We start from the raw sequence: 111,580 nt of genomic DNA on the forward strand, positions 1-111,580 counted from the left end.
TTAATGACATGATGTGGTGAGATGGACTCTGAGATGACAAAGAAGCAGTTTGAACAAATGCTTGTCACTGATCACAATAACACAGTAGATTATCTATAATACTGTAAAGGCTTTAAGAGGCTGCCTGTTCTGCTCTAACAGAATACGAGCTCACAAAGTCAAATATAAAAATGAAAGTTCTTTGAAAATGTGTCACATGTTTGCATTTTTGTTAATATTAAAATGCATCCAGTTGTGGTTTTGATGCTACAGCAACAATGATTTTAATTTCATTTTATTTATTCGGTTTTGCATTTCTAAGCAACTGTTGTTATTTTATTTGTTGTTTTTCATCCTACAAGGTTTCATTCTGTTCAAATGATCCTGCAGCTGCTTTATTTCAGAGCTTCCAAATTAAACCATAAAAAGTTTTTCATATGAACCTACAAACTTGTAAACAGCTACGACAAACTTCAGTTTTATACTATTTAGATCATCCTGAACACTAACTTCAGTGTGCAGCAGTAGGTGTAGTACAGAAAATATGGAAATAACTGGATGAATACATAAACACTGCTGTTAAAAAATAAACAGTTAAAAAGACTTCACTCATATTTTTGAATATGTTGAACAGCATATGTGTAAAAAATGTGTCTAAAAAATTTGAAAACATGATAAATACTCTGTTAATATGCCCTAAATAAAGCAGCGACGCTTTTAGTCTGCATGGGCCCATTTACCATAATTATTCCAAATTTCATTTCTAAAAATGATAATTTTCTGTGTTTATGATAAACATTTATAAATGCAGCATTAACTTATTAGCATTAACAGTAAAAACAAAACTCATTTCTAGCATTTCTAATAAAAATATGAAGCAATTTGAAAAATAATTTGGTTTCAAAATGTGATATGTTGGTAAAAGACTTTGCAGCAAAATCAGAAATGTATTGTTTGCAAAAGTCAGTTGTTTCACTGACTGTAGTTTCAAAATATTACAGCAGAGTGAAATCTAAATATCACATAAAGCAGACGTGTTCCAGACATGTTCTAAGCTGCACATACATCAGTCAGACCCTCTGATTGGCTCCACTTACTCTGATGCTTCATATGTTGGATTCTATGCAAACTCAGTGGCCTCCTTTGTTACTCAGCGATAAAAACTTCTCATCAGACTGCAGAGTGGAGTTCACAGCAGCACAGGTTCACCATAAACCATGTTTGTGTTTGCTCTGTTTCTGCTCTTTGCAGCTGGACGTGAGTCTCTTATAACATCTGTATATTTGTCATCATCAGCAGTTCTTTTATTATACAAACTGATCATTTGTCACAATGATGTTTCTTGTTTTAACAGGTGTGAAGTGTGAACAGTTGACTCAGCCACAATCTGTGACTGTGCAGCCAGGTCAACGTCTCTCCATCACCTGTCAGGTCTCTTATTCTGTGAGCAGCTACTACACAGCTTGGATCAGACAACCTGCAGGAAAAGGACTGGAGTGGATTGGAATGGCAGCTGCAGGATCTACAACATACTACAAAGACTCACTCAAAAGCAAATTCAGCCTTTCCACTGATTCTTCCAGCAACACAGTGACTCTGAATGGACAGAATATGCAGCCTGAAGACTCTGCTGTGTATTACTGTGCCAGATACACACAGTGACACAAATGATCAGTAGACCTGAACAAAAACCCCTCAGTGTCTGAACACTTGTAACATGAAGCCACCAGAGGAGGAGCCCTCAGACCAGGAATGAATTCAGTCCAGTTCACTGTTAAAGAAAATAACAACTTATTTATCAATGAAAATGTAAAACAAGACGACATTACTCATCATAATTTGCAATAATATTATTAACTAATACTGTGAAGCCTTATGTATAGTGTTGTTGTTGGATCTACTTGAATACAGTGTTTCAGGACAGAAGAGCTCTCATTAGTTCACCTTTAACATCATATTTTCTGTGGATTTTAACTTACATGCATACACTTTATATTGGCGTCTATTTTTAAAGTCACAAGTAATTATGATTGGTACAAAGCAAACATAGCATCATTCATGATCACATCATATTCTCAGCAGCTTTCTTCATTTTTTTCCTGCTGAAGTTCTCTTTTCCTGGTTTCATGAAAATGGAACAACTTTCCAACAGTTTCAAGTATAAAGTAAACAGTATAAAATGTGTTTAATACAGCAAAATGTGTTTTTCTGTTGTTCATCTTTACATGATGCAGACGTGAACAACCAACTCCACAATGTGTTTGTCAACCTTATACACAAACTAAAGTGAAACATGGACAACAGGACATTTGATGAATGGTTCTTCTACAGTAAACATTCATTCATTTATTGTCCAGTTTCACTCACTGAGAGTCCAGTCAGTGATAGTTAAATATTGTCCTTCCTGTGAGGAGGAGTCCATGCAAAACACAAATGTCTTCTACTTCTGTGACTGCAGTGAGGATGACAGAGAACAGTGGACTCACAGTTTAACATGATGGATTGTAGGACAGCTCTGCTGCTTTTAACTCTCTGCTGGACAGGTGAACATTTTCACTGATATTGATGTGACAGCTTTTCATTTGTGCCACCAGTGTACTACATTACATGCATTGTTTTCTGGTTTAACAGGTGTTGATGGTCAGACTCTGACACAATCTGGATCAGCAGTTAAAAGACCTGGAGAATCCCACAGACTGACCTGTACAGGATCTGGATTCACATTCAGCAACTATGACATGGTCTGGATCAGACAGGCTCCTGGAAAAGGACTGGAGTGGATCGCTTTTATTAGTGGCCCGAGTGGTAGCACCAAATATTACTCTCAGTCAGTTCAAGGCCGGTTCACCATCTCCAGAGACAACAACGCACAGCAGGTGTATCTGCAGATGAACAGTTTGAAGACTGAAGATTCTGCTGTTTATTATTGTGCTCGATACTCACAGTGACTGAAGCTGTGTTAGCAGCTGTACAAAAACCTACAGCAGTCCTCATTTGGTCTGTTAACATATTTTTATGCTTAATCCTTTATTTTTAAACATCATTTTAAAAATATTTTGGCAAGTTTTTATTTTTGTGTTTTTAATTTTATTTTTTAAATAATCTTTTACCTGATTTTACAGTTTAATTTACATGGATGTCTTCATCTACATTTTATGACTCTACACAGCTTCTTCATTAAAGTTTATTTGTTAACATTAAACTCATGATTACAGAAATTGTTGCTGTTTATTATTGCACTCAACACCCACATTGACTGCAGCTTGTTGTTCAGCTGTACAAAATCCTACATTGGTCTGATCCTCCAAAAATTCACCATTTGTTTATTTTTTATTCATGTTTAATTTTCCTTCCATCATATTAAATCATAAAACCTGTCAAATAATAAAGAATGTATCAACAAGAAATGGTCAAAATGATCTTATTGTTATCACTTCTTCATAAAGAACAATCCATATGTCAGTTTTTCTGATTCTTTTGAACTAATGTTTCTTCCATAATAAGTAATGAGTGAGCTGGACAAACATGTATTTTCAGTCACATTGGAGTATAATGTATTGATCATTAGCAGTGACTGAATGTTAAAATCATTCATGTCTAAAATTACAGAAGCAAGTAGATGAAAAGATGAACAGCAGCATCCTGAAGGAGCTGTGGTGTGTTGAATGAGGGAGAATGAGACTGAACTTGGATGACAGAGGTTGTTTTGTTTCTTTTCTCAAAGTTGTCTGCATGTTTTCCAGATGTGTTATCACAGTGATGTCTGCTGCTTGAAAATCAGAAACATTAATTTGTTGGCTGATATGAATTTAATATTTACATTTATTTACATAAACTGTACAGATACCAGACAGTCCAGTTATCTCGTCCATGTCACGAGGAGTCGATGCAAAATCTGATTCCTCTCCAACTTTTCTTAACTAATACTAACTAATATATAAGTATTAGTTAGGTCACCTTTAACATTCTATTTTCTATATATTTTGAATTCCATGCATACACTTTACAATGTGTATTTTTAAAGTCACAAGTGATTATGATTGGCACAAGAAAACAACATAATTTTATGTTTGGGCAAAGATCAGGTTTTGTTGCTGGAAAACTGAAAGTAAAATTAATAGAAACTCCATCCATGTTTAAAATATGATATCTTGTGTCTGTGGATCCAACATTCAGAAATTTTTCACAACATAAGCAGAAGTCACCCGAATGATTTTTGCATACTTCCATTTTCAGCCTGTAGAGGGAGGTCTATGCAAACTTATTGCTCCTCATAAACTCACTAACTGTCAAATGAGGAAGAACAACTGACACAGTCTCATTAATCTGAGAAAGACTTGGATCAGAAATCTATCAGCAGTTTTTCACTATGAAACACGGAGTTGCCTGGATTTTATTATGTTTGATCAATATTCATGGTAAGAAATTAAATATTTTGCCGCTACATAGTAAAAGTATGTTTTTAAATGATAAATATTTGGGTGATGATTTCTTACATTGCTTCCAGGTGTTTGGAGTGAGATCAGACTGGAGCAGTCTCCCTCTGAGCTGAAAAGACCTGGAGAGACAGTGAAGATGTCCTGTGTAACATCTGGTTATACTATGACAAGTTACGCTATGAACTGGATACAACAGAAGCCAGGACAAGCTCTGGAGTGGATTGGGTGGTTAAACACAAATACAGTTGTTCCCACCTATGCCAGCTCCTTTCAGAGTCGATTCACTTTTACTCAAGATGTGTCCAGCAGCACTCAGTACCTGCAGATCAGGAGCCTCACAGCAGAAGATTCTGCTGTTTATTATTGTGCTCGTAGAGACACAGTGAGTGAAGTCAGTGAAGCAGCTGCACAAAAACCTCCACAGATGTCAGATAACAGAGAGACATCTGTGTCACGAACCAGAGAGTGAACCCATGCAGCAGGCGGAGACAGCGGGGTGAATTGATAATGATTTTAATTAAATTAGGAAGGTAGTTCTAACAGAAATACGTCTTAAATAAAACAGGAGGGAAGAAGGCTGGAAGGAAAACTAAACAGAATTAAACCAACTAAAGGATGACCCGAGGGCCAGGGTAAAAACTATAAATAAGACAAAACTAGCTAAACAAAGGACGGACCAGAAGGCCGAGGAGTAACTAAAGCTAAATCAACCGAAGAGAGGGATGGTGGCTTACATACAGTCCGGATTATGGGGGACAGGAATGGACAGGGCAGACTGAGCCGGCGGGGAATGAGACGATGGCGGGGGAGCAGGTACTTTCATCCGTGAGGGGCAACAGGGTCCGAGGAGCAAGGGCGTAGCGTGGATTACTCCGGGGAGAAGCAGAGTCCAGGGAGGTGACGTCTCAGAGACGGCAAACGGCGTGGAGCAGGTAGCAAGATGCATGGCGTGGTGGAGAGTGTGGGGCAATAATGCAGCGTCGGACTGTGCCGAGAGTCAGGCTTAAATGCCACACTGATTGTGATTTGCTCTGGCTGTGTGGAAAAACACACCCGTAAGTCATTCGGCTGATGAGCCGGCTTGCTGCAGCCAGAGGGGCGTGACAAGCTGAGACAATGTGGCTGAACTGAATAATACTGTAGATTACTTATAATATTATAAATGCTTTGGGGCTGCAGTGTGGTAGTGGTTAGCACTTTCGCCTTGCAACAAGAAGATCCTCGGTTCAAGTCCCGGCTTTCCCGGGATCTTTCTGCATGGAGTTTGCATGTTCTCCCTGTGCATGCGTGGGTTTTCTCCGGGCACTCCGGCTTCCTCCCACAGTCCAAAAATATGCTGAGGTTAATTGATTATTCTGAATTGCCGGGAGGTGTGAATGTGAGTGGGTGTCCAGGGTGCCCCCTGCCTTCGCTCGAGTCAGCTGGGATAGGCTCCAGCATCCCCTGCAACCCTAGTGAGGATAAAGCGGTGTATAGAGAATGGATGGATGGATAAATGCTTTGAAGAATGTTAAGCTGAAAGTGACTCATGAGAAACAAGTTTAAAACTCAAACAAATCTTATTCATTAACCTGTCAGATATCTGAATATTTACGATCACTGAAATGCAGATGGTTGTTGTGTGAAAACAGATCTTTCCAGTCCATTCAATGCTAATATCCTCCACCTCTTCTTATCTGACTGTATTAAACAAAAGACAGAACAGTGAACATACACTTCAAATCTCACTCATCTTTTCTCTTCAGGTGTTTGCAGTCAGACTCTGATAGAATCTGAACAATAGTTTATGAAGTCTGGTGACAGGTGTATCTTCAGAAGAACTGTGAGAAGACTGAAGATTCTGGAGATTTTGTACTGTTTTGTTTCATCTCCATTTTCCATCTTTTCTGTGTTCTGTAGCAATTTAAGATTTGCATATAGTCACACAGATTTCAGTTCCTGATTAGTTCATTTCCTCTGAAGGTCCAGAGTTTCCCTTAATGTGGTTAAAACACAATTTGAATAATAAAGTTTTTACATGTCTGAGGAATACATGTTATCTAATTTGCATGTTTTTCTGAATTCTGAATAAATTGTTTCTAAATGAATCTGCAGAAGTGAGGCCATTTTGCATCTAAGCTTGATTTAAACTGAATAAATAAACATCATCCTTCAGTGAGATCATTCTGCTGTGTTCCTGTCATTGAATTGGACTTCAAAGATGGATGATGCAGGAGGAGATGACTGTTAACAAATCCTCACAGGGCTCCAGTTTGACTCAGAACCATTTTCTATAGCAGCTGTTTTGGGACTTTTTCCACTTAATTTGACAAACTTCTATTTCATTTCCATCTCCAGATATGACCTCACCAGTAGGATCCATCTACAGATACACAGTGAAGGAGAGAGTATACAGAGAATGATGACAATTTAATTGAAATGTTGATGTCACTAAATATGTTTGTTCTCAGGACATCATCTGAAATTTAGAAAAAAATAGTTTATGAATAATATAATTTATGACAAGCACAGAATGACTGATATGAGCTGACTGACATGTTTGTTGTTTTTCTCATGACCACCACTTCTCAGGTCTCTATGCAAACTCAGTGCTCTTCCTTCCTCTCCGTTATAAAGGCTTCACTTGGACAGGAGGTCAGAGAGGATCAGAAGCTCTCATCTCTACAGCTTCAACATTAACTATGTTTGCTGTAGCTCTGCTGCTCCTGATGGCAGCTGGAAACGGTGAGTCCCTCAGTCATTTCTTCTTCTTTTGGAGTCCAACTGGATCATTTGTCAACAATATGTTCATCTTTTTACAGGTGTGAAGTGTGAACAGCTGACTCAGCCACAATCTGTGACTGTGCAGCCAGGTCAACGTCTCTCCATCACCTGTCAGGTCTCTTATTCTGTGAGCACCTACAAAACACAATGGATCAGACAACCTGCAGGAAAAGGACTGGAGTGGATTGGTTATGACACAACCTTTAAAGATTCACTGAAGAACAAGTTCAGTGGCATCGAAGATTCTTCCAGCAACAGAGTGACTCTGAATGGACAGAATATGCAGCCTGAAGACTCTGCTGTGTATTACTGTGCCAGAGACACACAGTGACACAAATGATCAGTAGACCTGAACAAAAACCCCTCAGTGTCTGAACACTTGTAACATGAAGCCACCAGAGGAGGAGCCCTCAGACCAGGAATGAATTCAGATCAGTTCACTGTTAAAGAAAGTAGCAGCTTATTTGTCAATGAACGTGTAAAACAATAAAGAAAAAGATTATTAGAGAGGAGGATTTTAGCTGCTTTTCATGTTGTCATTTCTAAAAACAAAACAAAAAAAACCATGAATGATTAATGCAGCTTTTATTCTGTATCTTCTCTTAATTTTCAGTTTGACCAGTTTGAATACAGTGTTTGAGAACCGAAGAGCTCTTATCACCTGAACAACATCATATGCTCTGTAAAAGTCTGGTACAGCTGCTGGAAGCTGGATCTCATGAGGATTTGATCATTTAATGTAATGTATTGCAAACACTTTAGATGGATTTTTGTTTTTAAAATCAATATTCAGTATGATTGGTGTCAACAAAACTTAATATACCTCCGTAAACCTTTCAAGGTCAGATTTTGTTGAGGGACAAGTTCAAACTCCATCCTGTCTGAGGACAGTCGATGTCAAACATAGTTCTTGACTTTGACTGCAGAGAAAATAAAAAGTCTGTTAGCTTTACTCAAAGTAACATATTCTACATTTCCTTTCACTTGTACTGACACAAAAAATATGTTTTCATGTCTTCAATTTATTGGGGATTTACATATATTTTCCCCAAACCTATTAGTAAAGTCTAAACATTCTTCTGAACAGCTTTCTTCACTTTAGTTCCTGAAATGTTCTTCTCTGCTGTACTGAACATGTTAGGACTTACTGTCAGTAGAAACTCAACAGTATTACATTTATCTTACAGTATTTGTTACAGAAAGGTGTCACATATTAATTAATGATGAAATAAAACTATTCATGTTGGAGGTAATTATAAGAATGAAAACTAATAGATAAACTGGTATATGTACATGATGCAGACTGTCCTTAATAACAACAAACTCACTGTATATGTCAACCTTATGTAGAAACTAAAGTTAAACACTGAGACAGGACTTTTGAAGGAATAACTTTACTCTAGCAAATTTAGTGAACAAAAGTCCAGTCAGTGATAGTTAAATATTGTCCTTCCTGTGAGGAGGAGTCCATGCAAAACACAAATGTCTTCTACTTCTGTGACTGCAGTGAGGATGACAGAGAACAGTGGACTCACAGTTTAACATGATGGATTGTAGGACAGCTCTGCTGCTTTTAACTCTCTGCTGGACAGGTGAACATTTTCACTGATATTGATGTGACAGCTTTTCATTTGTGCCACCAGTGTACTACATTACATGCATTGTTTTCTGGTTTAACAGGTGTTGATGGTCAGACTCTGACACAATCTGGATCAGCAGTTAAAAGACCTGGAGAATCCCACAGACTGACCTGTACAGGATCTGGATTCACATTCAGGAGCTATGCTATGGCCTGGATCAGACAGGCTCCTGGAAAAGGACTGGAGTGGATCGCCTGGAGAGATAGTGCCTATGGTAGCAGCAAATACTCTCAGTCAGTTCAAGGCCGGTTCACCATCTCCAGAGACAACAACGTACAGCAGGTGTATCTGCAGATGAACAGTTTGAAGACTGAAGATTATGCTGTTTATTATTGTGCTCGAGACACACAGTGACTGAAGTTGTGTTAGCAGCTGTACAAAAACCTGCTGTAGTCGTTTCTTCATTTTGAACAGCCAAAATATTTCTTACATGATTTCTATCATATAGATTGTTTTACATTCATTGTCATTTTTTGAATATATATTTTTGTTTTCTTTTACATATATGCTTCAAAATACATGGAAATTGTAAAAAAAAAATACAAATACCAACAAAAATACAAAGAAAACAACATTATTACTCATGATGAAGCCCATTAAAAACTTTATTTTTTGCTGAAACTAAGCTACAAATGCACTGAATTTTCAATAGTTGTGTTGTATCAAGAAAGATAATTTCTGGGAAAATGTTCCCGAAAAGTTGGAAAACTAAACATCTTGTCCTGTGTGTTTGCATCTTTGTGCAGCTCTTTTCTTTACAGTCTTCTACTATTATTTCCTATTTTTGTGCTTTTACATTTTACATATTTACAGGATCCTGATTGCTGCAACTTCAGTGCAGAAAGCAAATAAAGTCTAAACAGAATGTGAATGACTAAATTAATCAATGAAAGGTGCCATAAAAGAAATGTTTTAGTCACATTTTGAAGGTTTCCTGAAGAAACAGTAAACATATTGTGTCTTGAAAACAGCACATACAGTATGCTTAAAGTGTGTTTTAATGATTAAATTTAGAAGATTTCCTGCTTGTGGATCTTTATTTACTATATACTAGTTTCAGGTCAGTAGCACCACTGAGTAACCTGTATATCACTAATATGTACATTTAAACACAGCATTAGGATTTTTACAGCACTTTAACAGAAGTTGTAGTGATGAGATCCTCTTTGTATTTGACTCAGAGGTCAGTGTTGAAGATTATTAAAGGCTGGTGGGTGTGTCAAAGAGAAATGTACTGATTGTAGAAAAAGATGTAGATTGAAGAAAAAGATGGACGTCAGTGGCACGAAAATATTACTGATGAGGAACAAATGAATTCAGAACAGAAGAGGACTCAGCAGAATCTTAGAGGAGGTTTTGGGGAGAGTAGTGATGGTAGAGTTGTAGTTCTTGATGCTTAGAAACTGTTTTCTAGTCTGTCTTTGGGGAAAAAACTGCAGCCAGGAGAAGAAAGGACAGTGATGAAGGAGAGCACAAAGTTGTGATTCAGTTTCAAGCTCTTCTGCATTCATAACAGAGCTCAGTCATTCTCTTAGATGACCCATTGATTTTCATTTGGGATCAGGTTTGATTGGTCTCTCCCACTGGCCTTCAGGAAACAACTGATTCCATTGGCTAATTAGGGAGAACTTTGCCAGATTTTACATTTGGTTTGAAACGGTAAAATAAATAACACTGTTCATAATTATTTCAGCATTTATTATAAACATAAATAAATAACACCCAATAATTCTAGGGGTGCTTAAAAAAAATTAAGGGGTGCTCAAGCACCCCTGAAAATGGTCTAGCTCCACCCCTGCTCTGCAGCAATTGGGTAGGTATAAAACCAATCAGTGCAACGAATAGGCTGACGTGGTTAGAGCGCCGGATTGTGGTTAAGTCCCATTAGCTTCCCAACCAGCGGAGCCAACTGGTATATTAAGGATTTGCCATATCCCGTCGGCATAAGTCCAAATACGTCTTTCTTCTCAATGAAACACTTCAGTGTCGTCCCTTGTTTATCTTTCAAGTTGAATTTTAGCTTCAAATCTTTAAGGGCTGTGGAAAAAGACGAGTCTCAAGATAACTGTTTATTGTGCGCCGGTTGTTTCTGTCAGAATCGTCCTCACTGTTAAATTTCCTCTTAATGTTTGAAGTTTCTCAAAAAGTCTGTGGCTTAAAACAAAATGTTGATACTGAAACCTCTGAAGGTCTGAAAGAATCCAGTCCTTCAACCAGCTGAAACCAACTCAATGATTCATTTATATTTTTATGCTGTCAGTTCATTTACTATTAGGTGAATAATTTAAATTAAGAAATGTATAGTTTTGTTATTTTTCTTTATTATTATGTTGTTGAGACGATATTAATTACGTTTTACTTTCATGTCAAAAGTCAACTAAAGGCTACAATATTACTCTCCTAAATCAATAAATATTTATCAGAATCTGCTGGATGAGACATTAAAAATGAAAAGCTAAATGATGAAAATGTTCCTAACACTAATATCATGGAGGGAACAGATGTTTTTTATCTGCTGAGTTGTTGAAATGATGTTGAATCTCATGTTGTGCTGTTTATAGACCTGCCCTCTGATTTGACTGATGCAGGAGGAGCCTCATGGAAGCATTTTCATGTGGATTCAGTTGATTTAAAGGACATTTACAGACTTGAAGACATATCAGTCACATTGTCAACATGGATCACAGACAGCTCACACTGTTGGTGGTTGCTGTGTTTGTTTGGAGTGGTGCTGAAGGTTGGAGCATAACAGAGTCTGAAGCAGCAGTGAGAAGACCTGGAGAGTCCCACAGACTCACCTGTACAACATCTGGAATAGAATTTAGTAGCAGGTGGATGAACTGGATCAGACAGGCTCCTGGAAAAGGACTGGAGTGGATCACAAGAATCGAATATGACAGTGATAGAATCTATTACTCTCAGTCAGTCCAAGGCAGGTTCACCGTCTCCAGAGACAACAGCAAAGAGCAGCTGTATCTGCAGATGAACAGCCTGAAGACTGAAGATTCTGCTGTTTATTATTGTGCTCGAGACACACAGTGACTGAAGTTGGTTGAACAGCTGTACAAAAACCTACAGTCCTCATCAGACATGAAAAACATCCTCAGTTCAGATCATTCTCAAATCTGTTCTTGAAACCAGTGACATTCTAGTTGTTTTTGAAAGCATTCCTGAAAAATAAATTGTTAATATTCAAAGACTTTCTGCTCATATTCTACATAATATCTCAATATACTGTCAGTCAATCCTTTTACCGGTTTTCTGCATCTTAACCTAAACACATTATTTAGTTCATCTTCATCCATGACCACTCATGTAACACCAGATTAGCAGTAAAAGATTTAGAGAAATGCTGCAATCAAGAGCAGTCTCTAAAATAATGCTGTCTTATTGATTTATTGTTTGTTTTGGATTTTCCCGTCCAGGAGCATCTGGAAAGCAGCACTGAGACTGAGTGAATTATCACGGTGCAATAAAAAAAGTGCTATTGTCTCCTAAATGCCACTTTATGAAATCATGAGTAGTTTAATAGTCACAGTTTGGAATTAGAAAGTAAAATTCTTGAGAGAGGCACCCTGAAATAAACTACTGTGGCATTAATACTTTGGTAAGAAGCAACATTACAGAGTGCAGAACGATGTGGAGTCTATTTTAAAACACACTGAGTAAATTATTAAGTTTGAAAAAATAAATGGATGCTTGGTTCTGAAATGTCTTTTTCTGATTGAAAAATTACTTAAGAATAAGTAAAGAAATTGTGTTTTTTTCATAAAATCATAACCTACCACAACAAAATCTTGATATTGTGCTAAAAAGTTATTGTCTAATTGATAATCTTGAAAAAATAAGATTTAAAATAATAACATACGGTAAAATTTCTGGATTGATTTCCAAACTGAATACTGGTCCAGTGTGTCGGCAGTGAGTTCAGTTTATCAGAAATATCCACACAGAATGTTTTCTGATGGAAACATGACAACAGAAGCTCAGTGTGAAAACAAAAAGCAGTGAGATATCAGCACTTTACAGGTTTTATCTAGAAAAACCATTCATGTCAGAATCAGAGGAATATTAAATGTAGGAACAACTACAGTTTATTTTATTTATTTAATGCTCTTATCTGCTGTCCAGTATGTTTACAAGGAGCTGTGAGTCTTTGAAACCAAATGGCTTCCTTGTTAAACCTGCAGAGGGAGGTCTATGCAAAGATTTGCTCCTTTATAAACTCACCAACCACAATTCTTATTCCATTTCTGACAAAACATCTCAGAGGGTCAAACGTTCTGTTCATAAAGTGTTTAATTCAGAATGGAAACTATAATTTCCTGGAGTTTATTCTTTATAGTTTGTTTTCATGGTGAGAAAAAAAATAATCTGCTTTGAACCACGAGGAGTTTTTCTGTCATGTGTGACTGATGATGATGATGATTTGTTTGCTTAGGAGTCTGGAGTGAGATCAGACTGGACCAGTCTCCATCTGAGGTGAAAAGACCTGGAGAGACAGTGAAGATGTCTTGTATCACATCTGGATTTCAAATGACAAGCTTCTATATTCACTGGATACGACAGAGACCAGGACAAGCTCTGGAGTGGATCGGGGAGATGAATGCAGGCAGAAACTCTGCCAGCTATGCCAGCGCCTTCCAGAATCGTTTCCCGATGACTGAAGATGTGTCCAGCAGCACTCAGTACCTCCAGATCAAGAGTCTGACAGCAGAAGATTCTGCTGTTTATTATTGTGCTCGTAGAGACACAGTGAGTGAAGTCAGTGAAGCAGCTGCACAAAAACCTCCACAGATGTCAGATAACAGAGAGACATCTGAGACATCATGGCTGAACTCAGTAATACTGTAGATTATTTATAATATTATAAATGCTTTGAAGCCTGTTATGCTGAAAGTGACTCTTGAGAAAAATGTTTTATAGCTGAACAAATCTCATTCATTAATGTGTCAGATGTCTGGATATTTACTGTCACTGAAATGCAGATGGTTGTTGTGTGAAAACTGAGTATGTTTTGTGGTGTTCAAAATGTAATTTTAGAAAGAAAAAAAGAAAATCCAAAGCAGTGCACTGACTCATGTTCTTCCCTGTTTTTCCTCCATCTCTTCTTTTCTGACTGTTTTAAAAGCAGGAGAGAACAGTGGACACACACTTTAAATCTCACTCCTCTTTTCTCTTCAGGTGTTTCATCACATCACACAAACAAACTTTGAAGTTTCACCTTCAGACTTTACTGTAAACTGATGACAGTAATTCTGTCACTTGTCAAATAATAAATACTAAATCCAAAACGTCATTGTAACGTACAAACTATATAGTAAACTAATCTGAAAAGAAAAGGAAGCTGAAAATAATCTCAGGGGAGTTTGTCTGAAGAAGATGATCAGAAAGGAGAAATGTCTTCAATCCACAACATCAGATAAAACATTGATTAATGACATGATGTGGTGAGATGGACTCTGAGATGACAAAGAAGCAGTTTGAACAAATGCTTGTCACTGATCACAGCAACACTGTAGATTCTCTATAATACTGTAAAGGCTTTAAGAGGCTGCCTGTTCTGCTCTAACAGAATACTAGCTCACAAAGTAAAATATAAAAATGAAAGTTTTTTGAAAATGTGTCACGTTTGCATTTTTGTTAATATTAAAATGCATCCAGTTGTGGTTTTGATGCTACAGCAACAATGGTTTTAATTTCATTTTATTTATTCAGTTTTTAATTTCTAAGCAACTGTTGTTATTTTATTTGTTGTTTTTCATCCTACAAAGTTTCATTCTGTTTAAATGATCCTGCAGCTGCTTTATTTCAAAGTTTCCAAATTAAACCATAAAAAGTTTTCATATGAACCTACAAACTTGTAAACAGCTACGACAAACTTCAGTTTTATACTATTTAGATCATCCTGAACACTAACTTCAGTGTGCAGCAGTAGGTGTAGTACAGAAAATATGGAAATAACTAGATGAATACATAAACGCTGCTGTTAAAAAATAAACAGTTAAAAAGACTTCACTCATCTTTTTAATCTGTTAAACAGCATATGTGTAAAAAATGTGTCTTCAAGATTTGAAAGCATGATAAATACTCTGTTAATATGTCCTAAATAAAGCAACGACGCTTTTAGTCTGCATGGGCCCATTTACCATAATTATTCCAAATTGAATTTATCAAAAAGATCATTTTCTGTGTTTATGATAAACATTTATAAATGCAGCATTAACTTATTAGCATTAACAGTAAAAACAAAACTCATTTCTGCATTTCTAAAAAAAAAAGTGAAACAATTTGAAAAATAATTTGGTTTCAAAATGTGATATGTTGGTAAAAGACTTGCAAGCAAAATCAGAAATGTGTTGTTTGCAAAAGTCGGTGGTTTTACTGACGACAGTTTCAAAATATTACAGCTGAGTGAAATCTAAATATCACATAAAGCAGACGTGTTCCAGACATGTTCTAAGCTGCACATACATCAGTCAGACCCTCTGATTGGCTCCACTTACTCTGATGCTTCATATGTTGGATTCTATGCAAACTCAGTGGCCTCCTTTGTTACTCAGCGATAAAAACTTCTCATCAGACTGCAGAGTGGAGTTCACAGCAGCACAGGTTCACCATAAACCATGTTTGTGTTTGCTCTGTTTCTGCTCTTTGCAGCTGGACGTGAGTCTCTTATAACATCTGTATATTTGTCATCATCAGCAGTTCTTTTATTATACAAACTGATCATTTGTCACAATGATGTTTCTTGTTTTAACAGGTGTGAAGTGTGAACAGTTGACTCAGCCACAATCTGTGACTGTGCAGCCAGGTCAACGTCTCTCCATCACCTGTCAGGTCTCTTATTCTGTGAGCAGCTACTACACAGCTTGGATCAGACAACCTGCAGGAAAAGGACTGGAGTGGATTGGAATGGCAGCTGCAGGATCTACAACATACTACAAAGACTCACTCAAAAGCAAATTCAGCCTTTCCACTGATTCTTCCAGCAACACAGTGACTCTGAATGGACAGAATATGCAGCCTGAAGACTCTGCTGTGTATTACTGTGCCAGAGACACACAGTGACACAAATGATCAGTAGACCTGAACAAAAACCCCTCAGTGTCTGAACACTTGTAACATGAAGCCACCAGAGGAGGAGCCCTCAGACCAGGAATGAATTCAGTCCAGTTCACTGTTAAAGAAAATAACAACTTATTTATCAATGAAAATGTAAAACAAGACGACATTACTCATCATAATTTGCAATAATATTATTAACTAATACTGTGAAGCCTTATGTATAGTGTTGTTGTTGGATCTACTTGAATACAGTGTTTCAGGACAGAAGAGCTCTCATTAGTTCACCTTTAACATCATATTTTCTGTGGATTTTAACTTACATGCATACACTTTATATTGGCGTCTATTTTTAAAGTCACAAGTAATTATGATTGGTACAAAGCAAACATAGCATCATTCATGATCACATCATATTCTCAGCAGCTTTCTTCATTTTTTTCCTGCTGAAGTTCTCTTTTCCTGGTTTCATGAAAATGGAACAACTTTCCAACAGTTTCAAGTATAAAGTAAACAGTATAAAATGTGTTTAATACAGCAAAATGTGTTTTTCTGTTGTTCATCTTTACATGATGCAGACGTGAACAACCAACTCCACAATGTGTTTGTCAACCTTATACACAAACTAAAGTGAAACATGGACAACAGGACATTTGATGAATGGTTCTTCTACAGTAAACATTCATTCATTTATTGTCCAGTTTCACTCACTGAGAGTCCAGTCAGTGATAGTTAAATATTGTCCTTCCTGTGAGGAGGAGTCCATGCAAAACACAAATGTCTTCTACTTCTGTGACTGCAGTGAGGATGACAGAGAACAGTGGACTCACAGTTTAACATGATGGATTGTAGGACAGCTCTGCTGCTTTTAACTCTCTGCTGGACAGGTGAACATTTTCACTGATATTGATGTGACAGCTTTTCATTTGTGCCACCAGTGTACTACATTACATGCATTGTTTTCTGGTTTAACAGGTGTTGATGGTCAGACTCTGACACAATCTGGATCAGCAGTTAAAAGACCTGGAGAATCCCACAGACTGACCTGTACAGGATCTGGATTCACATTCAGCAACTATGACATGGTCTGGATCAGACAGGCTCCTGGAAAAGGACTGGAGTGGATCGCTTTTATTAGTGGCCCGAGTGGTAGCACCAAATATTACTCTCAGTCAGTTCAAGGCCGGTTCACCATCTCCAGAGACAACAACGCACAGCAGGTGTATCTGCAGATGAACAGTTTGAAGACTGAAGATTCTGCTGTTTATTATTGTGCTCGATACTCACAGTGACTGAAGCTGTGTTAGCAGCTGTACAAAAACCTACAGCAGTCCTCATTTGGTCTGTTAACATATTTTTATGCTTAATCCTTTATTTTTAAACATCATTTTAAAAATATTTTGGCAAGTTTTTATTTTTGTGTTTTTAATTTTATTTTTTAAATAATCTTTTACCTGATTTTACAGTTTAATTTACATGGATGTCTTCATCTACATTTTATGACTCTACACAGCTTCTTCATTAAAGTTTATTTGTTAACATTAAACTCATTATTACAGAAGTGTTTGTTTTTTTTATTATTGCACTCAACACCCACATTGACTGCAGCTTGTTGTTCAGCTGTACAAAATCCTACATTGGTCTGATCCTTCAATAATTCACCATTTGTTTATTTTTTATTCATGTTTAATTTTCCTTCCATCAAATTAAATCATAAAACCTGTCAAATAATAAAGAATGTATCAACAAGAAATGGTCAAAATGATCTTATTGTTATCACTTCTTCATAAAGAACAATCCATATGTCAGTTTTTCTGATTCTTTTGAACTAATGTTTCTTCCATAATAAGTAATGAGTGAGCTGGACAAACATGTATTTTCAGTCACATTGGAGTATAATGTATTGATCATTAGCAGTGACTGAATGTTAAAATCATTCATGTCTAAAATTACAGAAGCAAGTAGATGAAAAGATGAACAGCAGCATCCTGAAGGAGCTGTGGTGTGTTGAATGAGGGAGAATGAGACTCAACTTGGATGACAGAGGTTGTTTTGTTTCTTTTCTCAAAGTTGTCTGCATGTTTTCCAGATGTGTTATCACAGTGATGTCTGCTGCTTGAAAATCAGAAACATTAATTTGTTGGCTGATATGAATTTAATATTTACATTTATTTACATAAACTGTACAGATACCAGACAGTCCAGTTATCTCGTCCATGTCACGAGGAGTCGATGCAAAATCTGATTCCTCTCCAACTTTTCTTAACTAACACTAACTAATATATAAGTATTAGTTAGGTCACCTTTAACATTCTATTTTCTATATATTTTGAATTCCATGCATACACTTTACAATGTGTATTTTTAAAGTCACAAGTGATTATGATTGGCACAAGAAAACAACATAATTTTATGTTTGGGCAAAGATCAGGTTTTGTTGCTGGAAAACTGAAAGTAAAATTAATAGAAACTCCATCCATGTTTAAAATATGATATCTTGTGTCTGTGGATCCAACATTCAGAAATTTTTCACAACATAAGCAGAAGTCACCCGAATGATTTTTGCATACTTCCATTTTCAGCCTGTAGAGGGAGGTCTATGCAAACTTATTGCTCTTCATAAACTCACTAACTGTCAAATGAGGAAGAACAACTGACACAGTCTCATTAATCTGAGAAAGACTTGGATCAGAAATCTATCAGCCGTTTTTCACTATGAAACACGGAGTTGCCTGGATTTTATTATGTTTGATCAATATTCATGGTAAGAAATTAAATATTTTGCCGCTACATAGTAAAAGTATGTTTTTAAATGATAAATATTTGGGTGATGATTTCTTACATTGCTTCCAGGTGTTTGGAGTGAGATCAGACTGGAGCAGTCTCCCTCTGAGCTGAAAAGACCTGGAGAGACAGTGAAGATGTCCTGTGTAACATCTGGTTATACTATGACAAGTTACGCTATGAACTGGATACAACAGAAGCCAGGACAAGCTCTGGAGTGGATTGGGTGGTTAAACACAAATACAGTTGTTCCCACCTATGCCAGCTCCTTTCAGAGTCGATTCACTTTTACTCAAGATGTGTCCAGCAGCACTCAGTACCTGCAGATCAGGAGCCTCACAGCAGAAGATTCTGCTGTTTATTATTGTGCTCGAGAGACACAGTGAGTGAAGTCAGTGAAGCAGCTGCACAAAAACCTCCACAGATGTCAGATAACAGAGAGACATCTGTGTCACGAACCAGAGAGTGAACCCATGCAGCAGGCGGAGACAGCGGGGTGAATTGATAATGATTTTAATTAAATTAGGAAGGTAGTTCTAACAGAAATACGTCTTAAATAAAACAGGAGGGAAGAAGGCTGGAAGGAAAACTAAACAGAATTAAACCAACTAAAGGATGACCCGAGGGCCAGGGTAAAAACTATAAAATAAGACAAAACTAGCTAAACAAAGGACGGACCAGAAGGCCGAGGAGTAACTAAAGCTAAATCAACCGAAGAGAGGGATGGTGGCTTACATACAGTCCGGATTATGGGGGACAGGAATGGACAGGGCAGACTGAGCCGGCGGGGAATGAGACGATGGCGGGGGAGCAGGTACTTTCATCCGTGAGGGGCAACAGGGTCCGAGGAGCAAGGGCGTAGCGTGGATTACTCCGGGGAGAAGCAGAGTCCAGGGAGGTGACGTCTCAGAGACGGCAAACGGCGTGGAGCAGGTAGCAAGATGCATGGCGTGGTGGAGAGTGTGGGGCAATAATGCAGCGTCGGACTGTGCCGAGAGTCAGGCTTAAATGCCACACTGATTGTGATTTGCTCTGGCTGTGTGGAAAAACACACCCGTAAGTCATTCGGCTGATGAGCCGGCTTGCTGCAGCCAGAGGGGCGTGACAGTACCCCCCCCCCCCCCCATAAGGTGCGCCTCCTGGCGCACACAGAACTGGTTGGAGTGCGGGACCGGCAGGAGTCCAACAGGCGGGACTGCTCTGGGGGCGGCCCGAGGGACGGGTGGGCTGGGATCGGGTGGGTGGGCGGGAAAACATCAAGGGATTGTAGATAGGTTGGAGTCTTCTGGAGGCCGGGCAGGGAACCGGCGGCAGGCCCGATGGAGCCCCTCCGGGGGCCGGACTGGGAACCGGCGGCAGGATCGGTGGGGCCCCTCCGGGGGCCGGACTGGAAACCGACGGCAGGATCAGCGGGGCCCCTCCAGGGGCCGGACTGGGAACCGGCAGCGGTGGGACCCCTCCGGGGGTCGGGCTGGCGGCCGGACCGGGAACCGGCGACGGCGGGGCCCCTCTGGGGCCGGAACTGGAACCGGTGGCCCCTCCGGGGGCAGAACTGGGACCGGAGGCCCCTCCTGGGGTGTAGCTGGGACCAGAGACCCCTCCAGGGGTAGAGCTGGAACTGGGACCGGGCACCCCTCCAGGGGTAGAGCTGGAACTGGGACCGTGCACCCCTACAGGGACGGGACCGGAATTGGGGACTGGACTAGGCAAGAACCGGACTGGACAGTTAGCTGAACTGGGAAACAAACTGGACTGGACTGGATTAGACTGAATAACTGACTGGACAGAACAGAACGGGGACGACTAACTGGAGGGACTGACTGAACTGGAGGGACAGGAGGGACTGACTGAACTGGAGGGACTGACTGTGTCAGAGCTCCCTTCTCATCCCCTGTCTTTCCCATCTTGCATCCCAAATACCTTTTTCCCCATCTCTCCCCCTCTCCTGTTCCTCTGCCCTGTCTGTCTTGCTGTCTCCCATCCGCTCCTCTGCCCTGTCTCTCCCCCTGCAGCTCGGTGCCTGAGTGGAGTCTAGCTTCCCAGCTGACTCCACTCAGGCAATCAACCACCTCTACGGCTCCCGGACAGCTGACGATCATCACACTGATTACTCGCCTCCACAATAAGAACCGGCTCATCCTTCCACTCCCTGCCAGATTGTTGAACCAAGACACCACAGTCAGTTCACTCTCTAGCCCTCTGTAAAGACCTGTTTAAGTTTGCTTTTGCTTACTTTGTTTTCTCCTGCTCCTCACACAGTTCAGCTGTCTGGGATCCCCCGCCATCCTCCTTCCCCTCTGGCTCTCCCCAGACCATTCATCACCGGTTTTTCCCTGCCTGGATCCCCATTCCTACCTGGACCCCTTCTGTCCCTGCCTGGACCCACCCGTTTCTGGCCAAACCCTCCCACTACACCAGCCGCTCCTACACCCTGGATTTCCCCCCACCGTGCCATTATCCCCCCCCCCAACAATAAAACTCCTTCTCAGTTCCACCAACCATGGTAGTGTGGCTCTCTGCTCGGGTCCAACCCGCTCGTTGTATGACAGAACAATCTGGCCAACAACGGACCCGGAGAGCCCACTACCAGGGCTTGGACCAACCCTCTCCCCTCATAGTCTTCGCCATCTCCACAACCAGAACCCCCCCTGCTCTGCTCCTCACCTTGCCTCCCGATTTCCCCAGCGACCACACCATCCTGTTTAGTCCCCAGCCACCATGTCTGGTTACGATACATCCTCTCCCTTCTGGGGAACCCGCCTGGCAATAAAACCGCCTTCCAAGAGGCAGCATGGACCCCGGAGGAGAGGTACTCAGTCTCAGCCTTTTTCTATTTCCTCTCAAGAACTGTGTGATGTTTTGTTGGACCGAGCCCTTGGTTTGCCTCCCCCCAGCTTCTCATATGAGAGCCAGCCCGAAATTGTCCCCCTGCCTGCTAGGGAACCAGCCACCAAGCGAACTGGTCACCGGGGGCGCAATACCAGGAGGCACCATGGTTCCCTAGATTCTGCCTCGGCGAGACCGCACACCGAACCTCCGTCTCCCGTCCACATGGGGGCCATCTTCCTTTCCTCTGTTCCCCAGAACCAGAGTCCGACACAGAACCAGACCTCTGTTCCCCAGAACCAGACCTCTGTTCCCCAGAACCAGACCTCTGTTCCCCAGAACCAGAACCAGACCTCCGTTCTTTCAAATCAGAACCAGACCCAGTCCTCAGCTCCCCAGAACCAGACCTCGGCCCAGCCTCCAAAGAACCCGGCGGATACCCCAGATTACCGGGACCTACCCCTGTTCCCCATTGGCCCCTTTTCCATTTTTTTTTGAGTCTATTGAGGTCCGTGAATACATCAGGGGTGTCTTCATTCTGCTGCGCATGTGGGTGAAGGCAGATAGACAGGAGATCTGAGAGGGTGTGGTGTCATTGGCCCGCCAGGAGGCTGCAAAGAGACCTGAGTTGGTTCCTTATCTACCCTGCGAACTCCTGGAACTCCTGCGGATGCCAATGAACCTGTCCCGTCTGCTGGACCTCACCTCGCCTCTGCTTCCCGCGGTGGTCGACGCCCCGCCTCCAGTTCCCGCGGTGGTCGACGCCCCGCCTCCTGCACCGCCCCCGGAGGACCCACCGGACCCGGCTCCGCCCCCGGAGGACCCACCGGACCCGGCTCCGCCCCCGGAGGACCCACCGGACCCGGCTCCGCCCCCGGAGGACCCACCGGACCCGGCTCCGCCCCCGGAGGACCCACCGGACCCGGCTCCATCCCCGGAGGACCCCCGTCTCTGCCGGCCCTCAGTCCGGCCTCCAACCCAGTTCCCTGTCTGGCCCCCGGGCCGTCCGCCGGAGCGGCCCCTCCTGTCTGTCCGGCCCCCGGGCCGTCCGCCGGAGCAGCCCCGCCTGTCTGTCCGGCCCCCGGGCCGTCCGCCGGAGCAGCATTACATGGTGGAGAGTGTGGGGCAATAATGCAGCGTCGGACTGTGCCGAGAGTCAGGCTTAAATGCCGCACTGATTGTGATTTGCTCTGGCTGTGTGGAAAAACACACCCGTAAGTCATTCGGCTGATGAGCCGGCTTGCTGCAGCCAGAGGGGCGTGACAAGCTGAGACAATGTGGCTGAACTGAATAATACTGTAGATTACTTATAATATTATAAATGCTTTGGGGCTGCAGTGTGGTAGTGGTTAGCACTTTCGCCTTGCAACAAGAAGATCCTCGGTTCAAGTCCCGGCTTTCCCGGGATCTTTCTGCATGGAGTTTGCATGTTCTCCCTGTGCATGCGTGGGTTTTCTCCGGGCACTCCGGCTTCCTCCCACAGTCCAAAAATATGCTGAGGTTAATTGATTATTCTGAATTGCCGGGAGGTGTGAATGTGAGTGGGTGTCCAGGGTGCCCCCTGCCTTCGCTCGAGTCAGCTGGGATAGGCTCCAGCATCCCCTGCAACCCTAGTGAGGATAAAGCGGTGTATAGAGAATGGATGGATGGATAAATGCTTTGAAGAATGTTAAGCTGAAAGTGACTCATGAGAAACAAGTTTAAAACTCAAACAAATCTTATTCATTAACCTGTCAGATGTCTGAATATTTACGATCACTGAAATGCAGATGGTTGTTGTGTGAAAACAGATCTTTCCAGTCCATTCAATGCTAATATCCTCCACCTCTTCTTATCTGACTGTATTAAACAAAAGACAGAACAGTGAACATACACTTCAAATCTCACTCATCTTTTCTCTTCAGGTGTTTGCAGTCAGACTCTGATAGAATCTGAACAATAGTTTATGAAGTCTGGTGACAGGTGTATCTTCAGAAGAACTGTGAGAAGACTGAAGATTCTGGAGATTTTGTACTGTTTTGTTTCATCTCCATTTTCCATCTTTTCTGTGTTCTGTAGCAATTTAAGATTTGCATATAGTCACACAGATTTCAGTTCCTGATTAGTTCATTTCCTCTGAAGGTCCAGAGTTTCCCTTAATGTGGTTAAAACACAATTTGAATAATAAAGTTTTTACATGTCTGAGGAATACATGTTATCTAATTTGCATGTTTTTCTGAATTCTGAATAAATTGTTTCTAAATGAATCTGCAGAAGTGAGGCCATTTTGCATCTAAGCTTGATTTAAACTGAATAAATAAACATCATCCTTCAGTGAGATCATTCTGCTGTGTTCCTGTATTGAATTGGACTTCAAAGATGGATGATGCAGGAGGAGATGACTGTTAACAAATCCTCACAGGGCTCCAGTTTGACTCAGAACCATTTTCTATAGCAGCTGTTTTGGGACTTTTTCCACTTAATTTTACAAACTTCTATTTCATTTCCATCTCCAGATATGACCTCACCAGTAGGATCCATCTACAGATACACAGTGAAGGAGAGAGTATATAGAGAATGATGACAATTTAATTGAAATGTTGATGTCACTAAATATGTTTGTTCTCAGGACATCATCTGAAATTTAGAAAAAAATAGTTTATGAATAATATAATTTATGACAAGCACAGAATGACTGATATGAGCTGACTGACATGTTTGTTGTTTTTCTCATGACCACCACTTCTCAGGTCTCTATGCAAACTCAGTGCTCTTCCTTCCTCTCCGTTATAAAGGCTTCACTTGGACAGGAGGTCAGAGAGGATCAGAAGCTCTCATCTCTACAGCTTCAACATTAACTATGTTTCCTGTAGCTCTGCTGCTCCTGATGGCAGCTGGAAACGGTGAGTCCCTCAGTCATTTGTTCTTCTTCTTTTGGAGTCCAACTGGATCATTTGTCAACAATATGTTAATCTTTTTACAGGTGTGAAGTGTGAACAGCTGACTCAGCCACAATCTGTGACTGTGCAGCCAGGTCAACGTCTCTCCATCACCTGTCAGGTCTCTTATTCTGTGAGCACCTACGGCACACACTGGATCAGACAACCTGCAGGAAAAGGACTGGAGTGGATTGGTTATGACACAACCTTTAAAGATTCACTGAAGAACAAGTTCAGTGGCATCGAAGATTCTTCCAGCAACAGAGTGACTCTGAATGGACAGAATATGCAGCCTGAAGACTCTGCTGTGTATTACTGTGCCAGAGACACACAGTGACACAAATGATCAGTAGCCCTGAACAAAAACCCCTCAGTGTCTGAACACTTGTAACATGAAGCCACCAGAGGAGGAGCCCTCAGACCAGGAATGAATTCAGATCAGTTCACTCAGTAAAACTCTCTTTGCTGTCAATCTTTGCACCATTAGCAGCTCAGAGGACTTTCAAAAAACAAAAATCTACTCTAATATTATCTCAAATAACAAAGTGATCGTTCAAGGGGCCTCCATCAGCAAAAAATTAGTTTGTCAATTTATTGATCATGAGCAAGAATTTTAAATCTAATTCCAGCAGCATTTACTGTTTCAATTATTATGATGTCATATAATGTTGAACAAGGACAGAATGTTTTGGACGCTGCTGCTGTCAGCTGGATCCTGTGAGACTCTTTCACACAGACTCAGGAAATAATCACATGAATGATGAAGACAATATTAACTTCTGTGTCCACAGAAATTCACAATCACGTTTTGACTAAGAGTTAGACGAGTACAGAGTCAATTTCTCGTGTCAAAGGTGATGGAAAAACTATTTATAATTGAAAATTCTGACATCCATTAAGGAAGAGTTTACTGCAGAATACAATAAAATCTGTATATTTGATAGTTTTGTGTTGTTTGTTGTGATTCTGTGGATGTTGACAGTTTTTACTCCAGTTTTTCTAATGCAAAGAGGAAAAGATGCCAAATTAAACCTCAATTCACAATAGAAATTGCAAAAAATTGTTAAATTGTCAATCACATAAATTTCGCACAAATCAAACTTTGAATTAAACTACTGCATCTGTCCAAGTTCAACATATATGACAAAGATGAAGGCCAAGCCCACTCCAACACTTTTCTTCCTGTGAGGAGGAGTCAATGTAAAGCGTCTTCAGCCTACTTATGTGACTGCAGAGAGGATGACAGAGACTAGTGGACACACAGTTTAACATGATGGACTTGAGGACACCATTGTTGATTTTTACCATTTTGTGGGCAGGTGAAGACTTTCACAGATGCTGGTTTGATCGTCCGTCTTCACAAAGTTACCGATTTACAACAAGTGAGAATTTTCTTGTTTGTCTCTGCAGGTGTTGATGGTCAGACTCTGACTCAATCTGAATCAGTCATTAAAAGACCTGGAGAATCCCACAGACTGACCTGTACAGGATCTGGCTTCACATTCAGTAACCACTGGATGCACTGGGTCAGACAGGCTCCTGGAAAAGGACTGGAGTGGATCGCTGCTACTGATTATGGTGGAAGCAATAAATATTACTCTCAGTCAGTCCAAGGCAGGTTCACCATCTCCAGAGACAACAACGTACAGCAGCTGTATCTGCAGATGAACAGCCTGAAGACTGAAGATTCTGCTGTTTATTATTGTGCTCGAGACACACAGTGACTGAAGTTGTGTTAGCAGCTGTACAAAAACCTCCACAGATGTCAGATAGCAAAGTGACATTTGAGACACTGGAGCGTTTTGCTGAACTCAGTGACACTGTAGATTATATAACAATAATACTTCATACGTACATAGCATTTTTAAGACCCTTTACAGTTTCAAATGTGAAGAACACACAAAAAATATTTTCAAAAAATTAATGATTTTAGTTGAGGAAAGAGCATATATTGAAGGAGATTTATGAGTTGTATGCAGTGTTGAAAATATGTTTCTTCATGGTTTTCTTGAATATAGTGATTGGGATTCTCTGATGCTTCTGGGGAGTGATTTTCAGATGAGAAGAGCAGTGATGGACCCCAGGTCTGGTAGATAGGAGGCTAGCATTAGCAGAGTGGAGGGTGAGAGTGTCCCAGTGCGGAGTTCAGTGATGTAGGGGGGAGCCAGGTAGTAGAGAGCTTTGTAGGTGATGAGGAGGATTCTGAAGTGGATTCGCTGGAGGACAGGGAGCTAGTGGAGGTTCTGAAGGATGGAATTAATGTGACCACAGGTGTGAGTGGGCGAGCAGCAGAGTTCTGGGTGTATTTGAAGTTTCTTGAGTGTTTTGGATGTTGTACCAAAGAGAAGATTGTTGCAGGAGTCAAGTCTGGATGTGATGAATGACTGGATGAGTGAGCTGCAATAAAACAAAAGTGTAAATGAATACTGTAGTTTCTTTATTTAAGACATCAGATGCCAGAGTGTGACAAGTTTCTCTGTTCTCTCCCACAATAAAGGCACAAACATATCTGCTGTTCTCACTGATTTTAACTGAATGACACTGAATCCAGGACTAATTAAAAGATCTACACTGACATCAAACATGTTTTTCACTCCTCAGTCAGCTGCACCATTGATGTTTCTTTCACTTAAAGTAAATCCAAAATTTCCTCTTTTTCCTCACAGATGAAAAACTGTTCAAATAAAAAATATCTCTATTGTTGGAGTTTATGATTCCCTCTCATAGTTCTGATCTTTCAGAACTGTATCTCCAAAGTCTCAGACAGGTGAAAATGCAAATCCACAATCTCCACCCATTCTTCCTGCTCTATACATAAATATATAACCTTCATATGAGCCTTTACACTCACAGTCTCTGCTGAGGTTTCATCATGACACTTTTACAAAGTCTCTTCCTTGTCGCTCTCATTTCAGGTAAGTCAAGTCTGGATCCTGCAGAGGAAAAGAAAATGATCTCCAGATGCTGCTGCCATCTAAACTCTGTGTCCTTTCAGCTGCTCGGGGTCAGTCCCTCACCTCGTCAGATCCACTGGTCAGCAGAGCAGGACAATCAGTCACTCTGTCTTGTAAAGTTCAAGGACTCTCTCTGACTTGGCTGCACTGGATCCGTCAGAAACCAGGACAAGCACTGGAATGGATCGGACGCATTGACGGTGGAACTGGAACGATATTCTCTCAAAGTCTCCAAGGACAGTTTTCCATCACCAAAGACACTTCTCTAAACGTTGTGTATTTAGAGGTGAAGAGTCTCAAACCAGAAGACTCTGCAGTTTATTTCTGTGCACGAGAGACACAGTGACACAAGAGTCAACAACGCTGTACAAAAAGTGAACAACAACCATCACTGAGTGAGAAGCACTGAAGCATGTCAGGCTTTAAAAGACACTTTTTCAGCTGAATAACGGACAATTATTAATGAAACACATCAATAAAGTTTATCAGTCTGGTGTCAGGATGTTTATCATGACTCACTGCAATAATAACAGCAGAAACTCAACCACAGAGAAAACTTTCCTTTAAAAACAACATTCAGTTTTTCTACATTAACCTGAAGTAAACAACCATCTAGACGGTCCATTAGAGGCTATGTAAAATGTTTTAGTGTGGTCACTCTGGAAGGCGCACTGTTTGATCCTGATTTGAATAGAATTTATTCAACAATATGCAAATAAAGCTCACATAAAAGGAAGTGTGTGTTTCTGTGTCAGTGAGAGGAAACCAGAGCTCACATCAGTTGAGCTCCAACATCAACATGTTCTCTGCAGCTCTGATTCTGCTGCTGGCTGCTGGATCCTGTGAGGAGCTTTCACTGGATTCACACTCATCAACACATTACAAACACTCAATAATATGATGAATGCTGGAGATAATGTTGATTTGTGTCTCCGCAGGTGTGAACAGTATTGATCTCATCCAGCCAGACTCAATGCTTGTGCAGCCTGGACAGACTCTGACCATCACCTGTAGACTGTCTGGTTATTCTGTGACTGATGACAGCTATGCAACAGGTTGGATCAGACAGCGTGAAGGAAAAGCAATGGATTGGATTTTTCATCGGTGGGGAGGAGGAGGCTTTTACCAAAATGATGCTCTGAAGAACAAGTTCAGTTACAGCAGAGACACTTCTGCAGGAACAGTGACAATAACAGGACAGAACCTGCAGTCTGAGGACTCTGCTGTGTATTACTGTGTACGTCGCCCCACAGTGACACAAATGATCAGTAGACCTGAACAAAAACCCCTCAGTGTCTGAACACTTGTAACATGAAGCCACCAGGGGAGGAGCCCTCAGACCAGGAATGATTTCAGACCAGATCACTGTTAAAGAAAGTAGCAGATATTTATCAATGAACGTGTAAAACAATAAAGAACAAGATTATTAGAGAGCAGATTTTTAGCTGCTTTGTATGTTGCCATTTCTGAAAAGAAGACATGATAAATGCAGCTTTTATTCTGTATCTTTTCTTAATTTTCAGTTTGACCAGTTTGAATACAGTGTTTGAGAACAGAAGAGCTCTAATCACCTGAACAACATCATATGCTCTGTAAAAGTGTGGTGCAGTTGCTGGAACACTTTAAATTGATTTATGTTTTTAAAATCAATATTTAGTATGATTGGTGTCAACAAAACTTAATATACCTGCGTAAACTTTTCAAGGTCAGATTTTGTTGGGGGACAAGTTCAAACTCCATCCTGTCTGAGGACAGTCGATGTCAAACATAGTTCTTGACTTTGACTGCAGAGAAAATAAAAAGTCTGTTAGCTTTACTCAAAGTAACATATTCTACATTTCCTTTCACTTGTACTGACACAAAGATATCGTTTCATGTCTTCATTTTATTGGGGATTTGCATATATTTTCCCAAACCTATTAGTAAAGCCTAAACATTCTTCTGAACAGCTTTCTTCACTTTAGTTCCTGAAATGTTCTTCTCTGCTGTACTGAACATGTTAGGACTTACTGTCAGTAGAAACTCAACAGTATTACATTTATCTTACAGTATTTGTTACAGAAAGGTGTCACATATTAATTAATGATTAAATAAAACTTTTCATGTTGGAGGTAATTAAGAATGAAAACTAATAGATAAACTGCTATATGTACATGATGCAGACTGTCCTTAATAACAACAAACTCATTGTATTTGTCAACCTTATGTAGAAACTAAAGTTAAACACTGAGACAGGACTTTTGAAGGAATAACTTTTCTCTAGCAAATTTAGTGAACAAAAGTCCAGTCAGTGATAGTTAAATATTGTCCTTCCTGTGAGGAGGAGTCCATGCAAAACACAAATGTCTTCTACTTCTGTGACTGCAGTGAGGATGACAGAGAACAGTGGACTCACAGTTTAACATGATGGATTGTAGGACAGCTCTGCTGCTTTTAACTCTCTGCTGGACAGGTGAACATTTTCACTGATATTGATGTGACAGCTTTTCATTTGTGCCACCAGTGTACTACATTACATGCATTGTTTTCTGGTTTAACAGGTGTTGATGGTCAGACTCTGACACAATCTGGATCAGCAGTTAAAAAACCTGGAGAATCCCACAGACTGACCTGTACAACCTCTGGATTCACATTCAGCGGCTATTCTATGGTCTGGGTCAGACAGGCTCCTGGAAAAGGACTGGAGTGGATCGCTTACATTCGCTGGGGTGGTAGCAACATCTACTACTCTCAGTCAGTTGAAGGCCGGTTCACCATCTCCAGAGACGACAACGTACAGCAGCTGTATCTGCAGATGAACAGTTTGAAGACTGAAGATTCTGCTGTTTATTATTGTGCTCGATACACACAGTGACTGAAGTTGTGTTAGCAGCTGTACAAAAACCTCCAGTAGTCGTCTCTTCATATTGAACAGCCAAAGTATTTTTAGATGTTTTCTATCATGTAGTTTGTTTTACTTTTACTGTATTTTTTTCATGTCTCTTGCTGTATTATGCAGATCTGTTTCCATTTGTTCCTGAGAAAAACACATAAAAACTGTAAAAAAAAAAAACACATCACTGCTAAAGATTAAAGCCATTACAACTTCATTTTTGCTGAAACTAAACTACAAATAGAATTAATTTTAACAAGTTGTGTTGTGTAAATGAAAGATAATTTCTAGGAAAAAGCACGTTTGATTTTGGAAAACTAAACATCTTCTCATGTGTGTCTTCATCTCTTAGTTGCTCTTTTCTTTACAGTCTTCCACTATTATTTCTGATTTTTGTGCTTTTACATTTTACATATTTACAGGATCCTGATTGCTGCAACTTCAGTGTAGAAAACAAATACAGTCTAAACAGAATGTGAATCACTAAATTAATCAATGAAAGATGTCATGAAAGAAATGTTTTTCTCACATTTTGAAGGTTTCTTGAAGAAACAGTAAATATATTGTTCCTTGAAAACAGCACATATAGCATGCTTAAAGTGTGTTTTAATGATTAAATTTAGAAGATTTTCTGCTTGTGGATCTTTATTTACTATATACTAGTTTCAGGTCAGTAGCACCACTGAGTAACCTGTATATCACTAATATGTACATTTAAACTCAGCATTAGGACTTTTACAGCACTTTAACAGAAGTTATAGTGATGAGATCCTCTTTGTATTTGACTCAGAGGTCAGTGTTGAAGATTATTAAAGGCTGGTGGGTGTGTCAAAGAGAAATGTTCTGATTATAGATTTAATGAAAAGATGGACATCAGTGGCACTAAAATATTACTGATGAGGAACAAATGAATACAGAACAGAAGAGGACTCAGCACAGAACCCTGGAGGAGGTTTTGGAGAGAGTAGTGATGGTAGAGTTGTAGTTCTTGATGCTTAGAAACTGTTTTCTAGTCTGTCTTTGGGGTAAAACTGCAGTAAGGAAAGAAAAGCACAGTGATGATGGAGAGCAGAAAGTTATGATTCAGTTTCAAAGGCAAAAATTTCTTGAGATGAGGGCTGAGAGGAGGAAAAGGTGTTGAATATAATGTATTTATTGCATTATAAAGGTTCTCAAAACTGAGTAAAGTCTATTTCATTCAGTCTAATCTACTGTGTAACTAAATCTACCTGCATCTGCCATCTACATATATTTGCATTTTAAAACTGTTCCATGTTTACAAGATGATATCTTCTGTCTATGGATCCAACATTTAGTAATTTTTCACAACACAAGCAGAAGTCACCCTAATGATTTTTACATACTTCCATTTTCATCCTGTAGAGGGAGGTCTATGCAAACTTATTGCTCTTCATAAACTCACTGTCAAATGAGGGAGAACAACTGACACAGTCTCATGAATCTGAGAAAGACTTGGATCAGAAATCTATCAACAGACTGCAGTTTTTACTTTGAAATATGCATTTCCCTGGATTTTATTTTGTCTGGTCATTATTCATGGGCAGCAAACATGGATGCTGTGTACAAGAAGGCGCAGAGCAGAATGTATTTCTTAAGAAGGCTGGCGTCCTTTAAAGTCTGTTCTAAGTTATTGTACATGTTCTATCAGTTAATTGTATCTAGTGTTCTTTTTTATGCTGTTGTGTGCTGGGGGGGCAACGCTAAGAAAAGGGACACTCTAAGGCTGAACAGACTCATAAGGAAAGCTGGCTCTGTGGTTGGACTCAGCCTGGACTCTGTGGAAAAGGTGGTGGAGCAGAGGACGCTCTCTAAGATCAGGGCGATCCTTTCCTATCACAGCCACCCCCTAAATCCTGTGGTCTCTGGGCAAAGGAGTTCTGTTAGCTCCAGGTATCTTTCATTGAGCTGCTCCACAGAAAGACTGAAAAACTCTTTCGTCCCTCGTGCCATCAGGCTGTATAATGCAGCCACTTCAGGGAGGAGCAGGAGAGACTGATGCTGGTCCTGAACTTTGTTTTTCAGTGCCTTAATTTTAAAGCACCTTATGGAGTTGCACTTATTTACTATGGCTGTTGCTATTTGTCTTTTTAATTGTACTTTTTTAACTTTATTTCTATTTCTGTGTTTATGAATGTGAGCAACGGACTATTGTATAATTTCCTTCGGGATTAATAAAGTATTTATCTGTCTATCTATCTATCTATCTATCTATCTATCTATCTATCTATCTATCTATCTATCTATCTATCTATCTATCTATCTATCTATCTATCTATCTATCTAAGAATTGAAATATTCTGCACCTACAAAGTGAAAGCATGTTTTTAAATGTTAAATACACACGTGGACAAAATTGTTGGTACCCCTCAGTTAAAGAAGGAAAAACCCACAATTCTCACTGAAATCACTTGAAACTCACAAAAGTAACAATAAATAAAAATTTATTGAAAACTAAATAATCAAAAACAGCCATCACTTTTGAATTGTTGATTAACATAATTATTTAAAAAAACAAACTAATGAAACAGGCCTGGACAAAAATGATGGTACCTCAATAAAAGATTGAAAACTATTTGACCAGAGTGACATGATTAACTCAGGTGTGTCATTTAATTGACATCACAGGTGTTTCCAAACTCATAATCAGTCAGTCTGCCTATTTAAAGGGAGACAAGTAGTCACCCTGCTGTTTGGTGAAAAGGTGTGTACCACACTGAACATGGACAACAGAAAGCGAAGGAGAGAATTGTCCCAGGACATCCGAAAAAAAATGATAGACAAACATCTTAAAGGTAAAGGCTATAAGACCATCTCTAAACAGCTTGAAGTTCCTGTGACAACAGTGGCTCATATTATTCAGAAGTTCAAGACCCACGGGACAGTAGCCAACCTCCCTGGACGTGGCCGCAAGAGGAAAATTGATGACAAATTGAAGAGACGGATCGTTGGAATTGTATCCAAAGAGCCCAGAGCAACCTCCAAAGAAATTAAAGGTGAACTCCAAGGCCAAGGTACGTCAGTGTCAGATCGCACCATTCGTCGTTGTTTGAGCCAAAGTGGACTTCATGGGAGACGACCAAGGAGGACACCACTGCTGAAAAAAACTCATAAAAAAGCCAGACTGGAATTTGCAAAAATGCATGTTGACAAGCCACAAAGCTTCTGGGAGAATGTCCTTTGGACAGATGAGACCAAACTGGAGCTTTTTGGTAAGGCACATCAACTCTATGTTCATAGACTCAAAAACCAAGCATACGAAGAAAAGAACACTGTCCCTACGGTGAAACATGGAGGAGGCTCAGTAATGTTTTGGGGCTGCTTTGCTGCATCTGGCACAGGGTGTCTTGAAAGTGTGCAAGGTACGATGAAATCTGAAGACTATCAAGGCATTCTGGAGAGAAATGTGCTGCCTAGTGTCAGAAAGCTTGGTCTCAGTCGCAGGTCATGGGTCTTCCAACAGTGATTTCAGTGAGAATTGTGGGTTTTTCCTTCTTTAACTGAGGGGTACCAACAATTTTGTCCACGTGTGTATTTGGGTGATGATTCCTTGAATTTGCTTCCAGGTGTTTGGAGTGAGATCAGACTGGAGCAGTCTCCCTCTGAGCTGAAAAGACCTGGAGAGACGGTGAAGATCTCATGTGCAACATCTGGTTATACTATGACAAATAATGGTATGAACTGGATACGACAAAATCCAGGACAAGCTCTGGAGTGGATTGGGAGGTTAAACACAGATACAGTTGTTCCCACTTATGCCAGCTCCTTTCAGAATCGATTCACTTTGACTCAAGATGTGTCCAGCAGCACTCAGTACCTGCAGATCAGGACCCTCACAGCAGAAGATTCTGCTGTTTATTTCTGTGCTCGACTCCACAGTGACTGAAGACAGTGAAGCAGCTGCACAGAAACCTCCACAGACAACAAGTTCATGGAGTCGTTATAGTAACATGTAGGATTTCTGAGCAGCAGAGTAAACATTTATATGAACACCTTGTATGTCCTTTATAATATGTTGTTTAGTCATTCAAAAGAAACACAACCATCTCTGGAAATGAAAAGAATCAAAGACATAACAGCTCTGATCCACTGTTTCAGACAAACTGCAGTGTAAAGTCCTGCATGTCTGTGGAAACAGAACAACCAGAACAGAGAACAGAGAACTCAAAACTGTCTTTTGTCCAAAATAACAAAGCTCTCATGTTGTACATCATAGAAAAAGAGTAGAGTTGCATTTCTTTGATTATTTATTGTACAAAAAATTGGAATAACTTGGAATTATCATCTAAACTATTTTCATAAGTTTCCACAGGTGTGACCAAAACTGTAAAATACTGTTGATTCCACATATCAGATGTTGTACCTCTTAAATGTGTTCATTTATTTCCATACTATGCATAAACATTGTCTGCAGTTCAATTTAAAATCCCTGAATTTTTGTCACAAGACTGTCGGCTGCAGCAGAATCACTGAGTGCCTCTCTTTTGCCCCTAGAAGCTTCAAATACTTCATTTTTTACACAAACTGTCATTGGAAATGGTTTGTTCAGAACCAGTTTGGAAGTCAAATATGTCGAATAAATTTGCTTTGATGACAGAACAATGGGCCACAGAGGTGAAGTTCAAGGACAGCTAAAAATGTGACAGTTCTCTCTGTTTTTTCACTGTCTAGCTCTGATAAATGGTGTAATTCTGATGCTTTTACAGATACAAGAAGCCTTTCAAACCAGCTGGTGGGTTACTGGGGTTCAGAGCGATAAACATGCATCTGATCTATTCATTTACACTTTCTGAAACAAAGTAAATGTCAAGTGAGGTGGAGTCAATGCAAAATGCACGTCCTCCACCTCTACTTCTGTCTGCAGAGAGGAGAACAGAAAACAGTGGACACACAGTTGAACATGATGGACTACAGGACAGCACTGCTGCTGTTAACTTTCTGCTGGACAGGTGCAGTGTTTCAGTGTTTATTTGATATTTTCATTTGGTTTCAAGTTGTGCAGCTGCATGCAGTGACTTTGTTTTTCTCAACAGCTATTGATGGTCAGACTCTGACACAATCTGGATCTGTGGTTAAAAGACCTGGAGAATCCCACAGACTGACCTGTACCACAGTTGGAGGATCATTTAGAAACAATTACATGGCCTGGATCAGACAAGCTCCTGGAAAAGGACTGGAGTGGATCGCTATTGAGACAAAGGGTGAAAGCAGAAATTTCTACTCTGGCTCCCTCCAGGGAAGGTTCACCATCTCCAGAGACAACAGCAAAGAGCAGCTGTATCTGCAGATGAACAGCCTGAAGACTGAAGGTTCTGCTGTTTATTATTGTGCTCGGGAGTCACAGTGACTGAAGTTGTGTTAACAGCTGTACAAAAACCTACTGACTCCTTTTTACTACAATCAGTGATAAAATAAATGCCTGTTTCATGTATATTTTTTGTAATGGTTTCACTTCAATGAACACATATTTCTCTTGTGTTATATAGTTTCTATTTACTATTCACTATTTCTATTTTACTTGAGAAAATATGATTATTTTGAGAAGCAATTAAAATGCTAACTATATACTGTAACAATCAAGGAAATGCTTCATCAATAGTGCAATAGACACACTTTTCTTACTGATCTTTGATAATAATGGATTAGATTTATAGATCACTTTTTTGGCCACTCAAAGCGCTTCACAATGGACCCATTGTTCATTCACTCACACATTCTCACTCTGGTGGTGGTAGGCTACATTTGTAGCCACAGCTGCCCTGGGGCAGATTGACGGAAGCATGGCTGCCAATCCACGCAAACGGCTCCTCCGACCACCACCAACATTCACACACATTTATACACCAGTGTGAGAGCAGAACTGGAGGAAAGGCGGGGAAAGTGTCTTAGGACACAACAGCACATGACAAGGCAGGAATCAAACCGCCGACCCCTTGATCATTGGACGACCCACTCTACCACCTGAGCCACAGCCGCCCCGTGATGTGTGGCTTTCCAGCACTGGATGGGATGAATGTTTAATGAACAACAGGTTACATGTACAGCAAAGCAGACAGTGTTACAAAAACAAAATACACAAAGACTTTGAAAAAATAGAGCTGCTAAAAACAGGTAGAGTTGTCCTGAAGTGTTTCTCTTCCTGATTTTTTAAATGACAAGAGTGATATGTATGAGGAGAGTTTTTGGGACTTTGTAGAGACTTTCAATCAACAGCAGCAGAAAACTGAAATGAGGATCGAGCGAGAGTGGTACAAACTTTATGAATGAGGAGGTGAATGAAACTGTTGGAACAAAGAGCACAGGTGGAGCTATGAATGGTAAGTAATGAACACAGATAAGGTGGTGTTTTACCAAGGAGGGTTTGTAGATGAACAGAAACCAGTGTCATTGTCTACAGGAGTGAAGAGTGGAGCAGTTCACCAGTTTGTAGAAGCTGCAGTGGTGGGTGTTGGAAGGAGCTCCAGTAGCAAAGTGGATGGCAGAGTGGGAGATGGTATCTAATTTATGGAGGAGGGTTTTTGAAGCAGATCTATATAACACATCACCATAATCAAATATTGGAAGGACTGACATTTTAACAAGATGGGATTTGGCAGAATGGACCTCAGTTAGAAAGACATTAAACATGTTAAATGTTCAGACATAGAAGAACATTTTCTGCTCAGTAAACATCCATCCTAGTTTCATTTAGATAATTCTCTCACACCTAAACATCTTCTTTATAAGCAGTGACATCTCAGTTATTTCACACATATTCTACATAATATCTTAATATCTTGTCATTGAAACTGTTTGTCTGGATTCAGAGTTTTAACCTGAAAGCTTTATTTAGTTCATCTTCACCCACGACCACTAATGTAACACCAGGTTAGCAGGAACACATTCATAAAAAGGCAGTCTCCAGCATAATGGAAATATTTTGTGATATTTCTTTATTTATTGTTATATTTGTTTTATCTACCGGCACAGGAGTTTCTGGAAAGCAACACTGATACTGAGTGAATTATAATGGTATAATAAAATAATAATAAAAGTAACATTTGAAACAGTCTTTACAAATTTTAAAAGATTTTTGTTAGCCTGGTGCTACTAAATGTCTGTTAAAACATCACTTATTTTAATCTCCTTAAATGTGACACAAACATCTGTTCTGTGGAGATGATTTGACAGATTAGAAAGCAGATATTTTCCTGTCCACTACAGCATCAACATTTTGTATATAGTCAAACTAGTTTCAGTTCCTCACTGTTTAATTTCCTCTTAATGTTTGAAGTTTCTCAAAAAGTCTGTGGCTTAAAACAAAATGTTGATACTGAAACCTTTGAAGGTCTTAAAGAATCCAGTCCTTCAACCAGCTGAAACCAAATCAATAATTCATTTACATTTTTATGCTCTCAGTTCATTTACAATAAATTAAATAATTTCAATTAAGAAATGTATAGTTTTGTTATTTTTCTTCATTATTATATTTTTGAGACAATATTAATTAAGTTTTACTTTCATGTCAAAAGTCAACTAAAGGTTACAACATTACTCTCCTAAATCAATAAATATTTATCAGAATCTTCTGGATGAGACATCAAAGATGAAGAATGAAATAATGAAAATTTACACTACTCTAATATCATGGAGGAAACAGATGTTTTTTAGCTGCTGAGTTGTTGAAATGATGTTGAATCTCATGCTGTGCTGTTTATAGACCTGCCCTCTGATTTGACTGATGCAGGAGGAGCCTCATGGAAGCATTTTCATGTGGATTCAGTTTATTTAAAGGACATTTACAGACTTGAAGACATATCAGTCACATTGTCAACATGGATCACAGACAGCTCACACTGTTGGTGGTTGCTGTGTTTGTTTGGAGTGGTGCTGAAGGTTGGAGCATAACAGAGTCTGAAGCAGCAGTGAAAAGACCTGGAGAGTCCCACAGACTCACCTGTACAACATCTGGAATATCATTTAGTAGCAGGTGGATGCACTGGATCAGACAGGCTCCTGGAAAAGGACTGGAGTGGATCGCTGCTGATACAGGCGGCAGCACCAAATATTACTCTCAGTCAGTCCAAGGCAGGTTCACCATCTCCAGAGACAACAGCAAAGAGCAGCTGTATCTGCAGATGAACAGCCTGAAGACTGAAGATTCTGCTGTTTATTATTGTGCTCGACACACACAGTGACTGAAGTTGGTTGAACAGCTGTACAAAAACCTACAGTCCTCATCAGACATGAAAAACATCCTCAGTTCAGATCATTGTCAAATCTGTTCTTGAAACCAGTGACATTCTAGTTGTTTTTGAAAGCATTCCTGAAAAATAAGTAGTTAATATTCAAAGACTTTCTGCTCATATTCTACATAATATCTCAATATACTGTCAGTCAATCCTTTTACCGGTTTTCTGCATCTTAACCTAAACACATTATTTAGTTCATCTTCATCCATGACCACTCATGTAACACCAGATTAGCAGTGAAGGATTTCGAGAAATGCTGCAATCAAGAGCAGTCTCTAAAATAATGGTGTCTTATTGATTTATTGTTTGTTTTGGATTTTCCCGTCCAGGAGCATCTGGAAAGCAGCACTGAGACTGAGTGAATTCTCACGGTGCAATAAAAAAAGTGCTATTGTCTCCTAAATGCCACTTTATGAAATCATGAGTAGTTTAATAGTCACAGTTTGGAATTAGAAAGTAAAATTCTTGAGAGAGGCACCCTGAAATAAACTACTGTGGCATTAATACTTTGGTAAGAAGCAACATTACAGAGTGCAGAACGATGTGGAGTCTATTTTAAAACACACTGAGTAAATTATTAAGTTTGAAAAAATAAATGGATGCTTGGTTCTGAAATGTCTTTTTGTGATTGAGAAATTACTTAAGAATAAGTAAAGAAATAGTTTTTTTTTTCATAAAATCATAACCTACCACAACAAAATCTTGATATTGTGCTAAAAAAGTTATTGTCTAATTGATAATCTTGAAAAAATAAGATTTAAAATAATAACGTACGGTAAAATTTCTGGATTGATTTCCAAACTGAATACTGGTCCAGTGTGTCGGCAGTGAGTTCAGTTTATCAGAAATATTCACACAGAATGTTTTCTGATGGAAACATGACAACAGAAGCTCAGTGTGAAAACAAAAAGCAGTGAGATATCAGCACTTTACAGGTTTTATCTAGAAAAACCATTCATGTCAGATTCAGAAGAACATTAAATGTAGGAACAACTACAGTTTATTTTATTTATTTAATGCTCTTATCTGCTGTCCAGTATGTTTACAAGGAGCTGTGAGTCTTTGAAACCAAATGGCTTCCTTGTTAAACCTGCAGAGGGAGGTCTATGCAAAGATTTGCTCCTTTATAAACTCACCAACCACAATTCTTATTCCATTTCTGACAAAACATCTCAGAGGGTCAAACGTTCTGTTCATAAAGTGTTTAATTCAGAATGGAAACTATAATTTCCTGGAGTTTATTCTTTATAGTTTGTTTTCATGGTGAGAAAATAATAATCTGCTTTGAACCACGAGGAGTTTTTCTGTCATGTGTGACTGATGATGATGATTTGTTTGCTTCCAGGAGTCTGGAGTGAGATCAGACTGGACCAGTCTCCATCTGAGGTGAAAAGACCTGGACAGACAGTGAAGATGTCTTGTATCACATCTGGATTTCAAATGACAAGTTTCTATATTCACTGGATACGACAGAGACCAGGACAAGCTCTGGAGTGGATCGGGGAGATGAATGCAGGCAGAAACTCTGCCAGCTATGCCAGCGCCTTCCAGAATCGTTTCCCGATGACTGAAGATGTGTCCAGCAGCACTCAGTACCTCCAGATCAAGAGTCTGACAGCAGAAGATTCTGCTGTTTATTATTGTGCTCGACAACCACAGTGAGTGAAGTCAGTGAAGCAGCTGCACAAAAACCTCCACAGATGTCAGATAACAGAGAGACATCAGAGACATCATGGCTGAACTCAGTAATACTGTAGATTATTTATAATATTATAAATGCTTTGAAGCCTGTTATGCTGAAAGTGACTCATGAGAAACAGGTTTTATAGCTGAACAAACTGTATCATTCATGTGTCAGATGTCTGGATATTTACTATCACTGAAATGCAGATGGTTGTTGTGTGAAAACAGATCTTTCTGGTCCATTCAATGCTAATGTCCTCCACCTCTTCTTTTCTGACTTTATTAAAAGCAAGACAGAACAGTGAACATACACTTTAAATCTCACTCGTCTTTTCTCTTCAGGTGTTTGCAGTCAGACTCTGATAGAATCTGAACAATAGTTTATGAAGTCTGGTGACAGGTGTATCTTCAGAAGAACTGTGAGAAGACTGAAGATTCTGGAGATTTTGTACTGTTTTGTTTACTCTCCATTTGCCGTCATTTCTCTGTTCTGTAGAAATTTAAGATTTGCATATAGTCACATAGATTTCAGTTCCTGATTAGTTTATTTCCTCTGAAGGTCCAGAGTTTCCCTTAATGTGGTTAAAACACAATTTGAATAATGAAGTTTTTACATGTCTGAGGAATACATGTTATCTAATTTGCATGTTCTTCTGAATTCTGAATAAACTGTTTATCAAAGAATCTTCAGAAGTGAGGCCATTTTGCATCTAAGCTTGATTTAAACTGAATAAATAAACATCATCCTTCAGTGAGATCATTCTGCTGTGTTCCTGCATTGAATTGGACTTCAAAGATGGATGATGCAGGAGGAGATGACTGTTAACAAATCCTCACAGGGCTCCAGTTTGACTCAGAACCATTTTCTATAGCAGCTGTTTTGGGACTTTTCCCATTTAATTTTACAAACTTCTATTTCATTTCCATCTCCAGATATGACCTCACCAGTAGGATCCATCTACAGATACACAGTGAAGGAGAGAGTATACAGAGAATGATGACAATTTAATTGAAATGTTGATGTCACTAAATATGTTTGTTCTCAGGGCATCATCTGAAATTTAGAAAAAAAATAGTTTATAAAAAATACAATTTATGACAAGCACAGAATGACTGATGTGAGCTGACTGACATGTTTGTTGTTCTTCTCATGACCACCACTTCTCAGGTCTCTATGCAAACTCAGTGCTCTTCCTTCCTCTCCGTTATAAAGGCTTCACTTGGACAGGAGGTCAGAGAGGATCAGAAGCTCTCATCTCTACAGCTTCAACATTAACTATGTTTCCTGTAGCTCTGCTGCTCCTGATGGCAGCTGGAAACTGTGAGTCCCTCAGTCATTTGTTCTTCTTTTGGAGTCCAACTGGATCATTTGTCAACAATATGTTAATCTTTTTACAGGTGTGAAGTGTGAACAGTTGACTCAGCCACAATCTGTGACTGTGCAGCCAGATCAACGTCTCTCCATCACCTGTCAGGTCTCTTATTCTGTGAGCACCTACGGCACACACTGGATCAGACAACCTGCAGGAAAAGGACTGGAGTGGATTGGTTATGACACAACCTTTAAAGATTCACTGAAGAACAAGTTCAGTGGCATCGAAGATTCTTCCAGCAACAGAGTGACTCTGAATGGACAGAATATGCAGCCTGAAGACTCTGCTGTGTATTACTGTGCCAGACGCACACAGTGACACAAATGATCAGTAGACCAGAACAAAAACCCCTCAGTGTCTGAACACTTGTAACATGAAGCCACCAGAGGAGGAGCCCTCAGACCAGGAATGAATTCAGACCAGTTCACTCAGTAAAATTCTCCTTGCTGTCAATCTTTGCACCATGAGGACACAGGACTTTCAAAAACAAAAATCCACTCTAATATCAATTCAAATAACAAAGTGATCGTTCAAGGGGCCTCCATCAGCAAAACATTAGTTTGTCAATTTATTAATCATGAGCAAGAATTTTAAATGTAATTCCAGCAGCATTTACTGTTTCATTTATTATGATGTCATATAATGTTGAACAAGGACAGAATGTTTTAGACGCTGCTGCTGTCAGCTGGATCCTGTGAGACTCTTTCACACAGACTCAGCAAATAATCACATGAATGATGAAGACAATATTTACTTCTGTGTCCACAGAAACTCACAATCACATGCTTTGACTAAGAGTGAGACGAGTACAGAGTCAATTTCTCGTGTCAAAGGTGATGGAAAAACAATTTCTATGAGAAAATTTTGACATCCATTAAGGAAGAGTTGACTGCAGAATACAGTAAAATCTGTACATTTGATTGATTTGTTTGTTTTTTTGTAAAGTGTTTATGCTTGTTGACTCGGCATTCTGTGGATATTGTTCGGTTTTTTGTCCAGTTTTAGCAAACTAAACCCCAGTTTACAATATAAACTGAGAAACATTATTAAATTATGAATCAGATGTATTTGGTACAAATCCAACCTTGAATTGAATGACTGTAACTGTTCAAGTTCAACATATTTGACAAAAATTAACAGCCTGAAGACTGAAGATTCTGCTGTTTATTATTGTGCTCGAGACACACAGTGACTGAAGTTGGTTAAACAGCTGAACAAAAACCTACAGCATTTATTTTTATTGTAGCTCCTGAGGAAGAATTACACTTTGACTTTATCTCTAATGAACACATTTTCAGTGACAATTTAAAAGGAGGCAATAGCCATCAAATTGGAAAAGAAAAAGTGTGCGAATAAAAAAAAAGCATGAAACTAGAAGTTTTGCCAAACTTGGACCGCCCGGTGACCAAGATGACCCCTGTGACCTTGAAAATGAGGTCACGGTCACCAAATGCGAACTTGACCTGTGTCTTATTATGGTACACCTGTGTACCAAAATATGGTGAGGCTACATCAATATTTTATGGAGTTATCGCGCGGAAACCAAATTGTTACAGACAAACACGCAAGCAAGCAAGCAAGACCATGCAGGTGAAGACAATACCTTCCGGCAAACGCAGTTTTGCCGGGCGGTAATAACACTGCAATGTGCCAAAGTCACTGCCATGGAAATGAAGGAGCACAATAAAAGGCACAACAACTTAAATATAGAAATATTTATGTGAAATCTGAAGTGAGCCACAATAAAAAGATAAAGCTTACGTTAATGCTGCAGTTTCCTTTTAAAAGGCATTACAGGCCAGTGTGTGACAAGTTTCTCTTTCCTCTCTCACTATAAAGAGACATATCTGCTGTTCTCACTGATTTTAACTGAATGACACTGAATCCAGGACTAATTGAAAGATCTACACTGACATCAAACATGTTTTTCACTCCTCCATCAGCTGCACTATTAATGTTTCTTTCAGACAAAGTTAATCCACAATTTCCTCCTTTTCCTCACAGATGACAAACTGCTCAAATACATAATATCTCTATTGTTGGAGTTTATAATTCACTCTGTCTCTCATAGTTCAGCACTGATCTGATCTTTCAGAACTGTATCTCCAAAACCTCAGACAGGTGAAAATGCAAATCCACAATCTCCACCCATTCTTCCTGCTCTATACATAAATATATAACCTTCATATGAGCCTTTACACTCACAGTCTCTGCTGAGGTTTCATCATGACACTTTTACAAAGTCTCTTCCTTGTCGCTCTCATTTCAGGTAAGTCAAGTCTGGATCTGCAGAGGAAAAGAAAATGATCTCCAGATGCTGCTGCCATCTAAACTCTGTGTCCTTTCAGCTGCTCGGGGTCAGTCCCTCACCTCGTCAGATCCACTGGTCAGCAGAGCAGGACAATCAGTCACTCTGTCTTGTAAAGTTCAAGGACTCTCTCGGGCTTGGCTGCACTGGATCCGTCAGAAACCAGGACAAGCACTGGAATGGATCGGACGCATTGACGGTGGAACTGGAACGATATTCTCTCAAAGTCTCCAAGGACAGTTTTCCATCACCAAAGACACTTCTCTAAACGTTGTGTATTTAGAGGTGAAGAGTCTCAAACCAGAAGATTCTGCAGTTTATTTCTGTGCACGAGAGACACAGTGACACAAGAGTCAACAACGCTGTACAAAAAGTGAACAACAACCATCACTGAGTGAGAAGCACTGAAGCATGTCAGGCTTTAAAAGACACTTTTTCAGCTGAATAACGGACAATTATTAATGAAACACATCAATAAAGTTTATCAGTCTGGTGTCAGGATGTTTATCATGACTCACTGCAATAATAACAGCAGAAAATCAACCACAGAGAAAACTTTCCTTTCAAAACAACATTCAGTTTTTCTACATTAACCTGAAGTAAACAACCATCTAGATGGTCCATTAGAGGCTATGTAAAATGTTTTGGTGTGGTTACTCTGGAAGACGCAGTGTTTGATCCTGATTTAAATAGAATTTATTCAACATTATGCAAATAAAGCTCACTTAAAAGGAAGTGTGTGTTTCTGTGTCAGTGAGAGGAAACCAGAGCTCACATCAGTTGAGCTCCAACATCAACATGTTCTCTGCAGCTCTGATTCTGCTGCTGGCTGCTGGATCCTGTGAGGAGCTTTCACTGGATTCACACTCATCAACACATTACAAACACTCAATAATATGATGAATGCTGGAGATAATGTTGATTTGTGTCTCCACAGGTGTGAACAGTATTGATCTCATCCAGCCAGACTCAATGCTTGTGCAGCCTGGACAGACTCTGACCATCACCTGTAGACTGTCTGGTTATTCTGTGACTGATAACAGCTATGCAACAGGTTGGATCAGACAGCGTGAAGGAAAAGCAGTGGACTGGATTATGCATCAGTGGGGTGGAGGTGCACTTCGACAAAATAATGCTCTGAAGAACAAGTTCAGTTACAGCAGAGACACTTCTGCAGGAACAGTGACAATAACAGGACAGAATATGCAGCCTGAAGACTGCTGTGTATTACTGTGTACGTATTAGAGCCACAGTGACACAAATGATCAGTAGACCTGAACAAAAATCCCTCAGTGTCTGAACACTTGTAACATGAAGCCACCAGAGGAGGAGCCCTCAGACCAGGAATGATTTCAGACCAGTTCACTGTTAAAGAAAGTAGCAGATATTTATCAATGAACGTGTAAAACAATAAAGAACAAGATAATTAGAGAGCAGGATTTTAGCTGCTTTTTATGTCGTTATTTCTAAAAAAAAAAACACATAAATGATACATGCAGCTTTTATTCTGTATCTTCTCTTAATTTTCAGTTTGACCAGTTTGAATACAGTGTTTGAGAACAGAAGAGCTCTAATCACCTGAACAACATCATATGCTCTGTAAAAGTCTGGTACAGCTGCTGGAAGCTGGATCTCATGAGGATTTGATCATTTAATGTAATGTATTGCAAACACTTTAGATTGATTTTTGTTTTTAAAATCAATATTTACTATGATTGGTGTCAACAAAATTTAATATACCTGCGTAAACTTTTCAAGGTCAGATTTTGTTGAGGGACAAGTTCAAACTCCATCCTGTCTGAGGACAGTTGATGTCAAACATAGTTCTTGACTTTGACTGCAGAGAAAATAACAAGTCTGTTAGCTTTACTCAAAGTAACATATTTTACATTTCCTTTCACTTGTACTGACACAAAGATATCGTTTCATGTCTTCAGTTTATTGGGGATTTGCATATATTTTTCCCAAACCTATTAGTAAAGTCCAAACATTCTTCTGAACAGCTTTCTTCACTTTAGTTCCTGAAATGTTCTTCTCTGCTGTACTGAACATGTTAGGACCAGTGGTGTAGTCCAGGGTATACGGCGTATACCCACTTATTTTTCAGTTAGCATTGCGTATACCCACTTCTAATGCTCCCTGGTGCGCATCATTCAGTAATATCTGTGTGCCAGGTAGCCCTCTTTTCCTTAAGGATGATGAAGCCATGAACAACCCTCCTCTGCCTGTAATTGGCTGGTACATGCTACCTTCACTGATTCTATTGGTTAACTTTAGGGATGAGCCAATCAGAGGCAGAGTAGGGCGGGTCATACAGAGGAAAATTTTGCTAACACCTCTGTGGCCCTCCAGTTGATTGACAGGTCTGCTTGAAAGATGCGCGGAAATGCGAGAAAGTCAGAATAAACACCTTTCAAGTGAGTGGCACGTATCGAGCGAACCAACTTTCATGGACGATATAATTCTCAGGTAAGTTTTAAGGTGGTTTCCAAATGAATCATTGTTTTAAACTACTGGCAACATGACTGCACATTTCAAGGAGAGGATATTTTGTCGCCAGTGGTTAAAGCTGCAGTCAATTCCAGCCATTTTCAGTACAAAAAATCTCTAATATTCCATTTGTAAATAAAAACATGACGAGAAATACAGGGAATATTGGACGCGCATTGCGAGGTGCATTTCCTCGAAAACGGCCTATTCGTGGATCATATACCGTCTTCAAGACATGTTTTGGACATGTTGAATCTCATGTTGTGCTGTTTATAGACCTGCCCTCTGATTTGACTGATGCAGGAGGAGCCTCATGGAAGCATTTTCATGTGGATTCAGTTTATTTAAAGGACATTTACAGACTTGAAGACATATCAGTCACATTGTCAACATGGATCACAGACAGCTCACACTGTTGGTGGTTGCTGTGTTTGTTTGGAGTGGTGCTGAAGGTTGGAGCATGACAGAGTCTGAAGCAGCAGTGAAAAGACCTGGAGAGTCCCACAGACTCACCTGTACAACATCTGGAATATCATTTAGTAGCTACTGGATGGCCTGGATCAGACAGGCTCCTGGTAAAGGACTGGAGTGGATCGCTGCTGAAGCACTCAGCTACGGCCAATCCTACTCTCAGTCAGTCCAAGGCAGGTTCAACATCTCCAGAGACAACAGCAAAGAGCAGCTGTATCTGCAGATGAACAGCCTGAAGACTGAAGATTCTGCTGTTTATTATTGTGCTCGACACACACAGTGACTGAAATTGGTTGAACAGCTGTACAAAAACCTACAGTCCTCATCAGACATGAAAAACATCCTCAGTTCAGATCATTCTCTCACACCTAAACATCTTTTTTGTAACCAGTGGATTTTTTAAAGACATTCCTGAGAAATCATTTTCACATTTTCAGCACATATTCTGCATAATATCTTTTTAAAAAGTCTCAAGGACAATGGTGTCCTAATTTTTAATTTCATTTCATTTCACTTTTTATTTTGTTTTTACATCTACCTGCCTAGGAGAATCTGGAAGACAATAATGATATTGAGTAAATTATCATGATGCAGTAAAATAATATTTAAACTAACATTCCAAACACTCCTTACATGTTTTGTAAATATTTGTTTCAGTCTGGTGCTACTGTCCCCTAAATGTCTCACAGGAAGGTAATAAAAATTGAAAATTTGGAAATAAAGAGTTAAATTTCCTACAGTGCCCATCAGATCTTCCTCACATGAAAAACCTCATAAATGAATGAGAAACATCATTTTTGGCACCAGTGACTTTTTAGTTGGGTTTTAAAGTCACAATTATTAACATCAGTTTGAGTTCCTGAACATCTTACAAACAGTTTCAGGTGTGATGCTGATCTTTATCCATCCATCCATTCTCTATACACCCCTTTATCCTCACTCGGGTCGCAGGGGGTGCTGGAGTCTATCCCAGCTGACTCGGCCGAGGGCAGGGGACACCCTGGACAGGTCACCAGTCTGTCGTAGGGATGCTGATCTTTACCTGCAGTAAAAGGCTGCATGCAGAAAACAGACACTGCATTAAAATAACAAGTCTCTGATTTAGTTTGGGGCTGCTCAGCGGAGTAGTGGTTAGCACTTTCGCCTTGCAGCAAGAAGATCCCTGGTTCAAGTCCCGGCTTTCCCAGGATCTTTCTGCATGGAGTTTGCATGTTCTCCCTGTGCATGCGTGGGTTTCCTCCGGGTACTCCGGCTTCCTCCCACAGTCCAAAAATATGCTGAGGTTAATTGACTACTCTAAATTGCCCCTAGGTGTGAATGCGAGTGTGATTGTTTGTCTGTATATGTAGCCCTGCGACAGACTGGTGACCTGTCCAGGGTGTCCCCTGCCTTCGCCCGAGTCAGCTGGGATAGACTCCAGCCCCCCCCCCGCGACCCCAGTGAGGATAAAGCGGTGTATGGAGGATGGATGATTTAGTTTGAGTCAGTTTACATTAAAACAGAAAGAACTATCTGAGAGATACAGATCTTTTTATTATCAACCCATGGTGACCAAATTAAAGGGATTCAAAGTAAAGTTCTGTGTCTTTTGTATCAGAATTAGTTCATGTATTAAAGAGCTGAAACATGGCTCAGAGTTGAGTTTCCTTTATATAGATCCAAATGTGTCTGTTAGTAAGAGTCATATAAAGGTAGTCATGCTTGAAGATGATAATGATGAGGATCCAAAAACATCCAAAAATCTGTCAGTAGTTGAAAATCAAAACCAGCAGCACAGAGCATGAAGAAGAAAATATGTAACTATTCAAATGCTTTGATGAACTGTAAACACAAATTCTGTTCTAAAAGACATGTAGAGATTTTATACATGAGGACCTGTAGATCCTCTGTGATGTCTGCCTTCTACATTATCATGTCTAACAGTGGTTCTTAGTAAATGTGTTTCAGAACTGATTGAAACTCCTTAAATGTGATAAATAAACTCTAAAAACAACTTGTGCTGTTAAACGATTTGGAAAATATCTAGTTTGCATTTACAATTCAGAAGACTGATAATAATCCAACTTAGCATTCATAGAAAGTAAATGTACCAGATAATATCAGAGTTACACAAAACATTTACTTTTTTTTGACCAAGATGTTCTAAGTGACTTGAGGAAATAATTGTAGAAAAATGGACCTGAAACCAGAATAGATTTGTCAGCTACATGGTAGAAAAAGTCATTTTAAAAAAGCACTTTACAATGTTTATGTTTGATTTCAGGTTATTTAGCTCAGCAGAGTGTTGTGAGTCAGAGTAAGAACAGAATATTTCTATGATTAGTTTTTCTCATCTGCTCCTCAACATGCTAACAGGGACTAACATCCAACAGAAGATTGAACTGCACAAAGTTCCCTTTTTAAACCTGTAGAGGGAGGTCTATGCAAAGATTTGATCCTTTATAAACACACCATCTGGAATTCTCATGTCATTTGTGACGGAACAATTTGGACCCACAAACACTCATAGAAGTTGTTGTTTGACAATAGAAGATATGATTCTCTGGACTTTATTCTTTCTAATTAGTGTTCATGGTGAGAAAATCATTTCTGCTTTAAAACACTGAAGACTTTTTTATGTGGTTCACAGAAATGTGATGGATGATGATGATTTGTTTGCTTCTAGGAGTCTGGAGTGAGATCAGACTGGACCAGTCTCCGTCTGAGGTGAAAAGACCTGGAGAGACAGTGAAGATGTCTTGTATCATATCTGGTTATAGCATGACAGACTCCTATATTCACTGGATACGACAGAGACCAGTACAAGCTCTGGAGTGGATCGGTTGGATGAATACAGGCAGAAACTCTGCCAGCTATGCCAGCGCCTTCCAGAATCGTTTCCCGATGACTGAAGATGTGTCCAGCAGCACTCAGTACCTCCAGATCAAGAGTCTGACAGCAGAAGATTCTGCTGTTTATTATTGTGCTCGTAGAGACACAGTGAGTGAAGTCAGTGAAGCAGCTGCACAAAAACCTCCACAGATGTCAGATAACAGAGAGACATCTGAGACATCATGGCTGAACTCAACAATACTGTAGATTATTTATAATATTATAGATGCTTTGAAGCCTGTTATGCTGAACGTGACTCATGAGAAACAGGTTTTCTAGTTGAACAAATCTTATTACCTCCGCCAGGAGGTTATGTAATCACCGGAGTTTGTTTGTCTGTGTGTTTGTCTGTTAACAGCATAACTCAAAAAGTCATGGACGGATTTTCACCAAATTTTTACAGGATGTCCGGAAGAGCAAAAGTAAGAATCGATTAGATTTTAGAGGTGATCCGGATCGCCGTCTGGATCCAGGATTTTTTTGAAGGTTGAAGGACAATTGAGAGATGGCCGTCAGGCAAACAGATGGCATGGCGGAGGTCTGCGCTCTCCGAGTGCTTCTCTGGTTTATCAATGTGTCAGACATCTAAATATTTATTATCAGTGAAATGCAGATGGTTGTTGTGTGAAAACTGAGTATGTTTTGTGGTGTTCAAAATGTAATTTCAGAAAGAAAAAAAGAAAATCCAAAGCAGTGCACTGACTCATGTTCTTCCCTGTTTTTCCTCCATCTCTTCTTTTCTGACTGTATTAAAAACAGGAGAGAACAGTGGACACACACTTTAAATCTCACTCCTCTTTTCTCTTCAGGTGTTTCATCACATCACACAAACAAACTTTGAAGTTTCACCTTCAGACTTTACTGTAAACTGATGACAGTAATTCTGTCACTTGTCAAACACTAATAACTGAATCTAAAATGTCATTTTAACCAACAAACCACAGAGTAAACTAATCTGAAAAGAAGAGGAAGCTGAAAATCTGAGGTAAGTTTATTTATTTATTTATTTATTTATTTGTTTATTTATTTATTTATTTATTATGATCCCATTAGCTGTACCTTTCGGCCAGCTATTCTTCCTGGGGTCCTTACAACCATGCAGATCATTTATCAAAGTATACACATTATACATACTATTCACAGTAAAAATAATAATAAAATGAAAATATAAATACATCAGCTGCATTTGTTTCAGTCTAATTTCCTATGACATCATTCCTCAGGTTACCTTTAAATACAAACATGGTTTCTAATCGTCATCATGTTTGGAGGCAACTTTTTCCACTTTGAAACAACTTGGTATAAAAATGTTTTTTTTTAAAGTGCATCAGTTCTTATCAGAGGCAAAGTAAAGGTAGTTAGTTAACTTCTTAGTCCCAACAGCCGGCGGGGTTAGAAATTATGCAAAACAAAGTCAGCAGCTGTCTCCCTTTCACACACATACACATTCCACACACCCACAGAAAGCTTAGAATCTCCTCTAAACACTCATAAAAGTCCTTTTTATGCTTCTTCACTGCAGCCACTTGCAGCCTGTAAAGAAGTTACTACATATGTTTCTGGAGTATTTAGGGAGCTCACAGCACATTTTCAAATGGAACTGATACTATAAAGAGATTTTTTTTAGGTGAGGATAAAAAACTTTCATTTTTTTCCTGTGTTCCTTCTGCATTTACTCTGACACAGTGGCACCTACAGTGATGGTTACACCTCTGATGAAATCTCACTGGTCTTACCTTTATTTTGATATCCAGATTATTCACATAGAGGTTGTATTTCCACAGATATAGCCTTTTTATTTATTTATTTTTTCATTTTCGAGCAGGTGCCTCAAAAACAGGGCTCAGGGACCAACAGGTTAAACTGAAGAAGATGATCAGAACGGCAAAATGTCTTCAATCCACAACATCAGATAAAACACTGATTAATGACATGATGTGGTGAGATGGACTCTGAGATGACAAAGAAGCAGTTTGAACAAATGCTTGTCACTGATCACAATAACACAGTAGATTCTCTATAATACTGTAAAGGCTTTAAGAGGCTGCCTGTTCTGCTCAAACAGAATACTAGCTCACAAAGTAAAATATAAAAATGAAAGTTAAGACAAAATGGCACGTTTGCATTTTTGTTAATATTAAAATGCTTACAGTTGTGGTTTTGATGCTGCAACACATTTTGTGCACTTAAACAAAGAATATAAAAAGCTCCAGAATACCTGATATCATAGATTTGATCTTGGATATTATTTCATCAGTTGAATAAATGATTTTCAGTCCAGCTGTGTCCTCCCTCCTGTCATGTAAATGTAAAGTTTAGATGTCTTCCATCTCTGTTCATCTGACTGCAGGCACAACAACAGACAACAGTTTAGCATCTTTTATGTTTTTTGTTCTTTGAGCGTCCATGCAAACTCTTGCAGAACTCATCCTTACTACAGTTATTCTGCATTGTTAATATAGTTTGAATAGTTTATAAAAATGCTGAATACAGTTAAACACTTTGTTACAAACATTAAAGTTTGATTTAACAAAAGAAGTACAACAATAGAAACTATATTACTAAATAAAGAAACCATGCAGTCTAAAGTTGATTATAAATCTTCAACTGTACCTCATCACAGAAGCTAAACAATAAACAGCATGTGATGTGGTCAGATTATTTGGATATTTTCCTTTCCACTACAGCATCAGCATTTTGTATTTAGTCAAACCACTTTCAGTTCCTGAGTGTTTAATGATCTCGTGATGCTTGAAGTTTCTCTGTAAGTCTGTGGCTTAAAACATAAATTAAATCCTGAAACATTGAAAGTCTGAAAGAATCCAGTCCTTCAACCAGATGACCCCAACTCAAGCATACATTTATATTTTCATGTTGTCACTTCATTGAGTATTGAGGAAATAAAATCAGTCAAGAAATCTGTTGCTTTTTTCTGCATTATTATATTTTTGAGACGATAAAATGTCTGAATGAATGAATTAAATTTTCTCTTCATGACAAAAGTTAACAAAAAGTTACAGTGGAACTCATCTAAATCAATAAATATTTAACAGAATCTGCTGGATGAGACATCAAAAATGAAAAATGAAATAAATGTCATGGAGGAAACAGATGTTTTTTAGCTGTTGAGTTGTTGAAATGATGTTGAATCTCATGTTGTGCTGTTTATAGACCTGCCCTCTGATTTGACTGATGCAGGAGGAGCCTCATGGAAGCATTTTCATGTGGATTCAGTTTATTTAAAGGACATTTACAGACTTGAAGACATATCAGTCACATTGTCAACATGGATCACAGACAGCTCACACTGTTGGTGGTTGCTGTGTTTGTTTGGAGTGGTGCTGAAGGTTGGAGCATAACAGAGTCTGAAGCAGCAGTGAAAAGACCTGGAGAGTCCCACAGACTCACCTGTACAACATCTGGAATATCATTTAGTAGCTACTGGATGAACTGGATCAGACAGGCTCCTGGAAAAGGACTGGAGTGGATCGCTACTGATACAGGCGGCAGCAGCAAATATTACTCTCAGTCAGTCCAAGGCAGGTTCACCGTCTCCAGAGACAACAGCAAAGAGCAGCTGTATCTGCAGATGAACAGCCTGAAGACTGAAGATTCTGCTGTTTATTATTGTGCTCGAGACACACAGTGACTGAAGTTGGTTGAACAGCTGTACAAAAACCTACAGTCCTCATCAGACATGAAAAACATCCTCAGCTCAGATATTTCTTTCACACCTAAACATGTTTTTTTTGTAACCAGTGGATTTTTTAAAGACATTCCTGAGAAACCATTTTCACAAAACAAACATTTTCAGCACATATTCTGCATAATATCTTTATAAAAAGTCTCCAATATAATGGTGTCCTAATTTTAAAATTTATTTTTGCATCTACCTGCCTAGGAGAATCTGGAAGAAAATAATGATATTGAGTAATTTAGCATGATGCAGTAAAATAATATTTAAACTAACATTCCAAAAAATCTTTTACATATTTTGTAAATATTTGTTTCAGCCTGGTGCTACTGTCCCTTAAAGGTAGTAAAAACTGAAAATTTGGAAATATGGAGTTAAATTTCCTACAGTGCTCATCAGACCTTCCTCACATGAAAAACCTTATAAATAAATAAGAAACATCATTTTTGGCACCAGTGACTTTTTATTTGGGTTTTAAAGTCACAATTATTAACATCAGGTTGAATTCCTGAACATCTTACAAACAGTTTCAGGTGTGATGCTGATCTTTACCTGCAGTAAAAGGCTGCATGCAGATAACAGACACTGCATTAAAATAACAATGATTTAGTTTGAGTCAGTTTACATTAGAATAGAAAGAACTATTTGAGAGATACAGATCTGTTTTTCTTTTGTATCAATGCATTATGCTGACATTACACGGACAAAAAGGGAAATTTTGTGTCTTTTGTATCAGAATTAGTTCATGTATTAAAGAGCTGAAACATGGCTCAGAGTTTCCTTTATATAGACACAGATTTGTCTGTTAATAAGGGGCATTAAAAGGGGGTCATGCAGGAAGACAATAATAATGAGGGTCATTTCTCATTCCTTATCTACAGAGGTGTCTAGCTCATTGAATAAAAAGTAACATTTTTAAGTGTTATTTAGATTTATCAGAATGCTTTGATGAACTGCAGATATTTACATAAATTCTGTTCTAAAAGACATGTAGAGATTTTATACATGAGGACCTGTAGATCCTCTGTGATGTCTGCCTTCTACATTATCATGTCTAACAGTGGTTCTTAGTAAATGTGTTTGAGAACTGATTGAAACTCCTTAAATGTGACAAATAAACTCTAAACACAACTTGTGCTGTTTAATGGTTTGGAAAATATCTAGTTTGCATTTACAGTTCAGAAGACTGATAATAATCCAACTTAACATTCATAGAAAGTAAATGTACCAGATAATATCAGAGTTACACAAAACATTTACTTTGTTTTGACCAAGATGGTCGAAGTGACTTGAGGAAATAATTGTAGAAAAATGTACCTGAAACCAGAATAGATTTGTCAGCTACATGGTAGAAAAAGTCATTTTAAAAAAGCACTTTACAGTGTTTGTGTTTGATTTCAGGTTATTTAGCTCAGCAGAGTGTTGTGAGTCAGAGTAAGAACAGAATATTTCTATGATTAGTTTTTCTCATCTGCTCCTCAACATGCTAACAGGGACTAACGTCCAACAGAAGATTGAACTGCACAAAGTTCCCTTTTTAAACCTGTAGAGGGAGGTCTATGCAAAGATTTGATCCTTTATAAACACACCATCTGGAATTCTCATGTCATTTGTGACGGAACAATTTGGACCCACAAACACTCATAGAAGTTGTTGTTTGACAATAGAAGATATGATTCTCTGGACTTTATTCTTTCTAATTAGTGTTCATGGTGAGAAAATCATTTCTGCTTTAAAACATTGAAGACTTTTTATGTGGTTCACAGAAATGTGATGGATGATGATGATTTGCTTGCTTCCAGGAGTCTGGAGTGAGATCAGACTGGACCAGTCTCCATCTGAGGTGAAAAGACCTGGAGAGACAGTGAAGATGTCTTGTGTCACATCTGGTTATAGCATGACGAGCTACAATATTCACTGGATACGACAGAGACCAGGACAAGCTCTGGAGTGGATCGGGAGGATGAATACAGGCAGAAACTCTGCCAGCTATGCCAGCGCCTTCCAGAATCGTTTCCCGATGACTGAAGATGTGTCCAGCAGCACTCAGTACCTCCAGATCAAGAGTCTGACAGCAGAAGATTCTGCTGTTTATTATTGTGCTCGTAGAGACACAGTGAGTGAAGTCAGTGAAGCAGCTGCACAAAAACCTCCACAGATGTCAGATAACAGAGAGACATCAGAGACATCATGGCTGAACTCAATAATACTGTAGATTATTAATAATATTATAAATGCCTTGAAGCCTTTTATGCTGAAAGTGACTCATGAGAAACAGGTTTTATAGTCAAACAAATCTTATTCATTAACCTGTCAGATATCTGAGTATTTACGATCACTGAAGTGCAGATGGTTGTTGTGTGAAAACTGATCTTTCTGGTCCATTCAGTGCTCATATCCTCCACCTCTTCTTATCTGACTTTATTAAAAGCAAGACAGTACAGTGAACACACACTTTAAATCTCACTCGTCTTTTCTCTTCAGGTGTTTCCAGTCAGACTCTGATAGAATCTGAACAATAGTTTATGAAGTCTGGTGACAGGTGTATCTTCAGAATAACTGTGAGAAGACTGAAGATTCTGGAGATTTTGTACTGTTTTGTTTACTCTCCATTTTCCATCTTTTCTGTGTTCTGTAGCAATTTAAGATTTGCATATAGTCACATAGATTTCAGTTCCTGATTAGTTCATTTCCTCTGAAGGTCCAGAGTTTCCCTTAATGTGGTTAAAACACAATTTGAATAATGAAGTTTTTACATGTCTGAGGAATACATGCTATCTAATTTGCATGTTTTTCTGATTTCTGAATAAATTGTTTCTAAAAGAATCTGCAGAAGTGAGGCCATTTATCATCTAATCTTGGTCAGATTTAAACTGAATAAATAAACATCATCCTTCAGTGAGATCATTCTGCTGTGTTCCTGCATTGAATTGGACTTCAAAGATGGATGATGCAGGAGGAGATGACTGTTAACAAATTCTCACAGGGCTCCAGTTTGACTCAGAACCATTTTCTATAGCAGCTGTTTTGGGATTTTTTCCACTTAATTTTACAAACTTCTTTTTCATTTCCATCTCCAGATATGACCTCACCAGTAGGATCCATCTACAGATACACAGTGAAGGACAGAGCATATAGAGAATGATATTTTAATTTAAATGTTGTCAGTAAATATCTTTTATTCTCAGGGCATCATCTGAAATTTAGAAAAAAAATAGTTTATGAATAATATAATTTATGACAAGCACAGAATGACTGATGTGAGCTGACTGACATGTTTGTTGTTCTTCACATGACCACCACTTCTCAGGTCTCTATGCAAACTCAGTGCTCTTCCTTCCTCTCTGTTATAAAGGCTTCACTTGGACAGGAGGTCAGAGAGGATCAGAAGCTCTCATCTCTACAGCTTCAACATTAACTATGTTTCCTGTAGCTCTGCTGCTCCTGATGGCAGCTGGAAACGGTGAGTCCCTCAGTCATTTGTTCTTCTTCTTTTGGAGTCCAACTGGATCATTTGTCAAGAATATGTTCATCTTTTTACAGGTGTGAAGTGTGAACAGTTGACTCAGCCACAATCTGTGACTGTGCAGCCAGGTCAACGTCTCTCCATCACCTGTCAGGTCTCTTATTCTGTGAGCACCTACGGCACACACTGGATCAGACAACCTGCAGGAAAAGGACTGGAGTGGATTGGTTATGACACAACCTTTAAAGATTCACTGAAGAACAAGTTCAGTGGCATGGAAGATTCTTCCAGCAACAGAGTGACTCTGAATGGACAGAATATGCAGCCTGAAGACTCTGCTGTGTATTACTGTGCCAGAGACACACAGTGACACAAATGATCAGTAGACCTGAACAAAAACCCCTCAGTGTCTGAACACTTGTAACATGAAGCCACCAGAGGAGGAGCCCTCAGACCAGGAATGAATTCAGATCAGTTCACTCAGTAAAACTCTGTTTGCTGTCAATCTTTGCTCCATTAGCAGCTCAGAGGACTTTCAAAAAACAAAAATCTACTCTAATATTATCTCAAATAACAAAGTGATCGTTCAAGGGGCCTCCATCAGCAAAAAATAGTTTGTCAATTTATTGATCATGAGCAAGAATTTTAAATGTAATTCTAGCAGCATTTACTGTTTCAATTATTATGATGTCATATAATGTTGAACAAGGACAGAATGTTTTGGATGCTGCTGCTGTCAGCTGGATCCTGTGAGACTCTTTCACACAGACTCAGCAAATAATCACATGAATGATGGAGACAATAGTAACTTATGTGTCCACAGAAATTCACAATCACGTTTTGACTAAGAGTTAGACGAGTACAGAGTCAATTTCTCGTGTCAAAGGTGATGGAAAAACTACTTCTACTAGAATATTCTGACATCCATTAAGGAAAAGTTGACTGCAGAAATCAATAAAAACTGTATATTTGATAGTTTTGTGTTGTTTGTTGTGATTCTGTGGATGTTGACAGTTTTTACTCCAGTTTTTCTAATGTAAGAAAGAGGAAAAGATGCCAAATTAAACCTCAGTTCACAATAGAAATTGCAAAAAATCGTTAAATTATCAATCACATAAATTTCGCACAAATCAAACCTTGAATTAAACTACTGCATCTGTCCAAGTTCAACATATATGACAAAGATGAAGGCCAAGCCCACTCCAACACTTTTCTTCCTGTGAGGAGGAGTCAATGTAAAGCGTCTTCAGGCTACTTGTGTGACTGCAGAGAGGATGACAGAGACTAGTGGACACACAGTTTAACATGATGGACTTGAGGACACCATTGTTGATTTTTACCATTTTGTGGGCAGGTGAAGACTTTCACTGATGTTGGTTTGATCATCCGTCTTCACAAAGTTCACAAGTGACCATTTTTTTGTTTGTCTCTGCAGGTGCTGATGGTCAGACTCTGACTCAATCTGAATCAGTCATTAAAAGACCTGGAGAATCCCACAGACTGACCTGTACAACCTCTGGATTCACATTCAGTAACCACTGGATGCACTGGGTCAGACAGGCTCCTGGAAAAGGACTGGAGTGGATCGCTGCTACTGATACAGGTGGAAGCAGCAAATATTACTATTATAAATATTATTATCAGATATGACAGTGCTAACATCTACTACTCTCAGTCAGTCCAAGGCAGGTTCACCATCAACAGAGACAACAACGTACAGCAGGTGTACCTGAAGATGAACAGTCTGAAGACTGAAGATTCTGCTGTTTATTATTGTGCTCAGAACAGCCGTACAAAAACCTACAGCACTTACGTCTGTTGTAATTCCTGAGAGAGAATTACACTTTCAGCTTGTCTCTAGATAGAAAAGTTTTTAAGAACAATTTAACACTACAATGTACTGAAATAATTGCCATAAGAATGAAGCAGCAAAATAAAGGGCACACTACCCAAACACAAGAATATTCATGTAAAATCTGAAGTGAGGAACAATAGAAAAGTATAAATTAATGCTGTAATTTCATTATTATGGCTGCACAGTGACATAATGGTTAGCACTTTCGCCTTGCAGCAAGAAGATCCCCGCTTCAAATCACGGCCTGGGATCTTTCTGCATGGAGTTTGCATGTTCTCCCTGTGCATGCGTGGGTTTTCTCCAGGTACTCCGGCTTCCTCCTACAGTCCAAAAACATGCTGAGGTTAATTGATGGCTCTAAATTGCCCGTAGGTGTGAATGTGAGTGTGATTGTTTGTCTGTATATGTAGCCCTGTGACAGACTGGCGACCTGTCCAGGGTGTCCCCTGCCTTCGCCTGAGTCAGCTGAGATAGGTTCCAGCACCCCCTGCGACGATAAAGCGGTGTACAGAGAGTGGTGGATGAATTTCTTTATTAAAGGCATTAGAGGCCAGTGTGTGACAAGTTTCTCTTTCCTCTCTCACTATAAAAGACAAACAAATCTGCTGTTCTCACTGAGTTTAACAGAATCCAGGACTAATTTAAAGATTTATTCTGACAGCATGTTTTTCATTCCTCAGTCAGCTGCACCATTAACGTTTCTTTCAGAGAAAGTCAATCCACACTTTCCTCCTTTTTCCAACAGATAAAAATGATATCATAAATCTGGATGGTACATTGGATTCTGTGCAAAATTTTAGAGTGGTCAATCCAGAAGATGCACTGTTTATACCTGATTTAAATATCATTTATTCAACATTATGCAAATAAAACTCACATAAAAGGAAGTGTGTGTTTCTGTGTCAGTGAGAGGAAACCAGAGCTCACATCAGTTGAGCTCCAACATCAACATGTTCTCTGCAGCTCTGATTCTGCTGCTGGCTGCTGGATCCTGTGAGGAGCTTTCACTGGATTCACACTCATCAACACATTACAAACACTCAATAATATGATGAATGCTGGAGATAATGTTGATTTGTGTCTCCACAGGTGTGAATAGTATTGATCTCATCCAGCCAGACTCAATGCTTGTGCAGCCTGGACAGACTCTGACCATCACCTGTAGACTGTCTGGTTATTCTGTGACTGATGACAGCTATGCAACAGGTTGGATCAGACAGCGTGAAGGAAAAGCAATGGACTGGATTGTGCATCAGTGGGGTGGAGGTGCACTTCGGCAAAATGATGCTCTGAAGAACAAGTTCAGTTACAGCAGAGACACTTCTGCAGGAACAGTGACAATAACAGGACAGAATATGCAGCCTGAAGACTCTGCTGTGTATTACTGTGCCAGATACACACAGTGACACAAATGATCAGTAGACCTGAACAAAAACCCCTCAGTGTCTGAACACTTGTAACATGAAGCCACCAGAGGAGGAGCCCTCAGACCAGGAATGAATTCTAGACTAGTTCATTGTTGAAGAAAGAAGCAGCTTATTTATCAATGAAAGTATAAAACAGGAAAGAACAAAATTATTACAGAGCAGATTTTTAGCTGCTTTTATGTCGTCATTTCTGAAAAGAAGACACATAAATGATAAATGCAGCTTTTATTCTGTATCTTCTCTTCCAATAATTACATGAATTCAGAAACCAGGCAACAGTTCATCTTTTTCTCCAGCCTACAAAGTGTGGCAGGAAATGAAAAAATATTCCCATTCTTAAAAAAATACAGATAATTAAATCTGGAAAAACAGTTTGAAACTCCCCAAGTCTGATCTATTTGGATCGATATCTATGAATATTCTTCAGTCAGTTTTCAACGTTCTTCTTTTCATTTTTCTGACCAACTATTTCACATTTCAAAACTATTCTGTGTGTTTAGTTTTGTTTTATTGTGACATGCAGCTACATGTGGTTCAGAAAATATTACGAGTTGACTTCTGAATTATTAATATTTTTGTTAATGTGCTGAAAGATGGAATTTTTCATAACAGATTGAATCTTTTTAGTCATATTTCAACTCATTCATAATCAGAGATTTTTTTGATACTTGTCCAATCTAAACCAAGGACATTATGAGAAATAAAAGTGAACATTTCAGGATTTTAACCTTAATTGTTCAGGAGATTTTGTCGTTCAGACTCAAGTTTCAGTGTGCAAAAAAAGTGCTGAAAGTTGGTCAACAGACAATTAAAATTCTGTGCTAAATTGTGAAGTGAAAATTGCTCTGGTGTGTCAATTTATCATTTGGAATAGTTTGTAATGTTTGGCTGATAAATCAGTCTGTCTAATAAACATTCTACTTTATAATGCAGGACAGTTAACGTTTTCATGGGTTGCTTACAGTTTTTTTTTTTATATAAATACTATTAATTCTGTATGTATTGAAGGAAATGTGTAACAGTCTTTAAATGTCAAAATGTTTTCTTCTTCAAAAAAGGAGCTCTATACAAGGTTTCCCTGCTTTATTAACTTAAAATTTACACGATTTCTGACAGATATACTGAGTTTATTATTATTTTTGGTGTTTATTTCTTGCCATAAATTTTAATATATTACATTAAGTTCATCTGCAATGAATTCCATCACCAAAAATGAATCATAATATTGTTTGTATTGAAGAGTACCTCAAATTTCTTGATTCATGTTTGTCTCCCAGAACATGTGAGCATCCAATACATATTTGTGTTGCAGACAATTTATAAAGTGTGTGAGGGTTATTTATTATAATACTGAATAACAGAGCTTTAACTTTAAACAACTGGACTTCTCTGCAGTCTACATTCACTCTCCACTTTAATGAATTAACAGAAACATACAATGCCTTGCAAAAGTATTCACCCCCCCTTGGCATTTTTCATGTTTTGTCGCCTCACAACCTGGAACTAAAATAGATTGTTTGAAGGTTTGCATCATTTAATTTAGAGAACATGCCTACAAATTAGAAGATGTGATTATTTTTTTTATTGTGGAGCAAACAAAAAATAGGACAAAATATCAGAAAACATCAATGTGCATAACTATTCACCCCCCTAAAGTCAATAGAGCCATCTTTCGCGACAATCACAGCTGCAAGTTGTATTTGATAAGTCTCTATGAGCTTGCCACATCTTGCCACTGGAATTTTTGCCCATTCCTCATGGGAAAACTGCTCCAGCTCCTTCTGATTTGATGGTTTGCGCTTGTGAACAGGAATCTTTAAGTCTGACCACAGATTCTCAGTGGGATTGAGGTCTGGGCTTTGACTAGGCCATTCCAATACATTTATTTGTTTCTCCTTAAACCACTCAAGTGTTGCTTTTGCAGTATGCTTGGGGTCATTGTCCTGCTGGAAGGTGAATCTCCGTCCTACTCTCAAATCTTGTACAGACTGGTACACGTTTTGCTCAAGAATATCCCTGTATTTAGCACCATCCATCTTTCCCTCGACTCGGACCAGTTTCTCAGTCCCTGCTGCTGAAAAACATCCTCACAGCATGATCCTACCACCACCATGTTTCACTGTAGGGATGGTGTTCTTGGCATGATGAGAGCATTTTCCTTGATGACCAAAAAGTTCAGTTTTAGTCTCATCTGACCAGAGCACCTTCCTCCATACATTTTGGGAGTCTCCCATGTGCCTTTTTGCAAATTCAAGACGTGCTTTTTTATTTTTAGCTGAAAATAATGACTTTCTGCTGGCCACTCTTCCATAAAGCCCAGCTCTGTGGAGTGTACGGCTTATTGTGGTCCTGCGGACAGATACTCCAGCATTTAGATAATTCTCTCACACCTAAACATCTTCTTTGTAAGCAATGACATCTCAGTTGTTTTACACAAATATTCTACATAATGTCTTAATATCTTGTCATTGAAACTGTTTGTCTGGATTCAGAGTTTTAACCTGAAAGCACTATTTAGTTCATCTTCACCCACGACCACTAATGTAACACCAGGTTAGCAGGAACAGATTCGTAAACATGTAGTCTCCAGTATAATGGAAACTTTTTTATTAATTTTATTTATTTATTGTTATTTGTTTTATCTACATGCACAGGAGTTTCTGGAAACCAACACTGATAATGAGTGAAATATCATGGTCTTTTCCCTTCAGGGGTCGCCACAGCGAATCAATTGCCTCCATCTAACCTTGTCTGCTGCATCTTCTTCTCTCACACCAACTACCTTCATGTCCTCTTTAACCACATCCATAAACCTCCTCTTTGGTCTTCCTTTAGGCCTTCTGCCTGGCAGTGGGAAACTCAGCATCCTTCTACCAATATATTCACTCTCTCTCCTCTGGACAGTCATACAACACTCTTCCTTTTTCAGCTTCCACCATTTGGTCCTCTGCTCTGCCTTTGCCCTCTTCATCTTCTTCACCACCAGGGTCATCCTACACACCACCATCCTATGCTGTCTGGCTACACTCTCATCTACGACTACTTTGCAGTCACTAATCTTCAGATTACACCGTCTACACAAGATGTAGTCTACCTGTGTGCTGTCGTTCAGTATAGCCTTCTTTAACCCTTGCCTCAGGTTAAATCAGGACCAGCTCTCCGTTTAAAGGGTTAGATTCTATCTGCCTATTAGTATTCCACCTAACAGGTTTCAGCAGAATAATTAAGCTGGTGTCGAGGAATACTCGCCTAGGTCCTAACTGTCTTCTTCCAAACGTCTTACCCCTCTTACTCCAATAAATACTCTCTTACTAAGCAGCCCTCCTAAGTAGTAGAATTGATTTATTGACCACGTTTGTTAACGACAGCTTTCCTCTTAAAACTGTGGCACTTGTTGATATTCCTAGGTTCGTTTTAGAGGTTTGGAAAACTAACCTCAGGGGTAATGTTTAAATAACTAGTTGGATTAAAGTAACCTTTAAGAACCATTAGATTTAATGCACACAATCAACTTAACTTTTTACCACTTTGCAGAATAGGTGAATCATAATCATTTCATTAGACTTCTCTTTAAATGCAATATAGCGTTTTATTAAGCAAGTTTTAGCAAGGGCACAGCATCAATTCATGATTAAACAATTTAATTATTTCTGATTATAAATTATACTAAAGTAACTAAATTGAGCGTACCTAAGAATCTTCTCTAATTAGTAAATTTAGGAGAGAGAGCGGACAGCCAGGCCTTAGCTGCCACGCCCGGTCTTGACCTGCGTCTAGTTGAACTCCTCCGTGGACCAGTAGACTCGGTACGAAGTCTTCTTTGTGGGCAGAGGGTGTTCTTCATAGGCAGGGGGAGTGGAAAGGTCCCGATAGCCAATCGTTGGTCTGGCAGTTATCTTTAGTAGCAGCTGGAACACAAGTGCGGGCGTCTCAGCTGTCTTCTCAGTCGGATGGTGGTGGTGGAAAGCCCCCGTCTCATCAGGCTGTGGTGGGTCACTGGGTCTTCCAGCCCCTGGAGTGGAGCAGCCCTCTGCTGCTGCCTCCTGTGCCTCTCTGGATGCCATGGGTGCTTGCCTCTCTTCATCTCTTTGGACAACTGCAGACCTCTCAGGACTCTCTGTCTGGCAAAGTGTGGTCTTCGCTTGTTGAACAAAGTCAGACAAAGACTTTGCCTCCAACGATGTTCTCAGCGAACTCTGGAGCCTAAGTCCTGCGTTGTCTTCACGTCTCTTGGGCAAAAGGGTCCGGTGAAGATTCTTCAGAACTCTGGCGATGCTCCCCGGCAGCTCCGGCGAGCAGCATCTCCCCCCTCCAGGGGAGAACTCCCAATTCAGTGTCTGTGTCTCTGGGTTTTATACCCTAGTTCGACTTCAGCTTAGCACATACACATTTCTACACACAATTCTAACTAGTAGGTACGCCCAGGTAATTAATTCATAGGTTTAAGACACAACCTTCTTCCTATCACGCATACATCATTCTTTCCATCTTTTCTGTTAACACATCCACTTGTTACACACACTTCAGTTGTCATGACAATGTAGGCCTGAGCCCATCCTGTCATCCTGTGGAAACTCCAAGTTCCTCATTTCTGAGGAGACTTCTGCTTTTCCCATCCTGTCTGCATACAGCTCAGAACAGCACAGATTACTTCAAGTCAAAACTCACTTTGTTACACTGAATCACTTCTTTAAATCATTTTTCTTAGCATGATCAAATAACTTATTTTAAATCATTCTCTTCTATAGCAATCATCATTTCCAGAATATATATCAGCCTATTAAAATCATTCTTGCATCAAGCATAAGCATAATCATGTGGTTAACTTATATAGTTTCTCATTTTAACTTTTCATTGGTCTGCTTAAAGCTTTTATTTAGGTGGTGGTTGCTCCTGGGATCTCAAATAACTAGGCCCCACTTGACAGTGCTCCTACCTCCACTCTTATAGGTCACCCTATGTTCCTGCCTCTTCTGGAAGAAAGTATTCACTACAGCCATTTCCATCCTTTTTGCAAAGTCAACCACCATCTGTCCTTCTGCGTTCCTCTCCTGGATACCAAACCTGCCCATGACCTCCTCATCATCTCTGTTTCCTGCACCAACATGTCCATTGAAGTCTGCACCAATGACAACTCTCTCACTTCTAGGGATGCTCGGCATCACTTCATCAAGGTCCAACCAGAATTTCTCCTTCTCCTCCAGCTCACATCCTACCTGTGGAGCATACCCACTAACAACATTGAACATCACACCTTCAATTTCTAGCTTCAGGCTCATCACTCGATCTGACACTCTTTTTACCTCCAGGACATTCCTAACAAACTCCTCCTTCAAGATAACTCCTACTCCATTTCTCTTCCTATCTACACCATGATAGAACAACTTGAACCCTGCTCCTAAACTTCTAGCTTTACTACCTTTCCACCTGGTCTCCTGGACACAAAGTATGTCCACCTTTTCCTGTCATAGCTCCAACATTCAAAGTCCCTACTCTCAGTCCTAGATTCTTGGTGTTGATCTTCTCTCTCTTCCTACGAACACACCTTCCTCCCCTCCTTCTTCGACCAACAGTAGACCCTGTAGGTCGACAGCACCGATGGCGGTCGTTGTTAACCCGGGCCTCGAAGTGACACATTTGATCGGCATGTTTGATTTGGCCAAAGTTTTACGTCAGATGCCCTTCCTGACACAACCCTCTGTATTTATCCGGGCTTGAGACCGGCACAATAAGACACTGGCTTGTGTCCCCTTGCGGCTACAATGAGTGAAATGTCATGGTATAATAAAATAATATTAAAAGTAACATTTGAAACAATCCTTACAAATTTTAAATGATTTATTTTAGCCTGGTGCTACTAAATGTCTGTTATAAAATCACTTATTTTAAAATCCTAAAATGTGACACAAAGATCTGTTTTGTGGAGATGATTTGACAGATTAGAAAGCAGATATTTTCCTGTCCACTACAGCATCAGCATTTTGTATATAGTCAAACTAGTTTCAGTTCCTCACTGTTTAATTTCTTAATGTTTGAAGTTTCTCAAAAAGTCTGTGACTTGAAAAACAAAATGTTGATACTGAAACCTTTGAAGGTCTTAAAGAATCCAGTCCTTCAACCAGCTCAAACCAACTCAATCATTCATTTACATTTTTATGCTGTCAGTTCATTTGCTATTAATTAAATAATTTCAATTAAGAAATGTATAGTGTTGTTATTTTTCTTCATTATTATATTTTTGAGAAAATATTAATTAAGTTTTACTTTCATGTCAAAAGTCAACTAAAGGTTACAATATTACTCTCCTAAATCAATAAATATTTATCAGAATCTGCTGGATGAGACATCAAAGATGAAAAATGAAATAATGCAAAATGTTCATTACTCTAATATCATGGAGGAAACAGATGTTTTTTAGCTGCTGAGTTGTTGAAATGATGTTGAATCTCATGTTGTGCTGATTATAGACCTGCCCTCTGATTTGACTGATGCAGGAGGAGCCTCATGGAAGCATTTTCATGTGGATTCAGTTTATTTAAAGGACATTTACAGACTTGAAGACATATCAGTCACATTGTCAACATGGATCACAGACAGCTCACACTGTTGGTGGTTGCTGTGTTTGTTTGGAGTGGTGCTGAAGGTTGGAGCATGACAGAGTCTGAAGCAGCAGTGAAAAGACCTGGAGAGTCCCACAGACTCACCTGTACAACATCTGGAATAGAATTTAGTAGCTACTGGATGGCCTGGATCAGACAGGCTCCTGGTAAAGGACTGGAGTGGATCGCTATCATCGAATTTGACAGTGATAGAATCTTTTACTCTCAGTCAGTCCAAGGCAGGTTCACCGTCTCCAGAGACAACAGCAAAGAGCAGCTGTATCTGCAGATGAACAGCCTGAAGACTGAAGATTCTGCTGTTTATTATTGTGCTCGAGGCACACAGTGACTGAAGTTGGTTGAACAGCTGTACAAAAACCTACAGTCCTCATCAGACATGAAAAACATCCTCAGTTCAGATAATTCACTCTCACTTGATCCGTCCTTTTAGTAAGCAGTGACGTTTTAGTTGTTTTAAAGACATTCCTGAGAAATAAACAAAACCCCCTCAGCACATATTCTACATAATATCTTAATATATTTTCAGTAAATCTGTTTGTCAGGTTGCTGTATCTTAACCTAAATGCACTATTTAGTTCATCTTCATCCATGACCACTAATGTAACCCCAGGTTAGCAGTAATAGATTGAGCGAAATGCTGCATTCAGGACCAGTCTCTAGTATAATGGTGTCTTACTGTTTTATTGACTGTCTTGTATCAACCTGTCCAGGAGTTGCTGATATTGAGTGAATTATCAGGGTACAGTAAAATAATTGCCTAAATATTCCATAGGTTTTTTTTGTTTGATTTTTTTAGTGACTAATTCCCAAATGGCACGTCGATAAAACCACCAACAATTAATAAGAAGTTCAGTGTTTGAACACTTGTAACATGAAGCCACCAGAGGAGGAGCCCTCAGACCAGGAATGAATTCAGATCAGTTCACTCAGTAAAACTCTCTTTCCTGTGAATCTTTGCTCCATTAGTAGCTCACAGGACTTCTGAAAAAGAAAAATCCACTCTCATATTAATTCAAATAGCAAAGTGATCTTTCAAACGACCTCCATCAACATATAATTAGTTTGTCAATTTATTATTCATGAGCAAGAATTTTAAATGTAATTCTAGCAGCATTTACTGTTTCATTTAATATGATGTCATATAATGTTAAACAAGGACAGAATGTTTTGGATGCTGCTGCTGTCAGCTGGATCCTGTGAGACTCTTTCACACAGACTCAGGAAATAATCACATGAATGATGGAGACAATAGTAACTTCTGTGTCCACAGAAATTCACAATCACAGGTTCTAACTGACAAGTGCAGAGTCAATTTCTCGTGTCAAAGGTGATGGAAAAACAATTTCTAATTGAAAATTCTGATATCCATTAAGGAAAAGTTGACTGCAGAATACAATAAAATCTGTATATTTGATAGTTTTGTGGAGTTTGTTGTGATTCTGTGGATGTTGACAGTTTTTACTCCAGTTTTTCTAATGCAAAGAGGAAAAGATGCCAAATTAAACCTCAATTCACAATAGAAATTGCAAAAAATTGTTAAATTATCAATCACATAAATTTCGCACAAATCGAACTTTGAATTAAACTACTGCATCTGTCCAAGTTCAACATATATGACAAAGATGAAGGCCAAGCCCACTCCAGCACTTTTCTTCCTGTGAGGAGGAGTCAATGTAAAGCGTCTTCAGCCTACTTATGTGACTGCAGAGAGGATGACAGAGACTAGTGGACACACAGTTTAACATGATGGACTTGAGGACACCATTGTTGATTTTTATCATTTTGTGGGCAGGTGAAGACTTTCACTGATGTTGGTTTGATCATCCGTCTTCACAAAGTTACCAATTTACAACAAGTGGCCATTTTCTTGTTTGTCTCTGCAGGTGTTGATGGTCAGACTCTGACTCAATCTGAATCAGTCATTAAAAGACCTGGAGAATCCCACAGACTGACCTGTACAACCTCTGGATTCACATTCAGTAACCACTGGATGCACTGGGTCAGACAGGTTCCTGGAAAAGGACTGGAGTGGATCGCTGCTACTGATTACGGTGGAAGCAGCAAATATTACTATTATAAATATTATTATCAGATATGACAGTGCTAACATCTACTACTCTCAGTCAGTCCAAGGCAGGTTCACCATCTCCAGAGACAACAACGTACAGCAGCTGTATCTGCAGATGAACAGTCTGAAGACTGAAGATTCTGCTGTTTATTATTGTGCTCGACACACACAATGACTGAAGTTGTGTTAGCAGCTGTACAAAAACCTCCACAGATGTCAGATAGCAAAGTGACATTTGAGACACTGGAGCGTTTTGCTGAACTCAGTGACACTGTAGATTATATAACAATAATACTTCATACTTAAATAGCATTTTTAAGACCCTTTACAGTTTCAAATGTGAAAAACACACAAAAAATATTTTTCAAAAAGTAATGATTTTAGTTGAGGAAAGAGCATATATTGAAGGAGATTTATGAGTTGTATGCAGTGTTGAAAATATGTTTCTTCATGGTTTTCTTGAATATAGTGATTGGGATTCTCTGATGCTTCTGGGGAGTGATTTTCAGATGAGAAGAGCAGTGATGGACCCCAGGTCTGGTAGATAGGAGGCTGGCATTAGCAGAGTGGAGGGTGAGAGTGTCCCAGTGCGGAGTTCAGTGATGTAGGGGGGAGCCAGGTAGTAGAGAGCTTTGTAGGTGATGAGGAGGATTCTGAAGTGGATTCGCTAGAGGACAGGGAGCTCGTGGAGGTTCTGAAGGATGGAATTAATGTGACCACAGGTGTGAGTGGGTGAGCAGCAGAGTTCTGGGTGTATTTGACGTTTCTTGAGTGTTTTGGATGTTGTACCAAAGAGAAGATTGTTGCAGGAGTCAAGTCTGGATGTGATGAATGACTGGATGAGTGAGCTGCAATAAAACAAAAGTGTAAATGAATACTGTAGTTTCTTTATTTAAGACATCAGATGCCAGAGTGTGACAAGTTTCTCTGTTCTCTCCCACAATAAAGGCACACACATATCTGCTGTTCTCACTGATTTTAACTGAATGACACTGAATCCAGGACTAATTAAAAGATCTACATTGACATCAAACATGTTTTTCACTCCTCAGTCAGCTGCACCATTGATGTTTCTTTCACATAAAGTTAATCCAAAATTTCCTCTTTTTCCTCACAGATGAAAAACTGTTCAAATAAAAAATATCTCTATTGTTGGAGGTTATGATTCCCTCTCATAGTTCTGATCTTTCAGAACTGTATCTCCACCCATTCTTCCTGCACTATACATAAATATATAACCTTCATATGAGCCTTTACACTCACAGTCTCTGCTGAGGTTTCATCATGACACTTTTACAAAGTCTCTTCCTTGTCGCTCTCATTTCAGGTAAGTCAAGTCTGGATCTGCAGAGGAAAAGAAAATGATCTGCAGATGCTGCAGTCATCTAAACTCTGTGTCCTTTCAGCTGCTCGGGGTCAGTCCCTCACCTCGTCAGATCCACTGGTCAGCAGAGCAGGACAATCAGTCACTCTGTCTTGTAAAGTTCAAGGACTCTCTCTGGCTTGGCTGCACTGGATCCGTCAGAAACCAGGACAAGCACTGGAATGGATCGGACGCATTGACGGTGGAACTGGAACGATATTCTCTCAAAGTCTCCAAGGACAGTTTTCCATCACCAAAGACACTTCTCTAAACATTGTGTATTTAGAGGTGAAGAGTCTCAAACCAGAAGATTCTGCAGTTTATTTCTGAGCACGAGAGACACAGTGACACAAGAGTCAACAACGCTGTACAAAAAGTGAACAACAACCATCACTGAGTGAGAAGCACTGAAGCATGTCAGGCTTTAAAAGACACTTTTTCAGCTGAATAACGGACAATTATTAATGAAAAACATCAATAAAGTTCATCAGTCTGGTGTCAGAATGTTTATCATGACTCACTGCAATAATAACAGCAGAAAATCAACCACAGAGAAAACTTTCCTTTAAAAACAACATTCAGTTTTTCTACATTAACCTGAAGTAAACAACCATCTGGATGGTCCATTAGAGGTTGTGCTAAATGTTTTAGTGTGGTCACTCTGGAAGACGCACTGTTTGATCCTGATTTGAATAGAATTTATTCAACAATATGCAAATAAAGCTCACATAAAAGGAAGTGTGTGTTTCTGTGTCAGTGAGAGGAAACCAGAGCTCACATCAGTTGAGCTCCAACATCAACATGTTCTCTGCAGCTCTGATTCTGCTGCTGGCTGCTGGATCCTGTGAGGAGCTTTCACTGGATTCACACTCATCAACACATTACAAACACTCAATAATATGATGAATGCTGGAGATAATGTTGATTTGTGTCTCCACAGGTGTGAACAGTATTGATCTCATCCAGCCAGACTCAATGCTTGTGCAGCCTGGACAGACTCTGACCATCACCTGTCAACAGTCTGGTTATTCTGTGACTTCTAACAGCTATGCAACAGGTTGGATCAGACAGCGTGAAGGAAAAGCAATGGAATGGATTTTCCACATGTGGGGAAGAGGAAGCTTGACTCAAAATGATGCTCTGAAGAACAAGTTCAGTTACAGCAGAGACACTTCTGCAGGAACAGTGACAATAACAGGACAGAATATGCAGCCTGAAGACTCTGCTGTGTATTACTGTGTACGTATTAGAGCCACAGTGACACAAATGATCAGTAGACCTGAACAAAAACCCCTCAGTGTCTGAACACTTGTAACATGAAGCCACCAGAGGAGGAGCCCTCAGACCAGGAATGATTTCAGATCAGTTCATTGTTAAACAAAGTAGCAGCTTATTTGTCAATGAACGTGTAAAACAATAAAGAACAAGATAATTAGAGAGGAGGATTTTAGCTGCTTTTTATGTTGTCATTTCTAAAAACAAAACAAAAAAAACATGAATGATTAATGCAGCTTTTATTCTGTATCTTCTCTTAATTTTCAGTTTGACCAGTTTGAATACAGTGTTTAAGAACAAAAGAGCTCTAATCACCTGAACAACATCATATGCTCTGTAAAAGTCTGGTACAGCTGCTGGAAGCTGGATCTCATGAGGATTTGATCATTTAATGTAATGTATTGCAAACACTTTAGATGGATTTTTGTTTTTAAAATCAATATTTACTATGATTGGTGTCAACAAAACTTAATATACCTGCGTAAACTTTTCAAGGTCAGATTTTGTTGAGGGACAAGTTCAAACTCCATCCTGTCTGAGGACAGTTGATGTCAAACATAGTTCTTGACTTTAACTGCAGAGAAAATAAAAAGTCTGTTAGCTTTACTCAAAGTAACATATTCTACATTTCCTTTCACTTGTACTGACACAAAGATATCGTTTCATGTCTTCATTTTATTGGGGATTTGCATATATTTTCCCAAACCTATTAGTAAAGCCTAAACATTCTTCTGAACAGCTTTCTTCACTTTAGTTCCTGAAATGTTCTTCTCTGCTGTACTGAACATGTTAGGACTTACTGTCAGTAGAAACTCAACAGTATTACATTTATCTTACAGTATTTGTTACAGAAAGGTGTCACATATTAATTAATGATTAAATAAAAATATTCATGTTGGAGGTAATTAAGAATGAAAACTAATAGATAAACTGCTATATGTACATGATGCAGACTGTCCTTAATAACAACAAACTCATTGTATTTGTCAACCTTATGTAGAAACTAAAGTTAAACACTGAGACAGGACTTTTGAAGGAATAACTTTACTCTAGCAAATTTAGTGAACAAAAGTCCAGTCAGTGATAGTTAAATATTGTCCTTCCTGTGAGGAGGAGTCCATGCAAAACACAAATGTCTTCTACTTCTGTGACTGCAGTGAGGATGACAGAGAACAGTGGACTCACAGTTTAACATGATGGATTGTAGGACAGCTCTGCTGCTTTTAACTCTCTGCTGGACAGGTGAACATTTTCACTGATATTGATGTGACAGCTTTTCATTTGTGCCACCAGTGTACTACATTACATGCATTGTTTTCTGGTTTAACAGGTGTTGATGGTCAGACTCTGACAGAATCTGGATCAGCAGTTAAAAGACCTGGAGAATCCCACAGACTGACCTGTACAGGATCTGGATTCACATTCAGGAGCTATGCTATGGCCTGGATCAGACAGGCTCCTGGAAAAGGACTGGAATGGATCGCATTCATCAGTAATCCTAGTGGTAGCGACAAATACTACTCTCAGTCAGTTGAAGACCGGTTCACCATCTCCAGAGACAACAACGTACAGCAGCTGTATCTGCAGATGAACAGTTTGAAGACTGAAGATTCTGCTGTTTATTATTGTGCTCGAAGACACACAGTGACTGAAGTTGTGTTAGCAGCTGTACAAAACCTACAGAAGTCCTCATTTGGTCTGTTAACATATTTTTATGCTTAATCCTTTATTTTTAAACATATATTTAAAATATTTTGGAAATTTTTTATTTTTCTGTTTTTAATTTTATTTTTTAAATAATCTTTTACCTGATTTTACAGTTTAATTTACATGGATGTCTTCATCTACATTTTATGACTCTACACAGCTTCTTCATTAAAGTTTATTTGTTAACATTAAACTCATGATTACAGAAGTGTTTGTTTTTTTATTATTGCACTCAACACCCACATTGACTGCAGCTTGTTGTTCAGCTGAACAAAATCCTACATTGGTCTGATCCTCCAAAAATTCACCATTTGTTTACTTTTTATTCATGTTTAATTTTCCTTCCATCATAGTAAATCATAAAACCTGTCAAATAATAAAGAATGTATCAACAAGAAATGGTCAAAATGATCTTATTGTTATCACTTCTTCATAAAGAACAATCCATATGTCAGTTTTTCTGATTCTTTTGAACTAATGTTTCTTCCATAATAAGTAATGAGTGAGCTGGACAAACATGTATTTTCAGTCACATTGGAGTATAATGTATTGATCATTAGCAGTGACTGCATGTTAAAATCATTCATGTCTGAAATTACAGAAGCAAGTAGATGAAAAGATGAACAGCAGCATCCTGAAGGAGCTGTGGTGTGTTGAATGAGGGAGAATGAGACTGAACTTGGATGACAGAGGTTGTTTTTTTCTTTTCTCAAAGTTGTCTGCATGTTTTCCAGATGTGTTATCACAGTGATGTCTGCTGCTTGAAAATCAGAAACATTAATTTGTTGGCTGATATGAATTTAATATTTACATTTATTTACATAAACTGTACAGATACCAGACAGTCCAGTTATCTCGTCCATGTCACGAGGAGTCGATGCAAAATCTGATTCCTCTCCAACTTTTCTTAACTAATACTAACTAATATATAAGTATTAGTTAGGTCACCTTTAACATTCTATTTTCTATATATTTTGAATTCCATGCATACACTTTACAATGTGTATTTTTAAAGTCACAAGTGATTATGATTGGCACAAGAAAACAACATAATTTTATGTTTGGGCAAAGATCAGGTTTTGTTGCTGGAAAACTGAAAGTAAAATTAATAGAAACTCCATCCATGTTTAAAATATGATATCTTGTGTCTGTGGATCCAACATTCAGAAATTTTTCACAACATAAGCAGAAGTCACCCGAATGATTTTTGCATACTTCCATTTTCAGCCTGTAGAGGGAGGTCTATGCAAACTTATTGCTCCTCATAAACTCACTAACTGTCAAATGAGGAAGAACAACTGACACAGTCTCATTAATCTGAGAAAGACTTGGATCAGAAATCTATCAGCAGTTTTTCACTATGAAACACGGAGTTGCCTGGATTTTATTATGTTTGATCAATATTCATGGTAAGAAATTAAATATTTTGCCGCTACATAGTAAAAGTATGTTTTTAAATGATAAATATTTGGGTGATGATTTCTTACATTGCTTCCAGGTGTTTGGAGTGAGATCAGACTGGAGCAGTCTCCCTCTGAGCTGAAAAGACCTGGAGAGACAGTGAAGATGTCCTGTGCAACATCTGGTTATACTATGACAAGTTACGCTATGAACTGGATACAACAGAAGCCAGGACAAGCTCTGGAGTGGATTGGGTGGTTAAACACAGATACAGTTGTTCCCACCTATGCCAGCTCCTTTCAGAGTCGATTCACTTTTACTCAAGATGTGTCCAGCAGCACTCAGTACCTGCAGATCAGGAGCCTCACAGCAGAAGATTCTGCTGTTTATTATTGTGCTCGTAGAGACACAGTGAGTGAAGTCAGTGAAGCAGCTGCACAAAAACCTCCACAGATGTCAGATAACAGAGAGACATCTGTGTCACGAACCAGAGAGTGAACCCATGCAGCAGGCGGAGACAGCGGGGTGAATTGATAATGATTTTAATTAAATTAGGAAGGTAGTTCTAACAGAAATACGTCTTAAATAAAACAGGAGGGAAGAAGGCTGGAAGGAAAACTAAACAGAATTAAACCAACTAAAGGATGACCCGAGGGCCAGGGTAAAAACTATAAAATAAGACAAAACTAGCTAAACAAAGGACGGACCAGAAGGCCGAGGAGTAACTAAAGCTAAATCAACCGAAGAGAGGGATGGTGGCTTACATACAGTCTGGATTATGGGGGACAGGAATGGACAGGGCAGACTGAGCCGGCGGGGAATGAGACGATGGCGGGGGAGCAGGTACTTTCATCCGTGAGGGGCAACAGGGTCCGAGGAGCAAGGGCGTAGCGTGGATTACTCCGGGGAGAAGCAGAGTCCAGGGAGGTGACGTCTCAGAGACGGCAAACGGCGTGGAGCAGGTAGCAAGATGCATGGCGTGGTGGAGAGTGTGGGGCAATAATGCAGCGTCGGACTGTGCCGAGAGTCAGGCTTAAATGCCACACTGATTGTGATTTGCTCTGGCTGTGTGGAAAAACACACCCGTAAGTCATTCGGCTGATGAGCCGGCTTGCTGCAGCCAGAGGGGCGTGACAGTACCCCCCCCCCCCCCCCCCCCCCCATAAGGTGCGCCTCCTGGCGCACACAGAACTGGTTGGAGTGCGGGACCGGCAGGAGTCCAACAGGCGGGACTGCTCTGGGGGCGGCCCGAGGGACGGGTGGGCTGGGATCGGGTGGGTGGGCGGGAAAACATCAAGGGATTGTAGATAGGTTGGAGTCTTCTGGAGGCCGGGCAGGGAACCGGCGGCAGGCCCGGTGGAGCCCCTCCGGGGGCCGGACTGGGAACCGGCGGCAGGATCGGTGGGGCCCCTCCGGGGGCCGGACTGGAAACCGACGGCAGGATCAGCGGGGCCCCTCCAGGGGCCGGACTGGGAACCGGCAGCGGTGGGACCCCTCCGGGGGTCGGGCTGGCGGCCGGACCGGGAACCGGCGACGGCGGGGCCCCTCTGGGGCCGGAACTGGAACCGGTGGCCCCTCCGGGGGCAGAACTGGGACCGGAGGCCCCTCCTGGGGTGGAGCTGGGACCAGAGACCCCTCCAGGGGTAGAGCTGGAACTGGGACCGGGCACCCCTCCAGGGGTAGAGCTGGAACTGGGACCGTGCACCCCTACAGGGACGGGACCGGAATTGGGGACTGGACTAGGCAAGAACCGGACTGGACAGTTAGCTGAACTGGGAAACAAACTGGACTGGACTGGATTAGACTGAATAACTGACTGGACAGAACAGAACGGGGACGACTAACTGGAGGGACTGACTGAACTGGAGGGACTGACTGTGTCAGAGCTCCCTTCTCATCCCCTGTCTTTCCCATCTTGCATCCCAAATACCTTTTTCCCCATCTCTCCCCCTCTCCTGTTCCTCTGCCCTGTCTGTCTTGCTGTCTCCCATCTGCTCCTCTGCCCTGTCTCTCCCCCTGCAGCTCGGTGCCTGAGTGGAGTCTAGCTTCCCAGCTGACTCCACTCAGGCAATCAACCACCTCTACGGCTCCCGGACAGCTGACGATCATCGACCTGATTACACACCTCTGCAATAAGAACCGGCTCATTCTTCCATTTCCTGCCAGATTGTTGAACCAAGACACCACAGTCAGTTCACTCTCTAGCCCTCTGTAAAGACCTGTTTAAGTTTGCTTTTGCTTACTTTGTTTTCTCCTGCTCCTCACACAGTTCAGCTGTCCGGGATCCCCCGCCATCCTCCTTCCCCTCTGGCTCTCCCCAGACCATTCATCACCGGTTTTTCCCTGCCTGGATCCCCATTCCTACCTGGACCCCTTCTGTCCCTGCCTGGACCCCCCCGTTTCTGGCCAAACCCTCCCACTACACCAGCCGGTCCTACACCCTGGATTTCCCCCCACCGTGCCATTATTCCCCCCCCCCCCCCCCCCCAACAATAAAACTCCTTCTCAGTTCCACCAGCCATGGTAGTGTGGCTCTCTGCTCGGGTCCAACCCGCTCGTTGTATGACAGAACAATCTGGCCAACAACGGACCCGGAGAGCCCACTACCAGGGCTTGGACCAACCCTCTCCCCTCATAGTCTTCGCCATCTCCACAACCAGAACCCCCCCTGCTCTGCTCCTCATCTTGCCTCCCGATTTCCCCAGCGACCACACCATCCTGTTTAGTCCCCAGCCACCATGTCTGGTTACGATACATCCTCTCCCTTCTGGGGAACCCGCCTGGCAATAAAACCGCCTTCCAAGAGGCAGCATGGACCCCGGAGGAGAGGTACTCAGTCTCAGCCTTTTTCTATTTCCTCTCAAGAACTGTGTGATGTTTTGTTGGACCGAGCCCTTGGTTTGCCTCCCCCCAGCTTCTCATATGAGAGCCAGCCCGAAATTGTCCCCCTGCCTGCTAGGGAACCAGCCACCAAGCGAACTGGTCACCGGGGGCGCAATACCAGGAGGCACCATGGTTCCCTAGATTCTGCCTCGGCGAGACCGCACACCGAACCTCCGTCTCCCGTCCACATGGGGGCCATCTTCCTTTCCTCTGTTCCCCAGAACCAGACTCCGACACAGAACCAGACCTCTGTTCCCCAGAACCAGACCTCTGTTCCCCGGAACCAGAACCAGACCTCCGTTCTTTCAAATCAGAACCAGACCCAGTCCTCAGCTCCCCAGAACCAGACCTCGGCCCAGCCTCCAAAGAACCCGGTGGATACCCCAGATTACCGGGACCTACCCCTGTTCCCCATTGGCCCCTTTTCCATTTTTTTTTGAGTCTATTGAGGTCCGTGAATACATCAGGGGTGTCTTCATTCTACTGCGCATGTGGGTGAAGGCAGATAGACAGGAGATCTGAGAGGGTGTGGTGTCATTGGCCCGCCAGGAGGCTGCAAAGAGACCTGAGTTGGTTCCTTATCTACCCTGCGAACTCCTGGAACTCCTGCGGATGCCAATGAACCTGTCCCGTCTGCTGGACCTCACCTCGCCTCTGCTTCCCGCGGTGGTCGACGCCCCGCCTCCAGTTCCCGCGGTGGTCGACGCCCCGCCTCCTGCACCGCCCCCGGAGGACCCACCGGACCCGGCTCCGCCCCCAGAGGACCCACCGGACCCGGCTCCGCCCCCAGAGGACCCACCGGACCCGGCTCCGCCCCCAGAGGACCCCCGTCTCTGCCGGCCCTCAGTCCGGCCTCCAACCCAGTTCCCTGTCCGGCCCCCGGGCCGTCCGCCGGAGCGGCCCCTCCTGTCTGTCCGGCCCCCGGGCCGTCCGCCGGAGCAGCCCCGCCTGTCTGTCCGGCCCCCGGGCCGTCCGCCGGAGCAGCATTACATGGTGGAGAGTGTGGGGCAATAATGCAGCGTCGGACTGTGCCGAGAGTCAGGCTTAAATGCCGCACTGATTGTGATTTGCTCTGGCTGTGTGGAAAAACACACCCGTAAGTCATTCGGCTGATGAGCCGGCTTGCTGCAGCCAGAGGGGCGTGACAAGCTGAGACAATGTGGCTGAACTGAATAATACTGTAGATTACTTATAATATTATAAATGCTTTGGGGCTGCAGTGTGGTAGTGGTTAGCACTTTCGCCTTGCAACAAGAAGATCCTCGGTTCAAGTCCCGGCTTTCCCGGGATCTTTCTGCATGGAGTTTGCATGTTCTCCCTGTGCATGCGTGGGTTTTCTCCGGGCACTCCGGCTTCCTCCCACAGTCCAAAAATATGCTGAGGTTAATTGATTATTCTGAATTGCCGGGAGGTGTGAATGTGAGTGGGTGTCCAGGGTGCCCCCTGCCTTCGCTCGAGTCAGCTGGGATAGGCTCCAGCATCCCCTGCAACCCTAGTGAGGATAAAGCGGTGTATAGAGAATGGATGGATGGATAAATGCTTTGAAGAATGTTAAGCTGAAAGTGACTCATGAGAAACAAGTTTAAAACTCAAACAAATCTTATTCATTAACCTGTCAGATATCTGAATATTTACGATCACTGAAATGCAGATGGTTGTTGTGTGAAAACAGATCTTTCCAGTCCATTCAATGCTAATATCCTCCACCTCTTCTTATCTGACTGTATTAAACAAAAGACAGAACAGTGAACATACACTTCAAATCTCACTCATCTTTTCTCTTCAGGTGTTTGCAGTCAGACTCTGATAGAATCTGAACAATAGTTTATGAAGTCTGGTGACAGGTGTATCTTCAGAAGAACTGTGAGAAGACTGGAGATTTTGTACTGTTTTGTTTCATCTCCATTTTCCATCTTTTCTGTGTTCTGTAGCAATTTAAGATTTGCATATAGTCACACAGATTTCAGTTCCTGATTAGTTCATTTCCTCTGAAGGTCCAGAGTTTCCCTTAATGTGGTTAAAACACAATTTGAATAATAAAGTTTTTACATGTCTGAGGAATACATGCTATCTAATTTGCATGTTTTTCTGAATTCTGAATAAATTGTTTCTAAATGAATCTGCAGAAGTGAAGCCATTTTGCATCTAAGCTTGATTTAAACTGAATAAATAAACATCATCCTTCAGTGAGATCATTCTGCTGTGTTCCTGCATTGAATTGGACTTCAAAGATGGATGATGCAGGAGGAGATGACTGTTAACAAATCCTCACAGGGCTCCAGTTTGACTCAGAACCATTTTCTATAGCAGCTGTTTTGGGACTTTTTCCACTTAATTTGACAAACTTCTATTTCATTTCCATCTCCAGATATGACCTCACCAGTAGGATCCATCTACAGATACACAGTGAAGGAGAGAGTATACAGAGAATGATGACAATTTAATTGAAATGTTGATGTCACTAAATATGTTTGTTCTCAGGACATCATCTGAAATTTAGAAAAAAATAGTTTATGAATAATATAATTTATGACAAGCACAGAATGACTGATATGAGCTGACTGACATGTTTGTTGTTTTTCTCATGACCACCACTTCTCAGGTCTCTATGCAAACTCAGTGCTCTTCCTTCCTCTCTGTTATAAAGGCTTCACTTGGACAGGAGGTCAGAGAGGATCAGAAGCTCTCATCTCTACAGCTTCAACATTAACTATGTTTGCTGTAGCTCTGCTGCTCCTGATGGCAGCTGGAAACGGTGAGTCCCTCAGTCATTTCTTCTTCTTTTGGAGTCCAACTGGATCATTTGTCAACAATATGTTCATCTTTTTACAGGTGTGAAGTGTGAACAGCTGACTCAGCCACAATCTGTGACTGTGCAGCCAGGTCAACGTCTCTCCATCACCTGTCAGGTCTCTTATTCTGTGAGCACCTACAAAACACAATGGATCAGACAACCTGCAGGAAAAGGACTGGAGTGGATTGGTTATGACACAACCTTTAAAGATTCACTGAAGAACAAGTTCAGTGGCATCGAAGATTCTTCCAGCAACAGAGTGACTCTGAATGGACAGAATATGCAGCCTGAAGACTCTGCTGTGTATTACTGTGCCAGAGACACACAGTGACACAAATGATCAGTAGCCCTGAACAAAAACCCCTCAGTGTCTGAACACTTGTAACATGAAGCCACCAGAGGAGGAGCCCTCAGACCAGGAATGAATTCAGACCAGTTCACTCAGTAAAACTCTCTTTGCTGTCAATCTTTGCTCCATTAGCAGCTCAGAGGACTTTCAAAAAACAAAAATCTACTCTAATATTATCTCAAATAACAAAGTGATCGTTCAAGGGGCCTCCATCAGCAAAAAATTAGTTTGTCAATTTATTGATCATGAGCAAGAATTTTAAATCTAATTCCAGCAGCATTTACTGTTTCAATTATTATGATGTCATATAATGTTGAACAAGGACAGAATGTTTTGGACGCTGCTGCTGTCAGCTGGATCCTGTGAGACTCTTTCACACAGACTCAGGAAATAATCACATGAATGATGAAGACAATATTAACTTCTGTGTCCACAGAAATTCACAATCACAGGTTCTGACTAAGAGTTAGACGAGTACAGAGTCAATTTCTCGTGTCAAAGGTGATGGAAAAACTATTTATAATTGAAAATTCTGACATCCATTAAGGAAGAGTTTACTGCAGAATACAATAAAATCTGTATATTTGATAGTTTTGTGTTGTTTGTTGTGATTCTGTGGATGTTGACAGTTTTTACTCCAGTTTTTCTAATGCAAAGAGGAAAAGATGCCAAATTAAACCTCAATTCACAATAGAAATTGCAAAAAATTGTTAAATTGTCAATCACATAAATTTCGCACAAATCAAACTTTGAATTAAACTACTGCATCTGTCCAAGTTCAACATATATGACAAAGATGAAGGCCAAGCCCACTCCAACACTTTTCTTCCTGTGAGGAGGAGTCAATGTAAAGCGTCTTCAGCCTACTTATGTGACTGCAGAGAGGATGACAGAGACTAGTGGACACACAGTTTAACATGATGGACTTGAGGACACCATTGTTGATTTTTACCATTTTGTGGGCAGGTGAGGACTTTCACTGATGTTGGTTTGATCATCCGTCTTCACAAAGTTACCGATTTACAACAAGTGAGAATTTTCTTGTTTGTCTCTGCAGGTGTTGATGGTCAGACTCTGACTCAATCTGAATCAGTTATTAAAAGACCTGGAGAATCCCACAGACTGACCTGTACAGGATCTGGCTTCACATTCAGTAACCACTGGATGCACTGGATCAGACAGGCTCCTGGAAAAGGACTGGAGTGGATCGCTGCTACTGATTTTGGTGGAAGCAACAAATATTACTCTCAGTCAGTCCAAGGCAGGTTCACCATCTCCAGAGACAACAACGTACAGCAGCTGTATCTGCAGATGAACAGTCTGAAGACTGAAGATTCTGCTGTTTATTATTGTGCTCGACACCCACAATGACTGAAGTTGTGTTAGCAGCTGTACAAAAACCTCCACAGATGTCAGATAGCAAAGTGACATTTGAGACACTGGAGCGTTTTGCTGAACTCAGTGACACTGTAGATTATATAACAATAATACTTCATACGTACATAGCATTTTTAAGACCCTTTACAGTTTCAAATGTGAAGAACACACAAAAATATTTTCAAAAAATTAATGATTTTAGTTGAGGAAAGAGCATATATTGAAGGAGATTTATGAGTTGTATGCAGTGTTGAAAATATGTTTCTTCATGGTTTTCTTGAATATAGTGATTGGGATTCTCTGATGCTTCTGGGGAGTGATTTTCAGACGAGAAGAGCAGTGATGGACCCCAGGTCTGGTAGATAGGAGGCTAGCATTAGCAGAGTGGAGGGTGAGAGTGTCCCAGTGCGGAGTTCAGTGATGTAGGGGGGAGCCAGGTAGTAGAGAGCTTTGTAGGTGATGAGGAGGATTCTGAAGTGGATTCGCTGGAGGACAGGGAGCTGGTGGAGGTTCTGAAGGATGGAGGTAATGTGACCACAGGTGTGAGTGGGCGAGCAGCAGAGTTCTGGGTGTATTTGAAGTTTCTTGAGTGTTTTGGATGTTGTACCAAAGAGAAGATTGTTGCAGGAGTCAAGTCTGGATGTGATGAATGACTGGATGAGTGAGCTGCAATAAAACAAAAGTGTAAATGAATACTGTAGTTTCTTTATTTAAGACATCAGATGCCAGAGTGTGACAAGTTTCTCTGTTCTCTCCCACAATAAAGGCACAAACATATCTGCTGTTCTCACTGATTTTAACTGAATGACACTGAATCCAGGACTAATTAAAAGATCTACACTGACATCAAACATGTTTTTCACTCCTCAGTCAGCTGCACCATTGTTGTTTCTTTCACTTAAAGTAAATCCAAAATTTCCTCTTTTTCCTCACAGATGAAAAACTGTTCAAATATAAAATATCTCTATTGTTGGAGTTTATGATTCCCTCTCATAGTTCTGATCTTTCAGAACTGTATCTCCAAAACCTCAGACAGGTGAAAATGCAAATCCACAATCTCCACCCATTCTTCCTGCACTATACATAAATATATAACCTTCATATGAGCCTTTACACTCACAGTCTCTGCTGAGGTTTCATCATGACACTTTTACAAAGTCTCTTCCTTCTCGCTCTCATTTCAGGTAAGTCAAGTCTGGATCCTGCAGAGGAAAAGAAAATGATCTCCAGATGCTGCTGCCATCTAAACTCTGTGTCCTTTCAGCTGCTCGGGGTCAGTCCCTCACCTCGTCAGATCCACTGGTCAGCAGAGCAGGACAATCAGTCACTCTGTCTTGTAAAGTTCAAGGACTCTCTCTGGCTTGGCTGCACTGGATCCGTCAGAAACCAGGACAAGCACTGGAATGGATCGGACGCATTGACGGTGGAACTGGAACGATATTCTCTCAAAGTCTCCAAGGACAGTTTTCCATCACCAAAGACACTTCCCTAAACGTTGTGTATTTAGAGGTGAAGAGTCTCAAACCAGAAGATTCTGCAGTTTATTTCTGTGCACGAGAGACACAGTGACACAAGAGTCAACAACGCTGTACAAAAAGTGAACAACAACCATCACTGAGTGAGAAGCACTGAAGCATGTCAGGCTTTAAAAGACACTTTTTCAGCTGAATAACGGACAATTATTAATGAAACACATCAATAAAGTTCATCAGTCTGGTGTCAGAATGTTTATCATGACTCACTGCAATAATAACAGCAGAAAATCAACCACAGAGAAAACTTTCCTTTAAAAACAACATTCAGTTTTTCTACATTAACCTGAAGTAAACAACCATCTGGATGGTCCATTAGAGGTTGTGCTAAATGTTTTAGTGTGGTCACTCTGGAAGACACAGTGTTTGATCCTGATTTGAATAGAATTTATTCAACAATATGCAAATAAAGCTCACATAAAAGGAAGTGTGTGTTTCTGTGTCAGTGAGAGGAAACCAGAGCTCACATCAGTTGAGCTCCAACATCAACATGTTCTCTGCAGCTCTGATTCTGCTGCTGGCTGCTGGATCCTGTGAGGAGCTTTCACTGGATTCACACTCATCAACACATTACAAACACTCAATAATATGATGAATGCTGGAGATAATGTTGATTTGTGTCTCCACAGGTGTGAACAGTATTGATCTCATCCAGCCAGACTCAATGCTTGTGCAGCCTGGACAGACTCTGACCATCACCTGTAGACTGTCTGGTTATTCTGTGACTGATAACAGCTATGCAACAGGTTGGATCAGACAGCGTGAAGGAAAAGCAATGGAATGGATTTTCCACATGTGGGGAAGAGGAAGCTTGACTCAAAATGATGCTCTGAAGAACAAGTTCAGTTACAGCAGAGACACTTCTGCAGGAACAGTGACAATAACAGGACAGAATATGCAGCCTGAAGACTCTGCTGTGTATTACTGTGTACGTCGCCCCACAGTGACACAAATGATCAGTAGACCTGAACAAAAACCCCTCAGTGTCTGAACACTTGTAACATGAAGCCACCAGAGGAGGAGCCCTCAGACCAGGAATGATTTCAGACCAGTTCACTGTTAAAGAAAGTAGCAGATATTTATCAATGAACGTGTAAAACAATAAAGAACAAGATAATTAGAGAGCAGGATTTTAGCTGCTTTTTATGTTGTCATTTCTAAAAACAAAACAAAAAAAAAACATGAATGATTAATGCAGCTTTTATTCTGTATCTTCTCTTAATTTTCAGTTTGACCAGTTTGAATACAGTGTTTGAGAACAGAAGAGCTCTAATCACCTGAACAACATCATATGCTCTGTAAAAGTCTGGTACAGCTGCCGGAAGCTGGATCTCATGAGGATTTGATCATTTAATGTAATGTATTGCAAACACTTTAGATGGATTTTTGTTTTTAAAATCAATATTCACTGTGATTGGTGTCAACAAAACTTAATATACCTCCGTAAACTTTTCAAGGTCAGATTTTGTTGAGGGACAAGTTCAAACTCCATCCTGTCTGAGGACAGTTGATGTCAAACATAGTTCTTGACTTTGACTGCAGAGAAAATAACAAGTCTGTTAGCTTTACTCAAAGTAACATATTTTATATTTCCTTTCACTTGTACTGACACAAAGATATCGTTTCATGTCTTCATTTTATTGGGGATTTGCATATATTTTCCCAAACCTATTAGTAAAGCCTAAACATTCTTCTGAACAGCTTTCTTCACTTTAGTTCCTGAAATGTTCTTCTCTGCTGTACTGAACATGTTAGGACTTACTGTCAGTAGAAACTCAACAGTATTACATTTATCTTACAGTATTTGTTACAGAAAGGTGTCACATATTAATTAATGATTAAATAAAAATATTCATGTTGGAGGTAATTATAAGAATGAAAACTAATAGATAAACTGCTATATGTACATGATGCAGACTGTCCTTAATAATAACAACAAACTCATTGTATTTGTCAACCTTCTGTAGAAACTAAAGTTAAACACTGAGACAGGACTTTTGAAGGAATAACTTTACTCTAGCAAATTTAGTGAACAAAAGTCCAGTCAGTGATAGTTAAATATTGTCCTTCCTGTGAGGAGGAGTCCATGCAAAACACAAATGTCTTCTACTTCTGTGACTGCAGTGAGGATGACAGAGAACAGTGGACTCACAGTTTAACATGATGGATTGTAGGACAGCTCTGCTGCTTTTAACTCTCTGCTGGACAGGTGAACATTTTCACTGATATTGATGTGACAGCTTTTCATTTGTGCCACCAGTGTACTACATTACATGCATTGTTTTCTGGTTTAACAGGTGTTGATGGTCAGACTCTGACACAATCTGGATCAGCAGTTAAAAGACCTGGAGAATCCCACAGACTGACCTGTACAACATCTGGATTCACATTCAGGAGCCATGCTATGGCCTGGATCAGACAGGCTCCTGGAAAAGGACTGGAGTGGATCGCTTACATTCGCTGGGATGGTAGCACCAAATCCTACTCTCAGTCAGTCCAAGGCCGGTTCACCATCTCCAGAGACGACAACGTACAGCAGCTGTATCTGCAGATGAACAGTTTGAAGACTGAAGATTCTGCTGTTTATTATTGTGCTCGATACACACAGTGACTGAAGTTGTGTTAGCAGCTGTACAAAAACCTCCAGTAGTCGTCTCTTCATATTGAACAGCCAAAGTATTTTTAGATGTTTTCTATCATATAGTTTGTTTCACTTTTACTGTATTTTTTTCATGTCTCTTGCTATATTATGCAGATCTGTTTCCATTTGTTCCTGAGAAAAACACATAAAAAGTGTTAAAAACACATTACTGCTAAAGATTAAAGCCATTACAACTTCATTTTTGCTGAAACTAAACTACAAATACAATTAATTTTCACAAGTTGTGTTGTGTAAATGAAAGATAATTTCTGGGAAAAAGCTCGTTTGATTTTGGAAAGCTAAACATCTTCTCATGTGTGTCTTCATCTCTTAGTTGCTCTTTTCTTTACAGTCTTCAACTATTATTTCCTATTTTTGTGCTTTTACACTATTTACAGGATCCTGATTGCTGCAACTTCAGTGTTGAAAACAAATACAGTCTAAACAGAATGTGAATGACTAAATTAATCAATGAAAGATGTCATGAAAGAAATGTTTTTCTCACATTTTGAAGGTTTCCTGAAGAAACAGTAAACATATTGTTTCTTGAAAACATCACATATAGCATGCTTAAAGTGTGTTTTAATGATTAAATTTAGAAGATTTTCTGCTTGTGGATCTTTATTTACTCAGGTCAGTAGCACCACTGAGTAATCTGTATATCACTAATATGTACATTTAAACTCAGCATTAGGACTTTTACAGCACTTTAACAGAAGTTATAGTGATGAGATCCTCTTTGTATTTGACTCAGAGGTCAGCGTTGAAGGTTATTAAAGGCTGGTGGGTGTGTCAAAGAGAAATGTTCTGATTATAGATTTAATGAAAAGATGGACATCAGTGGCACTAAAATATTACCGATGAGGAACAAATGAATACAGAACAGAAGAGGACTCAGCACAGAACCCTGGAGGAGGTTTTGGGGAGAGTAGTGATGGTAGAGTTGTAGTTCTTGATGCTTAGAAACTGTTTTCTAGTCTTTCTTTGGGGTAAAACTGCAGTAAGGAAAGAAAAGCACAGTGATGATGGAGAGCAGAAAGTTATGATTCAGTTTCAAAGGCAAAAATTTCTTGAGATGAGGGCTGAGAGGAGGAAAAGGTGTTGAATATAATGTATTTATTGCATTATAAAGGTTCTCAAAACTGAGTGAATTCCTTTTCATTCAGTCTAATCTACTGTGTAACTAAATCTACCTCCATCTTTCATCTACATATATTTGCATTTTAAAACTGTTCCATGTTTACAAGATGATATCTTCTGTCTATGGATCCAACATTTAGTAATTTTTCACAACACAAGCAGAAGTCACCCTAATGATTTTTGCATACTTCCATTTTCATCCTGTAGAGGGAGGTCTATGCAAACTTATTGCTCTTCATAAACTCACTGACTGTCAAATGAGGGAGAACAACTGACACAGTCTCATGAATCTGAGAAAGACTTGGATCAGAAATCTATCAACAGACTGCAGTTTTTACTTTGAAATACACACGTGGACAAAATTGTTGGTACCCCTCAGTTAAAGAAGGAAAAACCCACAATTCTCACTGAAATCACTTGAAACTCACAAAAGTAACAATAAATAAAAATTTATTGAAAATTAAATAATCAAAAACAGCCATCACTTTTGAATTGTTGATTAACATAATTATTTAAAAAAACAAACTAATGAAATAGGGCTGGACAAAAATGATGGTACCCATAACTTAATATTTTGTTGCACAACCTTTTGAGGCAATCACTGCAATTAAACGATTTCTGTATTTGTCAATGAGCGTTCTGCAGCTGTCAACAGGTATTTTGGCCCACTCCTCATGAGCAAACAGCTCCAGTTGTCTCAGGTTTGATGGGTGTCTTCTCCAAATGGCATGTTTCAGCTCCTTCCACATATGTTCAATGGGATTCAGATCTGGGCTCATAGAAGGCCACTTTAGAATAGTCCAACGCTTTTCTCTCAGCCATTCTTGGGTGTTTTTGGCTGTGTGTTTTGGATCGTTGTCCTGTTGGAAGACCCATGACCTGCGACTGAGACCAAGCTTTCTGACACTAGGCAGCACATTTCTCTCCAGAATGCCTTGATAGTCTTCAGATTTCATCGTACCTTGCACACTTTCAAGACACCCTGTGCCAGATGCAGCAAAGCAGCCCCAAAACATTACTGAGCCTCCTCCATGTTTCACCGTAGGGACAGTGTATGTATGAGGAGAGTTTTAGGGACTTTTGTAGAGACTTTCAATCAACAGCAGCAGAAAACTGAAATGAGGATCGAGCGAGAGTGGTACGAACTTTATGAATGAGGAGGTGAATGAAACTGTTGGAACAAAGAGCACAGGTGGAGCTATGAATGGTAAGTAATGAACACAGAAAAGGTGGTGTTTTACCAAGGAGGGTTTGTAGATGAACAGAAACCAGTGTCATTGTCTACAGGAGTGAAGAGAGGAGCAGTTCACCAGTTTGTAGAAGCTGCAGTGGTGGGTGTTGGAAGGAGCTCCAGTAGCAAAGTGGATGGCAGAGTGGGAGATGGTATCTAATTTATGGAGGAGGGTTTTTGAAGCAGATCTATATAACACATCACCATAATCAAATATTGGAAGGACTGACATTTTAACAAGATGGGATTTGGCAGAATGGACCTCAGTTAGAAAGACATTAAACATGTTAAATATCATGTCATTGAAACTGGTATGTGGGTTTCTGTGTCTGAACCTGAATGCATTTAGTGCATCTTCACCTACAACCACTAATGTAACACCAGGTTAGCAGGAACACATTTGTAAAAATGCAGTCTCCAGTATAAAGGTGTCTTAATTTATTAAATTTTATTTTGTACACCGACCTGCCGAGGAGTTTCTGGAAAGAAATATTGACACCGAGTGAATTATCATGGTGCAATAAATAATATTAAACACTTCTTACATATTTGTACATGTTTTTTTAAACTGGTGCTGCTAAATGTCTGTTAAAACATCACTTTTTTTAATCTCCTTAAATGTGACACAAAGATCTGTTTTGTGGAGATGATTTGACAGATTAGAAAGCAGATATTTTCCTGTCCACTACAGCATCAGCATTGCAGCAGCAGTGAAAAGACCTGGAGAGTCCCACAGACTCACCTGTACAACATCTGGAATATCATTTAGTAGCTACTATATGAACTGGATCAGACAGGCTCCTGGAAAAGGACTGGAGTGGATCGCTTCCATTAATAGTGCTAGTAGCTACAAATCCTACTCTCAGTCAGTCCAAGGCAGGTTCACCGTCTCCAGAGAGAACAGCAAAGAGCAGCTGTATCTGCAGATGAACAGCCTGAAGACTGAAGATTCTGCTGTTTATTATTGTGCTCGACACACACAGTGACTGAAGTTGGTTGAACAGCTGTACAAAAACCTACAGTCCTCATCAGACATGAAAAACATCCTCAGTTCAGATCATTCTCTCACATATAAACATCTTTTTTTTTAACCAGTGGATTTTTTTAAAGACATTCCTGAGAAATCATTTTCACATTTTCAGCACATATTCTGCATAATATCTTTTTAAAAAGTTTCAAGGACAATGGTGTCCTAATTTTTAATTTCATTTCATTTCACTTTTTATTTTGTTTTTACATCTACCTGCCTAGGAGAATCTGGAAGACAATAATGATATTGAGTAAATTATCATGATGCAGTAAAATAATATTTAAACTAACATTCCAAACACTCTTTACATATTTTGTAAATATTTGTTTCAGTCTGGTGCTACTGTCCCTTAAATGTCTCACAGGAAGGTAATAAAAATTGAAAATTTGGAAATAAAGAGTTAAATTTCCTACAGTGCCCATCAGATCTTCCTCACATGAAAAACCTCATAAATGAATGAGAAACATCATTTTTGGCACCAAGTCACAATTATTAACATCAGTTTGAATTTCTGAACATCTTACAAACAGTTTCAGGTGTGATGCTGATCTTTATCCATCCATCCATTCTCTATACACCCCTTTATCCTCACTCGGGTCGTGGGGGGTGCTGGAGTCTATCCCAGCTGACTCGGGTGAAGGCAGGGGACACCCTGGACAGGTCACCAGTTTGTCGTAGGGATGCTGATCTTTACCTGCAGTAAAAGGCTGCATGCAGAAAACAGACACTGCATTAAAATAACAAGTCTCTGATTTAGTTTGGGGCTGCTCAGCGGCGTAGTGGTTAGCACTTTCGCCTTGCAGCAAGATCCCTGGTTCAAGTCCCGGCTTTCCCAGGATCTTTCTGCATGGAGTTTACATGTTCTCCCTGTGCATGCGTGGGTTTTCTCCGGGCACTCTGGCTTCCTCCCACAGTCCAAAAATATGTTGAGGTTAATTGACTACTCTAAATTGCCCCTAGGTGTGAATGCGAGTGTGATTGTTTGTCTGTATATGTAGCCCTGTGACAGACTGGTGACCTGTCCAGGGTGTCCCCTGCCTTCGCCTGAGTCAGCTGGGATAGACTCCAGCACCCCCCGCGACCCCAGTGAGGATAAAGCGGTGTATGGAGGATGGATGATTTAGTTTGAGTCAGTTTACATTAAAACAGAAAGAACTATCTGAGAGATACAGATCTTTTTATTATCAACCCATGGTGACCAAATTAAAGGGATTCAAAGTAAAGTTCTGTGTCTTTTATATCAGAATTAGTTCATGTATTAAAGAGCTGAAACATGGCTCAGAGTTGAGAGTTTCCTTTATATAGATCCAAATGTGTCTGTTAGTAAGAGTCATATGAAGGTGGTCATGCTTGAAGATGATAATAATGAGGATCCAAAAACATCCAAAAATCTGTCAGTAGTTGAAAATCAAAACCAGCAGCACAGAGCATGAAGAAGAAATATCTAACTATCCAAATGCTTTGATGAACTGCAGATATTTACACAAATTCTGTTCTAAAAGACATGTAGAGATTTAATACATGAGGACCTGTAGATCCTCTGTGATGTCTGCCTTCTACATTATCATGTCTAACAGTGGTTCTTAGTAAATGTGTTTGAGAACTGATTGAAACTCCTTAAATGTGACAAATAAACTCTAAACACAACTTGTGCTGTTAAACGATTTGGAAAATATCTAGTTTGCATTTACAATTCAGAAGACTGATAATAATCCAACTTAACATTCATAGAAAGTAAATGTACCAGATAATATCAGAGTTACACAAAACATTTACTTTGTTTTGACCAAGATGTTCTAAATGACTTGAGGAAATAATTGTAGAAAAATGTACCTGAAACCAGAATAGATTTGTCAGCTACATGGGAGAAAAAGTCATTTTAAAAAAGAACTTTACAGTATTTCTGTTTGAGTTCAGGTTATTTAGTTCAGCAGAGTGTTGTGAGTCAGAGTAAGAACAGAATATTTCTATGATTAGTTTTTCTCATCTGCTCCTCATGCTAACAGGGACTAACGTCCAACAGAAGATTGAACTGCACAAAGTTCCCTTTTTAAACCTGTAGAGGGAGGTCTATGCAAAGATTTGATCCTTTATAAACACACCATCTGGAATTGTCATGTCATTTGTGACGGAACAATTTGGACCCACAAACACTCATAGAAGTTGTTGTTTGACAATAGAAGATATCATTCTCTGGACTTTGTTCTTTCTAATTAGTGTTCATGGTGAGAAAATCATTTCTGCTTTAAAACACTGAAGACTTTTTTATGTGGTTCACAGAAATGTGATGGATGATGATGATTTGTTTGCTTCTAGGAGTCTGGAGTGAGATCAGACTGGACCAGTCTCCGTCTGAGGTGAAAAGACCTGGAGAGACAGTGAAGATGTCTTGTATCATATCTGGATTTGACATGACAGACTTCTATATTCACTGGATACGACAGAGACCAGGACAAGCTCTGGAGTGGATCGGGAGGATGGATACAGGCAACAACGCTGCTATCTATGCCAGCGCCTTCCAGAATCGTTTCCCGATGACTGAAGATGTGTCCAGCAGCACTCAGTACCTCCAGATCAAGAGTCTGACAGCAGAAGATTCTGCTGTTTATTATTGTGCTCGACAACCACAGTGAGTGAAGTCAGTGAAGCAGCTGCACAAAAACCTCCACAGATGTCAGATAACAGAGAGACATCAGAGACATCATGGCTGAACTCAACAATACTGTAGATTATTAATAATATTATAAATGCTTTGAAGCCTGTTATGCTGAAAGTGACTCATGAGAAAAAGGTTTTATAGTTGAACAAATCTCATTAATTCATGTGTCAGATGTCTGGATATTTAAAATGCAGATGGTTGTTGTGTGAAAACTGAGTATGTGTTGTGGTGTTTAAAATGTAATTTCAGTTGATAAAACATTGATTAATGACATGATGTGGTGAGATGGACTCTGAGATGACAAAGAAGCAGTTTGAACAAATGCTTGTCACTGATCACAGCAACACTGTAGATTCTCTATAATACTGTAAAGGCTTTAAGAGGCTGCCTGTTCTGCTCAAACAGAATACGAGCTCACAAAGTAACATATAAAAATGAAAGTTCTTTGAAAATGTGTCACATGTTTGCATTTTTGTTAATATTAAAATGCATACAGTTGTGGTTTTGATGCTACAGCAACAATGGTTTTAATTTCATTTTATTTATTCAGTTTTGCATTTCTAAGCAACTGTTGTTTTTTTATTTGTTGTTTTTCATCCTACAAGGTTTCATTCTGTTTAAATGATCCTGCAGCTGCTTTATTTCAAAGTTTCCAAATTAAACCATAAAAAGTTTTTCATATGAACCTACAAACTTGTAAACAGCTACGACAAACTTCAGTTTTATACTATTTAGATCATTTCTAAAAATGATAATTTTCTGTGTTTATGATCAACATTTATAAATGCAGCATTAATTTATTAGCATTAACAGTAAAAACAAAACTCATTTCTAGCATTTCTAAAAAAAATTATGTGAAATTGTGTGAAATCTAAATATCACATAAAGCAGACGTGTTCCAGACATGTTTTAAGCTGAACATACATCAGTCAGACCCTCTGATTGGCTCCACTTACTCTGATGCTTCATATGTTGGATTCTATGCAAACTCAGTGGCCTCCTTTGTTACTCAGCTATAAAAACTTCTCATCAGACTGCAGAGTGGAGTTCACAGCAGCACAGGTTCACCATAAACCATGTTTGTGTTTGCTCTGTTTCTGCTCTTTGCAGCTGGATGTGAGTCTCTTATAACATCTGTATATTTGTCATCATCAGCAGTTCTTATTTTACAATACAAACTGATAAATTGACACAATGCTGTTTCTTGTTTTAACAGGTGTGAAGTGTGAACAGTTGACTCAGCCACAATCTGTGACTGTGCAGCCAGGTCAACGTCTCTCCATCACCTGTCAGGTCTCTTATTCTGTGAGCAGCTACTGGACACACTGGATCAGACAACCTGCAGGAAAAGGACTGGAATGGATTGGGAGCGCGGCTGCTGGATACACAACATACTACAAAGATTCACTCAAAAGCAAATTCAGCCTTTCCACTGATTCTTCCAGCAACACAGTGACTCTGAATGGACAGAATATTCAGCCTGAAGACTCTGCTGTGTATTACTGTGCCAGAGACACACAGTGACACAAATGATCAGTAGACCTGAACAAAAACCCCTCAGTGTCTGAACACTTGTAACATGAAGCCACCAGAGGAGGAGCCCTCAGACCAGGAATGAATTCAGACCAGTTCACTGTTCAAGAAATAAAAAGCTAATTTATCAATAAAAATGGCATTACTTATCATAATTTGCAATATTATTGACGAATACTATGAAGCCTTATGTATAGTGTTGTTGGAGCTACTTGAGTACAGTGTTTGAGGACAGAACAGCTCTCATTAGTTCACCTTTACCATGATATATTCTGTGTATTTTGAATTGTATGCATACACTTTACATTGGTGTCTATTTTTAAAGTCACGAATAATTATGATTGGTACAAAGAAAACATAACATCATTCAAGATCACATAATTTTCTCAGCTGCTTTCTTCACTGTTGTTCCTGCTGAAGTTCTCTTTCTCTGGCTCTAGATAATGGAACAACTTGTCCAGTTTCACTCACTGAGAGTCCAGTCAGTGATAGTTAAATATTGTCCTTCCTGTGAGGAGGAGTCCATGCAAAACACAAATGTCTTCTACTTCTGTGACTGCAGTGAGGATGACAGAGAACAGTGGACTCACAGTTTAACATGATGGATTGTAGGACAGCTCTGCTGCTTTTAACTCTCTGCTGGACAGGTGAACATTTTCACTGATATTGATGTGACAGCTTTTCATTTGTGCCACCAGTGTACTACATTACATGCATTGTTTTCTGGTTTAACAGGTGTTGATGGTCAGACTCTGACACAATCTGGATCAGCAGTTAAAAGACCTGGAGAATCCCACAGACTGACCTGTACAACCTCTGGATTCACATTCAGCAGCTACAGGATGGCCTGGATCAGACAGGCTCCTGGAAAAGGACTGGAGTGGATCGCTTATATAAGCACGGCTAGTACTCCTATCTATTACTCCCAGTCAGTCCAGGGTAGATTTACCATCTCCAGAGATGATTCCAGCAGTAAAGTCTATCTACAGATGAACAGTCTGAGGACTGAGGACACAGCAGTGTATTACTGTGCCCGAAGAGACTCACAGTGAGAGACAGAAATAGAAGAGTGGTACAAAAACTACTTCCTCTATTTACCATGAACACTGGGATCATTCATTTATCAGTTGTTCTGCACTGATTACTGTACTGATTTTTAGTATATTTCTCAATTTCAGTTCCTGCATTCTACCAAACAGGTTCCATTAAAACAAAGATAATATTAGAGCTAAAAACTTAATTTCTCATTTTTTCCTCTCTTTTTTCAAATTGAAAATCTGTTTGGATCGATATCTATGAATATTCTTCAGTCAGTTTTCAACGTTCTTGTTTTCATTTTTCTGAAGTATTTCACATTTTAAAACTGTTCTGTGTGTTTAGTTTTGTTTTATTGTGACATGCAGCTACATGTTGTTCAGAAAATATTACTAGTTGACTTCTGAATTATTGATTTTTGTTAATGTGCTCAAAGATGGAATTTTTCATAACAGGTTTAATCTTTTTAGTCATATTTCAACTCATTCATAACCACAGATTAGTTAATTTATTTGTGCAATATTATAGATTCTAAACCAAGGACATTATTGGAAATAACAGTGAACATTTCAGGATTTTAACTTTAATTGTTCAGGAGATTTTGTCGTTCAGACTCAAGTTTCAGTGTGCAAAAAAAGTGCTGAAAGTTGGTCAACAGACAAAGTTCTGTGCTAAATTGTGAAGTGAAAATTGCTCTGGTGTGTCAATTTATCATTTGGAATAGTTTGTAATGTTTAGCTGATAAATCAGTCAATCTAAGAAACATTCTACTTTATAATGCAGGACAGTTAACGTTTTCATGGGTTGCTTACAGTTTTTTTTATATAAATACTATTAATTCTGTTTTTATTGAAGGAAATGTGTAACAGTCTTTAAATGTCAAAATGTTTTCTTCCTCAAAAAAGGAGCTCTATACAAGGTTTCCCTGCTTTATTAACTTAAAATTTACACAATTTCTGACAGATATACTGAGTTTATTATTATTTTGGTGTTTATTTCTTGCCATAAACATTAATATATTACATTAAGTTCATCTGCAATGAATTCCATCACCAAAAAAGAATCATAATATTTTTTATATTAAAGAAGTACCAAAAATGTCTTGACTTATATGTTTGTCTCCCAGAACATGTGAGCATCCAATACATATTTGTGCAGCAGACATTTTATAAAGTGTGTGAGGGTTATTTATTATAATACTGAATAACAGAGCTTTAACTTTAAACATCTGGATTCCTCTACAGTCTCCATTCACTCTCCACTTCAATGAATAAATAAAAACATAAATTAAACAGTATGCACTTTTCTGCAGTTCAGTATTTTGTAGGATTTTTCTGGTTGTCAAAACCCTCAAACAGAAGTTAAGCTGCATCTTTACTCCCCTTTCAAACCTGTAGAGGGAGGTCTATGCAAACTCATTCTTCATTCTAAACTCTCCATCAACAGCTGTCAGGTCATACGATAGAGAACAACTGACTCAGTCTCATTGATCTTAGAGGAACTCATCATCAGAAACCTCCAAACTACACCGTTCACTATGAATGGAATAGAAAGTATGATTGGCTGGAGTTTATTAGTTTTAGCTACAGTTCGAGGTAAGAAATGAAATATTCTGCAGCTACAAAATAAAAATAAGTTTTTAAATGTTAAATATTTGGGTGATGATTCCTTGAATTTGCTTCCAGGTGTTTGGAGTGAGATCAGACTGGAGCAGTCTCCCTCTGAGCTGAAAAGACCTGGAGAGACGGTGAAGATCTCATGTGTAACATCTGGTTATACTATGACAAGTTATGGTATGAACTGGAAATGACAAAAGCCAGGACAAGCTCTGGAGTGGATTGGGAGGTTAAACACACATACAGTTGTTCCCACTTATGCCAGCTCCTTTCAGAGTCGATTCACTTTTACTCAAGATGTGTCCAGCAGCACTCAGTACCTGCAGATCAGGAGCCTCACAGCAGAAGATTCTGCTGTTTATTTCTGTGCTCGACTCCACAGTGACTGAAGACAGTGAAGCAGCTGCACAGAAACCTCCACAGACAACAAGTTCATGGAGTCGTCACAAAAGCATCTGAGATTTCTAAGCAGCAGAACAAAAATGTGTTTAAATTTTAGACAAAGACTATTAATATGAACAGTCTGTCTGTCCTTTGTGTTTGTGTTGTGACACTTTTTGACAATTAAAATCATCTGTGCCTACCATTAAAAATCAGCAATGAAGTTTAAAGTCAAAAAGAGAGAAGTTTAAAAGGTGTAAGTTATTTATAAAGTTTTTGTAAATCTGTTTTTGCACCAGTAAACAGAAAAACAAGCTGGATAGACTTTAGATCAAACATGCTGCATGAATTCATCATTACACCACATGTGGAATATGGAATTATATTAAGCTGTGTTTTTTTTTGTCTTATTGTTCTCTTTTAATTTTTATTCTTATTATTACTTGCTCTAGATTTGTACATATACTGACATATATTTATCCCTATTTCTTATTATGTCATTGTTGCACTGACTGCTCTACGTGTCTTTTTATTTGCCCCCTGGGGACAAATAAAGTTTTCTGAATCTGAATAATCCCACAAATAACTCATTTGTGATATTATTGTTATTTATTACACTAATCATGATAAAATAATACAATGCTGTTGCTGCACTGAAGTAATGTCACCAGTCAATGTGTGTTTAAAGTCTATAAAAAAGATATTGTTTAACAATAATAAACATTTCTAAGTTTTACTATCAGTTTAATTGATTTCTAATGGAACCAAATATGATGACAGTACAGAATATGAAACAGTGGTTAAGTTTATAATGTTCTGGGACACAAAATTAAACTTTAATAAGTGTATCATATTTGTCTTGTGCCCACATAAAGTCTGCTCAACTATTTCAGTATTTCCTATAAAGCAAAGATGCTGCTCTGAGCTTTCACTCACATCACTGATATTAACAGAGAATGGAGAGAACAGAAATGGAATATATATGGCAGGTTTGTTTTTATGAAGCTTTTTAGAGAAAGTAAGTTTAAATATATTGGGGAAAATGGATCATTTATTTATTAAAGTTGGCATTTTCATGAGACATGAAACATTTTCAGCATTATTATCTTTTTCATGATCCTAGAATGTCTAAATGGATTTTTTTTTCTGAAGTTTATCCCAAAATCAAAAGTCAACAAAAGGCTACAGTGTAACACAATAATATAAATAAATATTTAACAGAATCTGTTGGATGAGACATCAAGAATGAAAAATCAAATAATGAAAATTTACACTCCTCTAATATCATGGAGGAAACAGATGTTTTTTCGCTGCTGAGTTGTTGAAATGATGTTGAATCTCATGTTGTGCTGTTTATAGACCTGCCCTCTGATTTGACTGATGCAGGAGGAGCCTCATGGAAGCATTTTCATGTGGATTCAGTTTATTTAAAGGACATTTACAGACTTGAAGACATATCAGTCACATTGTCAACATGGATCACAGACAGCTCACACTGTTGGTGGTTGCTGTGTTTGTTTGGAGTGGTGCTGAAGGTTGGAGCATGACAGAGTCTGAAGCAGCAGTGAAAAGACCTGGAGAGTCCCACAGACTCACCTGTACAACATCCGGAATATCATTTAGTAGCAGGTGGATGAACTGGATCAGACAGGCTCCTGGAAAAGGACTGGAGTGGATCGCTGCTGATGGTGGCGGCAGCAGCAAATATTACTCTTAAAATGCTTACAGTTGTGGTTTTGATGCTGCAACACATTTTGTGCACTTAAACAAAGAATATAAAAAGCTCCAGAATACCTGATATCATAGATTTGATCTTGGATATTATTTCATCAGTTGAATAAATGATTTTCAGTCCAGCTGTGTCCTCCCTCCTGTCATGTAAATGAAAAGTTTAGATGTCTTCCATCTCTGTTCATCTGACTGCAGGCACAACAACAGACAGCAGTTTAGCATCTTTTATGTTTTTTGTTCTTTGAACGTCCATGCAAACTCTTGCAGAACTCATCCTTTCTACAGTTATTCTGCATTGTTAATATAGTTTGAATAGTTTATAAAAATACTGAGTACAGTTAAACACTTTGTTACAAACATTAAAGTTTGATTTAACAAAAGAAGTACAACAACAGAAACTATATCACTAAATAAAGAAACCATACAGTCTAAAGTTGATTATAAATCTTCAGCTGTACCTCATCACAGAAGCTAAACAATAAACAGCATGTGATGTGGTCAGATTATTTGGATATTTTCCTTTCCACTACAGCATCAGCATTTTGTATTTAGTCAAACCAGTTTCACTTCCTGAGTGTTTAATTATCTTGTGATGCTTGAAGTTTCTCTGTAAGTCTGTGGCTTAAAACATAAATTAAATCCTGAAACCTTGAAGGTCTGAAAGAATCCAGTCCTTCAACTAGATGACTCCAACTCAAGCATACATTTATATTTTCATGTTGTCACTTCATTGAGTATTGAGGAAATAAAATCAGTCCAGAAATCTGTTGCTTTTTTCTGCATTATTATATTTTTGAGACGATAAAATGTCTGAATGAATGAATTAAATTTTCTCTTCATGACAAAAGTTAACAAAAAGTTACAGTGGAACTCATCTAAATCAATAAATATTTAACAGAATCTGTTGGATGAGACATTAAAAAAAAATGAAATAAATGTCATGGAGGAAACAGATGTTTTTTAGCTGCTGAGTTGTTGAAATGATGTTGAATCTCTTGTTGTGCTGTTTATAGACCTGCCCTCTGATTTGACTGATGCAGGAGGAGCCTCATGGAAGCATTTTCATGTGGATTCAGTTTATTTAAAGGACATTTACAGACTTGAAGACAAATCAGTCACATTGTCAACATGGATCACAGACAGCTCACACTGTTGGTGGTTGCTGTGTTTGTTTGGAGTGGTGCTGAAGGTTGGAGCATGACAGAGTCTGAAGCAGCAGTGAAAAGACCTGGAGAGTCCCACAGACTCACCTGTACAACATCTGGAATATCATTTAGTAGCTGGTGGATGCACTGGATCAGACAGGCTCCTGGAAAAGGACTGGAGTGGATCGCTGCTGATCTACTCAGCTACGGCCAATCCTACTCTCAGTCAGTCCAAGGCAGGTTCAACATCTCCAGAGACAACAGCAAAGAGCAGCTGTATCTGCAGATGAACAGCCTGAAGACTGAAGATTCTGCTGTTTATTATTGTGCTCGACACACACAGTGACTGAAATTGGTTGAACAGCTGTACAAAAACCTACAGTCCTCATCAGACATGAAAAACATCCTCAGTTCAGATCATTCTCTCACACCTAAACATCTTTTTTTGTAACCAGTGGATTTTTTAAAGACATTCCTGAGAAATCATTATAATAATAATTATATTAGCTGTGGTAATCACATCTGAAAGTGATTTATACCAGCGGATTCCTGAGAATCTAAGCTTTCCGTCGGCGTATAGTGTTTGTATAATCGCGTTTGCAGTTTCAGACATGTAGCAAATTGCTTATGCAGATCTCAAAGTGTATCGCGGGCGGAACACTGAAGCGTAACTGAAGCGCAACGGGTTAAACTGAGTGTCGGGCCGAGTCTGACTAACGTTTTGAAAGGCTAACGTAACTCTGAAGCTAGCTACATTGGGATAATGTGGGAAAACCTCTAGGCTGGTAGTTGATTTTAAAGTAAGTAAAAACACAAGAATGGAGACAGGTAGTTTAAGATTCGACCTAAAACAATATTGAAGTTTTATTCATGATGAAATATGAACAAGGATGCACTGTCAACTTCATATTTGAAGTATTTTATTTAAATAAATGTTCAAAAGTAACTGAAACACCATGTTTGCCTCATGATAAATACACGTTACATTAATCCAGTTTGCTTGCGTGACCAGTAATAACTACAAACTGCTCCTAATCAAGTCATGATAATTTTATAATCGTGGGCAAGTAGAAATGACTGAATAAATTGAATAGAGTAGTCTTCTATGTCACTGTTTCTAAAACAGGGTGTTTTTCTGGACTAATTAAAAAAAAAGGTGAAATTTAAGAGTATACCCACTTCTCCAGGGACCACTACACCACTGTAAAAGGCCATATTCCCACAATAATGAAAAATGTTCATTACTCTAATATCATGGAGGAAACAGATGTTTTTTAGCTGCAGAGTTGTTGAAATTATGTTGAATCTCATGTTGTGCTGTTTGTAGACCTGCCCTCTGATTTGACTGATGCAGGAGGAGCCTCATGGAAGCATTTTCATGTGGATTCAGTTTATTTAAAGGACATTTACAGACTTGAAGACATATCAGTCACATTGTCAACATGGATCACAGACAGCTCACACTGTTGGTGGTTGCTGTGTTTGTTTGGAGTGGTGCTGAAGGTTGGAGCATAACAGAGTCTGAAGCAGCAGTGAAAAGACCTGGAGAGTCCCACAGACTCACCTGTACAACATCTGGAATATCATTTAGTAGCTACTGGATGAGCTGGATCAGACAGGCTCCTGGAAAAGGACTGGAATGGATCGCTGCTATCAGATATAACAGTGATAGAATCTACTACTCTCAGTCAGTCCAAGGCAGGTTCACCGTCTCCAGAGACAACAGCAAAGAGCAGCTGTATCTGCAGATGAACAGCCTGAAGACTGAAGATTCTGCTGTTTATTATTGTGCTCGAGACACACAGTGACTGAAATTGGTTGAACAGCTGTACAAAAACCTACAGTCCTCATCAGAAATTAAAAATATCCTCAGTTCAGATCATTGTCAAATCTGTTCTTGAAACCAGTGACATTCTAGTTGTTTTTGAAAGCATTCCTGAAAAATAAGTAGTTAATATATAAAGACTTTTTGCACATATTCTACATAATATCTTAATATGTTGTCAGTCAATCCGTTTGCTGGTTTACTGCATCTTAACCTAAATGACCACTCATGTAACACCAGATTAGCAGTAAAAGATTTAGAGAAATGCTGCAATCAAGAGCAGTCTCTAAAATAATGCTGTCTTATTGATTTATTGTTTGTTTTGGGTTTTCCCGTCCAGGAGCATCTGGAAAGCAGCACTGAGACTGAGTGAATTATCACGGTGCAATAAAAAAAGTGCTATTGTCTCCTAAATGCCACTTTATGAAATCATGAGTATTTTAATAGTCACAGTTTGGAATTAGAAAGTAAAATTCATCAGAGAGGCACCCTGAAATAAACTACTGTGGCATTAATACTTTGGTAAGAAGCAACTTTACAGAGTGCAGAACGATGTGGAATCTATTTTAAAACACACTGAGTAAATTATTAAGTTTGAAAAATAAATGGATGCTTGGTTCTGAAATGTCTTTTTCTGATTGAAAAATTACTTAAGAATAAGTAAAGAAATTGTTTGTTTTTTTCATAAAATCATAACCTACCACAACAAAATCTTGATATTGTGCTAAAAAAGTTATTGTCTAATTGGAAATCTTGAAAAAATAAGATTTAAAATAATAACATACGGTAAAATTTCTGGATTGATTTCCAAACTGAATACTGGTCCAGTGTGTCGGCAGTGAGTTCAGTTTATCAGAAATATTCACACAGAATGTTTTCTGATGGAAACATGACAACAGAAGCTCAGTGTGAAAACAAAAAGCAGTGAGATATCAGCACTTTACAGGTTTTATCTAGAAAAACCATTCATGTCAGAATCAGAGGAACATTAAATGTAGGAACAACTACAGTTTATTTTATTTATTTAATGCTCTTATCTGCTGTCCAGTATGTTTACAAGGAGCTGTGAGTCTTTGAAACCAAATGGCTTCCTTGTCAAACCTGCAGAGGGAGGTCTATGCAAAGATTTGCTCCTTTATAAACTCACCAACCACAATTCTTATTCCATTTCTGACAAAACATCTCAGAGGGTCAAACATTCTGTTCATAAAGTGTTTAATTCAGAATGGAAACTATAATTTCCTGGAGTTTATTCTTTATAGTTTGTTTTCATGGTGAGAAAAAAAATAATCTGCTTTGAACCACGAGCAGTTTTTCTGTCATGTGTGATTGATGATGATGATTTGTTTACTTCTAGGAGTCTGGAGTGAGATCAGACTGGACCAGTCTCCATCTGAGGTGAAAAGACCTGGAGAGACATTGAAGATGTCTTGTATCACATCTGGATTTCAAATGACAAGCTTCTATATTCAGTGGATACGACAGAGACCAGGACAAGCTCTGGAGTGGATCGGGGAGATGAATGCAGGCAGAAACTCTGCTATCTATGCCAGCGCCTTCCAGAATCGTTTCCCGATGACTGAAGATGTGTCCAGCAGCACTCAGTACCTCCAGATCAAGAGTCTGACAGCAGAAGATTCTGCTGTTTATTATTGTGCTCGTAGAGACACAGTGAGTGAAGTCAGTGAAGCAGCTGCACAAAAACCTCCACAGATGTCAGATAACAGAGAGACATCTGAGACATCATGGCTGAACTCAATAATACTGTAGATTATGAATAATATTATAAATGCTTTGATGCCTGTTATGCTGAAAGTGACTCATGAGAAAAATGTTTTATAGTTGAACAAACTGTATCATTCCAACCCAGTCTCACATCAAATTGTGACATAGTCACATTTGTCCACAATGCAAAACGTTACAATCTCACAATTTTGGCCTGAAAATTGTGAGATGCTCACGTTTTTTCCCGCAATTCTTTTCTATGAGTCTGATGCAGGGTCATGTGACTGCTTGCTGCAGGCTTCTCAAAATGAAAACATGGCGGCTATTCCTTTTATTTTCCGTGGAAAATGCATTATTTTAAGATAGTTTGGACAGAAAAAAACATTTTGATGACATTTTTAGCGAGAAATATATATAACACTTTCACATTATCCATTCAGTTATTGGAAATGATCTTTGGTTTGGTTTGTTTTTACGCTGAATTTCACTTCACGGCATTAAATTGTGACAGTGTCACATTTTGTGCGTTATGTTGGTTGATTAGGACGCTGCCAAAAACGAAAACAAGCGGTGTGTTTATTTTTGTATTGTTGCATTGTGTAATTTTTTGAGTTGTTAAATCATTTATGTAACACTTGGTGATTACTGCTAGTTACTGAGATGTCTTCCCCGGCCTTTCATTAGTTGACGCGCTTCGCTCCCTTGTTAACAAGTTGCATTTCAATGATCCACAAGTCGCTCGTTGTCAGTGTCTTGTCTTATTTTTAGTCAAAATGTCTCATCCCACTTGATTTTAGATAAATTCTCTTAACAAGTGACATTTCAGCAACATAGGGGGACTTTTTTTTTTTAAGAAAATGCATCTTAAATATCTTAAATATGAAGTCAAACAATTTTGAAATTATCTTGTTTTAGTCCTCCTGTCATCCTGTGGGTCAAATTGACCCGTTTTAAAGTTTAAAAATGTGGGGAAAAATAATTTATTTTGACAGTGACAGTCAACATTTTTTTCTGGAAAAAAGAAATGTTAAATAAAATGTTTCTTTAAGAACATTCAGGCAAAAAAATCAACCAAAATCCAGCGAAATTCGCTGAATTTTGGTTGATTTTTTTCCTGAATGTTCTTAAAGAAAATATTAGAATTTTTACTGATAAATATGGAATCAATTTAGATATTTTTTCGGATTTTTTTAAAAGATTTATTAGTTTTTGTAAAAATAGTTTTAATTTTTCATTTTTTTTATTTAAATTTTTATTTCTTGCCAAATTTATCGATTAAAAAAAACAGTCAGGGAAACTTTTAAGAAATTTTCTCTCTGAAGATTTTACAAATTTTTATAAATTCGTGGAATTTTTTGCTGAATATTGGATTTTTTTCTCAGACAAGGAAACAATCTGTTTTGGTGCCATAAATGAGAACAAGTGGAGGGTTAAGACGCCTAAGCTTGACAATCCTGGTAAAATAGAGCTTAAAATAAGTTTTCCAGCTAATTTTAAGATCTCAATATTCTAAATATCACATCTTATTTCAAGAAATCTTACCAAGCTATTTTTCATTGTTCTATTGGCAGATTTTCAAGATAAAAGTTCCTTGAAATAAGTTTTTTTTCTTGTTTTGAGACGGGCATTTTTTCCAGTGTTGTTGTTGGATCTATTTGAATACAGTGTTTGAGGACAGAAAAGCTCTCATCAGTTCACCTTTATCATCATATTTTCTGTGTATTTTGAATTACATGCATACACTTTACATTGGTGTCTATTTTTAAAGTCACAACTAATTATGATTGGCACAAAGAAAACATAACATCACCTCATGTTTTGGCAAAAGTAAAGATTTAAAGTAAAATGAAGAAGCTTGAAGATGTCAAATCTCTCTGCAGAGAAGAAGAAAAAGTTTTAATTTAGTGCGAAGTTTGTTTCTCATCTTCATTTTGACTGACTCACATCCATCCATCCATCCTCCATACACCGCTTTGTCCTCATTAGGGTCGCGGGGGGTGCTGGAGTCTATCCCAGCTGACTCAGGCGAAGGCAGGGGACACCCTGGACAGGTCACCAGTCTGTCACAGGGCTACATATACAGACAAACAATCACACTCACATTCACACCTACGGGCAATTTAGAGTAACCAATTAACTTCAGCATATTTTCAGACTGTGGGAGGAAGCCGGAGTGCCCGGAGAAAACCCACGCATGCACAGGGAGAACATGCAAACTCCATGCAGAAAGATCCCAGACCCACCCCGGGATTCGAACCAGGGATCCGCCCCCCTGGGCCCCCGCGACAGGGCCGCGTATAGTTAAGCTTAACTTCTTTAACTTTTCCCATTCATTCTCTATGGTAGTTCCTTACAGTACGGATGTAATATATTTTTGGCCACTATGGAGATTTGGCTTAAAAGCCCCCGCTTCTTACTGTATGATTGCCAGTCTGCAGCATGTAATCGTGTAGTCTGTTGATTTGAACTCTGAGCATGACTGGAATTGATTTCGGCGATCTACTTGACTTTAAGTTACTGTAATTGTGTCGGGTTTTTGTGTGTATTTTGTAAGATTTGTAACAGTTTTTAAAAGAGAAATGTGACTTTTACTAGGGGGATGGATATTGTACTCAATGACATTTGCCATCTTAAAAATGTGAAAAAATAATAGCTTGACTGAGCAATATTTTCCCTGAACTAGTGTTACCAAATGACCAAATGAGTTAAGCTTTAATATTAGATTTATATTTGAGAGACTCAATGCTCAAATAATACTTGATATGAAACAACACAGATTGATACTCAATATCTGATTAATCTTAAGAAATGTTCTCAATGTTTGTGTAATTTACAGTAAATTAAACACAATGAGTGTAAAAAATACATTTACAGTTTTACTGAGGCAGTATCTATCAGGGCATTATTTTTGTATGTGGATATGCAATTTTATGTCTTCAAATGGAATATTTGAAATAATGTGATTAAATTTACTGTAACAGGACAAACTACTACCCTGTGATATTTTTTGGGCCAGATAATATTATGATTATTATTTTTACCATATAATACTTAATTTTGAATTGAATGTATTTAAGTATTTAAATTAAACTATTCAAAACACAGAAAAGTTTAAATATTCTCAGTACTGTAGGGAAACTTTTATAAAGAAAGCCTTACCATTACCTGTGTGGCTTTATGTCGAGCCAAGTTGTCTTTTTACACAGAATAAAAGCATAACAATAACCATACTTTTACATAACCACAATAGTTTTTGTACTCTTTCCACCCTTGGTATTATTGATTTTGGGACAGCAAAAATATTTTCCTGTGTCTAAGAGTGTAAACAAATTTTGCAAACCACACGTTAATTTTGATATACTCTTATAGAATTAATGTCATATTTGTACTGTGTTTTAGCTGTATGTTATGCTTTCTAATTGTATACCCCTGCATATAATAATCAGGCCTTGGCAAAAAATACTCTGCCATTTTCGGAATTTGTCCCAGTTTACTTGTTTTCTTGTTTATAACTTTACTGCATGCTTGTGCTTTACTGTGTACAAAGGAAAATGAAGAAAAGGGTCATCATTTTTCCTGGAAAGATGCTTGTGTCCTTCAGGAGGGGCCCATCAATTTAATAATAATATTACTAATAACTTTTTAGTGTGACTCAGCATTCAGCTACTTTTATGCTTTTATTTTTTGACCATTTCCTCATTTTAACTCTTTATACTCTTGATTTTTTTCCATTTCCAGCAATTATCATATTATTTAAAATGACCATTTATTATCAATTATCATCAAATAGTATTCCTCAGATTTCTTTTTGCTCTTGTTAATCTTTTATTTTTATCTATTGTGTAACCCTGTTTTGAAAAGTGCTGTATAAATAAAGTTTATTATTATGATAAAGTTTATTCAGAGTTTCAGCAGTTTTTTTTTAACAAGAGATCTAATATTGTTGTGAGAATCTATTAAATTATCACACAGCAGAATGTTATTTTAAATGAGAACAATTTAATAAACAGAATACTTGAAAACATGTTAAATGTCAGCCACAGTGGTGGGAAGGCAGCACAGCAGATGGTAATAATGACTGTCATTCTTCAGCTCAGTGTCTTTTTTTAAGCATGTTTGAACAGCCTTGGTTGTCCTTTACTTTCATCCTCAGGAAGGGTAGGGCCACCAGTTGACTTGAAACAATTCACAGATCTCTGCTCAACATGTAGATAACCTACAACGACAGATAATATTCCACAATAATATTTTACAGTATACTGCAATCGTAAAATTACACCAGTGTACAAAATGCATAATTACATATGTGTTCAATGTATTCTTAAAAGTGAGCAGGATTATAAAAAACACATTATATTTACTCTCTGTACTGCAATTAAGTAGCATTTTGTGTAGTTATGAGTATTTTTGTAAAATCAGTACCTTTGCTTAGATTTCAGTAATTTCTGTGTGAAACATAAAACTTTACAATTTTTAACATAGAGTCTGAGCGTTGTTTAAATGATAAATCATGTTATTGATCAATAAACTTATTAAACATTTTACACAAAGAGTGGAATGGCTATAATACCAAAATGTTAAGACTCAACACTGGTGTGACTTAGTAAATAAACAACAGAATGTTGCAAAAGAATTTTATCACATATTCAATTTGACTGTTTATTTACAAAAGCACCCTAATTTACAAATGCAAAACAATGATGGGACATTTTGTGCACTATTTTAAGCATGAATTAACCTGTATTTTCTTCTTTAAACCTTATTCATATCATGATGATTGAATTATATGGTAAAAGAATTACTTGGCAGTAGTTATAACATAATTTAAGCACAATATATACCTTCATATGCCTTATTTATTTTGAGGTGCAAATATTTTTGCATGACTTTGTGCAGTTACAGATTAATAGAGCTTAAATGGTTTTACTCAAATCAATTCAGCATTTGTACACACAGTAATTACCGTAAATGTTGAACACAAACATTGACCATGATGTGATTTGAACTGCATCTGACGGCATCTGACTCTCTAAATTCTCTGCTACGGGTATACGCGGCTGGCCTCCGCGTGCAAGGCGAAAGTGCTAACCACTATGTCACTGAGCAGCCCCGACTCACATCCATTTAATATAATATCACATCTTTTTTTTACTGAATTTGTTGTTCAAGATCACATAATATTCTCAGCAGCTTTCTTCACTGTTTTTCCTGCTAAAATTCTCTTTCTCTGGCTTCATGAAAATGGAACAACTTACCAACAGTTTCAAGTATAAAATTAATAATATAAATAATATAAAATGTGTTTAATACAGTAAAGTGTTTTTTTGTTGTTCATCTTTACACGATGCAGACGTGAACAACAAACTCCACAATGTGTTTGTCAACCTTATACACAAACTAAAGTGAAACATGGACAACAGGACATTTGATGAATGGTTCTTCTACAGTAAACATTCATTCATTTATTGTCCAGTTTCACTCACTGAGAGTCCAGTCAGTGATAGTTAAATATTGTCCTTCCTGTGAGGAGGAGTCCATGCAAAACACAAATGTCTTCTACTTCTGTGACTGCAGTGAGGATGACAGAGAACAGTGGACTCACAGTTTAACATGATGGATTGTAGGACAGCTCTGCTGCTTTTAACTCTCTGCTGGACAGGTGAACATTTTCACTGATATTGATGTGACAGTGTGATGGATTGAAATACCTATAATACGAGCAGTATTATTTTTCAATCCCTGATCATTGAATCCTGCTAATTGAGAGAAACCAGTTTATGAATCCTGATAATTGAGGGCATCCAGTTGATTCCATGGTTCATTCTGTTTCAGTGAATGTTTGATGTTGATTGCAGAGGTCTTAGGACAGTAATTGTCATGCAATTATGATTTATGTCTAAGATACAATTGTAACAGCAGTTACCGGAGGATGCCAGCAGGGGGAGTTTCAATTTGTTGAGCAAGTTCACGGTACACTCCATGCTCCTCTCAGTCATTATACACACATGGCCAAGCAAAGATTGTGTCCGTGCATTCTTGACTCATTGCTCCCCTTTTCAGGTATGAACTCCTCAAAAATAATAGTTATTGTTTATGAGAATGTTGGTTGAATGTACAGACGTTACCAGGAGATGAGTTGTGATGTATATGACCATGTTTTGTGAAGTTGTGAAGTGAAATAACTGACGGCGATTCAGTGAGCCACATGAGCTAACCCGTTTCGATGCTAACAAGCTACATTGTCATCTTCAAGATGGTCTGTAGTTATGTTTATTCTTGTTGTGTTAAATGTTGGGCTATTGTAATGTTTAATAGAGTAGATTGATGGATTTACTGATGGTTTGATATGAGGATGATATGAGTTACACTGCAGTGCTTTGTGTTTTCCCGCATAGCCATTTTACCATGCTAGTATGTTTAGTTTGTATCGTCAGTCGTGTTGCTGCATTGCTTGTGTTTCAGTCATTATACACACATGGCCAAGCAAAGATTGTGTCCGTGCATTCTTGACTCATTGCTCCCCTTTTCAGGGCTTTTACAACAGCTTTTCATTTGTGCCACCAGTGTACTACATTACATGCATTGTTTTCTGGTTTAACAGGTGTTGATGGTCAGACTCTGACACAATCTGGATCAGCAGTTAAAAGACCTGGAGAATCCCACAGACTGACCTGTACAGGATCTGGATTCACATTCAGCAGCTACAGGATGGTTTGGGTCAGACAGGCTCCTGGAAAAGGACTGGAGTGGATCGCTTTTATTAGCGAACTTAGTAGCTACAAATATTACTCTCAGTCAGTTCAAGGCCGGTTCACCATCTCCAGAGACAACAACGTACAGCAGCTGTATCTGCAGATGAACAGTTTGAAGACTGAAGATTCTGCTGTTTATTATTGTGCTCGATACTCACAGTGACTGAAGTTGTGTTAGCAGCTGTACAAAAACCTCCTCATTTGGTATGATAACATGTTTTTATGCTTAATCCTTCATTTTTAAACATCATTTTAAAAATATTCTTGGCAAGTTTTTATTTTTGTGTTTTTAATTTTTTTTTTTTTTTTAATAATCTTTTACCTGATTTTACAGTTTAATTTACATGGATGTATTCATCTACATTTTATGATTCTACACAGCTTCTTCATTAAAGTTTATTTGTTAACATTAAACTCATGATTACAGAAATTGTTGCTGTTTATTATTGCACTCATACCCACATTGACTGCAGGTTGTTGTTCAGCTGTACAAAATCCTACATTGGTCTGATCCTTCAATAATTCACCATTTGTTTACTTTTTATTCATGTTTAATTTTCCTTTCATCATATTAAATCAGAAAACCTGTCAAATAATAAATTATGTATCAACAAGAAATGGTCAAAAATGATCTTATTATCACTTCTTCATAAAGAACAATCCCTCTCCTGTATTTACAATCAAAACTTCAAAAAATGTCAATTTTTCTGATTCATTTGAACTAATGTTTCTTCCATAATAAGTAATGAGTGAGCTGGACAAACATGTATTTTCAGTCACATTGAAGTATAATGTATTGATCATTAGCAGTGACTGCATGTTCAAATCATTCATCTCTAAAATTACAGAAGCAAGTAGATGAAAAGATGAACAGCAGCATCCTGAAGGAGCTGTGGTGTGTTGAATGTGGGAGAATGAGATTGAACTTGGATGACAGAGGTTGGTTTTTTTTTTTCTCAAAGTTGTCTGCATGTTTTCCAGATGTGTTATCACAGTGATGTCTGCTGACCAGGCGTGAACTGACCGTGACGTCACCCGTTAGTTTCAATGCAGAGAAAATGAAGCCCGGATTTTGCTACTTCCTGGTTGCCATTTTGGATTTTTTGGAGCCAGTGACGTAAAAAGCGTCATCAAACAGACTGGACCGGAGAGCAACTTGGGGCAGGACCAGTCTATGGGACTGTCGATCAAGTATAGCCACGCCCCTGGCTCCGCCAACTTTAACGATTTATTTAAAATTCAGTATTGATTTATTTTAAGATCGGCCACCTGATCTCTCATTTTGACCATGAAAACTAACAGGAAAAAATCCTGAGCTGTAGAACATCAGTCTATCAAATTTTATTTTTTCCAAAAATGAATTGGGGTCTATGGAGAAAAAGCTTTTTGGAGCCAACCCTAGCGGACGGCGTGATATTGCAAGTTTTTGACACTTCCGGGTGGGCTTCAATTCTGGAGCCAGATGCTACGTCCATCTTTATATACAGTCTATGCAGCTGACTCGGGTTGAAAATCAGGACATTAGAGGTCAGAGTATAAGTTTCTCTTTCCTCTCTCACCATAAATAGACAAATATATCTGCTGTTCTCACTGATTTTAACTGAATGACACTGAATCCAGGACTAAGTTAAAGATTTATA

General features: G+C 39.2%; 8 gene segments (V, D, J or C); all 8 read left to right on the top strand.

Annotated features, from left to right (window-relative positions):
- Window positions 1-24,335: 24,335 nt before the first annotated feature.
- LOC127531720 (immunoglobulin heavy variable 3-33-like) lies at window positions 24,336-24,938 on the top strand. The segment is given in 2 exon segments: window positions 24,336-24,378; window positions 24,459-24,938. Coding segments are annotated over 2 exon segments (336 nt in total).
- Window positions 24,939-28,167: 3,229 nt separating this feature from the next.
- On the top strand, window positions 28,168-30,246 carry LOC127531717 (immunoglobulin heavy variable 3-30-3-like). The segment is given in 2 exon segments: window positions 28,168-28,210; window positions 29,909-30,246. Coding segments are annotated over 2 exon segments (357 nt in total).
- A 7,985-nt stretch (window positions 30,247-38,231) lies between these two features.
- Window positions 38,232-40,151, top strand: LOC127531551 (immunoglobulin heavy variable 1-46-like). The segment is given in 2 exon segments: window positions 38,232-38,325; window positions 39,835-40,151. Coding segments are annotated over 2 exon segments (411 nt in total).
- Window positions 40,152-41,450: 1,299 nt separating this feature from the next.
- Window positions 41,451-44,121, top strand: LOC127531672 (Ig heavy chain V region MC101-like). The segment is given in 3 exon segments: window positions 41,451-41,493; window positions 41,571-41,851; window positions 43,894-44,121. Coding segments are annotated over 3 exon segments (552 nt in total).
- Window positions 44,122-49,298: 5,177 nt separating this feature from the next.
- Window positions 49,299-92,713, top strand: LOC127531713 (Ig heavy chain V region 23-like). The segment is given in 3 exon segments: window positions 49,299-49,388; window positions 55,182-55,222; window positions 91,896-92,713. Coding segments are annotated over 3 exon segments (357 nt in total).
- LOC127531721 (immunoglobulin heavy variable 3-33-like) lies at window positions 56,800-57,400 on the top strand. The segment is given in 2 exon segments: window positions 56,800-56,842; window positions 56,923-57,400. Coding segments are annotated over 2 exon segments (336 nt in total).
- Window positions 59,651-60,106, top strand: LOC127531716 (immunoglobulin heavy variable 2-26-like). The segment is given in 2 exon segments: window positions 59,651-59,693; window positions 59,790-60,106. Coding segments are annotated over 2 exon segments (360 nt in total).
- Window positions 80,089-80,829, top strand: LOC127531718 (immunoglobulin heavy variable 3-43D-like). The segment is given in 2 exon segments: window positions 80,089-80,199; window positions 80,277-80,829. Coding segments are annotated over 2 exon segments (336 nt in total).
- Window positions 92,714-111,580: the final 18,867 nt, after the last annotated feature.

This window comes from Acanthochromis polyacanthus, chromosome 21, assembly GCF_021347895.1.
Source record: "Acanthochromis polyacanthus isolate Apoly-LR-REF ecotype Palm Island chromosome 21, KAUST_Apoly_ChrSc, whole genome shotgun sequence".
NCBI classification, from domain to species: Eukaryota; Metazoa; Chordata; class Actinopteri; family Pomacentridae; genus Acanthochromis; species Acanthochromis polyacanthus.